General features: G+C 44.0%; 2 protein-coding genes and 1 long non-coding RNA gene across 3 annotated transcripts; all 3 read left to right on the top strand.

The window, feature by feature from the left end:
• The first annotated feature begins 29,325 nt into the window (after positions 1–29,325).
• IMPACT (impact RWD domain protein) lies at positions 29,326–71,591 on the top strand. Its single transcript, XM_006264483.4, has 11 exons — positions 29,326–29,433; positions 31,204–31,332; positions 32,136–32,188; positions 33,881–33,943; positions 38,780–38,865; positions 44,064–44,192; positions 44,497–44,591; positions 58,415–58,488; positions 60,230–60,320; positions 63,754–63,888; positions 70,452–71,591. The coding sequence occupies exons 1-11, from the start codon at positions 29,398–29,400 to the stop codon at positions 70,521–70,523; spliced, it is 963 nt and encodes a 320-aa protein (XP_006264545.1). The 5' UTR covers positions 29,326–29,397; the 3' UTR covers positions 70,524–71,591.
• Positions 71,592–74,125: 2,534 nt separating this feature from the next.
• On the top strand, positions 74,126–92,889 carry LOC102558483 (histamine H3 receptor-like). Its single transcript, XM_006264488.4, has 3 exons — positions 74,126–78,702; positions 80,292–80,458; positions 83,407–92,889. The coding sequence occupies exons 1-3, from the start codon at positions 78,483–78,485 to the stop codon at positions 84,196–84,198; spliced, it is 1,179 nt and encodes a 392-aa protein (XP_006264550.1). The 5' UTR covers positions 74,126–78,482; the 3' UTR covers positions 84,199–92,889.
• A 14,109-nt stretch (positions 92,890–106,998) lies between these two features.
• On the top strand, positions 106,999–116,751 carry LOC132249333 (uncharacterized). The gene is made up of 4 exons (XR_009460749.1): positions 106,999–107,216; positions 108,460–108,605; positions 112,120–112,183; positions 114,530–116,751. It is a non-coding gene; the product is annotated as an uncharacterized LOC132249333 (long non-coding RNA).
• The last annotated feature ends 26,520 nt before the right edge of the window (positions 116,752–143,271 follow it).

Below are 143,271 nucleotides of genomic sequence, written 5' to 3'. Positions count from 1 at the left end.
ATGGTGGAGGAGGGTGCTGGACTGGGTGTGCTGCATGCTTGTCCAAGAAGGGACCCAGAACTGCTCCTGGAGTTGCTCCTAACTCTGAGTTAGGGACCTAGCCCAGGTTAGCTCTATCTCATGGACATTGAGGAAAAAGCACCTACCCTCACCTTATATCTAACATATAATAAAATGGTTATTGATTGAGATTTAAATTTCTCTGCCAGATTTGGAACAGGGATCTGGACCCCGGTCTGGCACCACACAATTGTGAGTGCCCTAACTTCAAGGATATATATTTTCCGAGTTGTTTGCTTAATAGCTCCTGGGCCAGAGTAAGACCAATCATGACTCTAAAGAGTGTTGGTTAGGAAAGTCATCTGGGAGACCCATAGTCCAGTCCCTACTCCAATGAATATTTATTATACACAGGGTAAAAGAGTTTCTACAGGGGGTATTGGGACAGGCTCATCCCACAAGATCCCAGTTCTTAGGACACTCACTCAAAAGCAACGATCATTATCCCCACTCCAGTTTAGGCAGATAATGGATTTAAACCTTGAGCACCAGCATTCTAGAAGAGTGATCAGACAGCTAGATTATTGGTTTCTGGCTGTCTTTATGAAGATTAGGTCTGCTCTGGGAATGCCCACTGAACCTGGTCTTGCTGGAGTGATAGATGAAGCAACGTCTAATTTGCAAATCTCATTTGATGTTAGGTGCCATGCAGATCCATGCTGTCAGGACACAGGATCCTCTCCCTACTCATGTAGATGAGCAGAAAGATAGGGAGTCGAGCAGGGGTTCGAATCATCTCGCTGGCACAGGGTTATTGTGTCAGGGTGCCTAAAACAGTGCATAAGTGCTTATGTTGTTTTGTAGATCTAATTACATATCTACTAAAGTCTTTTGTGGGATCTAATAATGAAAAGGAAAATGTTTCTAACTGATCTGAATTATAAGTCTTGTGTTCTTTTGAGCAAGAAATGTGTTTTAATTCCCAAGCTTCATCACCAGAAATTCAGCGCACTATAATGTTGTCTAAGTAAGCTGTTTACTGGTATTTACTGCTCTTCCTTTCTCATATCCCATGTTCTGCATATTGAAGGACAGACAGGGCAGTAACTTAGAAAGTAACTGGTTCAGAGAGGCATAAACTTTTGCAGGCAACAGCCTGCTTTGTCAGATGAAATAGCATATAACTTCATCATCTACAAAAGCATATGCCTCTCTGAAGTGTTAGTCTGCCCTACATTCTGCCTGACTTCAAACTATTATGGCTAACTACCTCTCTATCCTGTATATTTAAGAGGACAGATAAATATACATGAATCTGTTAACCAAAGAAAATAGACTGGTTTTGGTTGAGTTCTAGTTGATCCTTATTTTTCTTATCCCTCTAAACTAGATGGAAACTCTAATGGAGAAAAGAGGAAAATACCTGTATGTTATACTGCTCTCCCTTCAGAAAGGCAAGGCTTCCACTGACCATTGCTGGAGAGACAAGAATAGACAATAGAGCAGACTTACTGGAGACCTTTAGTGCCAGTGGAGGTCAGTCTGACTACTTTCATTTTAGGAAGCAGGGGTTTATTTTGGGCAAGGAAATGTGATTTAGTTTTCAAGCATTATCATCAGTACTTCATAGAAATATGATATTCTCTAAGTAGGTTGGGGAAGTACTTATTACTCATCTTTTCTCATATCCCACCCTCTGTTTATTGTTAGGTGAGGCAGAGAGAGTAATTTTCAAGATGTTGCCCAAAGAAAACAGAGGGTTTTGGTATAGTTCTGGGTGAGTCTTAGTCTTCTTCTCCCCTAAGTAGATGGAAACGGCAATGAGAATAAAGAAAATATCTCCAACTTCTACTGCTGTTTTCACTAGCATGACTAAGGTGTGAGTGGGCCACAAGCTCCAGTTGTTGATTTAGAGCAGGGGTGGGCAAAATACGGCCCGCGGGCTGGATCAAGCCCACAAGGCCATTCTATCCGGCCCACAGGGCTGCTAAAAAATTTAGAAAATTAATATTTATCTGCTCTTGGTTCCTATAAAAAATGACAGGAAGCAAGGGCAGTAGGACACAGGAGAAGTCCAGCAGGCTCCCACAACAGCAGGGCCTGCCCAGCCTCGCCCCCTGGGACCACATGGCTGCCCTGTGCTGGAACTGCAGGTAAGGGGGAAGGAGGCATGGGGAAGTGCAGGGGAGGAGTCTGGACAGGGAAGGAGCCTGGGGAAAAGTGGCCTGGGGAAAAGCTGAGCATCGGGGGGGAAAAGTGGCCCCTCACCCACCCCGTGACCAGTGCCCCGCACTGCAGCCACTTTGCAGGGAGCGCCAGCCACGGGGCAGGGGAGGGGCCACTTTTCCCCCCACCCATGCTCAGCTTTTCCCTGGGTTCCTTCCCTGTTCCTTCCCGGTGCAGAGGAAAGCGGCCCCTCACCCATCCTGTGGTCAGTGCTCCCTGCTGCAGCTGCTCGCAGCCCATGCGAGACTGTCCAGAGCAGGCACAGGGAGCCCCACACAGGGTGTGAGCAGCTGCAGCGCAGGGCACTGGGCACGGGGCTGGCGAGGGGCTGCTTTTCCCCACCATGGTCAGCATCAGCTTCTAACCTGGCCCCATTACCAGCCTGGGCCCCACGCCGGCTCTGGGCTTACCTGTTGGGTCTGTGCATGGCAACAGCAGCTGTGGCCCCCACACTTGCCATGCTGGGCAGTGTTTGCCACTGCCGCCTGTGGGCTGTCCAGTGTGTGAGCTCCAGGTGGGCAGCAGCAGCCAACACTGCCCGGTGTGGCAAGCAGGGGGGCTGCAGCTGCTGCCACTACACGCAGCCCTGATGGGCAAGCCCGGAGCTGGTGCAGAGCCCAGGCTGGCAGCAGGGCTGTGGGTTACAAGCTGGTGCTGAGCACGGGGAAAAGCAGCCCCTCACTTGCCCCGTGGCTGGCGCCCCGTGCTGTAGCCACTTGCAGCCCATGTAGGGCTGCCTGTGCCTGCTCAGGATAGCCCTGGATGGGCTGTGAGTGCCTGCAGTAGGGAGCACCAGCCATGGGGCGGGCACGGGGCCACTTTTCCCCATGCTCAGCACTAGTTTCTTCCCTGCCAGTGAGCAGGGGGTCGGGGCTGTGTGCTGCCCCCCACCTATACCGTGGGGCTGAAGGGCACTGGGAGAGAGCAGGTGCAGGAGCCAGTAGAGCACGGGGCCCACACTGGTGTCCTAGGGCCAGTGCCAGTGGGGCCCAGAGCAGGGTGGCAGGAGTGCAGGGGTCCCAGTCGGGCTCTGTGGAGCTGGGTCAGCTCCCTCCTCTCCCTGCTCATAGATTCATAGATTCATAGATGTTAGGGTCGGAAGGGACCTCAATAGATCATCAAGTCCGACCCCCTGCATAAGCAGGAAAGAGTGCTGGGTCTAGATGACCCCAGCTAGATACTCGTCTAACCTCCTCTTGAAGACCCCCAGGGTAGGGGAGAGCACCACCTCCCTTGGGAGCCCGTTCCAGACCTTGGCCACTCGAACTGTGAAGAAGTTCTTCCTAATGTCCAGTCTAAATCTGCTCTCTGCTAGCTTGTGGCCAGCTCTCTGCTGGTGCAGCCCAGCCTGGCTCCACAGACCCCTGCCAGCCTGCGCCCTGCTTTGGGCCCCACTGGTGCTGGCCCTGGGACATTGGTCCCAAGACATTGAGACACTGGTCCCAAGATGGTGACCAGGGGGTGGGGCACCTGTCAAGGGGCAGGGCTACCCATGCAGCCCTTAACAGCCTGCCAAAACTGGGTAAGCAGCCTTCTGCCTGAAATAATTGCCCGCCCCTGATTTAGAGGGAGCCCATGCCTCTGCAGCACCAGCCAGAGTCTTTGAGTTTCCAAGTCAGGAAAGACTCTTGCCCCACTCTTTGCCCCTGCTTCAGCTCTCTGGAGCTCAGCAACCCCCTCCCCCTTATCCCTAATCAGGGTGCCCAATTTTCCTAGTTACTCCTTTCAGTACAAGTCAAGTGTAAAACTAACAAGAGAAAGTACTTTTTTAATGCAATGAGTAGTTAACTTGTGGAAATTATTACCACAGGACATCGTAGAATCATGTAGTATCACCAGGTTAAAAAAAAAAAGGAGTAGACAAGTTCATAGATAATAGACTTACTTGTTGCCCTGTGGGGTCAGACCAACTTTCAGGATCTCAATATCGTGCTGTTAGACAGGAGGGTGTGACACAATTGCACATATACAAACACACAAATACTACCAGTTCAGGCCCATACACATCCAAACCAGCCTAGGCACATGCATACCTATCACCAATTCAAGCACATACACTATACACCCGAAAAGTTAGACACAGAACATTAATTCGTATATCATGCACACAATGACATATATATATACAGACACACACCAGTTCACACACATACAACCCACTTCCTAACTTGGATGGTACAGTGTGTATTTGGGGTACCTGGGATAATTGCAGGAAGGTTCAGGTGAGCGAGAGAGAGTTAAAGTGTAGAGAGTGAAAGTTGCCAGAACCAGGATTAGAACTGGTGGACTACAGAGAAACTGGCTGAAGAACTGAGGCTTGGGTTTACTTAAGGTAAACTGGGCCTGGAAACTGAGGCAGACAACTGAGATATGGGAGGGGGGGCAGATAAGTAGTGGGAAGGAGGAGACAGCCAGGAAAGAAACTGAGGCAAAAACCTGGTTGCTCAGGGGAAAAGGTAAAGGCAGTGGGGATAAGACAGTGGCAAAGAAACAGGGGGTTTGGAGGCAGAGAGGATCTCAGGACAGTGTTGGAGATGGCAGTGAGCCGGAGAGGGAGAAATGAGACAGAAGTTAGAGGGGCCAGGAGCAGAGATTGGATCAGGGCCAAACCATAATAAAGTAAAACCCAACTTAGGGGTACGAATAACAGTTTTATTACACAGACAACACACTACACAGCCCCATGAAGTTATCGGTTCTCTCACACACACGCGCACTCATAATGGCAGCAGGAGAAAGAGACTCAGTGGAAGGGCAGGAGTCCAAATAGGAAAGAGAAGCAGAGTCCAAGTCCTTGGTTGAAGAGCAGGTGGGGGTGATAGCTGGAAAGGGATCCTTATCCAGTAGGTGTTGTCCAGAGCGGGGTTGCCGGCAGGGTCTCTGGGTGGATAGGTGGTGTGGCATGGTGCTGGTCCAGATGGAGAGGGTGTCCCACTGGGTCTGTCTTCACTGCCTGTTTTTATAGAGGCAGACCTTGTGTGACCTAGTGACAGGAGGCATGCCCAGGCAAGGGTCAGCCCCTGGCGTACTGAGCATGTGTGCTCCATGCAGGGATGTGCAGTTTTGGGTGTCTGTAATGGCGGGGTACAATGGTAGAGTTGCTGGTTCTGCAGGGTCTTTTGTCTTTCAAATGCTGGGTTCTTGTCTCTGTTCTTGGGTGAGGTCTGTGGTTCCTGGATGAACCAATACGAGGTGATGGCCTGGTCATTACAGGCCATTCAGTAGAGGCCAGCTACCATTGTATTTCAATCATTCCCAATCACTCTCATTCATCCGGGAACCAACTTACATGGGAGGGGTACATGACTCATACAGTTGCAACACAGGGGATGCCTGGGCAGAGGACACAAGATAGAGACTTGACATGCAAAATGGAAACTTGACATGACTTATACTAACTTACATATATAGGCCTAAAACAGTAATCACACAATATACAAGCACTACAAACATAATAATTATCACTTATAAAACAGTGGGTATCGATATCAAAATAGCAGGGAACTTATTTGCAAAGAAGGGAGAGAAAAATAAAACTTACTACCTAAAATAAAAAGCTAATCCTACATCTTAGCTTACTTATACTTTTCTATAGGGAATAGAGAGGGAGAGAAAAAGTCAGAAATGGTTGGGGAAAGGGTAGGTAATGCATTTTAAAATAAATTAAAAAAAAGAAAAACTGAGAGTTTTGCTATATACTAATAACCATTAAATAGAGCTATAAGGGATGTGTTCTCTGGCATCCCTAAACCAATGATGGTGGGTGCTGGGGAGGGAAAGACAGAGGCTGGATCACCGTAGATGTACCTTGATGATATGCTGTCTCTGCAAAATATTCATTCTCGCCACTGTCAGAGACAGCATACTGGGCTAAATTGACCACTGGTCTGATCTAGTATGGCACTCCTTATGTTCTTATATTCCTATGGGCCTCTCTCCAGAAAGGTAAGAGTCCCACTGGCCATCATTAAAGAGACAGGCATAGACAACTGGGATCGCTCCCTGGAGTCCTCCAAGGCCAGTGGAGGTCAGAGTCATTTAAATTCAAGTGTCTGTCAAATGCTATAGCACAAAAATTAATGGCTCCCAATTCATGGCTGTCATGCTCCACTGTGCCCTGTGGGACTGGGAGTCAAGATGTCTGCTATCTCTTCCTACTTTTCATCATGACTCAGGGTGTGACTTTTTATCAATCATTTTCTCTGTGTCTTCCTGTATCTCTCATTTACAATGGTAATGACTTCCTATCTCAGAGGCATAGTGTTTGGCTTAATGGCCCAGACTTTTGGCATGGATAAATTGTCAAGGCACCATTGACTCCAATAGAGCCATGTCAGTTTATATGAGATGAGAATCTGGCATAGTATTTGGAAAGCTTTTTGAGAGTGCTGCATGAAAAGCATTATCTACGTGCGAAGTATGGTTTATTTAATAAAAAATTGTTCCTTCTTCAAAGATAATTTAAGGCTGGCCTATGAAGCCAATAAAAGAATATATCCAGCCTGAGAAAACATCCGATTACTCACAGGGTTCCTTATTACTGTACATATGCTTTTAGTTTGAAAGCAGTGGTCTAATGGAATTGCTGGAAAAATGTGAATAAAGCATAAATAGATTTTTGTTGCAGAATTATGTGCATGAATATTGACTGAGTTTTAGATTATCTGGATTTTCAGTCTATGATGCTGGAGCATATATAGTGCTGTTTTGTTGTAATCATGGAAAAATGTGGATGGGGGGGTTAAAATCAGAAAATTTTGGATTATTTTTATCAGAGAAAACCAGGATCCCCAGTAATTACATTTATTTTTGTTTTTCTAAATATATAACATTGCACTGCACGGCTATTCATTATCTTGTGAGTAGAGAATTAAAGTCTGCTTAATTTGCTTTCCCAGGTTGATATAGGGAGAAGGCAAGGCAGCAGTGCACCTTATAGACAAAGGTTCTCAACCATTTTTGACTCAAAGCACTCCTTATTAGACTCAAGGCACCCCTTGGAAAATGCCAACTCTTAGCTTTCATTTATTTTTTGACTATGGTAAAATAATATATCAATTCTTCTGTTGCACAGAACTAAGAAAGATCGCAATGGGTCATAATGGTTTGGCACTATGGATTCCTATTTAAAATCCTTGGGTTTATCTTGTGAGTCATATGTAGGTGCTTACACACCTAATCAGGCTAATATTACACAGCACTGTGTGGAGCACTTAAAAAGATCTCCAGGCATGGCAGGATGCTGTAGCACACTGGTTGAGAATCACTGTTATAGAATCATAGAAAGTTAGGATTGGAAAGGACCTCAGGAGGTTATCTAGTTCAATGCCCTGCTCAAAGCAGGTCCATCCCCAACTACATCATCACAGCCAAAGCTTTGTCTAGCCGGGTTTTGAAAACCTCTAAGGATGGAGCTTCCACCACCTCTCTGGGTAACCTGTTCCAGTGTTTTGCTACCCTCCTAATATCTAACTTAAACTTCCCTTGCTGCAACTGAAGACCATTGCTCCTTGTTCTGTCATCTGCCACCACTGAAAACAGTCTAGCTCCATCCTCTTTTGACCCTCCCTTCAGGTAGTTGAAGGCTGCTATTAAGTCCCCTCTCAGTCTCCTCTTCTCTAGACTAAATAAGACCATTTCCCTCAGTCTTTCCTCATAAGTCATGACCTCCAGCCCCCTCACCATTTTTGTTGCCCTCTGCTGGACTCCCTCCAATTTGCCCATATCCTTTCTGTAGTGGGGTGGGGGCAAAACTGCACACACCACTCTAGATGTGGCCTCACCAATGCTGGATAGAGGGGCATAATCACTTCCCTTGACCTATTGGCAGCTTCGTACTGGAGCTCTGAGCAATCATATGACTCTTTTACATAAAGTGCAACTCCTCCTCTCCTCTCCTGCCTGTCCTTCCTAAACAGTTTGTAACCATCCATGACAATGCTCCAGTCATGCATGCTATCCCACCATGTCTCTGTTATTCCAATCATGTCATAACTCCGTGACTGTGCAAGGACTTCCAATTCTTCCTGTTTGTTTCCCAGGCTCTATGCATTTGTGCACAGGCACTTGAGGTAATTAGTTGATTGCCCTGATTTCTAAGGAAGTATGAGAACACCTCCCTTGGTGCCCCCTCCTGCTTGCTCTTCCTCCAGGTCTCCTACTTCTCCACTAATCTCAGGGCTTTGGTCTCCACCCCCTGGCAAACTTAGTTTAAAGCCCTCCTTACTAGCTTAGTGAACCTGCCTGTGAAGATGCTCTTCCCTCTCTTAGTCAGGTAGATCCCATCTCTTTCCAGCAATCCTTCTTGAAAGAACATCCCATGGTTGAAGAAGCCAAAGCCCTGTTGGTGACACCACCTATGCAGCCAGTGTTGATCTGCAGGATGCACCTGCTCCTGCCTGGGTCCTTTCCCTTGACTAGAAGTATTGACAAGAACATGACCTACGCCCCAGACCTCCTCACCCTTGCACCCAGAGCCCGGTAGTCACTTTTGACATGCTCAGGGTCTCCCCTGGCTGTATTAATGGTGCCCATATGGATAAACAGCATGGGGTAGTAGTCAGAGAGCGAGATGAGTCTTGGTAGTCCCTCTATGGCATCTCGGATCTAGGTTCCAAGCAAGCAGCAGACCTCCTGAGACAACAGGTCAGGTCAGCAGATGGCTCCCTCTGTCCCCCACGGAAGGGAATCTCCAACCACCACCACCCATTGCTTCTTCTTTGTGGCAGTTGTCTCGATTCTTCCTATCTTGGTGAGGCCTGGCCTGTCTTCTTCCACCAGTGGAATGTGCTCCTCCCTCTCTGCTGTTAGGGCTGCATATCTGTTCTCCAGACGAACTGTTGCAGGTGGAGGTGAAGATATCTACTTGCTGCCAAAAGTCACAAGCCTCCAGCTTCCACCCTCTTAGGTGTCCATGTCCTCTCTCTTCTCTAGAGCTGTGTCTGGCATTTCTTCCTCCAAGGTCCCGGAGGTCTTCTTCAGCACTGAATGAATTCCTCATGGTGGAGGATGCTTCATAGCCTTGCTGCCTCCTCCTGTAGTTCTCTTGCCTGTTCCCTGAGAGACACCACCAGGAGAAACCTCTTACCACAGGCACTCCCTGACCTGGCCATCACTGGAAAGAACCTGCAAGCTGCAGTCCCCACAGCACGAAGCCTGGACCTGGGTGAAAGCCTCAGTGGTGAGTGGTCCTGCCTGAACAGAAACCTCACAGTTGCAAGCAGAGGCAGTGGCAGTGGCAGTGGCTCTGGCATTGCAGTATTCTCTGGTTATTTCTCTGGGTCTCTCAATCTGCCTTCTCTCTCTTACTGTTCTTCTTCCAAGCACACCTTCTAGGGAACTTGTCTGCAAGCTCCTTGTTTATCACTCGGTGGCTCCAAAAGGCTCCTTTTTTTCCTGCTTCCTTACACCAAGCTGAAAGGCTTGCCCCTCAAAAAGGTGGGGTGGGTTTCACAAACTGACCTGCAAACTGATTACCCTGTTTGCAGCCCCTTATCACTGGTTTCTTGTTTGCCTGGGGAGTCTCCTTTTATACCCTCCTGGGCCTAAACTGGCTTTGCCCCCATGTTGGGGCTTCTGTCAGGCCCAGGCAGCAATCACTCAGTCACATAGGTCTTAGAGCCAAGCTCTTCAGGCAGCAAGAAATTTGTAACAATAATAGAGGTGTAAGGAATATAAAAAGAAATATTTCACTGGAACTAACTATCTGCCTGGTCAGCTTGAGGAAAGAAGAGACAAGGAAAGGAGAGAATGCCAACCACAGTGACCTGCAGGATCCTTCAGCAACTGGCTGCTGCCTTGGACTACACTGCTGTAATTGGTGACTATATATATTTGCCAGAGTTGTTCAAGTTACTGTTGGCTTATTGCTTTGGTGTGTTGTTATAAATATCTGGAATTAATTTTGTCTGTATAGAGTAGACCACTTTTGTCCTACCATGTTACTTCCCAACCAGACCTTTACTCTTGTAGCAGGCAGAAACTGTGTTATAGCACCTGAACTGAAAGGCAGTGATAAATGTTATCTGTTTCAATAAAATTCAGTCAAATCCACAGGAACATTTTATTGACCTGCTGTCTCTTCAGCTGTGGGAAAACTTAAATTTATGCTAAATATTATTCTCCTCCTACTTAGACAATATTGGGAACACTGGGTCACAAGTCTGTCCCCTTTACCTTGGACTATCATGGCCTATTTCACTTTGGACTAAAAGGGGAAGCAACAAAACTCTGTCAATATCTTTGAGACAATATTTGGGTCTCTCTGAAGTCAACAACAAAACACCATTGTTCCATTGGTTTCTAATTCCTGGGATTAATAATTTGGCTATGGATCTTGAACCACAGAAGTGAGAGGATCCTTGGCAATGACAGGATTGGGCCCTTAGATCAGGAGTCGGCAATATATGGTTCATAGGCTGGATCCACCGAATGTGGTCTACAGTGCTAGAGAGCTTCATCCTTTTTGTGGATGGGAAGCATGGTGGGGCTTTGCCATGGTCAACTGGTGCCCCCTGAGTCTGAGGAGTCACCCACAGAAGCTGCCAGCGGTGTCCGCGGTGGGGATGGGGCTCGCAAGCACCCACAGAAGCCACTGGTTGTGTTAGCAGCAGGGATGGGACTGGCAAGCACCCGCAGAAGCTGCCAGCAGCAGGGACAGCCCTGTCAGAGAGGGCATGTGCCCCCCCGTATCGCCCCCCACCAGCCACCTATGGGCTTTGCCCACAGCTTTGCCCATGCTGTGGTTAGGCAACAGGAGGTAGGAGGGTTGCCATGCTGTTGCTGGGCAGTGGGGATGAGTGGCAGTGAAGGTACTGTCTCACTTCAGACCAAAGCTGGGTTGATCCAGTCTGCCACTGCAAATCCTTGTGTTAATGGGGAAAAAAAAAATATCCTCAATTAAGCAAATGGGGTTGTTAATCCCAATTAAGGATCCTGCTGTAAAAGGGGTGAAGCCTTCACCCTCACTAGTCATAATCCTGCAGCCCGGCTGTAGTTATCAGAATATAATTAATTGGTGAATCAATGGCAACAACACAAGCTAGAAGGGTAACAACAAGAACTGTATTCAATAACAAACAATATACACAATAACAGTCAACCTCAATACCAGCAATAACAAACAACAATGCCAATGCTAGATCCAACAGAGGGTGCTGGAAAGCAAGAGCCAGCTCTCACATTCACCGCAGAGAGCATCACTCACGCAGATCCACACACTACAAAGACATTGGTCCCCTGGACCTGCACTCTGCATACACTCACCAAGCAATTTGCATAGACTCAACTGCGGGCTCCGGAGCAGACCCTGGCACACTCTTGGGTGCAGCCCCAGACACACCCTCACCCAAACAGTCATGAATGGTGTGTGCCCCTGGCGGCTGGGGGGGCACAGCTGTGCTGGCGGCGGCAGAGGCATGATGGCAGCAGCAGGAGTTGAGTGGTGGTAAGCGGGGGAGTTCCCGCAGACGCCGTCAGCACTGTTGGTGGTGGGGGGTGACGAGCACTGACCAAGCGTTTGCGACCACCCACAGGCACCACCAGTGCTGTAAGCAACAGTCAGTGGTGATCGTGGACCGCCCGCAGACACTGTCGATAGTGTTGGCAGTGGGGTGGTGAGTGGCGACCGCCCACAGGCACCGCTGGCAGTGTCAGCAGCGTTTTTTTGCAGGGGGTGCACCGCCACGCTCAGGGGGTGCATGTGCACCCGCATGCACCCCCTATGTATCGTCCCTGCAAACAGTCTCTCACCCACAGATCCTCTCCTCAGGGTCACTCTGGACCACACCGGCCTTTGGCCTCCCTGGCCCTCTAGACTTAGGTGCTCCAGACTAGATGGTGACCGACAGACAAACCACACCAGCACACACTCAGTTGCACACAGTCTCACACAGCAGCCCAGTCACACAAAGAGCCTCAGGTACAAGTCCTTTCATGGCCCTCAATCATACCACATTTCTGAACCAAACAAACTCTTAGGGCCTATGTCAATCATTTCTCCAACCTACAGATGTGCTTGTCAGTCGTAATGTCAATACATGCTTATCAGTCTCTCAAGCTGTATCCAATCACGGTACCAATCACCTGAGTGTGGTTCATGTCTTTTGCAACATTGATGCCAAATCTATTTATCACCTGTGCACCAACTGAGCATGCTCTAAGTTCAGAAAGTCAGACACAGTTTAATAGTTCAGGCTTTCTGGAGCCTTCTTGAAAAAACACTGCTGAGCATGCACAACTTTTAAGCAAGGCCGGGAACACTGAAGCTTATAGCCTAACACTTGAGCGTGAATGACCACTGCATTAGATAACTGGGTATAATTTTACTATGTATGAAGTATGAATTCTAGACACTGCATAAAAAGGAGAATGAATGTAATCTTTTATGTCACATTTCTACAAAAGGTATAATAGAAGCTAAATCCTACAGCAATAGTAATAGTTCATATTATAATAAATTATTTATTTAAAAAGGAAGAAAGCTATTGTTCAAACCAGGATTTCTGATGTCAATAAGCACAAATCAGACTGCAGGAGAGACAAAGAAGACACTCTGGGGGACTCTCTGGCTAGGGACAGATGTTACAGGTAAACTGGTTTAAGTGATCAGAAATTGGTTTAAACCTGTAACAGAACAGATGTTCAGTGTACATGAGCCAGTTTGAAAATGGCTGACACTGGTTTGAGATAAACCTGGTTGAATGTAGTATCAGACTTAACTGATTTGGCTCAAACTGGTTTATGCAATGTCTTCACAAACCCTTTGCTGGTTTAAGATAAACCAGACTCCCCCAACATCCCGACGTGGTCTCTGGGCTGGGCTCTCTGCTTCACAGCAGGGCTGACCCCTCCCCTCTGCTCCCTGAGCAAAGCTCCTCTGGCACAGACTTGCAGACACAGCAGGGTTTGCTGGCTTCCCTGTGCCCTGCTCCCCTTCCCTCTCCTCTCACCGCTTGCTGCTTAAGCAGAGCTTCCTTCATCTCCTCTCCCACAGCATGGTCCATAGCCAGCACATGGTATGCTAGCTTGAGCTGTATAAGGCTCCAGCAGAGACTGCAGACATAGGTCTTCTGGCTTCCTCCTGCCATACTCCCCTCACTGCTCAAGCAGGAAATCACCCCCTCCCTCCCATCTCCCACAGCACAGACCTCGGGCCCACAGACCCTAGACATAATGCTGAGAGGTGTGTGTGTGTGTGTGTGTGTGTGTGTGTGTGTGTGTGTGTGTGTGTGTGTGTCTTCAATTTCATTGGAACAGGCAGGCAGACAGAACAGGGCTTTTGGATCTAATCAACAGGTCACCCTGGTAAGCTGTTTAAGAAGAGTTTGAAGAAATGGGAGAGAGGCTATTGTTTTGCTAATTGGGTGATAAAGTCTCTTATCAGCACCAGGCTACCTTGCTCGCCTGTCAGTTTGCTGCAGACAGTCTGACAGGCAGAGAGGGAGACTGAAAAGCTCTATATCATCAACAGATGCATGCACTGCATATTCCCCCTTGCCTCAGAGTGCTAGCAAGGGTCTGGGGGCTGACAACTCTCCCACCCCTTGAGCAGCCAGTGGGGAAAAGCCTGGAATGGTGCAGGCAGACTTCCCTAATGAGAATGTCCTGCCAGGACCTGGCCATATCCCCCTCAACTCAACTCTGTGCAAGGGAAGGGAGAGCTGCTCTAGCACCCCCCCAGCTTCTAGCCTGAGCTGCTTCAGGCATGTGCCTGCATTTCCTCAGTCCAGAGAGAATGTCTGTCCAGTTTCCAACCAGTTCAGCCTAGCCAGGTTAGACTAACCTGCAAAGGTTGAATCAATTCAGGCTCTGGCTTTTTGAATATTTGTCCCTAGCCTCTGACATTTATTTTTGGGGCTGTCCTTGCTATATAATTCATCCTCCACGTCACTGTTGCAATAGTTGCTTGGCCCCAGGAAGGCCCCTGCATATCCCAACACCCTAATCCTCTCCTAAGGGAAGGAAGCATGGACCTCAGGTGGGGTTAGGCCTCGAGTGCGCCATCCTGCAGCACCTCCACCTCCAGAACCTCCTCCTGAGGTTCTGGTTGAATTTCACCCCCCACCTTTTTGTTTTTGGTCACCCCATCTGTGGCCCCACCAAGTCCCGGGACCTCCTGGTTAACCTCCTCCTGGCCCTGGCCAAGTGGGCCCTATACTTGACCGGGAAGGAGGTTCTGATTGGGAAGGTGCCTGGAGGCTGCAGGGCTGCTTTCCTCTCACTTGTCCATGCACGTTTCTGGGCACAGCCCAGTAGGCAGCATCCACAGGCTCCTTGGATGCCTTTGAGGACCAGTGGGTGCAACCTGGGGGACTCTCTGTGTTCCCCTCTTTTCACATTTTGAACTTTTGACCCCCACATCACTCCTACCCTTTTCTTCCTTAGTTGTCCCACAAAAAAAAAAAAAAAAATTAGTTGTATCTTTCAACCTTTGGCCCCACACAGTGGGAGCTATTAGTTAAGTAGGTGGGCCTTGAGGCCCACAATCTCTGGAAGATGCAAATAGACAGGTGGGGCTAGGTGGTATAGTGCTCAAACTGGATTGTTTCTGAGCATGTGCAAAAGCCCACATGTTGATGTCTGGGGATTGTGGCATTCTAAAATGTAGGTGCCTAAGGGAAACGGTGGCTGCTGAAGCTGGGCCCATGTGGTTTGTTCTTGGAGTTTAGATGCCCAAATTATGTATAACTCCTTCTTAGGTGCCTACAAAACCAAGCTGAACCTCTTTAGTGAGCTCTAGTAATGCACACTGTCATAGTGCTATCATAGAATGGAAATGAGAATGAATGAAGGAATTAGTCTTTATTTTTTTTATGAAAGACATGTAACGAATAGGCACAGAATAAAACATCTCTCTTTGGGATTATTTCCAGTAGGTAACCATCAATCTTCTGGATCATGGTGTATGCCTAACAGGTCTAATCAAGTACCTGATGAATCCACATGTACAGAGTCCTGCAACCATCACCGAATACCTTTGATGCATTTGCGCAGGCAAGAGTATGGAGGAGTGGAGGCTGCCCAAGACCTGCCATCCCTCTTTTAGACCATCGAGACAGAATCCAAAGGCCAGACTGAGTCCAGACATTCACTGCCTTGATGGTTGTAACTTCTGCCAGACAGCCATAGATAAGAACTGCTGGTGACTGCCTAAGGCCTCATTTGAGGGCGTGTTTCTGCCAGGGTGATGTCCCTTAGCCTTTCTCCAACTAAGGAGCTCTCACAAGGCAGTGGGGGCTAGGATTTTGAGGTGCTTATATTTGCTTTACTTCTGAGGTTGCAATACTGTGGTGTTTTATTTGAGCTACTCCGTGATGAGTAGCCCCACCACATTGCCAGCAGACCCTCCAGTCAGATACAGCTTACAGTCATACCTAGGACCACTGGATTTATTTATATTTTATATTCATCTCATATATTCTTTGTACTTCTATAGCAGGCACTATTTGGGAGGAAAGGTATGTTTAGTGCTGAGGATAAGCTGCTATGCTCCATTACTAGTTCCATAGTAGGTAGGATTGGAAGGAACCTGAGCAGATCATTAAGTCCGACCCCCTGCCATGGGCAGGAAAGAATGCTGGGGTCAAGCGACCCCGGCTAGGTGATTATCTAGCCTCCTTTTGAAGACCTGCAGGGTAGGAGCAAGCACCACCTCCCTTGGAAGTTGGTTCCAGATCCTAGCTGCCCTGATTGTGAAGTAGTGCTTCCTGATGTCTAGCCTGATCCTACTCTCAGTCAACTTGTGGCCATTATTCCTAGTTACTCCTGGTAGTGTTCAAGGGAACAGTGACTCTCCTGTTCCCCGCTGGTCCCCCCTGGTAAGTTTATAGACAGCCACCAGATCCCCTCTCAGCCTTCTCTTGTGGAGGCTGAACAGGTTCAGGTCCTGTAGTTTCTCCTCGTAGGGCCTGCCCTGCTGCCCCTGACCATGTGAGTGGCCCTTCTCTGGACCCTCTCAATGCTGTCCACATCCCTCCTGAAGTGCGGTGCCCAGAACTGGACGCAGTACTCCAACTGCAGCCTGACCAATGTCGCATAGAGGGGGAGGATCTATGTCTTTGGGCTTCTCTTTGTGGTCTTTTGATTTCTGCTGGAGAAGGATGGTGATAAGTCATGAAATGGGATTCAGGACTAATGTATAAAGGATTGACATAACAACTTGTTTGATGAATGACAAAAAGGCTTTATTTACTACAAGCATTCACTGTTAAATGAGCCTAAAGCAAAGCAAAGTCCAGTATATTTAGTAGGGCTCTGCAAAACAGCACCATTTCCTTTTGACTTCCATTTTGCTGTTTTGAAGGGACAGTGTTTCATTTTGCTGTTTTGAAGCACTGTTCTGTTTCATTTTGTTGAAACTATTTCACTGTTTTGATGTGTTTTGACCATAGGCTATAATGGGGAATCAAGAAAATGCATACACTTTGTAATTTCTTGCTTGATTCAGATGACAATTGTAGGGATGGTAGCCCCTTCTAAGGGTATGAAGCCTTTCAGGTTTCAAGGAGATAGGTACAGGGTTTTTTGTGAAACTACACCTCAAACTGTTCAAAGCAAGATTAGTATCACTTGCCAGCAGCCTGCTGTCATCCCACATGCAGATCCAGGGGCCCAAGCCCCCTGGGAGGAGTCTGGCACAGCCCTGCAGCCCTCCCAAGGGGCATGGGATCCCGGATCTGCATGCCAGATGACAGGAGGCTGCCGCTGCCGGCTGGGGCCAGCATCAGCACTGGGTTCTTCCCAGCACTTGGTGCAGGCTGCACTAGGCAGACTTGGGTGCTGCTGCTGACCCCAGCCAGCAGCAGCAGCTTGCTGTCATCCACATGCTCCACATCTGGTGAGTGTGGAGCTTTAAAAAACAAACAAAAAAAAGCCCCGCAGTCACTGGCTCTTGCAGCAGCGATTGGGGCCTCTGGGCTCTCATGGCAGAGCCCCACTGTGCAGCGTGGGGCAGTGGAGATCACCCCCCCTGCCTGGCACCTATGTGGCAGCTGCACCATCACGTGGGTGCAGCATAGCTCGGCAGGGCACCACATTGTCTGGTAGCTGGGGCAGATCCACCTGTCAGCCAGAGCTCCCGTTTTAAATCCCCAGCCCCTGGTTCAATCCCCCAGCTCTTTCTAGGGGGCATGGGCCCCTGGATCTGTGCGTCAGGTTTCAGTAGGCTGCCTCTGCAGGCTGGGGCCAGCAACAGCACCACAGTCTTCCCAGTGCTCAGCACAGGCTGTGCCAAGCAGCTGCTGCTGGCCCCAGCCTGCAGTGGCAGCCTGCTGAAGCCCTGCACGTAGAACAGGGGCCCACACCCCCCAGGAAGAGCTGGGGAAATGATCAGAGAGCTGGGGAATTAAACCGGGAGGTAGATATCAATATCAGAGCAGTCCTTCCTCCCTCTCCTTACTTTCTGTTTAGCTGTAATCAAGCCTGGCTTCGAAACTCGGAACATTTTGAATTTATCAAAATATTTCAAGTGCCCTCGTTTTGTTTTGAAGTTATATTGAAGCCATTTGTTTCATTTTGATTTTGCTGTTTTGAGCTCGAAACAGCTTCGAAATGAAACAGCCATCAAAATTTTGCACAGCCCTCATGTTTAGCTGTAAAAGTGATCATATCTCACCAAAACAGGCAAAAGAGGTGGTCTCAGTCTTGTCAGCTTCTCCAGGTGTGGATCTGTTCACTAGAACATCAGCTGGGCACAGCAGCTTGTCTTGTCAGAATAATTTCTCATTCTTGAAGTGTGCCCTGTTAGCTGTTTCATTCCTCTTTTATACCCTTAAGTCAGCATCTTCAAAGCATTTTTGTAGTTGTGTAAAACAAGAGAGAATCCCAAGCAGTAATTAATAGGAAAATCCTGTTAATCAAACTATTCATTGTTGGTTATCAGAAAGTTCCAAAGTTGATTAAATTACCTTCCTCAGTAACAAGAGGTTATCAAATTATACTAAGTTGGAACATATCGAGAAATTGATTAACAACCAGGAAAAACACAAGGTTTTTGTGGAATCATCCTTGGAAGATAAAGGGAATCACTGAGGCATAACAAGAATAAATTAGGAGGAAACACCTATTAAAGCCCATATGGAGAATATCTCTTCCTACACATAAACATGAGTTAATTGCAAAGAAACATTTACAGTAAACTCTCTGCTAACCGGCACCTTACAAGCCGCCATGCTCCACTAACCGGCATGCTGGTTTGTAAGGAAAAGTGAAACCAGAAGTGCCCACCATGGCAGCCTGCACTGATGAGCCCCCATGGCCCGGGGGCATAACAGGTTGCATGGGACTGTGTGCAGCCCACCTCCCTGTCCCGCGGGGCCTGCAGGGCCTGTGGGAGGGGTGGCAATGCCATGGGAGGGGCAGCGATGCCGCGGGAGGGGCGGAGGGACACCCCAGATGTAGCAGGAGAAGCGGCAGCTAGGGCCACTCAATTAACTGGCATATTTTGTTATCCGGCATCCCTCATTCACTTACAAGCAGCATATTCCTGTTTGAGCACTTAGCTTACACCTAAAATACTTCTCTTTGAAACCTCCCATTTTGGCCACTGGTCCCTAAAGTCCATCAACACCATTTCTTTTTCTGGTCAGCGGGTTCAAACTTGAACTCTAAGAAGCTTTTCCTTCTTCCCAGGGGACTGTACATATTTCTCAACACCATTTCCAAAGTCCTGAGCTAGACCAGGAGTTTGCCCAGGAACTGGCTGAGGCAGCTTGCTCCAGGACCATGGTTGTCATGGGTGACTTCAATTACCCAGACATCTCGTGGGAGGATCGCTCAGCAAAATCTGAGCGGTCGCAGAGCTTCCTCTCGTGCGTGGATGACCTCTACCTGACTCAAGAAGTCTATGGGCCAACGAGAGGCAAAGCGCTGCTCGACCTGGTGCTGGCTACTGGGGAGGACCTAGTCGGCGACCTAGTGATCGATGGGAAGCTGGGTGACAGCGACCACGAGCTGATCACCTTCACCATCCGCCGAAAAGCTGGCAAGTCAGTCAGCAACACGCAAGTCCTTGACTTCAGGAAAGCCGACTTTGACAAGCTCAGGAGGCTTGTCAGTGAGGCCCTAAGGGACTGTGACCACAGGGAGAGGGGAGTTCAAGAAGAGTGGTTGCTCCTCAAGGGAGCGATCCTCCATGCACAAACTAAGTCTATTCCATCTCGAAGGAAAGGCAGCAAGAGGGCACAGCAGCCCCCCTGGCTCTCCAGGGACCTAGCAGACCTCCTGAGGCTAAAAAGAAAGGCCTACAAAGGATGGAGGATGGGAGTCACCTCCAAGGAGGATTATTCTGCACTGGTCCGGTCCTGTAGGGAGCAGACCAAGAAAGCCAAGGCTGCAACTGAACTCCAGCTAGCTTTGAGCATCAAGGACAATAAAAAGTCCTTTTTCAGATATGTGGGGAGCCGGAGGAAAAGCAGGGGCAACGTTGGACCCCTGCTGAACCAGATGGGGCAACTGACAACTGACGCCCAGGAAAAAGCCAACCTATTAAATAGGTACTTTGCGTCGGTCTTTCATCAGCCCCATGGGACGCCCATGCCCGCTACAGGGCCGGGAAGTCCGGGTGAGGGTGATCCCCTGCCCTCCATTAATGCTGACTTTGTGAAGGAACATCTTGAGAAGCTGGATACCTTCCAGTCAGCCGGCCCTGACAATCTTCACCCCAGGGTACTCAAGGAGCTGGCGAGCATCATAGCCCAGCCTCTAGCGCGGATCTTTGAAAACTCTTGGCGCTCTGGTGTAGTGCCCGAAGACTGGAAGAAGGCCAACGTGGTGCCTATCTTCAAGAAAGGGAGGAAAGTGGATCCGGCTAACTATAGGCCCATCAGCCTGACTTCTATCCCGGGGAAGATCTTCGAAAAGTTTATTAAGGAGGCCATCCTTAATGGACTGGCCGACGCCAACATCTTAAGGGATAGCCAGCACGGGTTTGTTGCGGGTAGGTCTTGCTTGACCAATCTCATTTCCTTCTACGATCAGGTGACCTATCACCTGGACAAGGGAGATTAGATTGATGTCATATATCTTGACTTCAAAAAAGCCTTCGATCTGGTGTCCCATGATCGTCTCTTGGAGAAACTGGCCAATTGTCGCCTTGGGTCCCCCACGATCCACTGGCTGGAAAATTGGCTCCGGGGTCGGACCCAGAGGGTAGTAATTGGTGGAAGTCACTCATTGTGGTGTCCTGTGACCAGTGGGGTCCCCCAGGGCTCTGTCCTTGGACCCATACTGTTCAACATCTTCATTAATGATGTGGACACTGGAGTCAGAAGCGGACTGGCCAAGTTCGCCGATGACACCAAACTTTGGGGCAAAGCATCCACACCAGAAGACAGGCGGATGATCCAGGCTGACCTGGACAGGCTCAGCAAGTGGGCGGATGAGAATCTGATGGTGTTCAACGCCGATAAATGCAAGGTTCTCCACCTTGGGAAAAAAACCCGCAGCATCCTTATAGGCTCGGCAGTGCTATGTTGGTTAGCACTATGGAAGAAAGAGACTTGGGGGTCATCATTGACCACAAGATGAACATGAGCCTGCAGTGCGATGCTGTGGCTAGTAAAGCAACCAAAACGCTGGCTTGTATCCATAGATGCTTCTCAAGCAAATCCCGGGACTTCATTCTCCCCCTGTACTCGGCCTTAGTGAGGCCGCAGCTGGAGTACTGCGTCCAGTTTTGGGCTCCACATTTCAAAAAGGATGTGGAGAAGCTTGAGAGAGTCCAGAGAAGAGCCACGCGCATGATCAGAGGTCAGGGAAGCAGACCCTACGATGACAGGCTGAGAGCCCTGGGGCTCTTTAGCCTGGAAAAGCGCAGGCTCAGGGGTGATCTGATGGCCACCTACAAGTTTATCAGGGGTGACCACCAGTATCTAGGGGAACGTTTGTTCACCAGAGCGCCCCAAGGGATGACGAGGACGAATGGTCACAAACTACTACAAGATCGTTTCAGGCTGGACATAAGGAAGAATTTCTTTACTGTCCGAGCCCCCAAGGTCTGGAACAGCCTGCCACCAGAGGTCGTTCAAGCGCCTTCATTGAACACCTTCAAGATGAAACTGGATGCTTATCTTGCTGGGATCCTATGACCCCAGCTGACGTCCTGCCCTTTGGGCGGGGGGCTGGACTTGATGATCTTCCGAGGTCCCTTCCAGTCTATGAAATCTATGAAATATATTTTATTTACATTATCTGATAGGATACACTTACTGGATTTGTTTCTTCATGAAGTGAACTGAACAGGATGTACAATATGTATAACACCAGTACTGAGGATCTACCTATGCCTTCAACATGTAACAAAAGCCTAGTTCTAGTCCCCAGAAGCGGGGGACCCTGCTTCCCATTGCCTATTTTCATATTGTTGGCTGTTCTCATGGTTTTTTTAGTCTTTATTACAGTTCTTGGAAATGCCTTGGTCATCCTGTCTTTTGTTGTGGACAAAAATCTGAGACATCGGAGTAATTATTTCTTTCTAAATCTTGCTGTTTCTGACTTTGCAGTGGGTAAGTTTGTTTGTTTTTTTAAATGAAGGAATGTAATATGCCTTTTATCAGCATCTATAACTGAAAAATATTTTCACTAATACTTTTTCTAAGAGTTTCCTACACATTGGCTAAGAGTAGAGCAAGGAGTATTAAGTTCTTTAGTTTAGAAGCTTATTTGTTCTCAGAAAGGTTTATAAATAGTTATTTTTGTGAGCTATCAAAATAGGAGATATTTGTTGGAATGAAAGGGTGATTTCTGTATATGAATGGATATGCTGCTATGGTGGAGAATCCGCTATATAACTGGCTCTCATTAACCTCAACCTATCTTTAAAACTTTTCACCATAGTTTCTCAGATTAAGTACAGTGTACACAAACTAGTGGACCTTGTATACAGTAAAATCTCTATATCCGGCATTCCCCGGGAACTGGGGATGCCGGATAACAAAATATGCCGGTTAATTGAGCAGCCTTGGCTGCTGCTTCTCATGCCATGTCTGGGGCATCCCTCCGCCCCTTCCGTGGCATCACTGCCATTCCCGTGGGGCCCTGCGAGACAGGGAGCCAGGTCCCGCACAGCCCCACACAGCCTGTTATGCCCCCGGGCCGTGGGGGCTCAGCAGCACAGGCTGCTTTGCCCCGAGCAATGGGGGCTCAGAGAAACCAGAAATGCCATGGTGGGCACTTTTGGTTTCACTTTATCTTACAAGCTGGCATGCTGGTTAGTGGAGCATGCCGGCTTGTAAGATGCCAGATAACAGAACTTTTACTGTATACTGTTGATACATTTTATAGTTGGAAAATAGTTGGAAAAATTGTTCTCTGCAAGGTTTCAGGAACAGACACCATTCTTCAGGCACAGGGGGAGTCTGTTGGTGTTTGTGTGCTCTCTTTGGTAGAATAGTAGCCAAAATGCAAAATGCAGGTCTGTGAAAATGCAAATGCCTGGCAGTAAGGTTCAAATGAAATGGGAAACAATAGGTGTGAAAAGGTAGTTGGGGATAGGGAAAGGGGGAGAAGATGATAAATCTAGTAGGTAAAATGCAGACAGGTTACCTGGGGTTATCAGATGGCAGGCAGGTTATAAGACACCATAAATCTAATGTCTATATTTAGTCCATGATCTTGTGTATCCATAGATTTATGAAGTGAAGTTCGTAGGCTCATCTACGAAAGTGTTTTGTAAATTCCCTTTGAGGATTAGAACTGAGAGACTGGACAGAGAGTGGTTATCTTGTGAGAAGTGTGCATCTGCAGATAAGTGGGTATTTTTTTTTTTGATAGATTTTTGGTGTGTGTTCATTTTGGCACGCAGTTATTGTTTGATTTTTCCTACATATTTTCCATTAGGGCATTTAGTGCACTGGGTGAGATATATTACATTTCTGGAGGTGCAGGTGTAAGATCCAGAAATGATATGGTTTTGTTGTGGGGTGTTGCTATTGTGGAAGTGGTGGAGAAGTGTTGGCAGGTTTGACATTTTTTGTCCCGGCATGGTTTGGATCCATTTGGCATGCTTTGGGCCATAGGAAGCTTGCTTCTGATGATGAGGTTGGTGAGGTTTGATGCTTGTTTGAAGGCTAGGATGGGTGGTTCTGTGAAGATCTCTTTAAGAGTGGGGTTTTCTTCTAGTTTGGGTTGTAATTGTTTGAGGATTTTCTGTATAGGTTCCAGGGAAGGATGGTATGTCATAACTAATGTTGTGCAATTCGTATTGCAGTACAAAAAGAAAATCCCCATGAATCGTACACCATTAGTTCTAATCCTCAAATGGAATTTACAGAACACCTTTCATAGATGAGCTTATGAATTTCACTTCATAAATCTACTGAATACAAAAAATCAAGGACTAAATATAGACATTTGATTTACGGCACATTATACCTGCCTGCCATCTGATAACCCCAGGTAACCTGTCTGCATTTTACCAGCTACATTTTATCATCTTCTCCCCTTTTCCCCATCACCAACTACCTTTTCACACTTTACTGCCAGGCATTTGCATTTTGACAGACCTGCATTTTGGCTTCTATCCTACCCAGGAAAGCACACAAACACCAACAGACTTTCCCTATGCCTGAAGATGGGTGTTTGTGCCTGAAAGCTAGCAAAGAACAATTTTTCTAACTATTTAGTTGGTCTAATAACAGATATCACATTTACCAAAAGAACCTTGTCTGCATACTGCTATTGTAGAACTAAGGAGTGAAAGAACAAAACAGTCTTCACTTCTCTCGGCGAACACATTTGAAAAATATGCACGATATAAAACCGGTGGTTACTCTAAGATGAAAGAGATATCCTATACAAACTTAGCACTTTTAAATGGACACTGGAAAGAGGGACATTTTCAGGGGTGTGGCTGAACAGCTATAATGTTCTCTTTCTGGTCCCAGATTTCTACTGATGGAGCTTTCGGGCTGGGAATGATGTTGGGAAACATGCACTTAATCTGCTGGGAGAGGGCAAGCTTCCAAATATTAAAGAACACACCTGCAGGCCAAAATGATGTTGATGGATTTACAACAACTGAGGTCGCAGTGGGTGGGTTCAAAGGCAAGAATGGGAGTATGCTGTATGCTCCAACAGGAATACTTTTTTCTTTAATGTTACATTGAGATGTGATGAACAAATAGACTCTCTTTTTGTGCTGTGCCAGGGAAGGCTTTCACCCGGCAGAACAGTTTGCACTGTTTGTTACTTCGCACACCCCTAGTGCTCATATATATATTGCATCTTTTCTTTTCTATCACTGTGGGAAGTTCTCCTAACATAACATAGTAATGGCTTTGTGTAACTGGATCTGGCTGTGTAACAAGTGGGCCTTTTCCAGGGCCGGTCAGATGTTGGCCCGCCCATCCGTTTCTGGGCTAACTGCCCGCCTCTCATCTGTCATGCCTTGTTGATGCATAATTATGGCATTAAATAGGTGGGAGGCTGCCCGTTTTCCCACCCCGATGCCAGGGGGTGCTATCTCCAGCTCTGTTCCTCCCCTACCCCCATAGCCCAAGCCTCATAGGTATTCTCTCCAGCCAGCTAGCACTGGGACCTGAGCTCCTGAGTCTCACTGGGACTCTCACTCCTCAGCAGAGCTCCTGGTCCCAGCACCCTCACACTGGGTTTATTCGGTACACACACAAAACACACACTGGGCTCCAGCCCCTTCCACACTCTTGGGGTTCCAACTCCTGTCCCCAAGCCCTCCCTGGGCAATCCCCTTATCCCTGGCCCCGCAAGCTTCCTTAATAGCTCCCCAAGACTCAGGTCTCCACCCCCTTGGAACTTCATGCTGGCTCCTATATACAGCCTCAGACCTTCACCGCAGAGTCTGGGCACCACCACCACAGGTCCCTCCACCAACCTGGGCCTTGCCTCAGTGTTCCATGGTAAGCCTGGGACCCCCTTGCTAAATCTCGCCCACTAGGGATGTGGGAGCTGGGGTTATTAAGGTGCCCCGGCCCGCCTTTCACCAGGGTGGTAACTGGCCTCGTATTTCCTGGGGGCTCCCATGCCACTGGGAGCCCCACCAGGCCACCCACACCCAGCAGGGTGCAGTTTTAGGTCATGTCCAGGACCAAGAGCCTCCTAGCCATCCCCATAAGCTCTTGCCTTTACCTCCCGGTTGTCTCTACTGCAGCTCAGCTAGGCGATGTTTCTGCCTGGGCTGGCAGCAGCAAACTACAGCCTTTATGTAGTAGGATCTCAAAACAGCTGCTGCAACCAGGCAGCTGCCTGACTGTCCCTAAAGTGGCAGGCACCAACAGTGCCCTGCCACACCTTGTTACCAGATCAGACTAACTGAATTTGGCACTAACCAGGTGAATCAGAGGGATGAAATGATTGGATATGTTAATGTAAGGTAATAAGGGAGACTAATGGACAATACCCAAAGCAAGACACCGGAAAAAGACCAAATTAAGATGTACGCTTGTGGTGGGTCTGTTGAACAAAGGAATGTGCTGACAGAATAAAATATGGACAGCACGCTGACTGCAGAGAGACCAAAAAAGCAAAGAGTCCGAAAGCAAAGAGTCATCAGAGGAGTGAAGTTGAAAAAAAGCATAAAAAGGGGACAGCAAGAAAGGTTAAGTGTGCGTCTTCATAAATCCAACTTTCAATACCTATCTGGACCATCCCAGCCAACAACGCACACCTTGATTTCAGGAACTGATTGGCCATCTTTTCTGTTGAGCAAAGTAACATCTGGGATTGGGTGAGATCATCGTACGGTTTTTCTCTCTCTGTGTATAGAAACTGCTAAGATAACATTTGTTGTACTAATAAAGTTAGACTTTGATTTTAGGATGTTGAATTGTCTGTGTTCATATTTCACATTCCACTTAAGGGTTAATTGTGTTTTAATGATCCCTTAGCATTATCTGGTGGACAGTGGTGCTAACAGTTGGGCTGGCACATGGTGTTGGTCCAGCAAAGAGAGCCAGGTGGTCACAGTTTCACGCTCACAGACCTGTTACCAAATTTGCCCATTACTTTGGGGTGTGCTCATTTATTAGGGATAGTTTCTAGGGTCTTGGTGATTCTGTCAATGTGCTGCTTGTGTTACTATACGGAGCTGTATTTCTCCCTTCTTCCACCCCCAGTGGAGCTATCTTGCAGGACTCAATCTCAATGGGACTGGGTTCCTCCAGTCACCAAATCAGTCATACACACAAACTAATGTGACAAGCCTGACCTGGCCGGGCTGATCAGCATGGACAGGCTGACACCCTCGTATGCCAAGAATCAGTTCATAAGAGCAACAATAAAATACAGGCAGACACAAGCACACAGGTGAACAGAATCCCTCTGAATCCAGCTGGGTGTCCAGCTGACACCCTCATGGGCCAGCATTCAGTTCATAAGGGCATGTCTGAGTCAAACTGGGTCAATCAGCCTGTACAAGCTGATCCCCTTATGTGTTTCAAACTCAGCACGTCCCAATCTTTGGCCTCTTGATGAGCAGACCCCACAATATTTTTGGGCTTCACAGGGATCTTTAGCTTAGGTAAAAGAAGCGTTGCTGCAGAGCACAGAAGGAAAGAGAAGCAGAGAAGGAAAAATATACCCAATTACTACCAGTTTGACTATAAAAGTTATTTATTGCTAAGCATATGAAATATATAATAGTACTAGTAGTAATAGACATGCAAAAGAAAAACAAACACAAACAATGACAATACTACCCTGGTTTCACTAAGTATTTGGGGAAACTTAGCTCAAGCTTAACTGATACAGTTCAAGTTCAGAAGTTTATGCCCAGAGAGGAGAGAGAGAGCGAGCGAGCACTGGGATCTCACCTAGTCCAAGGTACTCAGGCTGCAAAGCTGACAGGCACAGTCCGTAGCACAATCCTTGAAGAGAGAGACGATCTGTTCTTCCAGTGTCCCAAGAATGACAGGGGATGGTGTCAGCACAGGAGTTTTCTTCTTCTTTCCTTTTCCTTCTTTCCTCCTGCTTCTTCTTCTTCTTGCAGCACACACACTTACAGATTTTTATACCCTCAGTTCAGCTGCTTCGAAGCACCCTCAGTAGCGTAAATCATTGTTTTTTCTATTGACAAGGGGTTATCTGGTTTGGACCCTCTCAGGAAACTGATTGATAATCAGGAAACACTTAAGATTAGGGAGTAACCCAAATACTTGGGAGCCAGCTTGAAATTCCTATGGATGGCAGATATACTGATGGGATATCTCATGGTTTCTTCAGGAACAATAGATAGCTTGCAGCATCAGGATTTTGGATTTTTACTTGTTGTGCACAAGCCTCAGCTTAGCATGACTTTTCCAGATTTTACTATAGTCTTTTAACAGACTTAAGACAATTATTGGGGTGCTCATAACCTTTTGTGGAGAGGACTCCCACCAGTCGTCTCGGAAAATGTATGACAACACCTGGGATTAGGGCTCCAGCAGGCTGGATGCTGTGATGAACCCTTAACCATTGTTCAAATGTTGCCCATACCCCCTCTGACTCGGTCTCTTGCCTCAGCATTCCCTAACCCGGCAACCGAGTTTTAGTCAATCAAGTTTAAATAGGCCTCCCATACTGGGACCGGGGAATGTACGGCCTGAGATGCCTATTAAGCTTAGAGCTGTGTGTGGGTGTCTGGGGGGGGAAAAGTCCTTAGCAAATCCAGATTAGAACTGGTCTGATAAATGCTGAGCTGGGCGTGTGTGAACACGGGTTGATTAACATTTGAAGCACAGATTCCCCATCATGCAGTGCTCCCCTGCTTCTCTGGTCCCAGAATTCACTGCAGTCTCTGCTTCAGGCTTTCTGCTCTCCATCTCTCATGTAAATGAATGGTCATCTGGTTCCATCTCGGATGTAAATGAGACCTAGGGCAGTTGGTTCACTCTTGTCACCCTTATCTGGAGGGTCTTAGGTGCACCTCTCACTGCATCTGAATCAGTTTCGTTTAGGTAGAGGAGGGGAGGGAGGGGGGTTGAGTCCTTTGTGAGTCAGACAGACTGCATCCTGTGCCAGGGTTGGCTAAGAATACAGAGCTGAGGCGTAACAGACCGACCCCACACCACTCAAGCTGTGGGGCCACAACTTTGGGTACCACTGCTCTAGGCCAGTGGCTCTCAACCTTTCTGGACTTAAGGCCCCCCTTACTCCTGACCTGTAGTCCCCTGGCTTTGCTAGTGCTCCTCACTCCCAATCCACAGCCTCCCCTTCTCCCCACCCCCGCCCTGCTGATGCCACTCACTCCCAACCCGATGCCCCCTAACACAGTGTGTGGCACAGGGTGTGGGTATGTGGGGGAAGCATGTGGGTACATGGCGGGTGCGGGTCACAGGGCGATCTGTGCGCCCACAGCATGCGCAGGGCTGCAGCCTGACTGGATTGGCATGGGCAGGACCCATTGTGGGAGAGGGGAGCAGGGCAGTGAGACTTGTTGCTGCTGCTGCCAGAACCCCTGCACCAGCTGTGCTGCCAGCAGTGAGGAGTAACGGACCAGGTGGGGCATGCTGCCCTCACCTCCTCCCACTGCCAGCTGCTCATGCACTGGGCCATGGCTTTACCTTGCTGCTGAATCAAGATCCAATTGCTGAATGGCCTGGCATCTACTTCCCTAGTGGGCAGCAGCTATTCCTCACAGCAGCTCAGACTGATAAAAACCATCAGCTTGCACAGGGTTGAATCCAACGCGCAGCACATTGCCGCCCTGCCCTCTTGGGGAAATCTGTGCCAAGTATTTTTTCCCCTTCCCTTCAGACAGTATGCGGTCAGGTCGAGTCACAGATTGGTCCCCTTCCGCTTGCCCCGTCTTGGCTCACTTCATGTGGGACACCAGGGCGGGAAGGGCTCTGACCTGAAACCTTGGCGCCTCTGAAGCCCATAGCAAAGCTGTTCCTCCATTGGCTTTCCCCAATGCTGGGCGACAGCAAGCTGGATGCTGGTCCTGGACCAGGGCAACCAGAGGGCGCTTTGCAGAGACAGGATGCGGCCCTCGGGGGCTGCTCCCCGGTAACCGGAGGCAGGCGGGGCTGAGCTGGGTGCAAGGCGCGAGTCCTTGACCTTGCGCGGACCCTCGTATCGTCCCGCCCCACGTTCTCCCCAAGTTCTGGCAAAAGCGTCACAGCCGCTAATACGCATGCTCCGTTTCATGCGCATGCGCACAAAGCGCCAAGCCTTTAGGCGGCGGCTGGAGCCTTAAGTCTAGCGCGCTCTTGGTTCCAAATGGCGGCGCGTGACACGGAAACGGCCCAGAAACAAGTGAGGGGTGGCGGGCTTCGTTGCTGGCTTCCAGCCGCGTCGGGGAGGTTGGGGCGTCTTCCTGCCTCCCCAGTGTGCGGGGCTGGTTCTCCCCTCAGCTGCTAGGGGCAGTGTGCGTGGCCTGGAGGCTGGGGGGCTCCTCTGCGTCTGCGCAGCCCTAGTGGAGACGTCGCTCCGCAGTGATGGAGGCTCCTGGCCGGGGGCAGGGTGCTGTCTGCTCCCTGTGAGTTGCACCCTGTGTCCTTGCACTGCTTTCTCCCCCGTTATTTCCTTGTTTGCTTCTTAACTGGGGGTGGAGCATTGATCCTTGTAAGGGTGATGTCCATTAGTAGTACCCTTAATAGGAAAGCCCCAAAGGTATGCTGATGCTTGTGCCTGATGCATGGAGTAAATGCAGATACTTCATGTGGAAGCCGGCGGGGTCAACCTGTTGTGGACTTTCAGGGCTGTTTACAGCAGAAGGAACTGCTGTATTTTTCTGCAGTCAAAATGAGTAGAAGCTAAGCAATAAGGGGCTCCTGGAGTCTGCAGGGTGGGGAGAGTAGTTTTGTGCCTTGGGTCTAGGGAAGAGCCCTGAAGCTATACTGATGTGAGATGGTTGTTAGAAGGCTAAAGCCATGAAAGAACCGTGTCTCAAACGCCTGCGGCTGGTCTGTCCCAGAGCCGCTGCTCTTTAGACAGGTTGTTTGCAGCCCATCTGTCATGAGATCCTTTAAAGAGAGCTGCACAGCTTTAGCACAGTTAGCTGTGCAAACACCCACACATGGCTCACATGATAAACCCAGAGATTTCAAATAAGATAAACCCAGAGATTTCAAATAGGAATCCACAGTATCAGAACCATTCTCACCTATTGCGGTCTTTCTGAGGTCTTTGCAACAGAAAGATTTTGCTATTATTTTTCCATAGTCAAAAAGAGCGTGAGAGAGCTAAGAGCGGCATTTTCTGAGGGGTAGCTCGAGTCTAAAAAGGTTGAGATCCACAGGTCTAAATGCTTCATTCACTGTCTCAATTTTTCAGAAAACTTTTCTCTCTGGAATCAAGACATTTAGAGTAGTGGATTATACAGGCAAAGTCTCATGAGGTTCAGTCTTTCAAAGAGTGGCTGGTAACTTGATTTAGGTTTCATGTAGGTTGGTATGACCTGTAATATGAAGGAGGCAAGGACTTCTTGGGGCATGGGTTTTCAACCTTTTTTGGTTGGGGTATGCCTGGCAGCTGGTCAAGAGGCAGGGAGTCCCCTGGTGGCTGGTTGACGAGTGGGGGGGAAGGGGACCCCTGCATGGCATGTAGCAACGGAACCTGGAAGTGCCGCCAGCTTTTCCATGCTGCTGCCGCATACCTACTGGGGCCTTCAAAAGTACCCCTGGTTGAAAACCTCTGTCTTAGGGTGGAACCAACTATGTAGTTGAGATAATCTTTCAAATGTAAGGCATTCTTCAAGTCTCTGATCACAGGGAATCAGGCATAGCATAGTGAAAAATCCTTGCCTTGCATAATTTTGGACTATTGTAGCTACAATAGTACTCTTGCACACCCATGGTATGACATTTCCAGACAAGTGTGGAAGGTTTTGTTGGTGGTGTGTTTTTATAAAGTATAATGCATGAAACTGAAGAGAGGTCTGAAGTAAACAAGTCCATTGTTTTTGTGTGTGTAATGACTTAAACTTTATTTCTAGATAGGATCACAGTTCTGGCGAGTGTGATGGGAGGCTGCTCAACTTCTAAGAGAAGTGCCTTTTTAAGTTTTAATGCATTTTTCTTGTAGATTGATGAAATAGAAGCGCTCTCCTCCATATATGGTGATGATTGGTGTGTTGTTGATGAAGATGAAAGGATATTTTGCATTAAGATCAGCGATTGCTTGGAGCAACCAAAATGGACTCTTTGTTTGCAGGTGCATAGTTTTAATGGATTGTATAATTAATCACACGGCTATCTCTTCCTCCTTGGAGTCCCATTTAGTGGGACTCCATCAGGATTCCAGCATTTGTTTGGTTGTTCAGTGTTGCTGTTGTTTAAATGGGACCTTTAATTTTGTTTTTGGTAATCACTTCCTTAAAAGTTACATGCTAACTATTTAGGAATGACTTTTGCACTATTAAAAATTTGGCTTCAAAAAAATCTTTCCCAAACCGTCCTTTTTCTTTTTAGCTGTTTTTATATTGATTTTGCTGAAGTGGCACAGCCCCATAACATTTTATTAGCTTAGTTTGACCTACCTGAAAGGATTAATATACTTGTTTTAATTGAAATGTCTAAAATATTTGGGACAGCAGTTATGTATGTCACTATGCACTGCTGCAAACTAAAAACACTTAGAATTAAAACATGTTTTCCTGTAGCATGGACAGGACTGAAATTTCTACGTATAGGCGAGTACAAGCTTCTCATTAAGTTGAATAGCTGTGTGTTGGCTCACATGAAATTTCTTCTCTCCTTTATTTTTCATAACACTTATTTCACATAGACCAGACCATAGGACATGTTACTTATGTGCATTACAGATATCAATATCTTAAAATAATACCAAGGTTATACCTTTAGTATAGAAAGATGCATCTTTCTGTCAGCACATAACAGTACTGGAGCAAATTGTTTTTTTCATTGTGGAAGACTGCTTAACCTGAACTCGCCATACCAAAATCTATAGTTAACTTTTGGAGGACCAGCCTAATGATTATGTTAAAATTTTTTCAGGTGATTCTGCCTCCTGAATACCCAACCTCAGCCCCACCAATTTATCAACTGAAGTAAGTGATATCACTTAGTCAACCTCTTTAAATAATTATTGCATTTTTGTTAAATGATCAGTATTGGAGTGGTGTGGGTGAAGTTGGGAGGAAAGAGCCCAGGCCTGCCAGACACTGGTGGGGGACAGGGAGATGGTGGGCAGACTTGCCATGAAGCTTTCTTCTGTGCTGCCACTCATGTTTAGGAAGAATTGCCCATAAAAATTTGTAAAGTTGCCTTATCCTCCTCCTCCAGATTCTTTCTTAACGCTTACCTTTGCAGTGAAACCTACAAAATTCTGAACTACAATTATGCTGGTAATGTGCCTTGGCTTCTGCCTATCACATCTTCTCCAAGATGAACATGAGTCAGCAGTGTGACGAAGTCATCAGAAAAGCTAATGGCACTTCATCGTGCATCTGCTGATGCACGATAAACAGAACCAAGGAGGTGATAATTCCCCTCTATCGGGCGCTGGTCAGACCACAGTTGGAATACTGAGTTCAACTTTGGGCACCGCACTTCAAGAGGGATGTGGATAACCTGGAGAGGGTCCAGAGAAGGGCCACTCGTATGGTTAAGGGCTTGTAGGCCAAGCCCTATGAGGAGAGACTAGAGCACCTGGACCTCTTCAGCCTCCGCAAGAGAAGGTTGAGAGGCGACCTTGTGGCTGCCTATAAGTTCATCATGGGGGCACAGAAGGGAATTGGTGAGGCTCTACTCACCAAGGCGCCCTTGGGGGTTAGAAGAAATAATGGCCATAAGCTAGCAGAGAGCAGAGTTAGACTGGACATTAGGAAGAACTTCTTCACAGTTGGAGAGGCCAAAGTCTGGAATGGGCTCCCAAGGGAGGTGGTGCTCTCCCCTACCCTGGGGGTCTTCAAGAGGAGGTTAGATAAGCATCTAGCTGGGGTCATCTAGACCCAGCACTCTTTCCTGCCTATACAGGGGGTCGGACTTGATAATCTATTGAGGTCTCTTCTGACCCTAAACTCTATGAATCTATGATTCTATAGTGCCTCTGTTTTCTTGCGGTCTGTCTGAATCCACCCGTTACCTGTTGTTTTATGCTTGGATTGTAAATTTGGGTTGGGATCGTTCCTAGTTAGTACAACCCTTAATACAGTAAGGTGTCGTTCCCCACCCCCCTAGCCCACCCGATAAGCAGTGCTTAGGTATTGGTGTAGAACAAAGTTGTAACAATAAGAAGAAAAAAAACTTTTGTAAAGATTGTGGTTAATTTGGGACGTAAAAGCTAGCACTGTAAACCCGAAGAATCATTGTCAAGGATCACTGGAAGACAGGCTGGAGGGAAGCTCTTGAGCTTTTGCACCAGTGCAAAGACAGATACAAATAAAAATTTTGCGATATGCATAGGTTTGAAGGACTTTCCATAGAAAACTTGGGTTAGGGTGCAATGGTAGTTACGTGAATGAACTAGTATGGAAAAAGTGATCAGTTCTTTTCACAGGGAGTGTCAGAGTAAACCCCAAGGTAGGATAACCTTTAAATCCCCATTACATTTAAAAATTCCAAATCTTTATCAGAAGGAAGAGTTGACAGTCTTTTGTTTAAAAATTCTTATTCTTCAGGAGTTTATTGTATTTTGTTTTAAAGAAAAACATTTGTTGAGGAAAATACAGTCACTGAAGCATACAATACCTTAATCAGTTTATCGACGCCACCCTTCATTGTGTCTACTTTCATTCCAGCGCTCCTTGGCTTCGAAGACAAGATTATATGGAGCTGGGAAACAGCCTGGAAGAAATATATGTGTAAGTGGCAGAATCTGGAAAATTTTACAAATTGAACAGGGTAATTTCAGTTCATGGCTCCTTAAATGTAAGAAGCTAGGTAATGTATAAATTGTTTTATTTTGTCTTGGCTATTGCTGCAATAATTTCATAATCAATCTAATATAGTTCATGCTCACTGTTCACTTTGGGCCAGATCCTATGCTACTCTTAAGCACATTTATACTTATGTGCCTAAATGTGATCATATTTCACACTGTGGCCCTGAAAAAAAAATGTTCCCACACAAGCTAAGTGGGTCCTTCTCTTTGCTATTTCTTTGACTGTCTTAGGGCAAAGATTATGACATGTTACAAGAGTAGACAAGATAGCAGTTCTTCAGGGATTCAAGGAAGGTGGAACAAGATAGCCACTTATATTGAGAATTATATGGTGCAATGTAGGATCTAACAGGGCAACTATCTGTTCTTTACTGGTTGTCTAAATGACCATTCTGTTGGATTTTCACAGGGCATTTTTTGGTGCTTACACTTCCAGGGATATCTTCTTCCATGTATAGCCTTGTGTAGAGGTGCACTGATACAGTGGTCCCATATCAAATCAGCACCAATATAAGGAAAATTGACTGCAGCAGCAATGGGCTTTTTTTGCCGGATGTGGCTAATGATGTGGCCGATAAATGCCGTGTGCATGTGCAGCCGCAGCACAGCATGTAGGTAGTCAGGAGCAGAGCCCAGCAGTGTGGAGCGCAGCTGGATCTGGCTGGTAAATCTGTTATGAGGGAAGGGTATGGGGGTGGGGGGGGCAGGTGCTGCCCAGCTGGGGTGGGGTGTGGGACTGAGCTGCGTGTGGTGGTGGTGGGGTTCCTACTGCTATATGCACCTCCAGGGGAGGCATGTGCCCCTGGATCTGTGTGGGGCAAGTGTGGGCTGCCTCTGCGGGCTGGGGTGGGGTGGTACCAGGATGCACTCAGGGCAGGCAGTGGTGGCACTGGGGGGGGGGGAGGGAAATATGTTACTGTGATTTTTGGAGTGCCTGCAGCCTCTTCCGTAGCACCCCTCCCAGTGCTGTCCCTGCCTGTCACGAGCCTGGCCACCTGCCGGGAAGAGACCAGTGCAGCCAAGACTTCACCCTGTGTGCAGATCCAAGGGCAAGTGCACCTTGGAGGCGCACGCAGTGGCAAGAGTCATTTCCCCCCCCCCCCCCATACCCCCTGGACAAGCTGCTCACAGCTCCATCCCATGCCCCACCCCAGCTGGGCAGTGCCTGCCCTTGCTCTGAGCCCACTGCCACCCTCACCACAGGGGCCTCGATCTGTGCCCCCCCCACACCCTTCCCCCCCCCCCCGCCCCCAACAGACTTACCAGTCGGATGCTGCTCTAAGCTGCCCAGCTGCATATTGGGAATCAGATTGGTATTGGCCAATATGGCTTGTTAAAAATCAGCCGTCAGTATTGGCCCAAAAAAATCTTTATCGGTGCACCTCTAATCTTGTGCCTTATGTACACAGTCTGGCTGCAACAAAATACGAGTCTACTTAACTATTTTGGGGGAAGGATGGGTGGCTAGGACACTCACCTGTGAAGCCAGGTGTCCTGGGTTCTGCCCTCCCTCCCCCCACAGTTAGAGGGGATTGAGCCTGAGCCTCTAACTTGCAGCCTGCACATTAACTTCTCTACCACTACTAGATAAACCACAGTAATTTTATACCACTTACACAGCCTCTTCAAGGCCCCTGAGTTCTGATCATTCTGAATTCTGAGTAATTATTGGTTACACATTGTGAACTTGAATTTTGATCTCTATCATCCACATTCACAATCAGAGAAGTAGAGGCGAATAGATTTTCCACTTGTTGCAGCTCTTCTATCCAAAAACCTTGCAATGTATATGCTTTTTCCCCTAGATCATTAAAGCAGCTTTATTTATTTGATTGAAATGCTGCCCTCTTCAAAAGAGACTCAGGGTGGCTTACAGTAAAAAAAAAAAAAAAAGTTGTAAAATAAAAGTAATATATAGAGCAAATAATGCCCAGAGAATGTCCTCAAACTTAACCTTCCCTGCTAAGGGTCTGCCCAAATAAAGTCATAAAATGCTTCTGAAAAAATGACAAAAATAAGTATTCTTGAATAGTCATTGGTCTAGTTTTTAAAGATCACAAACAGACCTACCTCAAAGTATTAAACACTAAATATCTAACAAATGGATGGATGCTGGTTCCTTTTCCAGAGATTCTCAGTATTAAAAAGTTCTCTTAAAGGAAACATAGCTTTTGTACCAATGTTGCTAAATTTAAGAAACATCATGGAGCCTAGGGAAATGACCACCAGAATGGGTGTGTGTCATGCAGATAATATTCATAGTTTATGACTAAGATTCCAGAAATCATCAGTTGTCTGCACCCAGCAATAGAACTGCTGGAATTATATCTTAGGACTTCCATTCGCATACTTTTCTTTCTGAGGATTTCAACAGTATAAAATATCCTATGGAATAGCAACTGTTAAATATAGGTCATGGAAGTACTACCCAGTTTAATAATTAAGGACTTGCTTTTTATTATAAAGAATGTAATATGTTTTTCTGTATTACAAATAAGATGTAGTTATATATTTGTTAAACACCAGTATGAAATGAGATATTCAGCTTTATTTGCCACATCTGTAAAATTTGAGGTCATAGCTACAAGTCGGTATTTTCCAAACTCTTACTTTAATACTTTCCTTAAAAGTTGAGTGTTTAGTAAAGCCATTTATATCTAGTATGTATATACACAAGAAGGAATTTTTTTTTTTTTTTTGGTTGGGGGTGATATCTTTTATTGGACCAACTGTATAGTTGGGATAGTTAGACAAGTTTGACTGTAAGATCAGACCTGCAGGTTAGACAAGCTTAACTTTAAAACATTCTTTTTCATGTCAGTTTCAGCCTAAAAGATTTCCAATTACATGCAAAGCATAAAAGTGTCCTTGGGTATTATTTTCTGTTTCTTCATAAAGGATGAAGAAACAGCACAAGTTTGCTAAGATTTTAAACATTTGTCCTATTTTGGCATAGTGACGCTGACATGTAAATAAGTTGCAAAAATAAGTTTCTAGTGTAAAATTATGATTCATAACAAAACTGCGAGAAACTGAAATACACATTTCCTGTTTTGAGTTATATGCATTGTTTGAGGAAACAACTCAGAGAAAATAATTACAATCAAATGATTGATTTAATGTTTATTGTATTTTAACATTGTACTGCCTCACTGCGATTTGGTTTATTTTGCACATCCATTATGCTCTCTTATTTCTTATACAACACAAATTAATGGTATTGTCAGCAATTCTGTTTATCTGTAACTAGAACAAAGTTTAGTAACAGGTGGTTAATAGCCAGTAAATTTAGTGCTCTGAATTTATTGTTCCTGCACATCCACATATTGAAGTCTTATGACATGTTTAGAAAGTCATACAGCCATTTATATTCATATGATTTTTAGATGCCATCTGGACCTGTTTAAGATCTATGCAAGGACTAGAAATAAGCGCAGTCCTCATAGCAGTTCTCAGTTCCTCTCTCTCTCCTTATGTATTAAAAAGGAAAAAAAAAAAAACAAACAAAAAAAAACCAATCAAAAGTAGAGGGGAAGGGAAGTAGTGTGGCTCTGCAAAAGGAATTCAGGCACAAATCCTTTTAATTTGTATGTAACCTTTCTTTTTTCACCATAAAATTATCTCTGCAGATCCACACTGTAAAAAAATTTCGGGAAGTGGGTTGAGGGAATGCTTAATTAAAACAGATACTGTGAAGGACTGTCTTCTGAAACCAAGAGTCTGGTCTAGTTGCAGAATCAAGAGTAAGGTTCCGTTAAGGTATGAACTGAGCTTTAAATCAGAAATGCAGGGCAGTTTGATTTCAAACGTAGTGATTTCAAGTGTAAGTAGCAGCTGATTAAAGCAATGCATTTATTAGAATGTGGTTTCAATCTGTCTGCTACACATATATCCTCTATAATTTATTTAGTAAAAGTCTATTTTGGAAAGGCTTTTACCTTATGTTTCTCACCTTAATCTATACATTTGGAGAATTTGTAAAAAGGTGGGGTTTTTTGTTGCTATTTAAAAAACAAACAAACAAACAAACAAACAACAACAACTTTTAAAACCCTAGTCTTGCAGTCACATATTCATAAGCTCAACTTTATGTACTAGAAATTTAATTGAAGCCAGTTGGAATGTTCACTCATTTAAAGTTAGCTGTGCAGAGGTCAGGGTCTATGGAGAGGGGTGCCCCGAGTCTGTGGACTCGGACTCGGAAACTATGTTCTGTGCAACCCTACTTTACCTGGAAGGTCACAATGTCCAATTAAAAAAAAACAAAAAAACCAAACAACCCCCCCCCCCCCCCCCCCAAAAAAAAACACCACAGATTTTCAAAATCAGGAGCCTAAAGCTACATGTATACCCCCTTCTAAGGCGAGAACAATGTTTTACTAAAATTTTGCCTTTTGTACTGTGCACAGTATGTTGAGAAGTTTTGGAAAAGCTTCACATACAGCCTAGCGGCGAGGGGGGGGGGGGGGGGAAAAAAAAAAAAAAAAAAAAAAAAAAAAATCAGGAATACATACAGAGCCCTTGTACTCAAGAGAAATATGAATGGTATACCTTGTGCAGAAGATAGCATGAAAAGCATCATCTTACAGAAATGATCACACAAAAAAGGTTCTTTGCACCCACAAGTTTGTCTGAGCACTTTCGTATTTTAAAAAGCTTCTAAAATGTGTATATTTATTAACTGAATGTGAATAATTTCCAAGCAAACCCTACGAGACGGATCACTTACTTTTTGTGATTTTTAAATAACTTTCAGACAGAACCTTGGTGAAAGTATCCTTTACTTATGGGTGGAGAAGATAAGAGAAGTTCTGGTAGAAAAGTCTCAATCCTCTGATCCAGGTAATATAGAAAATGTGTGCTGGTCTCTCTTTACTCCTGGTTAAATTCTACTATAATATAATTTTGAATTCTCTGAGCAGTTTTATTAGGTGTAGATAAAAAAAAACAAAAACAAAAAAAAAACAAAAACAAATGACAGTCTGTAAAATGCTGAGCTAACTTCAGAATAAATTATGTTCTTGAACATTTATGCCTTTCCAAAAAGGGTTCCAACACAAATTTCAAACTTTTTAAATACCAAGAGAAAAATAGGAGTCTAATAGTAGACAGGAATAATGATTGTAATTCAATGAGTGTTGAAAACTCATATGGTGGTAAAATTCAAATTAGAAATGCACAGATATAGAATGCTTGGGCTTCTTGTTGTGTTGAACATGTTTTTAGGATAAGGACATTCTGAACAAGAGAGAAAAACAGTTTGTTTAGAATATGCAGACACATGATCTGCCCATTCAGGTATTCCATTGCAGAATAGGGTGCTTCAAGGTGCTGCTCCTGGGCATGATAAATTTAAGGTCTCAGCATAGGCAGGCAAGGTTCTTTGGGTAGATGTGATATCTTTTATTAAACCAACTGAGTGGTTGGAAAAAAAATTCTTTGCAAGCTTTTGGGCACAATCACCCTTCTTCAGGCATATGGAGTCTGCTGTTCTGAAACACCAAAGAGTTAAAGAAACTTAAAGTGTGACAGGATTTCAGTGAGAATGTATGCCTGAAGAAGGGTGATTGTGCCCAAAAGCTTGCAAAGAAATTTTTTCCAACTACTCAGTTGGTTTAATAAAAGATATCACATCTAACCTAAGAGCCTTGCCTGCCTATATCCTTAGACCAACAAGGCTACAGCCAAAAACCCAGGTCTCAGCATGGACTTAGAAAACCTCTTAAGACTAGCCGTCTCCCACAGAGACTGAGGTTTATGTAAATTCATGTTTATGATCTTAAAAATGAGTTTGTGTGTTAACAAGGTAGAGTGCTGATAGGGCGTGAGCAGTGCATGTGAATTTGTGACAGCAAGGAACTTGAAAGGACTTCTACGTCAAGGATTTTGAAAAAACAGATTTGTCTCTTAAGAAATAAAAATGCAAAGGAAAAACACTATTCATTCCTCTGTTCCCTAATGGTAAGACCTGGTTTTAGTTCTCAGTAACAGAGTAACCTAAAAAGTCAAATGTTTTAGTGTTTAAACTTAAACACTAAATGAGTGGCTGGTTGCCTAGAAGAAGGGATATGAGAGATTAAAGATTTAATGTATAGGCCATTAGTTTGACAGCAGGGATGTTGGTAACAACTTTTAATTACTGCCTACTGTGACAGATCAGGACCCAGGGTTGGCTGTGAGGCCCCTGGTGGCCACCTACCCCCACCACTGTGGCTCCTTGGGATACCCTCACTTTTTACCTTGTCTGCCATACCTTGATGTAGGGCACCCCTTGGAGTTATTAGAAATAATGGTCACAAACTGACAGAGCAGATTTAGATAGGACATCAGGAAGAACTTCTTTATGGTAAGGGCTACCAGAATCTGGAATGGGTTTCCAAGGGAAGTGGTGTTCTCCCCTACCTTGGGGGTCTTCAAGAGGAGACTGGACAAGCACCTGGCTGGGGTTGTCTGACCCCAGTTCTCTTTCCTGCCCAGGGCTGGGGGTCAGACTTGATGATCTACTAAGGTCCCTTCTGACCCTAAATATCTATGAAATCTTTGTTATTTATGTCGTGACCCAGGGCAGCTGGCCAGCAGCTCTCCCTGACTCCCACCCGGGCAGATAAGGGTCCGGGGCCTTAGAAGGCCATCAGGCAGGTACTTGTGATGCTTGGAGTAGAATTAATTAGGCGGACGCTTATCGGTTGCAAAGCAAGATTATTTACTCATGCCGTCAAGGTGGTGAATAGCGGAGGTCAGAGATACTTGGTTAGTTACAGCTTAAGGTTCATAGGTCGGTCTGCATAAGAGTTCGTTGGTCGGGCAGATAAACGGAGGAAAAAAAAAAATAAAAATAAATCAACGACCTGCCGGCCCAATTTTTGTCCGATTAGGTCGAGATGGGGGAGACTGACAAGCGATCAATTTGTCAGTTATTCTCACGCATACGTTCAGAGGTTTTTTCAGGTGTGTGCGCGGAGGTTTCCCGTTCTTCACGGAAGTGAAGACGGGTTTTATTTGTGTAATAGCCAATTGCTTTTCGCCACGTCATAAATTTAATTAGAATAGCCAATTATCTAGCTGTCTTTGCTAGGGTGTTATCATAGGGTTACTCACTGTTTTTTCTGACCAGTTATAATGATTTATGTACAGCACAGAAGGCTAAGTTTTATCTCTGTTAATGGCGCAGCAATAAGTCTCTTTTTGACATGCGCAGCAAAAAAAACAAAACAAAAAACGGTTACTATCATTATTGTTAACCCTTAGTTAACCTAGTGCAGAAAAAAAAACTGTTTTGAATGGTTTTACTTGTTTGTGACATGGGCACTACTTAATTTGGTTGTGACAATTTATAACACTTTGGGAAGTTGCCACTAGGGCCCCACAGTGAGCCCAGTCTAGTTTCATCTTCCCCTTGGACTCTATGCTGTGGCCCCCTTTTCCTTACAGGCTATTTGTGGCCTCCTTCCCCTCCCCCGCCATAGCTAAGCCCAGGCCTTGCAGATGTTACTTTAAGTTCTGCACAGGGCCCTCTGGCCTGTCCATCAAATACTCTAGTCAGCCGGGCAGGCCCCTGGTCCTTGGTAAGGTTCTCTTTTCCCTGGGCCTCTGGTTTCTCATCCTTCCCTAGGCTTTGGTCCTCTCAGCTTAAGCTGGCTCTGGCCTTAGCCTTCAGCCCTCTTGGCTCCTGGCCCCGCCACGGCTGCTGTAACTCTGTCTCAGCCCTCAGCCTTCTGGGTCTCTGACCAGCTTTCTGAGTCAGCCTGCACCAGCCCACCGCTCTGCGGGTCCCTGACCCCAAGCTAGACTGCCTGACCCTGGCCTGAGCTCTCCCAGCCATGGCTTAACACATTGCATCAGCCTTAGCCCTCTGGGTCCCTGAACCCCAAGTAGGTTGCCTGCTATTGAGTGCCTGATCAGGTACCCCCCATAGCTCCCACACCTCCCCTGTAGGTACAACCCAGTCCTCCAGTTAGCTTAATCAGAACATAAATGCAAGCAAAATGGCTATACAACAAAAATCTTCCCCACACTGGGTCATCATTTCCCTGCAAACTGGAAGTCCCCTCTTAGCTTTTTCCTCCTAGCTCTCATGGATGGTTTGGGTGCCAGTCAGTCCGCTTTTTGCAGTCCTCTTGCTCAGGAGCTCCTATCACTGCAGCTTGCAGGCCCAGACTGACCACCTAGTCTCAAACACTGGCCTTACATGCCTCCAGAGCTCCAACCCTACCTGTCAGGTGGCTCTTCAGCCACCTCCAGGGTTTTTTGCTTGATGGCCAGCCTGCACTCCTTTGAAGCTTAGCCCAGCTGCTCGCAGTTCTTTGCTTCTGGGCTGCCTAGGTGTCTGCCCCCCTTAGCTGCTTACTACACCGCCTCTAGCTCTCAAAATAGTCATTCCCCCAGTGATTGCTCTTGTCCTTATCCCTTCTCAGAAGCTTGTTTTTGCTCAGCTGTTGGTCCCACCCAGAAAGCTTGGTCTGCTGCTTTCTCCTTAAAGTAACAGGAGCCTTGGGCTTCCTGTTACACTGCGCATCTGAGAAATTTGTCAAAGCCTTTTAAAAAAAAAAAAAAAAAAAAAAAGTTATTTGGCTGATTCTTTTTTATGACATTAAAAAAAAAACCCCTGTCATTTGCAGCTGGCATTCTCTGCCTTTTTACCAGGAATAGGCATGGCGACTGGACTAAATCATGCTAGGATGACTTAATTTTTTTTTAAAATTTCACTCACTCTCTCTCGGGAATAAAATTCTGTAGCAGTAGAGTCTATTAGAAGAGAACCAGTTTGCATTGTACTTCTACTATTATAGTGTAATAACCTTTTAAATGTTTAACTATTGGACATCATCATCATCCTCCCCCCCCCTTAAACTAGAATAAGAATTAAAATACCACTAGTTTTGGAGTAACACTAACAAGATTGCAATCATGTTACGCCCCTGGGGGTTACAAGAAATAATGGCCACAAGCTAGCAGAGAGCAGATTTAGATTGGACATTAGGAAGAACTTCTTCACAGTTCGAGTGGCCAAGGTCTGGAACGGGCTCCCAAGGGAGGTGGTGCTCTCCCCTACCCTGGGGGTCTTCAAGAGGAGGTTAGACGAGCATCTAGCTGGGGTCATCTAAACCCAGCACTCTTTCCTGCTTATGCAGGGGGTCGGACTTGATGATCTATTGAGGTCCCTTCCGACCCTAACATCTATGAATCTATGGGTATTGGGATGGAAATCTAAGTTGTAATCAGTGTTATTTTCCAATATGTTTTAGAGCAGGGGTTGGCAACCCCTGGCATGTGTACCAGAGCATGGCAAGCGAGGCCATTTTGCTTAGCGTGCCACTGCTGGGCCAGGCTCTGGGCAGCTGCTGCCTGCCAGAGCCTGGGCTGGCTGGACCTGGGAGGCTACAAACATCAGTACCAGGCTTTAGAGCCCTGGCTGGGCTCTGTGGTGGTGGTGGCTGAATGGGTGGATGGCAGGGGAGTGGCCGGGGGCAGCACAACCTTGGCCTCTCCCCTGCTGTCTTTTTAGAGGCGTGCGTGAAGTTGCTGCCAGCACAGAGCCAATGCTGGGGCTCCAGAGCCTAGTGAAACTGTTTGCAGTCTGCAGGATGTCTGCCACAGCCAGCATGGGCCCTGGGCAGCTACAGCAGGCGGCAGGCAGGCTGCAAACAGCTGCACTAGGCTCTGGAACCCTGGCACTAGTTCCATGCTGGCAGCAACTGCACGAGCGCCTCAGTGCGTAGGGCAGGGAGGGGCCAGAGCAACACAGCCCTGGCCCCTCCCTTGCAGTCTGCCCGGAAATGTGCATGCAGCCGCCACCAGCAATGAGGATTGGCCCCAATGGTCTGCCCCTGGCACACCAAGTTGAGGCATGGGTCAAGGTTGGGTTGTTTTTGGCACTGGGCCAAAAAGGTTGCCAACCCCTGTTTTAGAGTTTACTTGTTGTTATAAAACTGATTTATAGTGACAATTGAAAATTGAGCAAAATGATGGGGGTTTTTTTACTTAGTACTGCTCAGTTCTCATAAAAATATCTGATACATTCTATTGCTTTATGTCAACAGGACCAGTTATTAAGAAAATTACTGAAGAGATTGAAGAGGATTACGATGATGATTTTTCTGTGGACTATCAACTGATCCAAGATGATACAGTTAAAACTTTAAATTTTATTATACCTGAAGGCCAAGAAGGTAAGAGTAACTAATACTAATTTTGATGTAGTTGTTTAGGAGAGGGAGCCATTTTATATTTCAGCCTTTTGTATTTTACCAAAAGGTAATAGTATGGTAAATTAAACCATTCTATCCAGTAACTGTAAAATGTTCTTTCTTGTGGTTTGTCAAATCTTGCCATCCAGCTTTTGTTGATCTTTGACTTTTAAAGACATGTCGTACTTCCTGACTAGCCAAATATATTTTTAGGAACTTGAAACCACATTGCGCCTCCTACCCCCACAATATTTATATTAAAGAGTCTTAATATTAAAATCTGTAGGTGAAGAACTACCACAAATTCATCATGGAAACCCTATCACAGATAGAAGGAGTACTTTCCAGGCACACTTGGCTCCAGTAGTGAGCCCCAAGCAGGTTAGTAAATTTTGAAGGATTAATTTTTGCTTGCCATCTTGAGTTTGCTTAAACCCCAAAAGAGAACTTGGAGTTAGCTATATCCATGGGAATGGGTGTGAGGGGAAATTTGGTTTCTAGACCCGAGTGTGACATTTTTATTTATTTAGATGATCTATATGCTGCCCTCCCCAAAAGGTTCAGGGTGGCTTATATAATAACAACAAAATAAAATAGTGGTAGTTTGACACCCTATAACAAGTGGGCATCCCTGGGCCAGTCAAATCATTGGCCTGCCCACTTGCCTCTGGGCAAACTGCCCTCCTACTTCACCCACCATGTCTTAGTTGGCATCAGAAAAATGTCAGTAGGGTGGGAAGCTACCCAATCAGGTACATTTCTGAAAGTGTATTAAGTGATATATAGTCCTCTTCCAGTATTTTTAAAGAAAAATATAATAATGTTTAGTGAAAAAATGTTATTAAAGCAACAGTCCCTTTGTAATTTTTGTTGCAATATGTTGTTTTTTTTTTGCACATGCACACACACAGTAGACTGCTTGAGTTTATGCTGGGAAAAAATGGGAAATGCATAATATTAGAGACATACTTTTTTTTTTGTGTTCATATTAGTATTAATTATGCATAGTTTTTTTTTTTTTTAAATAGCATGGTCTTCAATGTTTCTTCTTTTCTAGACCGAGTTGATCACGGCAGAACAGTTGATAGTCTCCTTAATTAGATGTAGAAAAGGAACTAGTATTGATTTACCAACTATTGAAAGCAGGGATAGCAGAAATTTGTTAATAGACAGAGCTACTTAAAAATCAAAAGAAATTTCTGTTTCACAGGAAATTGTAAAATTAAATTAGTTTATATTTCTAATCAAAATGCAGATGCATATTTGTATATTTCCCAGGGAATAGAAATTCTAAAAAAAGAAGTTTGGAAAAAAAAAGTAGTTTGAAAATAGGTTTTTAAGCTTTTATATTTTATCTTTTACTGTTATTGCCCAATATCAGTAATAGGGCATTATGTGACATCATACCATAATATATTATATTCTGACATATGTATAATAGCCAAAATAAAATGTATTTTATTTCATTTTTTTAAATCATTAAGGACACTGGTTGAAATGTATTATTTTGTGTAATCCATCTGCTGGGCACTGGTTAGCAGCAACAAGGCCGGGTTAAAATTTTGGACTACCCAATAAATTTTTACTGTGACTTGAGCCCCCACAGAGAAATCTGGGATCCCCAAATTTGGCTGGGGTGTCCCCCATAAACAAAACCCCCTTCTTGCAAGCAGTATAAACATAAAGGACAGATTTATTACAGAAAACAAAGGCAAAGAAATCAAATGAAGGCACCAAATGCAACTTAAGACACTACCAGCTATGTCTTGGGGAGGCTTCACCCATGCTCAAACAGTCTGGGACTTGGGGGAGTCCACAAAAGGTAGTTCTGGGGCTTGTACTCCTATATCTGCCCTTCAGCAATAGGCTGGAGAGGGGGACCCACACCAGAGAGTCCCATGAGCTGCTCCTTGGGTTTGCTGCGCTGCAGGGAGCTACTACAGGGCATAGGTCCTTCTCTGTTGCAAGGCACTCCTCGTTGCTTCCTGGAAAGCTGTAGGGCACCAATCTCCACTTCCACATGCACCCGAAAATTTGTGGTTCCAATCCCCCAGCTCTGCCATGGCAGAAAACTGCAAACAAACTCAAAGGCGTAGGCCTTTTTTCACTGGGCGTAGACTAGGCAATAAAAGACAGCCAGGCCATTATGTGCTGGGCCTGGACATCTAGGTGGCTTACAGACTGTTTTACTTTAAACTTGGCATGCCTGTGCTGAGTCCAGTACATACCCAGAAGAGACATTGTGTTAGTTGGACCTGACTTGCCCAACATCTGTATAGATTGGGTGCTTTTATCTAATAGCTATTAGAATAATTGAATCAGCTATTAGATAATAGCATCAAAAAGCCCTGCTGAAGTGCCTGATCTATACAGATGTTGCGGAGCCAGGTCAAACCAATGCGTTGCTTCTTCCAGTAAAGCAGTTGTTTTGGGTTTGTTTTTTTTTTTTTTAAACATTTGTCAACACCCCTGGTCTCAGCTACACAATTATGCTGAGAAAACACTTATAAAAACAAAAGGGGAAGGCCAGGCCTATCCTGGCCAATAGCTGCCAGGACTCCATTTCTAGTCAGTTTGCTCAAAGGGTTATTACCCCCACTGTATTATCCCACTCAGGGCCTTAGATCTGTCCCAAAAACTGCCAGGCTCCAATCCTAGTTAGTTGTTTCAGGGATTAATACCCCCCATAGTATTTTACTCAAAACTCAAAGGAAAACAGGGGAAAGAAAGAAAGAGAAAAGCTTAGTCTTAAACTCTGAGACACATTTTCTATTCCTTTACCTTGTATTCCCCCTTCACATAGCTCCAACTCCCTTCTCCAGTGAAGGAGGGTGGGCAGGCACTCCACCTCCCCGCAAGGGAATCAGTTTTTCTGGCTCCCAATTCAGCAGCCTCTGTAGCAGCTCTCGCTCAAGTCCCCAAAAAGAGAGTGCCTTACCTGAGTGTTTCCTATATAGCCTGGACATCACCCAAGCTCTTCCAATCAGGCCTTGCCCTGCTTACAGATTTTCTTCTTAACCAGTTAGTTAAAAAGAAATTTTACTGCCCAGTTAACCAGTTATGCTAGGGGTCTGATCCCCTTGTGTAGAACCATAGATAACTTGAGTTGGAAGGAACCTCAGGAGGTAATCAAGTCCAACCCCCTGCTCAAGGCAGAACCATCCCTAACTAGATCATCCCAGCCAAAGCTTTGTCTAGCCAGGTCTTAAAAAGCCTCCAAGGATGGAGATTCCACCACCTCGCTGGGCAACAAGCTCCAGTGCTTTACTACCCTCCTGGTAAGAAAATTCTTCCTAATATCCAACCTAAACTGCCCTTGTTGCAATTTGAGACCATTGCTCCTGGTTCTGTCATCCGACACAACTGAGAACAGTCTAGCTTCATCCTCTTTTGAACCCTGCTTCAGGTAGTTGAAGGCTACTATTAAATCCCCTCTGTCTTCTCTAGGCTAAATATATCCCAGTTCCCTCAGTCTTTCCTCATACATCCTGTTCCCCAGCCCCCTCACCACTTTTGTTTGGACCCTCTCTAATTTGTCCACATCTTTTCTGTAGTGGGGGGTGGGGTGGGGGAAAAAAAAAAAAAAAAAAAAGAAGGGGCAAAACTCAACATGGTACTCCAGATGTGGCCTCACCAGTGCTGAATAGAGGGGAATAATCACTTCCCTTGACCTACTGGCAACACTCCTACTGATGCAGCCCAGTGTGCTGTTAGCCTTCTTTGGCCCAATTCTGCAATTTGTCTAGGTCATTCTGAATCCTAGCCCTACCCTCGAGCATATCTACTACTCCCCCCAGCTTGGCACCATCTGCAAGCTGAGGGTGCACTCTATGCCATCTTCCAGGTCATTGATGAAGACATTGAGCGAGACTGACCCCTGCTTTTCTGAAGTCCTGGGTCCATATTCTACTGTTCTCTGTCCTTCCTTTCCTCAGGATCCTGAACTAAATCATCTTGTGGTCATTGCTGGCTAAGTTGCCACAGGACAGGGGTCTTTAAGGAGGGCTGTGATCTCTCAAGGCCCCATACTGTGCATGTTGGTCCAATGGGCACCCTCAATTCTCTCCCTTTGATGGTATGAATGATAGGGAGGCTGCCTTTCAGTCCTCTTGGACACTGTCTTGAGGACTCTCTGGATCCCGTGGGTTTCCAGATCCCTGGTGGATCCTGCTCCAAGACAGACATCACAATAGGTGTTTTGGGGCACCCTAGCCTTACAGGCAATGCGTGGCTCCAGCCACCCCTTTACCATGCCCCAAGCCTGGCAGATGGTACCGATGTTGTTTGGTCTGGGCCTTGTAATTTGGCCCCCCTTGTCCTCCCTGGGCCCTCTGCAGCCCAGTCTGGCTCTGTGCCACACTGGCGCTCGGGCTCTCTGTAGCCTAGTCTGGCTCTGCTCCTCGCAGCCCTGTAAAGTGCTGCGCCCTCTCTGGCGCCTGGGGTCAGTGCACCGTAAGTGCTGTCGTGGGTCCCCTGTGAGGCCTCCTCCATCCCCTAATAGCCTCAGTCAAACTGCCAGTGTTATACAATGATAAACAAAACACAAGCCCCTGGGCTGTAACATAAATTCAAGCCACCCAGCTATAACGTCATTTATACCTTACCAGGGAGTACTTCATCCCACAACAGTATCAGGAACCACTCGTTCAGTCAGTCCTCTCCTGCTTGCTCTGGGAGAGTTTCTTCCCCCTTGGCTGCTGGCAGGGAACTGCCTTTCTGGCCTCAGCCCTGGGGTTTATATATGAGCCAGGCCCTGCCCCTTCTGGTCAGCTGACCGCTGACAGGTGTGGGCCACTAACTTGTTCTGGCTGCCCTGGTAACCGGCAGCTGGGGCTTCCACCTCACTGCTAGGGCTCTTCCCCTAGCAGTTTCAGCCCTTTAAAGGAGCAGGGCACCCTAGTATGCTGTGACACCCTCCATTATACTACATTCTCCACCAATTCTTCCCTGTTTGTGAGCAGCAGGTGAAGAAGAACATGGCCTCTAGTTGGCAACTCCAGCACTTGCACCAGGAAATTATTCCCAATACTTTCCAAAAATTTCTTGGATTGCCTGCATACAGCTGTATTGCCCTCCCAGCAGATGTCAGGGTGATTGAAGTCCTCCATGAGAACCAGGGCTTGTCACTGGGAAACTTCCGTTAGTTGCTTTACAAAAGCCTCATTCACCACTTCCTCTTGGTCTGTAGATGATTAGAGGCCAGGTTTCTTGGTTCTAGTAAACATAGTAGTTTCCCTTAAAAAAAAAAAGAACAAAAGTGCCTTTTCTGCCTCAGGTATCTGCCTAGTGCAGTTTCTTCTTGAAATTACCAAACTAGAGGAGAGGAGACCAGATCTCAACTATAGAAAGCAAGATTATAATACATGATGTACAAATTGGACACACAAGCCAACACTCCACCCCCCCAATCATATTTGCACTAAAACAAACGATTTAGCAACATGAAAACTGGAACACACTTTGCAGGAAAAAGTGGCTGGTACATTTTTGTGGGTTACATATGTAGATCCAGGGTATCTCTTGTTTTTGTTGTAATGAAACAGTGTGACATTTTCAGCCAAAAAGTGCTTAATGTATTAGTTAGAGGAATAGCTATTTTTAGCAAGCAAGAAAAATGATTCCAAGTTATGCAAATGTGATGAAAAATACTGCTCTTCAGATTAGAACATTGCCTGCTTAATATATTTTTCTTGTTGAAAACAAGCATCCATCTGTTTTATTACAAAGTAACAAAGAGAAAGTTCCTGCCACTTTGTTCTAGAAAATTAAGCACTCATTGCCAAATCCTTTAAGGGATCTCTGCTTCACTCTTTTAACCAGTGAAGCGGCTGTTTTCGATATCCTTGTACTGGCCTGGAATCAATTTTCCAGGTTATTGAGAGCAGCTGTTCCTCTAGGAACACACTGATTCAGAAAATAAGGGTGTTTATAGATGTGCTTTGTGTGTGTGTGTGTGTGTGTGTGTGTGTGTGTGTGTGTGTGTGTGGAGGGGGGGTGCTTTAATTAGCACAGGCCCGAGAGCTGCACTAATTAAAAGCTCCCAGAGTGTCATGTGCATCAGCGTCCCTGCGCTGAAAAATGTTGATGGGGCACTTTGAACTAAAGCTCATTGAATGTTGGTATACATGATGCTGGGAGTGTGCTGGAACGCGGTAATTGCCATGCTCTAGGAGACTTGATTAATCGAGTCTGTTCCAACGTGCTATAATAACAGCATGTCAGAGCAGTCTTCCTGCATGTGTATAGGAGCCCTAAGATACTATAATCAGTATTGTTTCATTTCCTTTAATAGTGTTAAAAATTATAAAAATAGGATATCCTGCCTATTATATTATGGCATGGCATATTATGACATCACAGTGGTATGTAATATGTCATGACCTATCACATCAGTTTATACTAATACTGGCATCATGAAATAATGTAAGTAATAAAAGCTTATAAATATACATTTCAAAATGAAAGTTTCATTTTAAACCAACATTTTAAGATTTTCTTTACTGAAATGTTTCCAAGTCAGAAATTTCCCACTTCAGAGCTAGTCTTTTCAGGACATGTCATCAGTTGGTGTGATTTCACAAAATGATGACTTAATTGAAACATCCATGTTCAATGGAAAACTGATCAAATGAAAATATTTTGAATAGTTCTATTAATGTATTATTTCTGTGCATACAAAAACAAAGTCACAGAGGCATCAATAATATATATGTTTTAAAGTTCTATTTTTCTGGTTGTTGATTTCTTTTAAGTTGTACCATATACAAAATTATCAGAGGAAAAACTAGTAAGATGTTGTAAGCACTTGGAGGAGAAAAAAGTGATTAGAAACAGTCAGCATGGATTCACCAGGGGCAAGTCGTGCCTGACCACTCTGATTGCTTTCTATGATGAAATGACTGGCTCTGTGGATGCAGGGAGACTGGTGGATGTGGTGTACCTTGATTTTCATTTCCTTTAATAGCAAGGCTTTTGATACAGTCTCCCACAACTTTCTCCCAGGCAAGCTAAGGAAATATGGGCTGGATGAATGGACTGCAAGGTGGGTAGAAAACTGGCTGGAGCACCGGGCTCAGAGGGTAGTAATCAATGGCTTGATGTCTAGCTGGCAGCTGGAAGTAGTAAAACACTGGAACAGGTTACCCAGACAGGTGGTGGAAGCTCCATCCATGAAGGCTTTCAAAACCTGGTTAGACAGACATATGAATGTTCAGGGCAGAATGCTGTAAATCCTTTAATCTTTAAGGAATGTCAAATTCACTCTGTGGCCCAAGCCAGAATTCTGCATCCACAGGGCAAGTGGTGGCTGTGGCAGGACTAGGTACATTGGTAGAGGCAATGGGCTAAGTGGCTACAAGCCAAGCAGCTATGAATCCAGGCCCAGCAGGGTATAAAAGGAGACTCCTCAAGTGACCAGGGAGTGAGCAAACAGGGGCAGCAAGCAGTTTGCAGGTCAGTTTGCTGCCCCCTGCTTTGAAGGGGAACCATTAAACTTGGTGAGAGGAAGCAGGGAAAAAGGAACTTTTTGGGACCAAGGAGCAATAAACAGGTCAGCTTATAGGTGAATTTGCTAGGGAACGTCAGCTTGGGAGAAGAGCAGCAAGAGAGGGGTGACAGATTGAGACCCAGAGAAATGGCTGGAGGACATTGCAGTGCCAGAGCCACTGCCACTGCTTCTGCTTGCACCTGTGAGGTGTTTGTCTAGGCAGGACTGCTCACTGTCAAGGCTTCCACCCAGGTCCTGGTTTGGTGCTGTGAAAACTGCAGCTTACAGGTTCATTCCAGTGCCATCCAGGTTGGGGAGTGCCTGCGATGAGAGCAGTGCCTCCTTGTAGTGTTTCTCAAGGAGCAAGCAAAAGAGCTATAGGAGGAGGTGGCAAGGCTCCGAAGCATCCTTTACCATGAGGACTTCATTGATTAAATGCTGAAGAAGACCTCTAGGACTGTGGAGGAAGGACTGCTAAAGGCAGTGACAAGGGAGGGGACAAGGACTCCCAGAAAGATGGAAGCTAGAAGCTTGTGACTTCTGGCAGCAAGCAAAAGTCTTTTATCTCCACTTGCAGCAGTTTGCCTGGAGAACAGATATGGAGCCCTAGCAACAGAGGAGAAGGAGCATGTTCCATTGGTGGCAGAGGACAGGCCAGGCCTCCCTGAGGTTGGAAAGAGACCACTGCTACTAAGAAGAAGCGTTGGTGGTTGGAGACTCGCCTTTGGTGGGGATAGAAGCATCCATCTGCTGGCCTGACCTGTTGTCTTGGGAGGTCTGCTGCTTGCCCAGATCCAAGATGTCATGGAAGGATTATTGGGACTCATCTGGCCCTCTGACTGCTATCCCATGTTCTTCATCCATGTGGGTACCAATGATACTGCCTGTGGAGACCCTGAGCAGATAAAAAGTGACTCCAGGGCTTGGTGCAAGGGTGAAAGGGACAGGGGTTCATGTTCTGTTCTCCTTGGCAAATTTACAGGGGTGCCAGCACCGGGCAATGACTGCAGGCACTGGGGAAGGGATGGGCGCAGTGGGCCCTGGCTCCGGCCCCAGTCCTGGGCCTGACTCTGCTCTGATCCCTGCCCAGTCCCAGACCCATTCCCCACCACGGTCCTTCTCCCTCCCCCGCAGACTTTCCTGGGGGCGGAGGGGTGCGCACACGTTTTCAGCCCTCCCACCCCATTTTTTTCTCCCTCTGCCTACACCGCCTGCCCCACCTATCTCTGAGTTCACCAGCCGCCCCTGGCATTTATACATGAATGCACAGAGCCTGGAAAACAAGTAGTCAGAATTAGAAGTCCTCACACAGTCATGGAGCTATGCATTTGGAATAACAGAGACTTCGTGGGATAGCTTGCATGACTGGAGCACTGTCATGGATGGGTGTAAAATGTTCAGAAATGACAGACGGTGGAGAAGAGGAGGAGGAGTTGCTGTTTATGTAAAAGAGCTATCAGCTCAGAGGTCCAGTGTGAAACTGGACGTAGGCCTGCTGAAAATCTCTGGTTTAGGGTCAGAGGGGAGAGCAACAAGGGTGATGTTGTGGGTATAAGCCATAGACTGCCAGACCAGGAGGATGTGGTAGATGTGGTCTTCTGCAGATAGCTAGCTAAGTTTCCTGATCACAGGCCCTGGTTCTCATGGGGGACTTCAATCACCCTGACATCTGCTGAGAAGACAATACAGCAGTGCACAGGCAATCCAGGAAGGTTTTGGAGAGTGCTGGGGACAACTTCCTGGTGCAAGTGCTAGAGAGGACAGCTAGGGGCTGTGTTCTTCCTCACACATTGCTCACAAACAGGGAATAGTAGTGGAGGGCGACTTGGGCAGCAGTGACCATCAGATGATTGAGTTCATGATCCTGAGGAAAAGAAGGAAGGAGAGCAGCAGAGTATGGACCCTGGACTTCAGAAAACCAGACTTTGACTCACTCAGGGAGCTCATAGGTAGTATCCTGTGGGAGGCCAGTCTGAGGGGGAGGAGTCCAGGAGAATTGACAGTACTTTAAGGAAACAAACCATCCCGATGTGCAGGAAGATCAGAAAGTATGGCAGAGGACCAGCTTGGCTTAGCAGGCTAAAACACAAAAAGAAAGCTTATAAGAAGTGGAACTTTGGACAGACAACTAAGGAGGAGTATTTCTCAGGCATGCAGGGATGAAATCAGGAAGGCCAAAGCACAGTTGCAGTTGCAGCTGGTAAGAGATGTGAAGGGTAACAAGAAGGATTTCTACAAGTATGTCAGCAACAAGAGGAGGATCAGGGAAAGTGTGGGACCTTTACTAAATGGGGGAGGCAACCTAGTGACAGAAGATGCAGTGAAGGCTGAAGTACTCAATGCCTTTTTAACCTTAGTCTTCAGAGGCAAGGTCAGCTCTCAGACTACTGCACCTAGCAGCACACTTTGTGGAGGAGGTGAGCAGCCAACAGTGGCAAAAGAACAGGTGAGGGATTATTTAAAAGATCTGGATGTGTACAAGGCTGTGGGGCTGGATATCTGCAAAGGGCACTGTGGGAGTTGGCCGATGTGATTGCAGAGCCTCTGGCCATTATCTGTAAAAACTCACAGTGATCAGTGTGCGGGCCGGGAGCGGTCTGAGGCCCTTTTTTCGCACGGCGGGCTGTGGCCAGCAGCCCGGACACGCCGGGTCGGGGAAGACAGGCGGCATGCTAGAATTAGGCACGGACGCTTTATGGTTGATTTAAGATTATTTTACTTACACCGAAGATGGTTGCGGTGCAGGCAGGAAAACTTGCTTGAGTTGCGGTTACAAAACAAAACAAAAAACTCGAACCTGCAGAACGTAAGGGTACGTCGCAATGGGGTTTCGGTGACGGGAGATGAACTAAAACCTCAGGAGTACGTCGCAATGGGGTTTTGGCGACGGGAAGAAAAAAAACTGCAGGACTCGAACCCCAGGTAGAGCTCTGGATTCACTCACATGAAGTTTGCTAGGCTCCGTGGAACTTTGCGCGCAGGGAAGGGTACGTCGAGGGATCAGGCGGCGACGGGGAGAGGTGAGAGGCTGATCAGACCCCTATAGCCTTCTTGAGATACACGCTGGGTCCGATAGGCTCCGCAGCACTTAGAGATCTTCACAAGATGTGAAGTTCTCTTCCTCCTGATAGTTGTGGAGTCCTCCAACTTGGGCGGAAACCACTCAAGCCTCTTATACGGCTAGCAAGCCAATCGCTAGCCGCCACGTAGGAATAATTTAGAACTGACCAATAGTGGGGCACGAATCTGAATACAAATGGCGGGAACTCCTTGCAACGTGCATTTCTCTGTTGCAACGAAGAAATGCACCCTGCAAAGAAAGCTACGAGTGGCGGGAAATAATTCAGCTGTGCTGAAGCACACACAAACAAAAATCACACCCTTGGGTTGTGACTATCAGGAGAGGTCCCAGATGATTGGAATAAGGTAAATATAGTGCCCTCTCTTTCAAAAAGGGAAGAAGGAGGATCCGGGGAACTACAGACTGATCAGCTCACCTCAGTTCCTGGAAAAATTATGGAGCAGGTCCTCAAGGAATCCATTTCTAAGCCCTTGGAGGAGAAGAAGGTGATTAGGAACAGTCAGTGTGGATTCACCAAAAGCAGGTCATACCTGACCAGCCTGATTGCCTTCTATGATGAGCTGACTGGCTCTGTGGATATGGTGAGACTAGTGGATGTGATATACCTTGAATTCAGCCAGGCTTTTGATACAGTTTCCTACAACATTCTCTCAGGGAAACTAAAGAAGTACAGATTGGATGAATAGACTGTAAAGCAGATTGATGATCCAGCCAGTTTTCTGACTCATGGGGTAGTAGTCAATGGCTCAATGTCTAGTGCCCCAGGGGTTGGTCCCGGAGCTGTTTTTGTTCAATATTTTGATCAGTGACCTGGAAGATATGACACCAAGTTGCGGGGAGTAGTACATATGCTGGAGGGTAGGGCTAGGATTCAGAGAGACCTTGACAAATTGAAGTATTGGACCAAAAGAAATCTCATGAGGTTCAATAAGAACAAGGACAAAGTCCTGCACATAGGACAGAACAATGCCATGACTCAGCCAGTTGGTTCCCAGCCTGTACTAAGCAGCAGCTCTGCAGAAAACGACCTGGGGGACAGTAAGCTGAATGAATCAACAGTGTGTCCTTGTTGTGAAGAAGGCTAATGGCATACTGGGCTGCATTACTAGGAGTGTTGCCAGCAGATCGAGGGAAGTGATTATTCCCTTGTATTTGGCACTGGTGAGGCCACATCTGGAGTCCTTTGTCCAGTTTTGGGCCCCTCCAATACAGTATGGATGTGGACAAATTGGAGAGAGTCCATCAGAGCGCAGTGAAAATGGTTAGGGAGCTGGGGCATGTGACTTCTGAGGAGAGGCTGAGGAAACTGGGGTTATTTCATCTGGAGAAAAGAAGATTGAGGAGGGATTTAATAGCAGCCTTCAGCTACCTGAAGGGTGGTTCCAAAGAGGATGGAGCTAGACTGTTCTCAGTGGTGGCAGATGACAGAACAAGGAGCAATGGTCTCAAGTTGCAGCAAGAGAAATTTAGGTTAGATATTAGGAAAACGTTTCTCACTAAGAGGGTAGTAAAACACTGGAACAGGTTAGCCAGAGGGGTTGTGGACTTTCCATCCTTGGAGGTTTTTAAAACCCAGGTAGACAAAGGCTTGGCTGGGATGGTCTTGCTTGGAGCAGGGGGTTGGAGTAGATGACCTCCTGAGGTTCTTTCCAACCCTAATTTTTCTGTGACTCTATGAAATGGTCATAGGGTGAGCTGTGCTCTGTCAGCACAACCCATGCTTGCCCATCTGCTTCCAATGGCCATGTCCAGTGGGGCCCCAAATTCTGTAGTTGGCCATGCCCACCAGCAGCAAAGCCCCCAAAGTCTCTGGCCCACCAGTAGAATTGGAACGGCTCTGTGGACTATATATTTGACCACCCTGATCTATCTAGATCAGTGTTTCTCAACCCATAGGTCATGACCCAAAAGTGGGTCACAAGAATATATGAAAGGGCTCTGAACAAACTTTAAAAAGGATTCTCCTTTAAAGGAGAAAAATTTGGGAAACGGTGGCTTTTCACTTGCAGGCTGACAGCGTTCCAGCCTGTGAGGGGCTGCTTCCACACCTCCCTGGTGACCGTACCCCACACACTGTGGGGCTGGGGCAAGGGGGCAGCAGGTCAGGAGAGAGGGGTGTGCTGGGTCAGGACTAGCCATTGATGTTTACAAATGGGTCTTGGTACAAAAAAGGTTGAGAACCACTGATCTAGATGATGGGTGCTCTAAATTTAGTTGCATATGCCTTGACTCAGTAATAGGGTTGGAGTGGTTGCATGGCAGTGATGCTCCAGGAAACATGCAGAATGCAAGGGGGTTTTGTGGTATTTTTTATTGGACCAGCTGTACAATTGGGAGATATTAGTCAAGACTTGAGGAAGGGCACTTTGTGTGCAAAAACTTGTTTAACATTTTTCCCAACTATACTGTTGGGCCCAGTAGAAGAGGATCCAGCAGTTCAGAGGTGTGCAGTGAAGAGGATAAAGGGTTTGGAAAGCAAGTCAAGGAGAGGCTGAAGGAGCTAGGCATGTTCAGCTTGTGGAAAAGACACTTAAGAGGGGACATGATAGCAGCCTTCAGATACTTGAAGGACTGCCATAAAGAAGAGAAAAAGGACTTTTTTTCTCTTGCTGCAGATCGGAGGATGTGGACCAGTGGCTTGAAGTTGCAGGAAAGTAAGTTTTGACTGGATATCCAGAAATAACTTCTTCACTGCTAGAATATTGAGGCAATAGAGTAGACTGCCTTGGGAAGTTCTGGACTCTCCATTGCTGGAGGTGTTCAAGAAGAGGTTGGACAGCTACTGGTTGGAGTGATTTAGGTGTATGTTCTGCTATGGGTATTTCCCAAGCTTCTGGGCTTTGATGATTGTCCTCCTCCCACCCCCTTTCTACTACGTGTCAGGATGTTTTTAAGGCTTCCTCAAAGGCATTGGGTATCAGCTACAGTCAGGGTTGGGTGTCAGTGTTCCACCTGAGACCAAAGCCAGACGTTCCTAGCTAGAGGATCTTACCCCTCCACTCAGGGTTAAATCAATTGCCATGTTTAGGGTCAGGAATGAATGTTATCCCATGATCATATTGGGGTGGGCTGGTGTGGTTTGCTTTCCTCTGTAGCGGAGGGGTGTGACCTGCCTGTGATTGCTTGAGCATATATTGGCAGAATTTCATAGAAGCAGGACATCGGCTGCCGTGGTTCCCATACTTTAGCTCTGGCATGTTAGGTCTGTGTTGTGTCAGGTTTGATAATAATCTTATATAGAGTTGAGATTATCATTTGTATGGGATGGTTTGGATAGGGATGATCTTTCTTTAGGCAGGGGATTGGACGAGATGACCTCTGGAAGTCCCTTCCATCTGTGCTTCTGTATAATTCTGTGATTTCACCAAAAAAAACCTTGCTTTTCATATTGTTTCAATAAAGTGCTGAATGCAGTGGGACTATTTATATGGGTAAAGATTTGCTAAAGTACTTTCCTGAATCAGAGCCACAGAGAGAAGTGGGTAGAAGTAACTTGTATAATTTGTATGAAAGACCAGCCAAACATTTTTTATTAGAGTAAAATTACTGATTGATAATTGGTTCATTTAATATTAGTTAACTAATCCTACATAACAAAATATCCTCTTAAAAGATGAAAATTTGTTGTTTTTTCAGGTGAAAACAGTTCTGGACAAATTGTATGAGAATAAGAAAATAGAGAATGCTACACACAACATATATGCCTATCGGTAAGTTGTGATTAAAGAACTTTCAATGCACTTTTGCAAGCTTTTGAGAGGTGTCGAAGAAGTAAAACACTGTTCAGAGGGGATCTCTCAAATAAATTATTCTCTTGGCCAATTACATCAATTTTTGGCATATTTCTCAGTCAGCCATAACTGTACATGAAATGTGTTAATATTCATTATTGGTGTATGAACATATAGAAATCATGAGATCAGAGATGTAAAATAAAGGGAAAGCTAGAAACTTTAAATATAGGTTCATGACTCTTAAAATGCATCTGGATTTAACAGCATGTGCTCTGAGAGCACCCTACATCATCAGTTTTTCTATATCTACTCATGCATCTTTGGAATATTGAGATAAAAACAACCCTGCTCGTACAGAGTTTATTAGATCCTAGTGAAATTGGGAGGGGAAGTTGGGGGGCGGGGAATCCAAACCCCCAGAGCTCAATTAGCAAAGAAGCCTGTAATCTGTAGCACCAGGGGTGGATACTGACAAGTCCTCTCACATGTGGCAGCGGTATGGCTGTAGGAAATGGAGAATACTGTAGTTTAAGAATATTTAGGACTTAAATGTTCATCTCTGCTGCATCTGTCTGTGATGAGAGAGTTTCATTTCTTATTGCTGCCTACCTGGCACTTGTCACTTTGTGTCACCAAATTTTCTTAAAAGCAACATAAAAACCCTATTTTGCTAACATGACTTCTTAAGTACAAAGTTACAATGTTACAAAGTTATGAAATCATTTAGGAAGCAAGCAGTCGGACACCAGTTGTGCGGAGGATTTTATTTTTGAAACTGGATTGAAACCATTCTGCTTTCATATAAATTAACTGCTCTGGGGTGTATAGTTCTTGTAATGTCCATGTACAAAGCTGGTCCCGGCAGAAAGTAGAATGGGGAGTTTGGAGGTAAATCTCAGGAGTAATTTCAGACTGGTGATGAAAATCTCGACTTCATTGAAATCAATGGTTGTTTTACCAGAAGTCCTAGAGTTTCCTGGAATCTCTTCCTGATATAGAACTTCTTTTTGTCTCTGATGTAATTTTGGAGGTAATATCTGATAAGGTATCCATAAAACCCATCTGGTAAGGGTAATATCTGATATCAGTTTGGGGATCACTTCTAACAGGATCATAACAGGATCATAAGAGATTAAGGTGGTTTTGATGTGAAAGTATTTAATTTGAAATTTGGTCACCTGGTTTCTAGTCTTGCCTCTTCCATAGACTCCCTTTTCATGCTGGGTAAGTCTTAAATTTTATGGATTTTTTTGGTTCTGTATCTTTGAAATATAGGATAATAATACTTTCTTACAGTGCAAGCAATAATACTTGATTACTTAATGCACTGTGTAAGCAGTAATATTTGCTCATGCAATGCTGTATTAAGGATGACTTGATATTTGTAAAACATTTTCATTTGAAGTTACTTGCCAAAATTCTTCAGGTCTAGTTAAGCTGAGACTGCCTAGACTAGGTGATTTTACTTTATGATAGTCAATTGCCAATTTACGTGACGGAGTCAATGCATTTGTAAAAGCCTGTAAAGACAGCCACCAGACATTTGTTCCTTGATGTAAACCACAAATATATTTATTTGCCTCAAGGCTCATCCTGTTTTCGTGCATATATCTATTATGAAAAAGCAACATTGATACAGTGTTTATGAAACTGTTCTAAGGTATCCTAGAAATCTTTAATAATATTTTGTATTGCATCTAATGGTGTTTATTTTTAGAATATACTGTGAAGATAAGCAGACATACTTACAGGATTGTGAGGATGACGGGGAGACTGCTGCAGGCGGACGCCTCCTCCATCTTATGCAGGTTAAAAGGCAACAAACTTTGTCTTATCGGCTCCTGTACGTGTGTGAGGAGACTTTTCTGACACACTGGAAATCCAGTGCATCAGAGCAAACTTGATTAATCAAGTCTTCTGGAACATGAAAATTGCACTCTGGCATCCTTCTGAGTCATGTATTAGTGTCACCACACTGAAAAATGGCAGTGGGGCACCTTTAAATAAAACACATTCGATAAGCTTTATTTCAAAGTGTCCCACTGCCATTTTTTCAGCATGGGGATGCTGATGCATGTGATGTGAAGGTGCTTTTAATTAGTGAGGCTTGCTAATTAAAATGCCTGGTGCCGCATCCCACTGCATGTGTAAAAATGCCCTAGATAGTTTTACATTTCTCTTTAAAATCAGAAAAGTTTAACAAAATCTTGCTGCTTTAAGTCCTATGCTGGTCTTAATTCTTACTGTGTACATAGCCTATCGTATGAGGGTATTCTGTATATTACTTGGCTTTTCAAAGAAGTGAAACAGAAGAAAGTATAGCTTGTCAAACTTGGCCTTTCAGCTCTTGGGGATATAGACTTTACTTGTGTAGTGCCACAGATAAAGTAGGTTGTATTTCATATACAGTTTTGACAGCCTGTCCATTTTAAGAGAAGAATTGAACTGACTCCCTATTAAACTGACTCCCTATACCTTTTGTAGCACAAAAGAATCAAGGTGAAAGGCAAAGCAAGTATATAGGAAAGATGTTGGGCACTAGAGGGCATCCTTATTTACAGGAGAAGTCAGTTGACTTAATTTCTCATTATTATTTTCTTGATAAAATACGGGCTTGTATCTAAAGCATGTGAGTAGCACTTTTAAATAAAGGAGATGGGGCTCCACCCTGGATTCTTAGCCTCATGTTCACATAAATTAATTTTAGAAGTTCCCTCACAATAGGAACTGTTAATTTTTTTCCGTGTATTATTTCAGCATTTTAAAATGAAAACCAGTAATGATGGTATATTACAGGCTTAAGCAACATTTACACCCATTTGCCCCTTTAACACACAGCCACACAGAATACTTACAATTTTCTTGAAATGTTCACTTCTAGTTCATCAGTTCTACCATTTACGTATAATCCCTAGTAATTCCCTCGCTTACACAGGATTATTTCATAAAATGCTTATTTTGTTGATCAGCAGTTAAGTGACATTCCAGTACTTGTTTTAATGTTTGCCATTTTTTAATTTGGAAGTTTTTGAAACCTTCCTTGTTAGCTCATGGCCAATCTATTTTATGCAAAATATACAAGAAAGTACACTGGATATCAGTGTTTGTGTAATTAAAGTATAGTCATGAAAAATTAGTTTTTGTAGACGTTGTAGTTAGTGATAGCTTGCTTACTCCGAGAGTTGTTTTGAACGTGTGCACATTCTTTGTCTGTAAACAGTGTGAATTTAGTAGCTCTTAAAAGTGCACCAGGGCTTTCAACATTCCACAAATATCACACGATCAAGTGACATTAAGTGTGATTTCTCAAGATTCAGTGCCTATCACCCATATGGACAGTAATGTTTAATCCTAGTTACTGGAGAGTGTGTTTTGAAAGAATAATTCTGTATAGATCATAAAAGCACAGTTCCCAAAGGTAAGGTAATATAGGAGTAGTAAACAGTCAAAGTTAGCTGGTAACTGAGTTCTCTTGATTTCCTTCTTAAAAACACTTATGATTGATGATACTCACTGAAATATTATGCGAGTTAAACCACTTCTTCTGTTGCTATAGTTATTGCTTTTATTTGAGATTTTATGGCATTTATAAGTTAGTATATCATTTTCAACATGTCCAATATCTGGTTTTTTTTTTAAACGATGTGTCAAGAATTTAAACCATAAATTCTCTCTTAATTCTCTGATTTTCTTATCTCTGGCCTAAGGATACTCCACCCAACATTACAAAGTAGATTAAATTAGCCTCTGCCGTTGAAGGAACTGAGGGAGAAGTATTACTTGACAAATAGCTGTCCATGGAAAAGAGGATTAACTGTATGAGGTTAAATATGCTCTAGTTCTTCCTTTCCACATCCTTTTGAATAAAGACAGTTTGCAGTAAAGTGCCAACTAGACATTGCATCGTAAAAGCTACGCAACAAAAAATGGGCATATTTTTTAATCACGGAAGATCCATGTAGCCTTTTTTGAAATGGCATTCTTATCTTGTGTAAGATAAGCTAAAAACATTTCAATCAAGATAGCCCTTTTCGGTTAAAGTTAAAACTGAGAATTCAAAAGTTATCTTGGTATCTGCTTGCTATGACAATTTGCTGTGAATGTGAATTTTGCATAAACAGCCCAAAACAATCTTTTAAAGATAATTTCCTTAACTTTTCCTATATTGGAATATTTAAGTATTCAATCTGATATGTTTTTACAGTTACATAAACGAGGACAAGTTTTCAGGTTGTACATGCTTATCTGGGCTAAGGGTGCTTGAGCCACTGAACATGTAATTATACTGGCTTACTTATGGGTCCATTTGTTATACAGCTTCAAATTTTATGCCTAAAGTTACAGTACTGTTACTCCATTGAAGTTCATGAATACGTCAGAAAATAATTGAGTCCAATATATTAATCATTACTTATGGTTTGTGCTTTGAATCTTCAAAGAAGTTCAGGGAAAGATTTTCAAAGGGACCTAAGGGAGTTAGGCACCAAATCTTATCAACATTCGATGGAAGTTAGGCACATGACTTTCTTAGGAAAGAGTATTTTGTATTTCACCCAGACTTCTTATGTATGTTTACTCCTGGTTTTTAAGTGTATTTTTATTTCAAAATCTAAACATTTTAGGAAATTGTAGCTGGAAATAGCAAACATGATTGTCTTGTACAAGTAAATTTGCATAAGAGTTAACCATAGTGAAAATTAGCCTCCTGCAAAAAAATTGTGTTTATAAAGAATTAAAAAGAATCCCAATGAGCTAATTGGGCCCAATGAGCTGTTCCAAGTGCAGCACCACCTATTGAACCCAAATTGAAAATTAATCAATTCTTGTAGAAGCGATTTAACATTTCCAGGAGTTATTTAAATCAAGTATATACTTGAAACCTTTCCTTTGCCATGTTCCTGATATTTATCCTTAAGCATGTCTAACTGAGGAATAAATGAAGTTGTATACAAGCAAATGGAAATGTGTAAAATATGTACAAACTGGTAATACAAACTAGTGGAGTTAGTTTTTTTTTCTGAGAATACATTCATTTGTACCTGTCAGCATTTGAAAGTAATAAAAAGAGATTGTGGAGAAATAATGGGGATTCAGACTGCGATACAAAGAACGTGTATTTAAAAATAATAAATGTGACTTGATAAAAATCCCTTTAAATATCTGAGTTCCTTTGGGGAAAGAAATCCTTCAATGTACAATATACTATTTTACTGTTGATACATAAACTTTTATTTTATACAGATTTTGCATGTCCGTAATGTTTTGGTTGTGGTATCCCGGTGGTATGGAGGAATCCTGTTAGGACCAGATCGTTTTAAACACATCAACAGTTGTGCCAGAAATATACTAGTGGAATACAACTATACAAATTCAGCTGTAAGTTGTGACTGGTAGACCAATGGTGTTGGTTTTTCGATATGTGTAAATTGTCATATGTAGTTGCAATCCCTGGAGCTATGAAAATATACATTACTTGAGGATATTTCCTGGGGTTGGAGTGTTGTTGTGGCTGTTATATTGAGGAAATGTATGCAAAGGTATGTGTGTGGTGGTTTTTTTGTTTTGTTTTTTAAATGTTACTCTTTATTGAACCAACTACAGTTGGGGCAGATATTTGACAAACTTTGGGATCCAAAGCACCATTCTTAAGGTCATATTGTATATTTTCAATATCCTTCATGCTACAGTAGGATTGGAGGGTTGTTGTAGCTGTGATGGTCCAGAAAAAATATTTTGGGAAAGGGTTTTTTTGTGATATCTTTTATTTTAGTTGGGAGAAGCTGGGTCCTGAGACCTCAAAAATTATGCTTTGTATCTGAAAGCTTGACAAGTACCTCTCCCAGCTGCACAGTCGATTCAGTAAAGGGTATCACAAAAGAAGTCCCATGATGATCTGTCTTATGGTTATCCTGAGGCATGGTTGCTAAAAATAGTGGAATGGCAATAAAGGTTTCTTTAGAAATTTCTGTATTATCATTCTGTGGGTTTCCACTGGTTTCTAACTTTTTTGGTATTTTCTCTTGGATTTGTAAAGATCACTTTTGACCACAGCAATAATAATAATTTGAAGTAAACAATATTAACTGTAAAATTTAAATAAACACTAATACTTGAATTACTTATCTGCAAAATGTGTAGTTTTGCCATCCTCACATTACAGTCCATTCCTTGATAACCCGATTTGTGATGGATAGTGTTATGAGATGCACCATCAAGTGGCATGTAGATTAAATGAGGGAAAAAGTCTCTTTCTTATATTCACTGCTAGTAAGGACTAGGCAAGTGTTCTTATTACATTTAAGTCAACAGAAATGTTGACATTAACTTCAAAGAGATTGGAGTTTGGTCTGATAGCAGCAATTGTTTCAACATCTTACTTGTTTTAATAAGCTTGTATCTAAGGTATTTTTCAATTTGATGTTTTTCAGAAATGATAGAATGTATTTTGTGCTGCTTGTGCAATTCAAATGTTTATGTGATTTGTTAAACAGCAAGTAGCTCTCAGAATTACTGTGGACTATAGTTTATTATTTTAGCTACAGGAAGACATTACAATATATAAATAATAACACCAAACATTTTCCTTGTTCAAATAGACTAGAAGAGTTAATACCAATAACCTTACACTCTTAAGATAAGTTTTTAAATGGGATCCAACTGGCTTAAGGGTATAAATCTTAAATTGATTTTTTCATGGGGATTTAAAATCCCCCTAAATCACTTAAACAGTTTATGAAATTTTCAAAATTTTGCTATAATTTTAAGGGATTGTATAATATAGACATCAATACTTCTACAAATTAGTACCAAGTCACTTGACAGTGTTGTCTACAAGTCTAGTGCAGAACTATATTCCCTTTCCAGTGAGTTTCAGGAACTGCTTGCTAGGGCTGCGCAAAATGGGCCCTGTTTTATTTGGATTTGGATATGGCCTGAATCAGGGACAGTGATTCAATCTGTTGATTTGGACCACTGGCCCTGATTTGATTCAGTGAATCCGAATCTGAAGATTTGGTGCTGATTCAGCGATTTGGACGCAGACACAGCCTTAAAAGTTATTTTCTACATACCTTGAGGTAGCAGGCGTAGCTGTGATCGCTGCAGTGCTGGGGTGCATGGAGCATCCCACGGGAGCACGGGGGGGTGGGAGAGGCGGGGGCTCTCCAGCATGGTTGGCAGCAAACCCGGAAATGGACCGGAAGTATTTCTGGTTCACCTCTGGGTCTGCCGGGGAGTGCACTGCCCCCCCCCCGGCTTGGGAGTTGGTCACAGGAGGACCCTGGGTGCCACCCCAGACCCAGGAGGCACCAGTTGCCAAGCTGGGGCGGGGTGCAGGGGCCCCCCTTGCACGCTCCCTGGTGGATCAGGAAGTGGACTGGAAGTGCTTCTGGTCCACTTCTGGGTCTGCTGCCAAGCACCCTGTGCTCCTGTGGGACACTGCATCTGCCCTAGCTCCGCAGCGTTCGGAGCCCCTGCTACCTAGAGGTATGTAGAAAAAATAATAATACTTTCTTACAATGCAAGGATAATAATACTTGCTTACTTAATGCACTGTGTAAACAGTAATATTTGCTCATGCTATGCTGTATCAAGGATGACTAGATATTTGTAAAACATTTTTATTAGAAGTTACTCGTCAGTATAGATTATCTAGAGAGGTTGTGGCATCTCTGTCACTAGAAGTTTTAAAATGTCGATTAGACAAATATTTGGGATGATTTGGATGCTGATGGGCCTGCTTCAAGTAGGGATAGTACTAGATGGCCTTTGGAGATTCCTTCAGCCATATTTTTCTATGATTTTTAGGATTATATTCTCTTCTGTTTTGCTCCAGGTAACTCACATATATGCAGACTTCAGGTTTCAGACCTGCAACACTTCACCATTCATGCTAATTTTACTGTCCTTTGCACACAATTATCATTTGTAAAAAGTTAGAGAAATGTAAAGCTAATTATGTGAAGAAATACTTCAAAAATACACTTCTGTCTGAAAATATTTTTGATTTTAATGCAAAAATATCTAAGATTGGAAAAGGATGAATCCCCCTTTTCTTCATTTGTTTACTTTGTGCATTTGACAGCATTTTGTACCTATTCACTTTCTTTTTCTTGTCAGTTGATTAGCTTCCTCTTTTGTTTGAGGGGAGGGTTCTTGTTTTTCAAATAAGCACTAAAACTATTAATAGGCTATTTTATAATTCTCTCTGACTCTTGGAAAAGTTTTCCCTTTTTGCTAACTTTCTTAATTGTAGTAAGAATGCAACCATACGTTTCAGTGTGGTCCAAGAGTTGATCTTTCTGATTTTTCAAGCTTGTTTCCAGTCAGAAGTCAGATATTTGTAAATCATTCATAAAACATCAGAATTTCATGACAGTAAGAAGACAACAGGTTATTGTACCATATGTCAATGTATTTAGTATTTATTGCATACCTAAAAATGGATGGCCCTGCATTGTGGCTGGCACCTGAACACTATGTTGATTTGAATAGAGAGCCATAAGAAGCATACATATGAATACTGTATTTACCTGACTTTAAGGTAAAATTTATGAAAATGTTATAATTTTTCAGGTATAGAATTTTATTATAGGAGGGTCATCTTAAATGTATCTGCCGCAGCTGCTACCATGAAAAAGCAGTGGCAGGGGGCAGGCAGCTGGGAGGGTCTGGTGGCTGACCAGGTGGTCTCCTTGCCCTCTGACCTAACCCACCTCCCAACTCTTCTTCTTCCGCATGCAGGCTGCACCCAGCACCTGTGGTAACTGGACTCCCTGCTGCCTGTCTACCTTGTGCCTGCCCCTGCAGCCTCTGCCCTGGCTCCTGTCTCCTGTGGTCTTTGTCCCCCACCCTCCCACAGCTTTTGTTTCCCTGCTTTGTGGAGCCTCTGCCCACTTCTCCCCTCTCTTACTGACAGACACAGCTCCATTCCTTCCCAGGGCACAGAGGACATGGGAGTGCGGCCCCTGCCCAGCCATACAGCTGTGTTCTGGTGCTGGAGCTGTGCTGGTGGTGATTGGCTGGGCAGGGTTTTCCATGTGCTCCATGCCCTGGGAATGAATGGAGCTGGAGCCATGCCTGACAGTAAGTGGGGGAAGGGCGCAGAGGCTGCAGGGGCAGATGATGCAGGGGGCAGGGCAGAGGGGTCAGGGGCAGGCAGAGCTGGGAGAAGATGGCTGCTGTGGCTCTGGCTATCTATGAGTCAGGTTTGGAGTTGAAGTCAGAGCTGCAGCAGCTGCCTTCCCCTCCCACCTCTGCCCTGTACTCAAATTCAAGAGAAGGGGCATTTTCCCCCATGCTAAATGGACCAGGGGGGGGAGGGGGGGAGGGAAATCTTATTTTGGTTTTTAGAAAATACAGTAATTGATGGAGGAGGTGGCATCTTTTTAATGACTAATGTTAAACTGGGATGGGCCACTGCAAACTACTCATCAGTATCTCCAATGAAATATAAATCTGTGGCTGAGCGTATGAGATATGGCCCCTTGCAAACTTTATATGTGCTAAGAGGCCTGCTGGAAGCCAGAGCTCTAACCCCCTCCCCTCATCCACACTAGTTGTGAGAGATGAGATAAGGCAAGACTCGAGTTATATGAGACATAGGTCCCCAGGAGATGTTATTTTAAATTTGTTGGGATTTTATTCTGGATCTCCAAAATTGTACGTCTTGTCATGCCAGGTGTTCGGGATGTGGGATAAATCCCACTTCATGTCTGCTGGTACTTTGGAAACCCAGTACCAGGCAGCAGCTCCCAGCTGCACATGCACCTTTTAAAAGTCTGTGGGTGGGGAGCTTAAGATTAGGCAGCCATCCCCCACATGTTGGCACATTCAGAAAGAACTTAAAGGGGGTGCCTAGTCAGGGGTGCTACTTTCCAAAGTGGCAGGTTTAAAGGGTAGGTGGGCAGCCCAGGAATGGGGAGCGGCTCTCTAGTTTAGACTCCTTGTATGCCCTTTAAATTAATAACATCCATGCCATACATTCAAATTAAAGCTCAATACAAACCAGCCACAACGATGTTCCACATTAAATGTTCCACATCCACATTTAATGTGGAACATGTTTGTGGCTCGTTTTTCATTTTATTGCATGATTGAATTGTTTGCATATGTGGCACAAATTGTGTGATGCATGTAAAGTCTGTTGGGGCTATAGAGGCATATCCCTTCATTGCATCTGTATTATTGCTTGCAGTATAAGACGATCCCTTCATGGGAGTGCCTGGGACCACTGCTTAGGCAGCCAGCTAAATTTATAGCCCTCAGCTGGACCTTTTGTAACATATTAACACACTAGAACCCACAAAAGTTGGAGCAGTTGTAAATGAAATCCCCCAAACACCAGTCTCAGTGTTGTCAGGTGGAAGGTGAAGAAATCCTCACATCAGCTTGCTATTTTCTCCTTGTGAGGAAAACTATTGCTTTCAGACTCAACAATCCGCATTAGCTACATTCACCCTTCCGACTTCTGCCAACACTGCGTTGGTCATGGGTGTGATCAGATGTGATCCTTGCCAACACAGATGTGCAGGCAAAATCCTTTGGCATGTTAAAATTGTGCTTTTACTACTCTAGCCTTGTTTTCAGAGGGAAAGGGTTTTACTCTGCTAGTTTAATATGTCTTATTGTCAATGTAGCTGCAGTCCCACTAGGAACAGTTTGCCAGTGTAATATACCAGTATTACTCTCCTGGTAATGGACTCCTGTTGTAGAAAAGGCTTACCTATATCTATACTGAAGACTTCTGACATAGCCATGCCCATTTAGGATTTGAAGAGGTGAGGTCCCTAACTAATGTACTTGTGCCATCACAAAGCCATGGTGTGGACATAGTTACACTGTAAAACTGCTTTTACTGTATAGTTTTTTGGCTTGAGGTGGGTAAAGTTGTAGTCCTGGGACAAAGCAGAGCTTTGCTGGTATTGCTATGACCAGTCTTGGAACACTTTACTGGTGTACTTCTCGGCCTCTTGAAGGCTCAGATCAAGTGTAGTATCAGTAACAAATTTATAATGTAAACATGGCATTAGCCCTCTGCATCATAGGAAATCCAGCATTGTAACCCCAGGGTAGGACAGGAACAACAAGCCTGAAATAGCTTCCTCATCTGAAAGGAACCTTTTTCATTCCTTTCTCCCCCAGTGCCAGATAGGAGTCAGATACTTAGCCATGCACCACCTCATGGTAGCCAGAGTAAGTGGGGCAAATCCTAGAGCTTGGTGCAGATGAAACATGTCACTGCCCTTCCTCTAGAGCCCATCCACGCAGCAGGAGGAAGGGGGAGAAGGAAGAGGAAGGTGAGACGCGTGAGTCCCAGCTTCCACCCACTAGAGGTGAAGTAGGGGAAATGAAGGGTCATATGGAAAACTGATTTACCTACTTTCTGTCAAGATGTCCTTCCCTCCATACACTGAAGGGATTTCCACTGCTCCCCACCAAAGTCCCATGCAAACTCTCAAAATGAATATTTTGCTTCGCTAACAAATATTTTTGGTGTTCACTCTGATATAAGGCACACGTGTTAGTGCTGTAACTGTTTTGTTAGAGTTAAATCAGTAGATGCTTCAGTGAGATCACAGTAGTAAGAAGTAGCTATTTAGAGTATCCCTTGTCCACTCATATTGCCTGGTAGGGCAGTGGTAAGATGTCCTGAGCAGGATCCAAATGCAAGATGCTAGTTTTTATACAATCAGGAGAAGGACAAAGCTATGAAGAACTTAACTCCTATGAGATCAGAATATTTCTAAATGAACCTCTACTGTATCTAAGACTTAGGTCAGAGTCAGAAGTCAGAATTGTCACAAATCTCAATGAACAGTATTCAAAATTCATTACAACATAACTGGTGCCTAGTGTATGACTGAAAGATCTTAGCAGTGTAGAAAAGAGAACAGCTGTCTTTATAGACTATAGTCATATTTCTTTTGATTTTCTTTCAGGAAGAATCATCTAAACAATTGGGTAAGAACAGAAGAATAAGGAAGGACAACAAGAAGAAATCTGAACATTAATAAATTTTAAAAGAACCTGTTGACAGCATTCAGTTTGCACATATTATATAAAGTCCTACATTAAAAACACTATTGCAGAAAAATATCTTCAGACACAAATATATGCCTTATCTAAGAAAAACAGACATTTCAGATTCCGCCGAAAATTTAGAATGGCCTTAGCAGCATTTTTACTTTCTTCTGTGGTTACCTCAGTTGTTTTGGAGTGGGGAATGTGAACAAATGATTTTGCCATACATTCATACACTACAATGAATTCCAGAGCTTAACAAAACCACTATTTTAGCTTTCACCTTTTAAATGACTCAGAATATGGATTAACTGTCCTCTGTACCATCACTAATCAAATACCTCTTTTGTACTGGAATCTTAGGGCACTTTTACACGTGTTCCGACATGTTTCAATTAGAATGCGTCAGAGCACAGTTGATTAATTGAGTATGCTGGAGCGCTCTGATCAAAATACTCCAGCGTGCTGTAGCATCTCTTGTATTCAGCACCCCTGGGTTTCAGAATGGCAGTGGGGGCACTTTAACTAAAGCTTGTTGAATGATGTAATTAGAACAGCTGTAATTAGAACAGCTCCCAAGAGCCACTCTGCTCTAATTAAAACACCACCCGCACCTTGTGCATGTGTATAGGTGCCCTTAATTGCCCTAATTTTCCTCAGTTGAGTTCTTCATTGGAATGATGGTACTGTAACTTTTGTAAAGGATATTATGTTTTAGGATATTGTCTATTAAAACTTTCTATGTTTGAGAAGAAAGCAAGTAGCATACTGCTACATGGACTTTCTTGCATCTACTTTGTCCTTGAGCATAGCATTGGAGTTTGCTTGATGACACAAAAGAACCATTGGAAGAAGTGTCAACTTACATGAATGTAAAGGAATCGCTTTATTAATTTATTGAGGATTTGCTGAAAGTGTCAGATTGTGGAAACTGGCTGAATTTATCAGTGGTGAACTCTGAAACTGAAAGAGCCAATGATTTTAAGTCAGGAAACAAATTTTGAAACATATTTTAAATTTAATTATGAACATATTAAATATATGAAATATCACTCTTAGTGATTGCCTTTCATAGATTTTTTCAGTTATCTTTTTTTTCTTCTGCTGGATTTTTCTGTAATGCACTAACAATTTAAGCCTTGGTACTGTAAAAGGGAGTCAGTCATTTGGTATTAAGGACCTGCTGTGTGGAGACTTTGGTAGAAGCAGAAACTAGTTTTTTTATATTTACACTAGTGGCTCACAACCTCAGGGCATGACCCAAATCAGGGTTGTGGGAGGTCTGCTCCTTGCTCAGCCCCTCCCGCCTGCAGGGTTCTCCCGGCGCATGGTCTGCGCAGCTCTTGGCGCCGCTGCTCCCCACAATCCTGGTGCAGCCTAGGCTCTGCTGGCACTGCCAGGCATGAGTGAGGAGGGGGCTGGGATTGCAACTTGGATTTAGGGTTGCAGCAAAAAAGGTTGGGAGCCACTGATTTACACTTTATCCCTTACTTGCAGAGGATGTAGTGAATAATCTGATGGATATCTTTCTTTTCTACTGTTTTTTATCTTTTAATTGCTATAATTCTGTTAAGTTTTAACAGTAAAGCTACTTTCGTAGCCTGGTCTGTAGTTGAAACTTTTGCTGGATAATGATATCAGTTAATGGCATGATTTTAGTACTGACATTTGTATACCAGCAAAAATCATAGTGCAGATAAAATGGTAGTGGCATAAAATATTTTTGTGATATTGTTGGCTTCTAAAAGTGATATAAACTATGCAGCAAATCCATGTTTTGCCAGCCTGAGTTCTATCTATGCCTAGAGTTCACCAGTGTAGCTTATGCCACCAACCTGTCCTAGTGTAAAGTTGGCCTAATTAAACTAGTTACTCCAAAATGTCTTGCAGAAATAGAGAATGTTTTAGCATTTAGTCAGGATGAAGTTGTAGCAAAGGAGCCTAATGAACTGACTGTTTTCAAAAGTACAGAAAAACCACAGATTCTACTACAAAAAAGGGAGTTGCGGGTTATCAGCACCTTTGGAAGTCAATTTTTTGCATTGATTTCTTGACTTTTAACTTTATTCAGCTACAGCACCTAATTTTGTAATATCACTTATATTTGTGTTTTATCTGACACCTGCTTTTGTAATTAGTAAAGGGAAATCTGTAGGGGAACTAATTTAAAGCAGTTGTGAGCCTTCTCTGACTGCACTGTCCCTTCTTCTGTTTAATTATTTTACCGATGGAGTCTTTTGAAGCTGAAATGCTGCTGTCTGTTTTCGGCATGCTACTGGTAAATACTCCCACTAGTCATTTGTCACGGCGGAGTCCTACAGGAGGGCCGTGATCTCCTTACGGCCCCCTCATTGTGCCAAGTTGGCCCAAGGGCACCCGCAAATTCTCGCCCGCCACGTCTTTGATGGTTAGATAAAGTTGGGAGGCTGCCTTACGACTCCCTGGGCACGGTTAGCTGGGACCTCTGTCCCCGTGTGTTCCCGGACCCCCTGGGGGTCTCCCGGTATGATGGGTGCTCCCCAGGTACCCTAGCCTTATGGGCTACGCATGGCTCCTACCAACCCCTAATACCACGCCCCAAGCCTCGCAGATGGTCTGGACGTTGTCCTGTCACAAATTAACTTGCCCGTTCTCCTGGGCCTCCTCTGTAATCTAGCCCACTCTGGGCTCTCTCTAATACACAGCCCCTCACTGGGACTCTTGTCGAGCCCACTCTGGGCCTTCTCTAAAACTGTTGTCCCACTCAGGGACCCTCTAGTGGGTCTCCAGTCCTTTAGGCCAACTGCACGGCTACCCTCTCTGATCCCGGCTCACCGCACTGCTATCCCCTTTTGCCGGGGACCACCGCAGCACCTTGCCTTTCTGAGGGCTGTTGCCGCACTAGCCTACAGCTGGGCTCGCTACGCCCGTCTCGGGCTTCTCAATAGTCCCCCTTCTCTGGGACCTTACATGCCCGCGCCAGACTTCTCAATAATATCACCCCCTTTCTGGGGCTTGCTGTGCCCACACTGGGCTCCTTAATACTGGTGCCCCCTCTCTGGGACTTGCTGTGCCCGCGCTGGGGCTTCTCAAAACGCCCCTCTCCAGGGCTGGGGTCTACACACCCCACAAGTTGCGCCCTCACTGGTGCTAGGGTCCCACTCCCTGTGGGTCCCTATGAGGTTCAGCCGCTCCTCTCTGAGCTTAACTGACCCCACGACTCTGCCCTGTAACTCTCAGGGCCTAGTGCACCCTCACTGGTGTCGGGGGCCCCACTTTACCATGAACCCCCCTATGAGGCCTCCTCCAACCCCTACAGCCTCACCCAAACCACCAGTATAATAGCATAGCAAAAGCATACTGCAAGCCTCCTGGCCACAACTAAAACATATGGCACCTAGCCACTACAAAGTAAGCCGCCTGGCTATAACTTAGCACCGTTGCTCCAACCTTCGGAGCTCTCATGAGCTGTACGGCTTTCCCACCCATCCTAACTGCAGGAGCCCGAGCCCGAGCCCGAGCCCGAGCCCCTGCCCCTGCCCCTGCCCCTGCCCCTGCCCCTGCCCCTGCCCCTGCCCCTGCCCCTGCCCCTGCCCCTGCCCCTGCCCCTGCCCCTGCCCCTGCCCCTGCCCCTGCCCCTCTGGCTGCTGGTAGGGAACTGCCAGCCTGGCCTCTGCCCTGGGCTTTATAAGGGCCAGGCCCTGCCTCCTACAGGCAGCTGGCTCTCCTTAGTTGCCCTGGCAACCCGCAGCTGTGCTCGTTACCCTGGCAACCCTCAGCTGGGCTCGTTATGTCATGCCAGGGCTCTTTCTCTCTCCCTGGCAGTTTCTCCTCTCTAGGAGCAGGAGCACCAAGGTGCCCCGCGACATCATTTTTTAAACCTATATATTTTTCCAAAAATACAGTAGACCAAATTTTCATTCCGGGGACTAGTAACTGATTTGCAAAGCTAAATGAAGTGAGAATTTAATGCACATGGAACACTCTAGTTGGAGCTGATTGAATAATACTAAAAAATGTTAATATATTTTAGTATGTAAATGATTAACATTGCTGAGCAGCTATTCACAGTGTCATGAAATTGCTTGAATACATTAAAAGTACTGTTTTTTATAAGAATGTTGGAGCTCCAAGAGTTTAAACAGATGCTCAGTAGAAAATCTAAAGAAATTAGTGCAGGCTATTTATTTCTTGCCTAAAACATTTGTTATCCAAGTGATGATAGCTGGTTGGACGGAATGCCAATAATACACTCCTAATAGCAAGCTGTCAAAGTGAACAAAATGTGTATGCATTTGTTTTTTGCACAAAGATGTGGGGTGTTTGCTAAGCAGTCTTTGTCTGGAGAGGGCCAGTGAAGATATTTGCATCTTCTTCTGCTTTTCTGTTCATAAGAAGTTGTCTAAGTTAAAACTTCCTGTATTCTGTGGAAGCTCTCAAAAAATGTTCTTGGAAATTAGCTTTTTGAGAGAGTGTTTTTCTCTTCAGCATTATGAGTTGTGCAACGCTGTCTTTCATTCGCTCCCTGTTCCCTGCTGTACTTAGGACTACTGTCTGAGTTCAAGGGGGCTGCGCTCTTAAAATTTGGTTGCAAACAACTGTTTCTGAATTATAATTTAGAGCAGTAGTGCTCAACCTTTTTTGCCTTGTGAGCCAGATGAGTGCTGCCCAGTCCATCCCCGGGCCAGATCCACCTGGTGGTCCCTATCCGGTGCCCAGAGCAGGTGTAATGAGTCCCCATCTGACCTTGTGCGGGGGGAGGGGAAGCCTTGATCCAACTGTGTGGGGTAGGGGCATGGCCCAGATCTGATCCAGCCATGTAGGAAGGAGCTGTGTGTGGCCTGTGGACCAGAGGTTGAGCTCCCCTGATTTTGAGTATTGGTGTATGGGCCAGCATAGGTCACCAGATGTGAGACATCAAGTTTTTAGTATTGGTTTGTAAGTGTGAAGACCTCTAAGATGCATCAGAAATGTTGTGTGACAAGTGGAAGATATATACCAGGGAAGTTTTTTTTCACTGTTATGCTAGATGCCAAGGGAAGTGCAGTTTCTATTAGAACCTAACACCAGATTGATAGTTCCTTGATGGCTTCCCTTAGCTTTTCATCAAACCAAAGAATCATCAAGAAGCTTTGGAACTGTCTTCCTCATAAACTGGACTACAAAAATGGTTTTATGCTCTAACTGCTCTAGAGCACAGAGATGTCTCAGTAGCTGATGAGAATCACTGTTAAAAGATGGTTACCTTCAGGAAGCCAACCTATTTCAAATCAATACTGATCAGAAAAACCTCCAGGCTCAGAGGCTGCATGTGGTCACAGGATCTGCTCAGAGACCAGTTTTCAGCAGTAGCTAGGGTTTCAGCTTTTTGGTTAAGCAGGAAAGGGCAGGTGCATGAGCTGAAGACTAGGCTCTAGCCTTATTCTTATTCCAGCCATAAATGGGAAAAGTCTCTTTTGCTTCACTCTGCCTTCCCAAAAACAAGGTGCATGCCTTATTTGGGAGCTTATATGGTATGCAAGAAAACAGGGTACTGTTGTTGTAACCTGAAGTGCTTTATGGGCTTTCCTGAAAAATGTTGGAGTATGCTGGACTTTACTTGTATGTGCATAGGATAAGTGCATAATTAACTTAATTATACAATATGATACCAATTCTGACTTTTTGCCTATTGCTTCCACTGTAACAAACATTGCTTAAATGCATGAACTGCTTAAGTACATAGGAACTCTTCAGCCTTTCTGTTTACTTTGCAATGTAATTGTATGTAATTGGTTATGCCTACTTGTACATAATTGGTGACACTGAGTAGGAGCTATCAATTTCAAGGCTTTAGAAAACAGCTTTGTACTGTCAATTTCAAGTCAACTATTAGAGGTGTATCTGTTCTGAGAAGCAGATTAAGGAGCTCTACTGAGATGCAAAAAAGCTTTGTGCAGAGTCCTCTTGTACTCAGTAAGCATTATTAGTGAGAAATTGGTAAGAACCCATTTAAAATATTGTGTGTAGTTCTGGTCACTAAGCTTAAAAAATAAATTGGAATAGTTTCAAAGAAGGACCTTTAGGATTTTTAAAGGAATGGAAACTTAAGTAGGAAAGGAAGGTGTAGGCCTATATAGCTTAACAAAAAAGTTTGGTAAGGGATATGATTATCCTTTACACGCATTTGTCGGATGTATATTGGGGAAGGAGAAAAGCTTTTTAGATTGATAATGGGTTTGAATCACATCTCTGATAGTTATGCCCAGCCCCAGTTTCTTCTCTAGCAATACTGGAGTTACTCAAATTCCATATTCCCCTCTGGTGAAACTGAATAACATGGAATTCCATTGATGATCCCATTGCAAGACTTGAACCTCTGACAAAAAACTTAGCCTAAATAATTCCCTTTCAGCTTCTTACAGGCTGTTGTGTGTGTGTTTTGGTGATAAAGCAGTTAGCTCTCAAGTTGTTTTTGAGTTTTACCAACTGGAAAAATCATTGGGTAGTCCAAAGATAGTTTTTAAAAAGAAGGGAAAGAAACCACTCTGTGACTTCTCATTTCTCTTACTGCAGGTGGAAAAGTATGCCTTGAGTGGAAAATCCTTCATTAAAGTAGGTGCTAATTTTGTTTAGATTAGTTTCAGTATTGATGGCAGAAGGGAGAAAGCAGTTTGCAGAATTGCTTGGTAGTTGTTGCCTACAACTGTGGTTACTACGAGACTTGTAAATATCTGTAAGTAGATAACAAAATTTAAGGCAGAAGTGAATTTTTAAAAATATATTTTAAAATTTGATGTAGCTTATAGTATTAAGATATTTGGAAAAATTGTGCTGTTGCATTTTTACAGTGCCCTAAATCAAAGGACTCTCAAACTATTTTGCAAACATTAAGGAATTATTCCTCACAACAGAGTACAGAAATTGAGGCCAACAGTTTACAAACATGCTTAAAATTGGACACCCAAATCCATTTAGGTCCTGGGATAAAGGTGACTGGATTGTCAGAGGTGTTAATGTCTTCTGTCTCTAATAAATGGATAAATTACAAGTATAAATCTAACATATCCATACAAATGTCGTTCTCTTTCTGTCACCAATGCTGAGAGGAGATCCTAATCCCACAGAAGTCAATAGTCAACATCCACTTATTTTAATGGGGCAAGATAGGGCCCCTTTCTAGGAAATTATCTTCTCATTTATTGAATGATTGAGGTCAGTGAGAGGTTTGCAACTATTTAATTGGATTTTATTGATTAATATCAGTCTTGGTATCATTGTAGCCTACGAGCTTTGAATTCCAGATACTGTGTAAACAGGAGCATCTAAAAATATTGATCTTGGAGTTATGGATTATGTTGTATTGTATGATTTTACAGAACCAAGCACAGTGGACTTCAACCCAACTGTAATAGAAAAAAACATTATTAACTGCAGTCAGATGGATATTGAGAATATTAGAATAAAACCTATTCTTCAGCAGAATTATCTGTACAAAACATGAAAGTAAGAAACAAATTCTAAAGAAAATATGACACACACCTAACGTGAACATAACGTGAGTGGTTTGAAAGAGAAAGCAGGACATTTTTTTAACTTGACTTCCTGATCTCAATTGATAAGGAGTAGCTTGTAGGAGAAACACAGTACTTGCATTTAAAATTTTGCACTTGAAACCTGCTTGTACTGTAAAGACTGGCTTTCCTTTAGTTTCAGTTTTTGGAACATTTCAGCTACATAACTCTTGGTTTTTATAACCAGGAAGTCCTACAAAATTCAGGTTTAGTAAGAAACAGAATCTCACAGCTGATTTTTTTTTTTTTTTTTTAATGTTGTAAAATTATTTTTGTATATTTCAATATCTTCTTGCCAACCTATTTTACTAACTTTATTTATTTACATCAGTTTAACTGAATACATTCACTGGATTTGATTTCCTAATGAAGTGAACTGAACAGGATCCAGAATATAACAGTGCTAAAGCTGTAGATATGTCTGCAATATGTAACAAAAGCCTGTCTTCAGCCACAGTTTCAGAACCAACTTTTTCAGTGGGGACTTCGGCATTTCTAGGTATTCTTATGGCAATAGTAATCCTTATTACAGTCCTTGGAAATGCCTTGGTCATCCTGGCTTTTGTTGTGGACAAAAATCTGAGACATCGGAGTAATTATTTCTTTCTTAATCTTGCGATTTCTGATTTTATAGTAGGTAAGTTGTTATCATGAAGGAATGTAATCTTTCTTTTACGAGTATTTTTAAGACAAGGTAAGATTTATATTGCTGACTTTTTTTCTTTTTACATGAATATTGAAGATCTGGCTTGTTACATGTTGTGATTGAGTTTTATTTACCTTTAAAATTCTTCCCCTTATATTGTCAGACTGAACAGAGTATGCATTTGCTAATAGATCATGTATATGTTGCAAATGTCTTTTATCTATTTATTGAACTACAGGCTGACAGTTAAACTAGTAAGCCAACTAACTGTATCCACTCAGTGTTTTTAAGCATTCTGTGTGCCAATGTGTCTTCCCATATGGGCTTCTGTGAAGAATAAACAATTAATTACTTGTGTGGTTTGATCATTTGGGGTGTGTGTGTAATGCTTTTAAATAAGCATTAACATAAGATCAGCAGTGAATTTCTGAATGATTAAAGCATAACCTCAGCTACTATTCTGAGGCATTTATGGTTGATGATCTTGAGTCTAAGTATAACAACCCTTAATACTGCATGGTACGATGTGGTTATCATAGAATGGGACTGATACAAGGGCAGTAATGAGCTAGTAGTAGTAATCAAGTGAACTAGTCTTTCCTTCTCTAAGCAAAGGATTTTTTTTAAGGACTCACAATGGTCATGGGCAACCTTCTGGCCACAGATGCTTTATTCCCGATGGAGTCCAGGGAATGATAGCAAATGTAAGGGATTTCAAAGATAAGGAAAAGAGCATACTAAGCATTTCAACAGCAGTATGTTGCTCCTAAATATTTCACAGTGGGTATATCTACATAGACGTTTACTGCACAGTTGGCTAATTAACTGCGCAGTAAACATCTTGGCATCTATATGTGCGTCCCTGTTAGGGCACACAAAGCTAATAAACTCCATAGTAGGGAAGTATTTGTAAATACAAATGCTACCCTGTTTGGAGTTTTTTTCATGTGAAGCAGCACATGTTTAGACGCTGCCATAGCTGGCTGGGGCACGAGGGTGCTTCGGTGCATTTAACCGATGTATTCTATCTTTTTACCAAGTTAAAGAGGATTAAGATCAGTGGGAAAAATGACCTGAATATGCTTAATACACTATATGATCTCTTAATCTTTTACTAGTATGGTTAAGAAAATTGTTGGAAATGTTTACATGGATATTGAAGTTGCAGTATGCTTCTACAAGTAGTACTTCTGGAGTTGTAGTAAATGCTGTTATCACACGCATTTAAAGGGTGATGACTCTAGTCATTTAGCACAGATTGAGGATTTTAAAAATGTGGCTAAAGGCATCTCAGCTACTTCTCCTTTAAATTGTGATAGAAGTCTGGACTATCATACTAAAAGTCAGCACTATAATGTGTTGGCAAGAGAATGAACTGTGCATAAAAACCCATGCTAAAACCTAGTGCACAGGAATCCCTTTGGATTTCATGAGAATACAAGAACTTCAGCCTCTACAATTCTATTGGTTTCTATTAACATTGTTTTCATTTCTTACCTTGTTATCTTGTGCTCACATTTGCAGCAGCTGCAATCCTGATGATAATCTCTGGATTATGTTCTTGTTATTTCCTCCCACAGGTGCATTCTGCATCCCTCTATATATCCCGTACATCCTGACAGGCAAGTGGCCATTTGGAAGAGGCCTCTGCAAACTCTGGCTTGTTGTTGATTATCTAATGTGCACAGCTTCGGTATTTAACATTGTCCTGATCAGCTATGATCGGTTTCTGTCAGTTACTAAAGCTGTAAGTATAAGATTCCTAGTTAGCCTTGCATGCCTACTGAAGTTTATATATAGCTTTGTGTAACAATAATGGTCAACAGTTAAGTATTAACCATTTCATCCATAGATTTGAAAGCACTCTACTAAGAAGGATAAGAAAATATAAAAGATTTGCTTTAGGTTGGTGAAACTTAACCTTCCAGTCCTGCAGGCTGGGTAAATAGTGCAGGGCCAATTGGGCTGTGCTTGGAACAGGGCTTTTTTGGCAGTTTCCTGGCTGCTGTGGCACAAGACTGAGGAGTAGGGAGAATATTTTTCCAAAGTTCCCAAGTAGTGAAAAGGAGTGCAGAGTGGTATTGGGATGAAGGGCTGAGGAAGCACAGGGATAATGTGGTAGAGTTGAATAGGAGGAATTGGAAGTGGGATGTGATGCTAAAAGGAGGCTGTGGGGTGGATACTGGGCCTGTGAAGAGTTGCTGAGGTGTGGTAGAGGAGACCAAGACAAGGAGCTGAATGGAGAGAGGGGAGGAAATTGGGACTCAGAGATGAATACAAGGTGGGGTTGCAAGGGGCAACTGAGTCTGGGACAGGGAACTGAAGGAGAGCAGGTAGCATGCTGGGATGATCCTACTTTGAGCAGGAGGTTGGACTAGATGACCTCCTGAGGTCTCTTCCAACCCTCATTTTCTATGATTCTATGATCCACTCTATAAAAAACAGACTGGTGGACAATGGATATGAGAGTCTATAACCAGCAGCGTTTACTTTTCTCTGAACCTGGAAGAGAATCTAAGATCCCAGAATCTCACTGTTCCTTTGTTGTTAGTATATATCTAGGGATCTACCTAAATCGTTTTGAGGTGAAAGCAAAATCATGGGCCACAAACAGCCCATGGCACCATTTTTCATGGGTTTTTCATGGTGGCCTCCCTTGCCACTCATTAGCTAGCAGGGCCTGGTGGCCCTGCCCCTCACCACTGATTGGCCAAGAGGTGGTCCATCATGTGCCCCTAACCTTTGCTGCTGATTGGTGGGGGGGGCAGGGCCATATGATGGGCAGCCTTCTTGGCCAATCAGTAGTGGGGGGTAGCCTGCATCTTTGTTGCTTGCTTTCATGCTGGCAGTTCCTCCCCCCACTTCCTCTCTCCCCCAGGCTGACTTTGGGGCTGGGCCGCAGCAGCCCTGAGGACCACTGGAAAGCCAGCATTTTACTTTTAATAAGTTTTTTTTCCCCCCGGAGATTCCTTTCCAAAATTGTAGGGATTGCCATTTTTGCAGGGTTCACAGAAACTCTTTTCATGGTTTTTGTGAAAAGCACAAAATCACAAATAGGGTAGATCCCTATTTATATTTGTGAAGACTAGCGGCAAAATATGTTCATATTCTGTTAGTGGTTGGCCTACTGGATTAGAGGCAACCCACTAAAATGCCCAGTTTATCTCTTTTAGCTCCTACCCCATATGTCTGTGTGGTAGACTTTAGTAGGGCTGACCCTGTTGAAGATCCATATAGCTGTCAATATGATATTGTGATGAGTTTCTGGGGTTTTATAAGCTTGCTTTTTCAAAAGACCTAGGGAATTGAATACAAAATTGCTAGATATAAGAAACAAGATTGCAAACTCTCCAAATTTAGGAAAAGCCAAATTAAAGACTGCCTATGTAACTTCACTTAAGCACCTTGGAAATAAGCATAATGATAGAGTCTGTAATTACATAATCACATGCTATTTTTCCACAGGGCCTCTGCCTTGGATGGTATTTAGGGTATTACAGCAAAGGAGATTTGTTATCTTTAGAATGCCTGCCTTTAAGTCAGAAGTTGGAAAGAACATAGGTGGTGAGGTGGGAGCTGTAGGAAGAGGAGGTCTGATCTCATGATTAAGTCAGTTGAAGTGCCCTGTACAATTGGGTTGTACACCTACATCTGCTAGATAACTCTTATGTGTTTCTGGGCAAGTCACTTTGTATGAAACTTTTCACAGGTGACCCTAACTGTTTTTCTCATTGTATGTGTCCAGACTGTGACAGCTAAGGTTTCAAATAATGTGCTGAATGATCCTAATTGCAGCTAAGGCCACGAGTTCTGTTCCGAACACATGCAGTTTTATAACATGCTAAATACATGGAAAAATCAGGACATATATCACAAATTGGGGACCCAAAATTCTTGTACACCTCTGACATTGCTTCTGTGTCTCAGTTCTCCATCTGTAAAATGGGAATGATAAAACTTCTTCACTTTATCGGGTGCTGTGGAGATGAATTTATTACTGCTTGTGAAGTACTTGCATGTCACAGTGCTGAATGCTATAGAAAAGGCAAACAAGATTCTTTGAGTAAATCTGATATCTTTTATTAGGCCGACTAAATAGTTGGAAACATTTTTCTTAGTAAGCTTTCGGGTTTAAAAACCCTATGTCAGGCTGAGGAATCATCTGCAATTGTGTGCTCTTCCTGGATGCTTCTTCAGCCTGACATAGGTCTTTTAAACCCGAAAGCTTGCTAAGAAAAAAATTTCCAACTATTTAGTTGGTCTAATAAAATGTATCAGATTTACCCAAAGAACCTTGTCTGCCTATGTCCTTAGACCAACATGGCTACAACCCATACCTCTGTAGAAAAGGCAAGGAGGTTTGAAGAGTATATACTAAGGCAGGGGAATTCTTGAAATTTTAATAGAAAGCCGCAGCTCAGCTATGGGAGTGAAGATGAAGTAAAAATGTGAGGTTTCCTTGCATATGAATGTAAAATGAAAGGCTTTTTCCTCCAGGCTGACTGGGGGGAAAACCCTCATCTCATATTTGAGTAAATACATTAATAAAAATTTCTCTGGCTTTATAGAAGCATGAGTGTTCTGGACATCTAGAGACTTAAAGTACACATTTTTTCTTAGGATTTCAGAAGTTGCTTTACAAAAACACTGGTTTCTAAAAGATCTCTCAAAGTGGACTTTTCATTCTGCTTTTAGGTGTCTTACAGAATTAACCCAGGAATTACATCAAAGGCTATTGCAATGATGGTGGCAATATGGGTGTTTGCATTCTTACTCTATGGCCCAGCAATTATCATTTGGGAATATGTGGTTGGCTGCAGCATTGTACCTGATAAGAAATGTTATGCTGAATTCATCTACAACTGGCATCTTCTTTTGGGCGCTTCAATCTTTGAGTTCTTCACACCTTTAATCTTAGTGGCCTATTTCAATATACAAATCTTCCGCAGCATCCAAAATCGCCTGACAACAATTCCTCAAGAGCTTTCTGAGTCTCCAAAGAGCAAGAGCCAAGTACGGAGGCTTTGGTGCTTGTTGAAGGAAGACGCATCTTTTTCTGATTCTGAAACAGAGAAGAGTTGTTCTACTTCAGGGTCACAGAGGCACTTGTCAACATCTGACAGACCAAGACCATCACACTTACATTCCCATACTTGTGAAACGGATCCTATAGGATCTTTCAAAGTAAAGACTAGCCACAAACTGCAAAGAGACAAAAAAATTGCAAAGTCACTTGCCATAATTGTTTGCATCTTTGTCATTTGCTGGGCACCATATTCATTGCTCATTATTATTTTTGCAGCCTGCGATGGAAATTGCATCAAACCATACTTGTATGAAATTTCATTTTGGCTTTTGTGGCTCAATTCTTCTGTGAATCCTTTTCTCTATCCTCTCTGTCATGTTAAGTTTCGGAACGCTTTCAGAAAAATATTGTGCCCCTACAAGCGTGCAGAATCGTCGCCACGGCCATCAGTTTCTTTTTAAGAAGCAATACTAAGAGATTCGTAGAAGGTCCCCTTATTGATTTTAGTTAAACTTGTACTATCTCCGGTAATACTGTAGATACATATTTTTATTGAGGGCATTAGTTAATACAATAAATGTGTGAATTTGCCATGAGTTCAGTAATTTTCAGGACACCAATTACAATGTACTTCCTACACAATGAAAATTATTTGTATTTGTAGTAGGTCAGAATGATCATAAATTCCTCAGACTAATCGAATTTCCAAAATGTTTGTGGTTTCAGTGATGAATTTCAAAAATCTGGTAATAAATTTATCAGTGATCAGACATAACTCCTTTGAATTCAATGTAGGTTCTTCGTTTTATACTGGCAATCAAATAGAGGTTGGTAAATCAGTATGAAAGCAAGAAGCAAACATCAGACAGATGTGGAATACAGTGTATTTCCATGTTATTTTGTCCATTTTTATTTGGTTTTTAATGTTATGCCATTACTTGTATTATTATAACATTATTTACATAATATTTTTAAAAGGCTCTTCGAGCTTCTAGGCATCTCCACAAAGAAACCTCAGGACTGGTTTGTTGAGAGTAATAAGGACATTTAAGCTCTCATTAACAGAAAAATCTCCTTTTTCTGCTTTCCATTTTCAAAGTTTGGCAGAATGACATCAACTCCAAACAGAAGCAAGACACTTACTGCCACATTAAAGCTGATACCCAGAGTAAAATCTGAGAGCAAAACAAGTGGTGGGAGGACAAAGCAAAAGAGATATAAAAGTTTGCTGACAGCCACAACATGTGTAGTTTCTTCAGTGCAACCAAAGCTACCTATGGGCCAGGCACACAAAGGGACTTACATGTGAGTTCTGAGGATGGAACAACACTGTGCATGGATGGTGGAGCTCTCTTTACATAGTGGAAAGAACATGTTCAAGAGGTTCTGAACTGATCTTCTAATGTCAAAGATAAGACCACCAAAGCCATTCCACTGCACCCAATTAAGGACAACCTTACAGATTCACCAGGCTATCAAGAGGCCTTGAAAGCCATTGAGCAGGCTGTCATTCTTGAATCAAAGGATTGCTGCTGCCGCTGCTGCTGCTGCTGCTGCTGTCAATTTAGAGTTTCCATTTAGTAATGGATGTTGATTGTCCATTGGGATATCCCCATTAAGAGCATTATGATATGAAGCCTTGTACCTATCCAATATTATATAGATATTTACTAAGAGTTGCTGGAAATATTTAAAGTGGACCACCAGACTGGTGGACCAGAAGGTCCTGCTAAGTGGTGTGCAGATTACTCCAGACTTTCCCTTTTCAATTAAAATTTGAAGATGAGAATGCAAAGTGAACTATACCTAATTTTAAGAGTTGACAGTAGTCTTCTGGTCCAAAATGGTTGGAAACCACTGATCTAAAGCATGGCAGAGAATAAAACATAAGCGTGTACTATAACCAGCTGTCTTCTTTAATTGACACATTTATCGTTTTTTCACAAAGATTAGCTCTGATTCATTTCAAGATGTTTTTTTAAATTGAAAAAAGATACTTCCCTGAACAAAGAAATGCTTTTGCTTTGGCATTGGGGCAAACAAATGTTGGTAAGCAATGCTTTTGAAAATGTGAAGAGCTCAACATGTTTAGTTTATCAAAAAGATGAATGAGTGACTTGATTGGGGTGTAAAATGACTTTTCTGTGGTGCAGGTACAGGGCAGTAAAGGGTTAATCTCCCTCTGAGGCCTTCACATTGAGAGTGGAAGGCATGTTTTAGTCCGTAGCTAGTGGAATCCACAATCCCCAGTCAAGCACTTGGTCTCCATGGACAGTGTCTAAGGGTAGAATTCACTGAGGTCAGCAAAGTGTGGAGCTGTCTAAATTAGCCAAAAGAAAATGGCTAGAAGGCTAGTGTTCAAGCTCCTTCCTCTCAGGGAGTTAGGCATCTAAGTTTGAGGTGAAGAAAGAAGCTTCCTTCCTTCTGAGATAAGAGCTGTGCTTTCTCTTTTAGTCAGTTCAAAACTTAAAAAAAAACCAAACGGAGGTAGAGAAGGTATCTCTCTCTCTCATATCCAGTATCCTACTGGTTAGAGTGCAGGCTTAGGATGTGGAATTCCCAGATCCAAATCACTCTTCTGTCTGATTTGGAAAAGGAATCTGAATCCAGGTTTGCCTCCCAAATGGTCACTTCACCCACAAGGTTCTAAACTACTTTGGCGTGAGTCTTTCTTAATCTCTCCTGGGACAGACAAGGACTCTATACACGATCTGGGAGACCTTGCCCTCACGAATACTTAAGCATTGTGTACCAAGAACAAATTCAAAGGAGAGACTTAGAGAAACTGACCCCAGACTGTCAGATTTCTGGTACTGGAGTTCTATTGAGAGAATGCATATTTTGTGAATCCTATCACAGTTAGGTGCTGTAAGGAGTGGGGCAACTGCATATACGCAACAGCCAAAATATAGGGTACAAGCACATTATCATAAGCTAAAGGTAGGCAGAGCTTTACCAACATGTCACCTGCTCTGTGTTAGTGGCTTGTGTGCATGCTTTCACCCTGCAGTAAATGAAAGCCAAACTCACAGCAGTTTATCACATTTCCTCTGAGGACAAGTTGTAGCAGGTTTAACTTTCACTTACCTGGGGGTAAAAGCAAGTACACAGGCAACTATTGCAGACCAGTTGATGCATTGTAAAGCCATCCCTATTTTAATTCATAGCTTGTGCACGCATGTCCCTAGGAACACTTTGGGTTAGTGGCTGTATGGTACTCATCAGAATTGTAGAGTAGCAGTTAGGTACCGCAGTCTCTCTGTGGACCCCATGTCTTTTTGTTTGTGCTGCTAAGTGTTTAGCATGTTGGGTGCTATGAAAATAATAACTATAATGCGGTTCAGTTCCCAGGTTTTACCACCAGCAGATAGTCACAGACCAATATTGCTGGTTCAGTAGGTTGGGATGGTACTTACTGCCACCTTCTTCTATCACTTCCCACTGTTTGTTTGTTTTATTGTCAGTTGAGAGAAATAAGCAGGAGACTTTTAGCCAAGAAGTAGGGCAGTTGAGGGAATTCCCAAGAGAGAAAAAGATAGTTGCTTTTTGAGTTTTATTGCTCACTCTTCAGGAAGGCAAAAGACTTACTGGCTGCAGGAGCAATGGAGCAAACTCACTGGAGTCCTCCAGTGCTACTAGAGATCAAGGTCTGGTCAAAATAATCAGGGTCCCTTGCAAGGTCAGTTGAGCAGGCCCCATTAGGGCCTAATAGTCAAGCTGTGATACTCTCCCTCTGACTGGCCAGTATGTTTAACAGGGTGAGTAGTAAGAGGGACAGCAGAATAGTGGTGTGGTTAGAATAGGTGGGTTTGTTTGTAGAGAGAGTTAGCAAAAGGGGAATAATGGCTGGAAGTTTCTTGTTAAACAAGAAAAGAGAAATAGGCTGTAGGCTTCAGCTAGGGCTAGAATAAAGCAGAAGGTCTTTTGGATAGGGAACTGTGCTGGGGAGGCCTACTTTCTGTCTGCAGTGGCTCTGTGGAGGAAATTTTTGCGTAGATATGATGGAGAGAAAACAGGGTGATACCATGCTTATGGCAAATTTCAAGCAACATTTCTTATGTGATCTTGGGCATTATAAGTTGTCTGTGAACCATCAAATCCAGGAGTCTTTTACATAAGAGTCTTGTACATTTGGTAGGTAAGAATGAGCATGGAACTTGTTTTACCTCCTTATTAAAAAATACCCTGTCCCAAACTCAAAATAACAAAGAGTAAAAAGAATGTGGGAGGCATGATGGTCTAGGAAATGTGTGAGAAACAAGGATTTTTATGCGTAATATCTTACTCAACCAACTGCAAGTCAAAAGCATTGCATTCAATAGCTTAAGTTTATCTCAACCATGCAGTTGGTCCAACAAAAGATATCACTCACAGAAATCCTTTCTTCTCAAAGGAGTAAAATAATTTTTAATAGTTCAAAGTAGGATTAGCAAGCTGGTCAGTTGACTACATGTTTTTTGAATGGTCAAAGATTATAGCAATTTTACAAAAAAAATTCTTTTGTAGTTTTCTTGACAGAAATATGACTTTTTTTTATTGTTTCTTGACACATTTCTTAATGGAAAATTTGTAGCATAACTAGGGTGGGGTGACTGGTGCAGCTGCCCCAGGTGCCAATTAGGTGTGTGGGGAGGGTAGAAAAAAATGCTGCTGCTGCACATTTGAAGTTGAAAAATAATTTCAGAGAAAAATGATGGGCACAATCCTAAAAACAAAGACATTCTTCTGTATAGAATGAAAGCCAGAACTGTTTTTCAAGCTAGCTTTTCTGATCTCAGTAAAAAAGGATCAGCCAGAAGAAGAGTCATGGACAGCCTCTTAAAATATGGACTTGAAAACCCTGCATGCAGTTCTTGGTGACTCTTTTACAGTTTGAATTTTTTTAGGGCATGCCTTTCACTTTTGGAATCAGGAAATCTTACAAAACAGAGCTGCATTCTCAAAGTAGTGCTGAAACTCCCTAAAAGTATGTGGAAAAATAAAATAATGTGGTGGAAACTGTTAAGCACTTTAGCAACCTGTTAGATCTTAGAAATGTATCAGAAAGAGAATACATTCTGTATATGTTGCAGGTGTCCTTATCTATTGTATTAGATTACCTGCTGACTTAGTCGAGCCAGTCAGTATTCTACATTACAGTCCTGTGTGTCTTTGCTTATTTAAGAGCATAAAAAATCTTGTCTGCCTATGCGAAGAACAGGCACTTACAGTTACTTCAGTGATTTGATGATTATATGGGCGTGTAATTTTTTAGATAAGCATTAAGATTAAATGATAAGATCAGAAGTTAATTTCTGGATGATTATGGTGTAACCTTATCCGCTATTCAGAGGCCTGAGGCTGATGATCCTGAGCCTTGGGGACTCTTTACACCTTACCTTGTAAGCCACACAAATCTTAATTGGCTTAGTGGAGCAGTCACACGGCATGAAAAACTACATCTGACTGTCCTTCACCTGCACAGCTGTGCCTTGCCACTAGAGGCTTGGTGAGCAGGGACAAGAGCCTATGTTAAATGTTTCTTAGTGCACATCAAGTCATTGCTGTCAGCTACTGTGTCTTCACCTTTTGTGGGTTTTTTTGGTCTGTTGTGGAAGAGGAGGAAACAGAATTGAGGTAGTCAGAGAATGAAAAAGTTTGCTCTGGGTGATAAAGGTTTGGCCCTTTGATTGTATTGGCATGTCCAAATTCTTACTTTGATTGTAATGAACAGCCAATGTCAATAAATATGCTAGGGGCAGGACCAGCTCATTACTCCAGCTGGACAAAGCAAGTACCACAGCCCTGGAGCACCCAGCAACTATTGTGCCTCACGTAGCCAATCAGACTGGCTTGCTGCTTGAAATCTTTTGTTATTCTGAAGCATACCCCGCCCCCCCCGTGCCACCCCTGCCCAGGATGCTGGCTGCCATCCAGGGGCGATGCGTGGGTGGGCACACAGGTGCATGTGCACCCCCTGAGCGTGGCAGTGCACCCCTACAACAGTGTCGGCGCCTGTGGGTGGACGCCACTTGCCACCCCGTTGTTGACACTAGTAGCAGCATCTGCAGGCGGTCAGTGATCGCAGCTGGCAACCACTGATTCTGCCAGCAGCGCCTGCGGGTGGTCACTGACCCCTGGTCGGCACTGACCCCTGCCTCCATTTCCCACTGACAGCGCTGGTGGTGTCTGTGGGAGCTCTGTGCTTACTGCCACCATGCTCCTGCTGCCCAGCCACCGGAGGCACATGTTCATGCCACCACCTGAGCTCCAAGGGACCTGATCCTTTTTTTTCTCTGGAACTTTTTTTCCCCCCCTCCTTCATCCCTCTTCCACCATTGGTAGGAGCAGTGAGCTGATTCAGGTGGTGGCAGGAGGTGCCATGGCTGCTTGCTACTGTGGGCTGTGTCGCTTGCTCTGCCCACTGTCTCTAGGGGTTGAAGCACTGTGCCCAGCTCTGCTGAACCCCAGCATCCCCACTCACCCTAGGGTGCTGGAGCACTTCAACTTCAGTGGAATAGCTAAATTGAAGGGAGTGGCTACACCTTAATGGAACAGGAGCAAAATTAGATGGATTAGAGAAAATCCTGCCCTGGAGTGGTGTAACTTTAGGCTGAATAACAAGTGCTTTAAATCACTTAAAGGTGTTAACATGCAGCTAATCCAGGGGCTAAGAAATCCAGAAGCCACCTAAACTTACCATGTAACAAGGCACTTTTTTCTTTTGGGCCTGATGAGTATAGTGACCCTGAGACATGCACCATATAACTTCTATTATAGAATGGAATTGGTACATATACCTATTCATTTTAAACAACAGTATTGTACTGCTATGTTTGAATGTACTGAATACACCTAAAAGAAACAAGTCTTCGTGGAGCACAGGATTTTGTTTTAAATATGCACAAAATAAAGCAGCATTTTAAGGATTACTTAAATTTTCCTCAAAGTTATGTTCTTAGCACATGTGCTGTTTGGGAGAGGTTTTCAGCTCCTGGGATCAGCTGCAGACCTCTCTTTAATGTCTTAGATTACCTTTGTGGTCTCAGATTTCTGCTCATGTCGCTATTGGGCTAGGAATACTGTTAAGAAATATGTATTCCATCCACTGGGGAGAAGGGAAAGCTTTTCAGTGTTCAGGAACAAAGTTGCTGGCCAAAGAAGGTGCAATCCTAGTGTTCTTCCAGGAGGGGTGACTAACAGGAAAGTTCAGAGAGCAGTATGGGAATATGTGAAATTTTCCAACTGGTATATGTGGCTCCTAAGTGTTTAATTTGTGCTTAACTTTATACTTTATACCAAATTTATAACATGAACAGAGAAATGTCACCTCCAGCAGTCACATTAACATCAATTAAATAATTATTTATTACAAATTGGACACAAATTCCATACTCTGTAGATAATGTTGAAATGTGTTGTCAATATACCAAAGAGTATGGATTTTAAAGAAACCGCCATACTGGGTGAAACACTTGGCGAGCTCTGCACAACCATTGAAGCACTGTTGCTGGGCAGGAAGCAGGATGAAAATCTTTCTTATTAAAATAAATTAAAAGTTTTGAGGGTTTCTAAAAAAATATATATAACCCTTAAATGTGTTTCCTAAGCAAATGGTTTGATTTTTTTCAAAAGATACTGATGGAGCAGCATGAAGCTTCTGCTCCTGAGTTCAGTGCATTTATACATGACTCTTGTATGTTCCAGTGGATCTCAACGGTATATGCAGTAGCATAACTTGGGAAGGGGGTGATGGAGGAAGCAGCCCTGGGTACCAACTTTGTGTGTGTGGGGGGAGTGGAGGTGTTGGGACAGGATGGGACACAAAAGCAGCCAATGCTGCTGTAGCAGTGATTGACTTCACCACCACAATAGGCATGGCAGGAGTCAGTGCTGCCCTGGGTACCAGGCAGCTGCACCAGGCTTGGAGTTGTGCTGCTGTGCCTCTGGGTATATGCTCAACTGCTTTGAGAAAGAGACCCCAATTTAGGAGGCAAAATCTGGATTTAAAGCAGGGAAATTGCTATTTTATTGCTGATGCTGTTGAAATTTGGAAGGAACTGAGTGAGACCTTGAAAAGAGAAATATGTAATGTGTAGCAAACCCCCCAGTTTTTCTTTTTTTTAATTTTAAAATGCATTCCCTCCCCTTTCCCCAACCATTTCTGACTTTTTCTCTCCCTCTCTATTCCCTATAGATAAGTATAAGTGAGCTCAGACTTAGGATAAGCTTTAAACATTTTTATTTTGGTAGCAAGTTTTGGGTTTTGGATATCCACCAGTTTATATTGTATAATTATTAGGTTTGTATTGATTCTTACTGTTGTATTATTATCATTTTCATATTGATTTTTATTGTTTCATATGGATATTGTATAGTTTAGGCCTGTGTTTGTAAGTGAACCAAAGTCATGTCAAGTTTCCATTTTATATGTCAAGCCTCCATCTTGTGTCCTCTGTCTGGGCATCCCCTGTGTCGCAACTGTATGAGTCATGTATCCCTCCCATGTAAATTGGTTCCTGGATGAATCAGAATGATTGGGAATGATTGAAATACAATGGTAGCAGGCCTCTACTGAATGGCCTGTAATGACTGGGCCATCACCTTGCATTGATTCACCCAGGAACCACAGACCTCATCCAGGAACAGAAACAAGACCAGCATATGAAAGACAAAAGACCCTGCAAAACCAGCAACTCTCACCATTACAGACACCAGAAACTGCACATCCCTGCATGGAGCACACATGCTCAGTACACCAGGGGCTGACCCTTGCCTGAACATGCCTCCTGTCACTAGGGTCACAAAAGGTCTGCCCCTATAAAAAGAGGCAGTGAAGACAGACCCAGTGGGATGCCCTCTCCATCTGGACCAGCACCATGCCACACCACCTATCCACCCAGAAGCCCTGCTGGCGACCCCCCTCTGGACAACATCTACTGGACAAGGACCCCTTTCCAGCCTGGATAGGTAGATATTACCTGCACACCTCCTCCTACAATTTGGACTCTCTCTCATTTGTCTCTCCTCCTGGACTTCAGTGGACTTCAGCCCCTGCACCAAGCCTCTCTAACCCCTGCTGCCATTGTGGGTGTGTGTGTATGGGTGCAAGGGAACCAATTTAACATTGTGTCACCATCTCCCCTGTTCAATAAAACCACTGTCATTTGCAACCCTGAGTTGGGTCATGTTTTACTGAATCCCAGTCCCTTCGCTATCTTAAATTCCAGCCTCATTCTCTCTCTCTCTCTCTCAGCTCCAGTCCCCACCCTCTCTGCTAGTTTCCCGATCTCCTCCCAATTCCATCCTCCCTTTTCTGCCACCTCTCAGCCTCCCCTGCTCTTACTGCCTTTTTCCTGTGACTGTCTGCTGCCTTTCTCTGCTTTCCTGCTGCCCTGCCACCTGCTGCTTTTCCTGTGATTTCCTGTCCGTCTCTCTGTTTTCAGGCTTCCCCCGCACCTTCTGTAATCCTTTCCACCCCCCCCCCACCCCCCACAGCTTCCCAGCTCCTCTTAGCTGTCCTGTAGTTTCCTCCAGCAGCTGGAGCCTTTCTCTGGCTTCCAGCACCTACTGCCACTCCCTGCAACTCCTCTAGCTGCCCCGGAACCATCCTTTGGCTCCCCACACCCAGAGCTCCTCTTTAACAACCACACTTTCCCTTAGTCTCATTTTCCCCTCTCCCTACCTACCTTTTCAGCTCCCCCATAGCTCTGGCTCAGTGTTCACAATACTCTGTAGCAGGGTCAATCCTTAACTGCTGAAGAAAAGTTGGCTATGACATGGGCATCCAGCAACCATCCCTCCATAATACCAACTATAATAAATTTCAGGGCTAAGGGTGAACCATTCAAGAAATATATTTTTCCTGATGAGGTTTTAAAGGAAGTCACACCAGTGTACTGGTTGAAATCACTTAAGCACGTGGATCCATCAGAGATTATTGAAGTGATAATCCATCTTTTAACAGCAGTAGCTTCTTCTACAGGTGTAGAAAGAATATTTTCTTCCTTTGGACTAATTCATTCTAAATAGAGAAATCACTTGGGAACTGAAAAAGCAGGGAAGTTTACAGGAAGAGGAAAGTGAAAACTGAGTTTGCTGCATAATCCAGTATTTTAAATTTCTCATGTTGACCTGGCTGAAATAATCTATATAATTTTTGGTAAAAATACATTTTACATTTATAACTAAAACAGTTCAAAATTCAAAAATACATAGACTTGTTTTGTTAAAATAATTATATGGTTGTTGAAGAAAAATATCCCAAATACATAAGCTTGTTGTTTTACTTAAATAAAACCATTTAAATGTCTATTGTTTTTGGTGGTAGTTGTTCTAATACAGCATGGCAAAAATATCCCCCAAATATCCATGACTAATCTAGTGAATTGGAGATAGTTCACCTCCTAGTGACTTCACAAGTATCTGCTTCAATTAGATATGGTAAATAAAATACCCAAATCATAATTAAGTTTTTTGATGTAGTTGCAAAATTAATCTGAAAAAATATCAAAATAACTGATTTATAATGTACAGTGTGTACTGTCTAAAAATGAAACCTACATCTGATTTGTGAAATATGTATTAAGGTTATATCAAACAACAATAACGCACTTTTTGTAGAAAACAATGATTTATATTGAAGCTTCGTGACCAATGATTTAAATGGTGATTTAAATCATGAATTAAATCTATTTGATTGAAATCAAATCCACCCTGTTTCTGTCAGTTACTAAAGCTGTAAGTATAAAGTTCCTGGTTAGCCTTTCATATCTACTGAAGTTTATACTTAGCTGTCTGTACCAGGATAAAGATAAACACTTCTGCAACATCTCTTAACTGAAAGCACTTAGTTTTGATAATGATACCTTTAATAATAACTTTTCCATAAGAAGCACTAGTAGCTCCTTTTTAAGTACCTAGGACTTGTAATTTGGTAGGGTAATACTTCTTTCAGGGCTTTAAAGAAGCACAGATGTTCTGGACATCTGGAGACTTACAATATAAATATTGTTCTTAGGTTCCCAGAAGTTGCTTTATGAAGTACTTACACTGGTTCCAAAAAGATCTCTCAATGTGGACTTCTCATTCTGCTTTTAGGTGTTTGTCGCAGGGCACCTCGGTGCCCCTGCTCCTAGAGTGGAGAAACTGCCAGGGAGCGAGTGAGCGCACCCTGGCCTGACATAACGAGCCCAGCTGAGGCTTGCTCAGGTAATGAGCGCAGCTGCGGGTTGCCGGAGCAACCAAGCGGAGCCAGCTGCCTGTAGGGGGCAGGGCCTGGCCCTTATAAAGCTCAGGGCTGAGGCCAGGCTGGCAGTTCTCTGCCAGCAGCCGGAGAGGCAGGAGCTCCCTCAGCCGAGATATGGGGAGAAGCCCGGCTTGCAAGTACAGCTCATGATAGCCCTGAGAGGATTGGGCACTAAAGGTTTAGCCAGAGGGCTTTGTTTGTGTTACAGCCAGGAGGCTTGTGTTTGTTTGGCTCTGTTATTACACCTGGAGGTTTGGGTGAGGCTGTAGGGGTTGGAGGAGGCCTCATACAGGGGCCCCATGGGAGTGTGGGGGGCCCCAGCGCCCGAGGAGGGCGCAGTATCCTCAATCACAGGGACCCCAGAGAGTGTGGGGTGCCAAGAGGGCGCATTATTTTCATAGCGCTAGGGAAGGCGCAGCTTGCACGCCAGTGCGTGAGCAACTGGCGGCGAGGAGCGTGGCCAGTGGGTCGCAGGCGCAACCCGTAGGTTGCGGACGGGGACCTAGACCCCAGATTGTGTGTGGGGGAACATAGACCCCGGCCCCAGGAAAGGGGCGGTATTATTGAGTAGCCCAGTGTGGGCACGGCGAACCCCAAAGAGGGGGGAGCGCCATTACTGAGGAGCCCTAGAGGGGCCATATCGAGGAGCCCGAGACGGGCATAGCAAGCCTGGCCGTAGGCTAGTGCGGCAACACCCCTCAGACTGAGGCAGGGCGCTGTGGTTGCCCCGAGAAGACAGGGAGTAGCAGCGCGGTGAGCCAGGGTCAGAGAGGGTGCCCGTGCAGTTGGCCCATAGGACCGGAGGCCCGCTAGAGAGTCCCTGAGCAGAACCACACCGGCAGGGGAGGCCCAGAGTCAGCTAGACGAGAGTTCCAGCAAGAGGCTGGGCATGAGAGAGGGAACCCAGAGTGGGCCACATTAGAAAGGAGGCCCGGGAAGCGGGCTTACAGACCAGACAACATCTACTACATCTGCGAGGCTTGGGGCGTGGTATTAGGGGTTGGTAGGAGCCACACATAGCCCACAAGGCTAGGGTGTCTGGGGCATACCCACCATATCGGGAGACCCCCAGGGGGTCCGGAAGAACCGCGGGGACAGAGGTCCCGAGTAGCCGTGCCCAGGGAAAACACAAGGCAGCCTCCCATCATTATATTTACCATCAAAGACGTGGCGGGCGAGAATTAGAGGGTGCCTTGGGCCGGCCTGTACACGGAGCGAGGGACCTCAAGGAGATCACGGCCCTCCGCGAGGACCCCGCCGTGACAGTGTTTTATAGAATTCACCTGGGAATGATCTCAAAGGTTATTGTACTGATGGTTGCAGTCTGGGTGTTTGCATTCTTCCTCCATGGTCCAACAGTTCCATTTGGGTGTTATCAGCTGCAGCACTGTACTGATGGCAAGTGCTATGTTGAATTAGTCTACAAATGGCACTTCCTCTTTGGGCACTTCAACCTTTGAGTTCTTTATACGTTTGATCTTGGTGGCCTATTTCAACATGTGACTCTTTCAGAGTACCTAAAATAAACTGAGAAATGTCCTTCAAGAGCTGTCTGAACCTCAAAGAGCAGAGTCCAAGTATGGAGACTTTGTTATTTTTTGAGGAAGACACACTTTCTGATTTTGAAACAGAGGACAATCTACTTCAAGGAGACGGATGCAGTCAGTGCCACCTGATAGTTCAGATCCATCTTGTGTCCTTCCCATAATCTCTGAAAATGATCCATCAGGATCTTCTAAAGTTAAGACTAGCTCCAAGCTGCAAAGGGACAGAAAAGTTGCCAAGTCACTTGCCATAACTGTCTGGCAGCATATTCATTGCTCATGATTATTCATGCAGTCTGTGGTGGAAATTGCATCCGCAAATCTTGTATGAAATTACATTTTGGGTTTTGTGGCTTTATTCTTCTGTGAATCCTTTTGTCTATCCTCTCTGTCATGCTAAGTTTCAGAAGGATTTCAGGAAAATATGCAAAAAAATGCATGGAGTATTGCCCTCTGGCCACCAGGTTCTCCTTAGAGAGCAAAACTAAAGGACATGCAGGAGAAGATCCCTCATCATATTTTAAAGATGTTCATACATCATCTCCAATAATAATACAGTAGATATCTTTGTTTATACATGACATTAAGTATGTACTCAATATGTAAGCTGCCATGACTGGTAATTTTCAGGATCTTTTTGTTTCTCAGTATCTTTTGGCTTGTTCTGTTAATTCATCTTTTTTGCCCTTAGATACAAAAACCATGGATATTATAATATAAAACTTGGAGAACACAGTAATTTTTAAAAGACTTATAAGGTTTCACAGGAGAAAAAATAAGCCTGCATTTCTTATTCATGGGGAATGAGAAGTTTTTAAAGAGCAGAGCATGTTCATGCATTGTGTAATTGTCATCTAAAAAAAAGATGCACTATTAAAAGGTCAATGAGTGTCCTCCATGGAGGATTAGCAGTTTCTTTTTAAAAATATGCAGCACAGGTTAAAGACTTTGGAGGGTATTTATGGTGGAAAGTGTATTTGAATATACTGTACTTTCTAACAAACCTTCAATTTCTTTGCTTCACTAGAGTTATAGTTTCATAGTTGGTAGGGTCAGAAGGGACCTGAGGAGATCATCTAGTCCAACCCCTGCCATGGCAGGAAAGAGTGCTGGGGTCAAATGACCCCAGCCAGATGTTTGTCCAGGGTTTTTTTAAAGACCCCCACAGTAGGAGCCAGCACCACTGCTTTTGGAAGTTGGTTCCAGATCGTAGTCGCGCTGACAATGAAACAGTGCCTCCTAATGTCTAGCCTGAAACTACCCTCTGCTAGCTTGTGTCCGTTGTTTCTTGTAACTCCTGGGAGTGCTCGGGGGAACAGGGACTCTCCCAATGCCTGCTGGTCCCCCTTGACTAGTTTGTAGACTGCCACTAGATCCCCTCTCAGCCTTCTCTTTTGGAGGCTGAAGAGATTCAGGTCCCTCAGCCTCTCTTTGTAGGGCCTGCCCTGCTGATCCCTGATCATGCTGGTGGCCCTCCTTTGAACCCTCTCCATATTGGCCACATCCCTCCTGAAGTGTGGTGCCCAGAACTGGATGCAGTACTCCAGCTTCAGCCTGACAAGTGTCGCATAGAGGGGGAGGATCACCTCCTTGGACCTGCTTGAGATACATCTGTGGATGCACGACAAGGTGTGGTTGGCCTACATGACCATGTCCCCACTTTGTCAGCCCATGTTCATTGTGGCATCAGTGATGACTCCAAGATCCTTTTCTGTCTTGACACTGGCAAGAAGGGAGTTCCCCAGCCTGTAGGTATGCTGCTGGTTCTTCCTCCCCAGGTGCATTATCCTGCACTTGTCAGTGTTGAACCCCATCCTGTTCTCATCGGCCCACCCCTGTAACCTGTCTAGATTCGCTTGCAGCCTGTTCCTTCCTACTAGCGTACCCACTTCACCCCACATCTTAGTATCATCTGCGAATTTCTACCCCCTTGCCCAAATCACTGATGAAGATGTTGAATAGTGCGGGCCCGAGGACCAAGCCCTGGGGAACCCCGCTGCCCACATCCCTCCAGGTCGAATAAGACCCATTCACCACCATCCTCTGGGTGCGGCCCTCCAGCCAGTTAGTGACCCATCTGACTGTGTAGGCATCAACACCACTGTCTCCTAGTTTCTTACTGAGAATGGGGTGAAAGACCGTGTCGAAGGCCTTCCTGAAGTCCAGAAAGATTATATCCACTGCAACACCTGCATCCAAGGACTTGGTGACTTGGTCATAGAAGGCCACCAGGTTGGTTTGACAAGACCTGCACCTAATGAACCCATGCTGGTTGCCCCTGAGCATAACCTCCTCTGCTGGCCCTTCCTGGACATGTGCCAGAATAATTCTTTCGAAAAGCTTCCCCAGGACCAAGGTAAGACTCACGGGCCTATAGTTTCCTAGTCAAGCGCTTGCCTATCTAATTTCTAATTCAATCAAATGTATCATAGACAGCACACAAAATATTTAAAGAAAAAACCCAAAATGTCTTGTACCCCTCTACTAACCATTTTTTCAAACATTATGTATAACGATTTAGATTTATGGAAAAACAAGGCTAGAAGGGACATTGGAAAGTCACCCGTTGCTCAGGGATGCTCCTGCCTTGTCTAAACCATTCCAGACAAGCGTTTGACTAAACTGTTCTTAAAAACTTCCGAAGATGGAGATTCCACAACCTCTCTAGGTAGTCTGTACCAAAGCGTAGTCACCCAGATTTTTCCCTGTATCTTTTCATTTCCAGTGAAATACACCATTTAAATTCTTAATGCAGTGATCACCAGTAGGTTTAGTAAATACAAGGAATGAGAAGAACAACAGGATTAGTACATATCCGCAGACCCTTTAAACCACTCACTAAGGTGGGTGGTTTAAAGGTACCCTGTAAGGTCATAAAGGCACTTAAAATGGGAGCATTCACTCATTAAAAGGTGGTAACCCATGCTACATTCCCTCTAAATGTTTTAAAGTTATGCCAGTCATGTTGGCTTAAAAATGACATTTAAGGGTCTGTTTTTGGGGAGTTGGCTTATAGGTATTAGATATATGCTTTATAGGGGGTCTAGTTGGGCAGTAGGGATTAATTGATTTGTAAGAGCCTGGGTTTCACACATGGAGTGCCATATAGGCCCTGGAAGCAGATGGGGTGTCTAGCAGAAGGCCAATGGATGGACACAGCCTGAGAATTGAGGGGTGCATGCCATAACACAAGATCACAGCCTTCAAGGCATACAGGTTGTCTAATACAACAAGGATACAAAACCTGGGAACTGAGGAAGGATACACCATATTGTCCCATAACATGAGATAAGTGACACCAGCTACAAGGCCCCAGAGCAGAGTAGGGGCTGAGTTCTAGTTTGGGGGGGAACAGACCAAATTAGGAGAAGGCCCGGAAGGCTACGTGGATGTGTGACCACAAAGAGGCAACCAACCAGAGATAGCCACAGATGAAGTGGCATCAGGAGTCATCACGGGGGAAAGGAGAATACAAAAGCAGAGACTTGAGATTAACAAGGGGTCCCTCCCTGTTCCTTTCCATCCCTCCCTGTTCCTTCTTGCCCCTCCTTATCTTCCTCCCTGTCCCTCCCGTCTTGCTCCCAGAGAGGGGTCCCCGTTCCCGTTCCCCCAGAAGGGTCCCCAAGGTCATTTTGGACCGAGGGCATACCAGTAGCCTGTCTCATGCACCCCACTGGAGGGGATCTGTGGGCCTCGGCATCCCATTTCCAGACTGTTGACACCTAAGAGAAAGAGCCTCAGAATAGACTCTGCATGCTGACCAGATGTACTTTGACTCTGATGACAGCCCTAGGATTGGTAGAGAGAGAATTGTTTGATTGTTTGTATTTTTATTTTTCTGTTATCACTCTGTATCAATAAACTCACCTATTATCAACAGGCAGGTGTTGTGGTTGGTCTGAGGGTTGTGCTTGCCTGGAACAAAGGTATAGGGGCTGGGTCCAAATCCAGTGCCAACAACTCAGGGTGAGGTTTCATCTCTGAACCATTTTACCCAGTCATTCCAGGCTAGTGTTGGAATGCTCTGGGGAGATAAAATGCTCTGCTTTCATTCCTCCAGCATCCCAGGATACAGCATTCAGCCCTTCTCATTCCTCTGCTCTGTGGACAAACTTTCAACCCTGCTGAACTCTACTTCCCAGGGTTTGTGCCAGCCACAAGTCAACACCTCTTCCCATCCCCAGGGCTGCAACACTGACCACACTGAGTACCCAGGTTCAGCCCATCTGTTTGCTGTTTGCTCAGAGCACCCAGAAGCATCACCTGTGCAGATGGCAGCAGCAATTAATCCTATTACTTCTGTAGTACTGGGTCTCAACTCTGCCCTCATGCAGTATGCAGAGAGACTACTGAGTGTCATCTCTGCCCTGGTGTGAGTACTAATCCAACTCCCCTCAGCCCCAATCCCAATTCAATGAAATGTGCAAGATTTTGGTCCTTTATTTTTTCAATTCTTTTTTTTTTTTCACTCCTTTCTCTTTATTTCTCTTCACTTCTCATGTGGTTCACTTCAAACAATCTTTTTTTCAAGACTTTTCTCCTCCCAAGCCACAGACCCCATGCTGGTTTCTCTGCCTCCGAGCTATGTGCCACCACCCCATAGTTCTGGCTCCTGTCCATGTCCCTGCTCGCCAGGCCCGCTAGTGGCAAGTCACTCTTGTGCACCTTCAAAATGTTTTGAAAGTGCTGTAACAGCACCCTGGTAGACAAGGTTCCTTGGGTGAATTTGATATCTTTTATTAGACCAACCCAAATAGTTGGAGAATAGTTATTAAGCAAGCTTTCGGGTTCAAAAACCCTTCATCAGGCTAAGGAAGTTTCAGCAGTTGGTGTGTGCTCTTCCTGGATGGAATGAAAAGTGAAGAAGACAGGGGCTGGGCTGGGGAGTCAGTTGCCAGGCAGATTGTAATGTATCAAAAATCCAATGTCTATGTTTAGTCCCTGATCTCTAGTATCCAGGAGGTTGATAAAATGGAGTTCATAGGCTTGTTTCTGGAAAGTGTTGTGTAAGTTTCCCTTGAGGATCAGGACTGAGAGATTGGAGAGAGAGTGGCCCTCCTGTGAGAAATGTGCCCCCACTGGTAATTGGGTATTTCTGTCTTTGATAGATTTCCGGTGTGCGTTCATTCTGGTGCGCAGTTGTTGTTTGGTCTCTCCTACGTATTTTCCATCAGGGCATTTGGTGCATTGGATGAGGTATATTACATTTCTGGAGGTGCAGCTGTAAGATCCTGGGATGCTGATGGCTCTGTTGTGGGGTGTAGTAATAGTGGGGGTGGTGGAGATGTGGGGGCAGGTTTTGCATTTCTTGTCCTGGCACGGTCTGGATCCTTTTGGTGTGTTCTGGGGCTGAGGAAGTTTGCTTCTGGTGATGAGGTTGGCGAGGTTCGGTGCTTGTTTGAAGGCTAGGATGGGTGGCTTTGGGAAGATCTTTTTAAGAATAGGGTTTCTTTCTAGTATGGGTTGCACTTGTTTGAGGATTTTCCATACAGGTTCAAGGGAGGGGTGATATGTCATAACCAGTGGTGTGCAATTTGTTGGGGGTTTTCTTCTGTACTGCAGCAGTTCTTCACGTGGTATCCAGGTGGCTCTTTCAAACGTGCAATCTACCTCTCTGGAGGAGTGTCCTTGCTGGGTGAAAGCCTTTTTAAGATTGGTGAGGTGGCGATCCCGGGTGTTCTCTTCAGTACAAATGCTGTGGTATCTGAGGGCTTGGCTGTATATCACAGCTTTTTTGGTGTGTTTAGGGTGATTTCTGGTTCTGTGCAGATATGTATGTTGGTCTGTGGGTTTCTTGTATACTGTAGTCTGTATTTTACCCTTCTGGATACTGATCATCGTGTCTAAAAAGGAGATGTTGGTGCTGGAGTATTCTAAAGAAAGTCGGATGGAGGGATGGTGATTGTTGAATTTCTGATGAAACTCAATCAGAGATTGCAGCTTTTCAGTCCAAATGATGAAGATGTCATCGATGTATCTCAAGTATAGCAAGGGTTTGATGGTGCAGTTCTTGAGGAAGTCTTCTTCCAGGTGGCTCATAAAAAGGTTGGCATACTGTGGGGCCATTTTAGTGCCCATAGCTGTTCCCATCATCTGGAGGAAGTGTTGATTATTAAAAGTGAAATTGTTGTGTGTGAGGATGAAGTATATAAGGTCAGTAATATCTTTGGGTCTGTATTCTGAGTTATAATCTTGTTCCTATAGATATGTAAGGCAGGCTTGGATGCCATCCTGGTGTGGGATGTTGGTATATAGGCTGGTAACGTCCATGGTGGCTAGGAGTGTGTTGCTGGGAAGGTGATCTATGTTTTTAAGTTTCTGTAGAAAGTCTCTAGTGTCTTGTACAAAACTTGCTCTGTGGGTGACAAGCGGTTTTAGGATTGATCAACGAAACCTTATATTTCCTCAGTTAGGGTCCCATGGTTGGATATGATAGGTCTGCCAGGGTTCCCTTGCTTGTGGATTTTAGGGAGCATGTAAAAAGTCCCTGGGTTAGGTAGCGGGGGGGATCAAGGTCTGTAGTTTTTTTTGTAGTCTTGATGGAAATGACTTGATGGTATTGTTGAGTTTTTTGGTGAAAAGGGGAGTAGGATCTTCTTGTAACTCTTTGTGTGCACCAGAATGAACGCACACCAGAAATCTATCAGAGACAAAAATACCCAATTACCGGTGAGGGCACATTTCTCACAGGAGGGCCACTCTCTCTCCAATCTCTCAGTCCTGATCCTCAAGGGAAACTTATACAACGCTTCCCAGAGACGAGCCTATGAGCTCCATTTCATCAACCTCCTGGATACTAGAGATCAGGGACTAAACATAGACATTGGATTTTTGACACATTATAATCCGCCTGGCAACTGACTCCCCAGCCCAGCCCCTGGCTTCTTCACTTTTCATTCCATCCAAGAAGAGCACACACCAACTGCTGAAACTTCCTTAGCCTGATGAAGGGTTTTTGAACCTGAAAACTTGCTTAGTAACTATTCTCCAACTATTTGGGTTGGTCTAATAAAAGATATCAAATTCACCCAAGGAACCTTGTCTGCCTATGTCCTTAGACCAACACGGCTAAAACCTACACCCCTGTAACAGCACCCTGACTCCTAACTAGCTGCTCCCTAAGGGACTATCTCCCAGTTCCCAACTCCCTCAGCATCCTGTTAGGGAACACCTATAAATTATAATTCATATCACTTTTTTTTTTAACTGTGGTACCCCAGCTTGAATACAGTCTTCCAGGTGAGGCTTAATCACTCGTGAATGGAACAGAAGATTCACTTCTCTTCACTTGCAAGCAACACTTGTATTAATACATCCATTATGCTATTGTTTTTTTTGCAACAAGAGTGTAGCAGAAAGCCCCCTTTTCCTCTAATGTAGCAGAAAGCCCCCTTTTCCTCTTGCCTGCATTTGCTCTCCCCTCTTTGGATATGTTTCCCTTTTTCTACCTTTTCTTCCTTCCTCTCTCTTTCACTTTAAGATAAGGAATTGTATTTTAAAATTTGTATGTGTGCATTTCGTATCTCCCCTTGTAGTTTGGTATTTTTATCTATTTGTGTGCCACGGCGTTTGTAGCTTATATTTTATACTCCTCACCTTTCAACTTTCAACTAAATGTGTTTTAGTAAGTTATACATTGTAACATTGTTAACAAGGGCAGGAATCAAACTGCCCTTCCCTGTATCAGGCTGGCCTCTGAAAGAGTGAGTGAATCAGTGATTGAATGTGTAACATGGAAGCAGGCAGCAATTATCACCTGGAAGCTGAACTCAATAGAAGACAATGTAACAACCGGGAAATCTCTAAACCTCACTGATCAAGGGCTAGAAGCCCTGGCCTGACTTAATCAACACCAGAGACCAACTTTTGGGCTGAATATCTCCAGATCGACCACTCCCAGAGCCCTATTCTAAATTCATCAACGGACTCCCAAACCTGCACGTACATGCGGACGACCCCTGGGGCTGACAGATGCTGTCCAGTAGCCACCGAGGGGGGGGAAGTCCCACGAGGGTCAATGACCCCTGGATTGGGCAAACCAGAAAACTGGGGAGTCACCAAAGTCTGCCAGGGACAGATAAAAGGCAGTGAAAAGTGACCCTCAGTGGCGCCCTCTTGATCTCCAACTCAACCAGACCTGTCTAGCCAGAAGGACCAGCCGGAACCCCCTTCTGGAAGATAACACCACACTGAAAGAAGCCTCAACAACAGATTCCATCGCTTGTAGGATAGGTATACCTGACTCTGTAGCCTGCTATTGTGTGTGTGTGTGCATGTGTGTGTGTGGACCAGCCCCAAGGTTTATGATTACAGTGTTTCAGTCTGCCTAATAAACTAGAATTTTAAGGATCCCGAGTTGGACATTTGTAGCCAACAAGAGTACACTGTTGACTCATGTTTAACTTGCAGTACACTATGACTCCCTCCCCCCCCCTTCCCCCCAGTGCTTTTCTGCAGCCAAGTCAGTCAATCTCTAGTTTGTATTTGTGCATTTGATCATTCCATTTTTAAGCACAGGGCTTTGTACTTGCTCTTACTGATTTTAGTTTAATCAATTTGGGGCATTTTCCAAGTTTAAGGTAATTCTGAATCCTAACTGTAGCCTCCAGCTACTACCTGAGAGCTCTCTGTCAGTGCAAAGCACAAGACACTAGGGGTCTGAGTAGTAAGCACCACACTCCTATTTCAGATTCACTGCTCTGGGGGTGACCACTTGGCTGGGAATTTCCTGTGGTAGTGGATCTGGCACCACTGTCCCAACCAGCTGTGTTGTGGACAGCCTACTTTTTGCAGTCCACAGAGGCTGTGCAGAGGAAATTTGTGGGTAGATATGATACTGAGAGAAGGCAGTTAGGATGAGACCATGCTAATGCAAATTGCAGTTCCTATCAAGCCAGGCAATGCTTTTTATGTGATCTCAGGCAGTGAGAGTGGTCCCTGAGAATCCAGGAGGCTCATTGAGCCAACCATAGGCTGGCAGGCAAGAGTGAAGACATAACTCTCTTTCTATTTCCTTAGTTAAATAGATGTCCTGTCTCATACAAAATAACTGAGTGAGAGTGACTTAAACAGCATACATCAAAATAAATATTCTGTTTGAAAACTGATATGTGATTGTTTCCTAACAAGAACTTTCTTACCTAAACAGAGTTCAAATGTATGCTAAAAGCTTAAGTCATTATGCAATAGGTCAGGGACCTTCTACCCCTAAATATGATGTTTTTCTATCTTTTTAATTGACTCGAGTTGAACTGGGAGTCAGGATTTCTGGTTTCTACTCCTAGTTTTCATGCTGATTTGTGGAATGATTTTTTTTCCATGAGTCCAAGGTACTTCATGGATCATCAACTCATAGCAATTTCATAGGAAACTGAATCCCATCATTCCTCATTCCTTTCCTAAAGTGATCAAACTCCAGCTGAAAAAGATGCAGCTTTCTTTTCTGTGTTTTTACTACTGTGATTGGAAGACCTTTAGAGTATCCTACTGCTCTGAGGATTAGAAAAACTCTTCTTATTCCCCATCTAAATTTAATCATGGTTAATTTTTTCCTTGTTCTTTGGACAGTATTATAGTTTAACTTAGTTATTTTGTTGCTCTGGTATTTATCATGAGTTATGTGTTGAGACCAAGCATATTCCCCTTCTCTGCCTTCATTTTGCTAGCCTGAACAAGCCAATTTATTCGAGTCTCTTCACCTACGGTGGGCTTTCCATTTCCCTGATAATTCTGCTGGCCTTTCTCTGCACTTATTCCAGTTTGAATTCCTCTTTATTGAATGTAGGTGACCAGAATTTACGCAGCTTTCCAGATAAGGTCCTACCAGTGCCTTATAAAATTATACTGGATTCTCTACTGGAAATACCTTTCCTGATACATGGTAGAATAACATTTGACTTTTTCATATATAGCAATAAATTAGGACTGTTTCCAATTGATGAGTTCTCAGATTAAAGACAATATTTTTGTTAATCCCTAAACACATGTCCTCCCTTTTATACTATTGAGTGTCATTTTATTTTTACTACTACAGTTCTCAAGTCCATTACATTCCTTCCTTTGTATCAACACTATCTCCAAACTTTGTCATTAGGATGGATCATTAGCACACTTCTACTTCATACCAAAATCATTAATTAAAATATTAAATTTATCCTTGAGTGGTAATTTCTATCCAGCCTGACTGCTCCCTTTATATCAGTACTTTTTGTTGTTTCCCCTGTAGCTAGTTCCTTACTCAGTTTATTTTCTGCTAATCTCTAGCTTCTCTAGTTTAGCTAATAAATTTCCATGTGGCACTGAATCAAATGCTTTACTGAAGTCCAGATGATGAGATCAACTGCATTTCTTACATTGAGAAAAATCAGTTATCTTTTTACAAGACAACCTAGACTCTTTGAAGGGTTAGGTTCCTACCCCCTGCAAAGATAAGGGTTTGCTAAGTATCTGGGGACGTACAGAGCTACAGCAAACATCTGTACAGGACCACTGAGGCATTTCAACTCAACTCTCTGTTGCAGTTTTTATTTCAAAGAGCACAACTTCTCTGATTGTAAGACCATTGATGAGCTCCAACTGAGTGGAGAAGCAGCACACTTTGAAGTAAACTACTGCAAACAGCTGAGTAGATGGTTCTTTGGCAGCCTGCTGTGAGTGAAATAGATTGTGAACTACCTGGCGATGAATGATTTGGGTCCTACTGTATCAGGTTAGTCTGTCACAACCTACTTTTCGTAAATCCATGTTGCTTTTGATCTTCTTTGCCATTCACCTCCATACATTTAATTATTGTTTCCTTTTACTTCTCTCATTAAGCCTTCCCTAATACTAAGGTTGTACTTAATGAACTATAGTTGCCCAGTTTCCTTCCCCTCCTCAAATATAAGACCTTTGTTTTTATTCAATTTATATTACAAACTCCAACCCTAATACACATGCTATGTTTACTTTGCTATGAGGCCTGTGATTTCATAAACCATATTTTCCTAATTCTAGGTTTGAGATTATCTGACTGTTCTCATTTAAATACAATGAACAATTTGAATTTGCTCCCATCTCTGCTGCAGTAACATTCATTTCTGTCCTATCACTCCCATTAGTTACATTGTCTTTGTTCTCCCTTCATTATTATTGCCATTACTGAAACCTGAGGGAAAGTAATAATTTCATTTTGGGGCCATATCAGATTATCCTTACCCTTTTTGCACAGTGGTTCCACTTATTCTTTCCTTAGTTTCTTCATTTTGTATTTCTAGTATCTGTAGATCCTATTTATTTTAATATCCTTTGTAAAGTCTAACACAACTTGATTTTGGAAGTTCATGCTTTCTCAATTTTCACCCTTCCTGACCTCTAAGAAGAATGTTTCGTGCTGATCAGTACTTTTTCACATTCTTTTTAGCTTCCTGCTTGCTTTTAATCTTCTTTTTATGGTCCTTCCAGTTTGGTTTGCAGACCTTCCCTACAAGTTTTTTTTTCCCCTTGCTGGGGAAACATATTTCAGATAGGTTTTGCATTTTGATTTATACAAATTTGAAACCTGCTCTATATGCAAACCCTGGAAGTAGCCCAGTTGATTTAACAAACTAGTTGTCTTAGTTTATCAAATTTTTCATTTTTAAGACAAGAAATCTTAGTTACAAACCTACTTTTGTTTTTCTTTCCTTTTAATTTAAACTGAAAACTGTTGATTGCTTTATCCATGTGTGTTTTCTGTGGGCACCTTTTCTAGAATGCAGTTACTATTTGCCAAAATCAAATGTAAAATTGCAAAAACTCCTGTGGGTTCAGTGGCTATTTGCTGAAAAATGTGCCAGTTGCAAATGATAAAATAGTTATGAATTTGAACAATAGAGAAAAGATTACAATACCTGAAACAGAAAGAAAGTGATCTTTATTTATCTAACTTATGTTCTAAAATCTTAAAGTATCTAACTCATTATGTTCTTAAGTCTTTCTAACAGGTAGCCAATCTGAAAGGGACAACCTTTCCCAAGTTTTCAGTGACCAAGTCCTGAAGGAGCAAGGGTTTCATAATACCTGCATGTAGGATCCTCTGCTCAAACCAGAGTTCAAGCAAGAGGAACCCAATCCAAGGGTAAAGTTAATCCTTTTATTAGCTAGTTGGTAATATGAAGCTCTTTTAAAACTAACACAGTAAGTAGATCTCCTAATTTTATCATTTTGCATTTAAACTACTTGTAACCAGCTCAGACAGTTGCCTAAGACTATCATTTATCTAGTCCCATCAATATGAGGATTTTCATTTTCCATGATGCTCATCCATTTCCCTGCTGATATTCTTTTATCTACTGCCGTCCAAACAGCTCTCAATAAAATTATAATGGATCTGGTATAATATCTGTAAAGTTCTTTGAAAGCTGTGGATGAAAAGTGCTACAAATATGTGAAATCTGGTCCTTTCTTCCAAAACAACAGACGGCTAGCTAGCATTTTAAGTAAAGGAGCTCAGTAAATGTGTGGAAATTGAGAAGGTATAGTTACTGCAAGTTCTTTCTGATTTTCTGTACATATGCTCTTTGTTTCAAGATATTTGCCTAACAGGTTTGTTAGTAATCTGTGCCTAAAGTATGAATAGTGGGTTTTATCATAAACTTATATTTATGATTGTGGTTTGAGTAGAGACAAAGAGGATATTAATGTCCTATAAATGTGAAGATATGAATGTCCTGTTTGGTACAGTATTGCACTGGTATAACTAGGGTGGGGTGCCTAGGGCAACTGCTCCAGGTGCCAGCTGGGGGAATGGAGGGGCTTCAACAATCAAGGACAATAAAAAGTCCTTCTTCAGGTATATGGTGGGCAAAAAGGAAAGCTCAGAGCAACATAGGGCCTCTGCAGGACAAATCAGGACAGTTGGTGGTTGACACGGGGAAAAAAGCAGAGCTCTTCAATGAGTTCTTTGCTTCAGTATTTCTAAGTACCCACCAAGCCAATTCCCCCACCTCGATCATTGATGGATGTCCACATGGCACCAGTCTGCCTACGGTTAGTTCTGAAACAGTTAAGGAGCTCCTGGAGGAGCTGGATGGATACAATACAAGCCAGCAGGCCTGGATGACGTCCATCTACGGCTGCTGAAAGAATTGGCCAGCGTCATAGCTGAGCCACTGGCACAGCTGTTCAAGCACTCGTGGTGCTCTGGCCAGGTCCCTGAGGACTGGAGAAGGGTCAATGTGGTGCCCATTTTCAAGAAAGGGAGAAGGGATGAGCCAGGTAACTTTAGACCAGTCAGTCTTACCTCTATTCCTGGGAAAATGCTAGAGAAAATAATCAAAGAACTCATTTGTGCAGGCCCAGCAGGGCAAATGATGCTGAGGGGAAACCAGCACGGGTTTGTCACAGGTAGATCCCGCCTGACAAACCTTGTAGCCTTCTATGACCAGGTTACGCACTGCCTGGATGCAGGAGCCGAGGCTGATGTCATCTTCCTGGACTTTAGGAAGGCCTTAGACACAGTTTTGCACCCTATCCTCATTGGGAAGCTAGCAGACTGTGGAATGGACGCCTGCACGGTCAGGTGGGTGGCCAACTGGCTCAGGGACCTTGCCCAGAGCGTGGTGGTGGATGGTTCCTTCTCGGCCTGGAGGGAGGTGGGCAGTGGGGTTCCACAGGGTTCGGTCCTCGGACCGATATTATTTAATATCTTCATCAGCGATTTGGATGAGGGTGTGGAGAGCACCCTCTCCAAGTTCGCTGATGATACCAAGTTATGGGGCAAAGTTAGTACACTGGAGGGCAGGGAGTAGATTCAGGCCAACCTGGACAGGTTGGATCAATGGGCAGAGAGAAATAGGATGCAATTTAATAAAGATAAATGTAAGGTACTCCACCTGGGAAGGAGGAATCTCCAGCACACGTATAGGTTGGGGAGTGTCCTTCTCAGCAGCTCGGAGGCAGAGAGGGATCTTGGAGTCATAATTGACTCCAAGATGAACATGAGCCGGCAGTGTAACGAGGCCATCAACAAGGCCAATCGCACCTTGTCGTGCATTAGCAGGTGCATGACTAATAGATCAAAGGAGGTGATGCTCCCCCTCTATGCGGCACTGGTCAGGCCGCAGTTGGAGTACTGTGTCCAGTTTTGGTGCCGCACTTCAAGAGGGACACGGAGAATCTGGAGAGGGTCCAGAGGAGGGCCACTCACATGATTAGCAGCCTTCATGATAGATCCTACGGGGGGAGGTTGAGAGAGCTGAATCTCTTCAGCCTTCACAAGAGATGGCCAAGGGGAGATCTTGTGGCTGCCTATAAATGTATTAGGGGAGGTCAACGGGGAATAGGTGACGCACTGTTTACTAGGGCGTCCCAAGAGAGTGACTAGGAATAACGAGTGTAAACTAGTTGAGAGTGGATTTAGGTTAGATATTAGGAAGAAATTTTTCACACTAAGGGTGGCCAGGATCTGGAATGGGCTTCCAAGAGAGGTGGTGCTATCACCTAGCTTGGAGGTCTTCAAGAAGAGGCTGGATAGTCACCTGGCTGGGGTCATCTGACCTCGGCCCTCTTTCCTGCCAGGGGCAGGGCATCGGACACAATGATCCATTGTGGTCCCTTCCGACTCTACAATCTATGAATCTATAAAATAAATGGCTACTGGTGGCATAGTGGCAACCAGAAGTCAGTGTTGTGTCCTGGGTGCCTGGCTACATTGCTGCCTACCAGTCCCAGGTAGTATAATTATATAGGGAATTGTTGTTTTTCCAACCATGCAATACTGCAGTGCAACATGCCACCCTCCCTACCATGGAATTTACAGTCCAAATTTAATACCCATTAGCTGGTTGATATTGCTATCTATTTTTGACCCAAGCTGCTAGATAAAATATAAGGTCTCCTAAGTAATTCCTGATTAAGCTCAGGAGGAATAAAATAATTAGACAGTTGCCATACTGACAGTACCAAACAACTTCCAGTCAGTATTTCTTGCTTCTGAGTTTCTGTGGGGCTCTCTCTCATTAATACTTTCATAAGCCTTTCAACCCAGAGAATTCACATTCATTTGCCTTTTTTGGGGATGCAAAGCAGCTATCTTGAACGAAGGGCAGTAGTTAGTCATATCAGCCTTAATGAGGTTTAATTTACTCCACAATGTTATTTTACTGGTCTGCTCTCATGGCTGCACAGGCTTGTTGGTTCCAAATGTCTGGAAACACTGTGCTAATATTCAGTCTCTCCAAAAACCAACTCTAAGTTCTCTGGTGACATGCTCGCAAGAGGCTGAATGTAGTTCATATTTTCGTGTCATTGTTTCAACAGGTTCTCTCCAGTAGATGTCACTAGTGCTACATGGTAGTTGCATACCTTTCAAATGACTAATCTTTTAAAAAACATTTGTATAATATCATCTGATAGGATATTAGTAGAAAATTTCTGCCAAAAGGCTACTAAATCTTTTGAGTTATGTTTTACTTTCACTCCAGCTTCCAGCATAGAAGCCACCCTGTATTCTGCATTTAAAACAAAGAAATCCATCAACTTTTAAATCAGGGTTTGAGCTATATATAGCTAAGTACAGAATTTGAGTATGGGCTTGGAAAATAAAAAGTAAAATGAAAAAAATAAAAAGTATTGCTGACTTTTTTTTACAGGGCAGTAATACAGCTGCGGGATATTGGTAGATGTGATTGGCCACCATTGGAAGGATATGCATAGGTAAGTGTAATATAATAATCTCTGCGATAATGAGAGGGAAGTCAAGAAGGCCAGCATTTTAGGCAAAGCAACTAAATACATAGATAACTTAGGGGAAAAGCCTGTGTATTTTTAGTAGCTGTCCAATAGTGATGGACCCCAAGACAAGTTCAGTTGGGACTCAACAGGTGAGGAATCAGTTGTTCAGAGACCCTGAGCCACACACAATTATTTCTTTTCCCTTTGTAGCTTCCTGGAGACAGGATTGAAGTTTCTGAAGATTGGCTGTATCAGACTGTACCGAGAAGACTGTTAGGTTGTATAGGCATAGGTTTCCCTTATTTATAGATGTGATAGGGCAGACGACTGGAGCAACTAGCAGTGCCACTCTCTGGCCTCACACCTGCCTGAGACTGATTGAAGATACTGGGAGCTAAATGTTTTCACTGGAAACTTTTTTTGTTGTTATATTCTTACATTGTGTATAAGAGGGACATTAAAAACCAGACTATTCTTTGCAAGATTAAGATTAAACTGATTAAAAAGATAGCTTTTGCTTTTAATAGGTTGGTTATATAAACACAGAACTGAATATTATTTCTGTTTCTTTACATGCCCAGGTATAGCTGCAAAAGTGGACTTGTGGAACTTATGCAGATTTTAGATCCTGTTTTCATCTGTGCAGTCATACTTCCCCACCTGAGCATGCTCAGAATGCCCCACTAAGTCCACATATGTTCTGTGGTGGAATAGGATTTCCTGGGCTGGTGTGTAAATTCATGTAAATCCCAGAAAGAAATTGAAGTAGTAAATGTAAGGAGATTCTTTCATCTTAATAGTTTGCTGGTTAAGGCACCTGGGGGGTGGGAGACCCATTTTGTTGGCTCTCTTCAGCCACAGCAGGGCTTGAATTGGCACCTCACTCTTTCTAGCATTGTGCCCAAACCATTAGGCCATGCTCTAGACGTGCACTTCCTTACTGAAAGTAGAATAGCTTAAAGGCTATAGGTTTTTTTCCTTCTCAGGCTGAATCTGTTTATATCATATGGTTGAAGGCAGGAATTCTCCATGTAGGTCATTACCTCTCCTTACTTGCCCCCAAAGGTCACCAGTGCAAGAGTTGCTCTGCCCTATGGAAAGTATCAAATCCAATCTTGCCTTTACTATAGCCAGGGATGGTGTCTTGATGACTTCCCTTGGGTGATTCTTGCTTGGCTGATCCTGCTGTTAGGATTCTTTTTATCTTGGATTGTCTTTATTTCTAGCTTCAGGCCATTAGATTTTGCTGTGTCCTGTTTGACTATGCTGAATAATTCTTACCTCTGTCTGACTGCTCCTGGTTTAGATTTATTAATTGAAAGGAAACCTTCCAAGACGGGCCAGCTACCTGAGGAGCTGTGCTGAACCTTGTGGCCAAGCAAGCAAATTGCAAAGGGCTGTATTTCAAACGTCCCCCTTGGCCATTGTCATTATTGGTGCTTTGCAGGCAGTTGAGACACCTAGCATCCAATTTAGCTTTCTTAAATAGGTGAAAGCTGCTGAGTGGCCACAAAATGGTACTGAAAACCATAGCTAAGCCCAAGAGAGGAGAGGGGAAAGATTTAGAGTGGGCTACATAAAATTAAGCCCAAGATGCCTCTCTCAAGTTTTGAGTCTCCTGTGCATTAAGGAATCCTGCATCTAAGGCCTTTAAGTATCTGAGTGATGGATTATTATATTATGAGAAACTACAGATCAACACCAGGTTTTGCCTAATTTACAACTCTCTCAAGACTTCTGAGTTCAAAATTGGGCAGCAGACTCATTGATTTTTTTCAGTTTTGTATTTATTCTAGGTTTATCATGATATGAATTTACTTCCTAGCCGAGTACTCACTTTTTTTCTTGGTCCAAAATGTGAGCAAAGGTCCAAAGGCATTGCCTGCTCTTCAATGCTTTGGAAATAATGCAAAAACTGGTTGCTTATGAGGTTTTCAGCCTATAAGCTGCCCATCGGCTAACTGGGAGCCACATCATTGGACATACCTGATGGAAGAGTATTCTTGCCCTTTCTACCACCTTTACTTCTGGTGCAAAACTGCCAAATCTTATAGATTTAATCATTGGCAGATTCATTTCCATGATAGCGGGGAATACCCATGTAGTTCGGAGCGGGAGCAGCTAGCTCTGTGTATAATGGATTTCCCTCCATGAAAGTCTGTGTGGGTAGAACATTTCTGAGTTGAGCCCTTATTGCTGTGGACATCTATACATATCTTTAATGAATCTTAACAATACTCCAAGTCTCTCCAGTATTGGTAGTGGATCAGGAAATTGCAAATGTCATTTGAAAACCACCTTTGTTTTCTTCCACCCACTCCTTTGCAGAGTAACCATCACAGAAGTGAGAGACGAGTCCTTTCAAACATGGAAGATGTATGAAGAGCAGAAAGGGGAAAAAAAAGTTTGTTCAGCAGAAGTTTTGTAATGGTGAAGAGAGAAGAATCCAAATTGTCTTTTATTCAGAGCATCACACAAAGTAAAAAGAAATATTGCGGGAACTGGAAGAAAAGGTTACAAAGACTCAAAGCAGGGGGTGGAAGAAAGGTTTTCTTGGCCCTCAGAAGAAAGATGGATGGAAGAAACTGTTACTGAGACTAATAAAAGGCGTATTCTGTTGTAGGGTATTGAAAAGTAATAAGATGAATGCAGAATGGGATTGTTTTCTTTAGCATTAGCTTGCTTCAACTGCATTCCTTCTACTAGATAAAAGTGAAACGAATCTACGTAAAAATAAACTACAAGTATTATTTCAAATTTTTTAAAAGCGTGTTGCAACTTACATTAAAATAGAGTTCAAAGACTGTTTTTTCTCCCACTTAAATCAATGAGACGATATTCCTTTCTCAACTGGCCAAGACCTCTCAAGGTGACAAAGTCTGTCTATGGGATGTCATATGTAGCAAAGACCCAATATGAGAGGGAAAAAGTTATTCATTAGAGACGTATTTCTTTAGTATAAAGAACTTGGTCATTTCAGTTTTATTATTTTATACCAACGTAAATAAATATTAGCAACAGAACTGAGGGGATCCTGCATTTCTATGTAATGCACATGTTTTTGAGATTAAGGAATTTGTTACGTGTTACTCCTGTGAGCTGTTTTGTGTTAGTGGTTCCTTGAGTTTGCAGCAGTCACGCATTCAGGCCAACAGGGGCCTGGAAGACTGGAAAATAAGAATCCCTCCCCTTCTCTCTCATTCTGGGCTCCACCACTGCTCTCGGGGATCCCTCTGTACCCCCTGCTCCCAGCACCCCTCCCCCCCCAATCCACTCCCCAGGGCTCCCTGCCCCCTTCTCCCCCCTTGCTTGTGGTTGCCTGTGCTCTCTGTCCCAGGGAAGCAGCCAGGGGAGGATTAACTTGCCAGCCCCACCCCCACAGCTGCTGGGCTGATGCTGTCTTCTGGGCTGAGTTCCCAAGACAGCAGCAGTGTCAGTGACATCCAGGCAGGCAGATTAACCCTTATGTGCCTGCTCCCCTGGGACAGACAGCATAGGCAGCCACAAGTAAGCAGGGGGGATGGGGTGGCACTGAGAAAGGCTCTGGAGGCCTCAGAGAGATTGGGGCTCAGGAACTGAAGTGGGCCCAATCTGGGTCATCAAGGAAGGGGCACAGGGGTGTTTACGCTAAAGTGTAACCTAGAGTGGCTACACTTTAGTGTAACATAAGCTGGGTAACACAGATCAGAGATAATCCTGCCCAAAGTGGTGCAATTTTGACCTACCTAATGAGTGTTTAAAACTAGTTTTAAGTGTTACTGTGCAGACAGTCCAGGTGTTAAGAGCTCCAGGAACTACCCAAAATTACCGTGTAACTAGCACCTAAAATGACAGACATGTTTTGGGTTTGCTCATTCACACTGATGTTGGCTGCTTCCATGAAGCCAGCTCGGAGCTGCTTTGGAGCAGATGAAATGGAGGCATGGAACAACAGCTAGACTCCAGTGTAGTGCACTACTGGGATCGCAATAAGAAAACCATGTAAAAGGGCAAAAACCTTCTCCAATAAATATCAGAGACTCTGTGTTGTAAAGTACGACACACAGGCCTGAATTCTGCAAACACTTAAACATGTGCTTATCTTCATGCATATGAGCAAGCTTATTTCAATCAATGGATCTATTCTCATGGATAGCCTTAAGCATAAGTGTTTGAAGGAACTGGGTTTAACTTGAATGCAAAAATGTGCACATTGCAGAAACTCAAAATAGCATTCAGAAGATAATTTTAAGTTTTCAAATTTGATGTTTTATGCATATAAATCCCCAATTGACACACAACCTGGAATAAATCTGTAATTTCCAGGCAGGTCTTTCAGCTACTTCTAAGGCTAATTTGGATGTGAATGAAACAGAGCTTCTAATTTTTACCTCATCTTGCAAAGTTGAAAACCTGTAAAGTATATTTATCTAATCTGTTTAATCCTCTCTCCCATTCCTCCTCTTTCAGTGCAACTGATTGTACCAGAGCTGAGAAATAATATAATTTAAAGGTAGAAAGTGTATTGCTATGTTCTATTGCTACTGTCCTATATAAAAAGTTTTATTCATTTTCTTTGGCCTTTTTTTTACCATGACAACAAGATGTTTTAGGCAGTAAAATAGTATCCCTAAGGGAAGGGTGAGAACCCTATCACCTGTTACTTCAAAAAAAATTAGCAGGAAAGAACACTAGAAAAACACACTGGAAAGAACAAACTTGAATTATATTGAATTATATTTGATTGAATCTACATCATTTAATTGAAATTAATATAAGACCTCTGATGCTACAAAGTAAAAGCAAATGTCAATTGAAGAAGAAATTCTTCTAAGGCCACTTTTTATTTAAATTCATTAAACCAACCTCCTATTTTTCTTGCTGCTTGGTTGTCAGTTCTGACATGATGGTGAAGTTACCTGTCAAATAGATATTTAAACAGGAATTTACTTGCATAAAACAAAACCAAACAAAGTAAAAAGAAAAAAAAGAAAAGAAAACCCAGTACACCTGGGCAAGGGGCAGAAGTTACACACAAACTGGTTCAAGTGATCAAAAAATTGGTTTAAACCTGTAACAGAACATAACTTCAGTGCACATAAACCAGTTTCAAAATGCCTGAAACTGGTTTAAGATACATCTGGTTGAATGTAGTATCAGACTTAACTGATTTGGGTCAAACTGGTTTATAGAACTTCTGTCTTAGACCCCTTCCTGGTTTAAGTTAAATCAGAGTCCCCCAGCATCCCAGCATGCTTTTCAGCATTGAGCTAGGCTGTGTAGGGGTGGGGGCATAGCCAGACACTGGCTGGCACGGCTCCCTAAGGTGAAGGGGCTGGGAGGGGGCTTATTCCCTCTCCCTCTTCTCTCACTCTGGGGGACCGCAGCCAGGGTCTGCGTGGCCGGCCGGAGCAGCTCCTGTGAGGATCCCCACCTCCTGGCCTCTGTAGTAGCAGGGGCAGGGGTGTGACCAGAGCAAACCAGGTGGCCCTGCTATCCACCGACCTCACCTGGGGCTGGGGCTGAGGCTGGGGCAGTGGGCTGAGTTGAGTCGGCCTGTGGGCACTGCTGAGGGCAGGTGCAGAGGGGCTGGCTTGGGCTGGACTGCAGGGGGTGGGCCCTTCCCAGCTGGCTGCAGCTTGGGCTGGGGCTATGGGAGCGGTGCACCAGGACTGCTCCCAGCTCCCTACACCCAGGCCGGGCTGGGCTGTCATGGGGCTGCAGCTGGCTGGGAAGGGCCCTGCCCCTGCAGCCCAGCCCAAGCTGACCCCTCCACACTTGTAAGAACAAGTGCCCACAGCTGGCCCCACTTAGCCTCAGGTGAGGTGGGTAGATAGTAGGGCTGGCCTGGGTTGGGCTGCAGGGGCAGAGGTAGGGCCCTTCCCAGCTGACTGTGGATCCATGACAGCATGGCCCAGTGTGCACAGGTGGCAGCTGGCTGGGCAGCTGTGTGGAAGCAATGCTGCTGCAGCTGTGGGTGGATGCCTTGGCAGCCAGACTGGCTTCACAGGACATGTTCATATTGTGTCTGCGGTTGCCTGGGCTGGCTCAGAGGTGCCGGTGGGCCGAGAGCCTGGCAACTGCCCACTGTGGAGACTCATGTCCTTGTAGCTGCTGCCAAGCCCTGGTGATGAACAGAGGGTGTGGTGGCAGCAGCAGTGGCTGCGGGCATGTGAGACCCCACAGCAGGCAGCTGCCGGGCTCCAGGGTGGCCAGTGCCTACGAGCCAGCCCGGGCAACCGTGGGCATGATGAACATGTCCCATACACCTAGTCTGGCTGCCAAGGTGCCTGTCCGCAGCTGTAGTGGTGTCCATTCCATGCTGCTGCCCGGCCAACTGCTGCCTGTGTGCACTGGGCCAGCCTGTTACACAGCTGCAGCTGGCTGGGAAGAGCCCTGCCTTCACAGCCCAACCCAGGCTGGCCCCTCCCCACCCACCCTCAGCAGCACCCATGGGCCTGCCTGGCTCAGCCCCGTAGCTGCAGCCCCAGCATCAGCCGTGGGTGAGGACATGAATGATGCATATGCCTGGAGGCTGGGGGGGCACAGTGACTGCCCAGAGGTGGCGGTGGTGGCAGCAGTGGGGGCATGGTGGCAGCGAGTGGGGAGCTTCCATAAGTGGCTGCAGTGGTGTTGGTGGCAGGGGATGGGGGTGTGGCAAGCACCTACTGGTGGTCTGTGACCACCCACAGATGCCACTGGCAGCGTTGGTGGTGGTCAGGGGCAATCAGCAACCACCCGCAGATGCCTCCACCAGTGTCAGCGGTGGGGGGCTGTGGCGAGCAGCAACTGCCCACAGCAACCAATGCTGCTGGCGGTGCTTCTTCCAGGGTGTGCACAGCCAATCTCTGGGGGTGCACATGCACCCCCTATGCATCACCAATGGGTGAGGTGGGTGGATGGTGGGTCCATACTGGCCGGCTCTGGCCACATCCCCTGCTGCTGGGCTGTTATGGGGCTGCAGCTGGCTGGGAAGGGCCCTGCCCCCACAGCCCAGCCAGAGTCAACTCCTTCACACTTGTTCATAACATTGCCCACAGCTGGTCCCGCTTAGTCTCGGGTGAGGAGAGTAGATAGTAGGGCGGGGATGTGGCCAGAGCCAGCCAGTATGGACCCACCATCCACCCACCTCACCCATTGGTAATGCGTAGGGGATGCACACAGGTGCACATGCACCCCCTGAGATTGGCAGTGTATGCCCTGGAAGAAGCCCCAGTAGGGCAGAAAGCTGGGCGGACCCCGGATGGAGTCCCTGTGCCTCAGAGGGGAGACAGGGCAGTTTAATCCCCTTCCCTGTCCCCCACTTTGCCTGAGGCTGCTGCCTGACAACCCCTGTTGCATGAATGGCCAGCAGGGTAGAAAGCCGGTCAGACTCCAGCTGCGGTCCCCATGCTGGTGGGACAGAGGGGAGACAAGGAATTTAATTCCCCTCTCTACCCCTCTTTATCTGAGGTGCTGCCCAGGCTGGTGTCTGACCAGTCCCTCCCCACACCCGGCAAAGGACAACCCTGGCAGGGGCTGCTTCCTCCCTCATCCTCCAGGCACACCCTGGCTGGGGTTCCTGCAGACTGTGGGGAGTTTAAACCCTTCCCCAATCATACTTAGCAGCCTGCCAGGGCCTGACCATGCCTCCAGGTCTGCTTCCTTCCAGCCTTGCTGCTACTCCCAAAGAGAAGGGAGGGCTCGCTCTCGTGCCCCACAGCTTCTAGCCTGAGCCACTGCATACATGTGTCTGCATTTCCTGAATCAAAAGTGAATGTCTATTTACTTGCAAAACAGTTCAATCTATGCAGGTTAGACTAACCTGCAAAGATTGAATCAATTCAGGCTCAGGCTTTTTGAATGTCTGTACTTAGCCCTAAACATACATACAGGTTTAATTTGGAGCTTCCCAGTGTGTCCTGTCCTCTTCATTTCCATTCATTACATTTTAAGCACTTCCAGGGGCAGATTTCCTTTATTTGGAGTCCAACATTGCCAGGAACATCTATGCAATCTTAGCAGTTTTCAGTAACATACATCATGGTAGGATCTAGGTGTTAAGTATATCCATTTTTAATAAACAATAATAGCAATTGCCCTAATGATTCATTTTTACAAGGACAGAGAGCATGCATATTCAATCAGAGGAACCAACACACGTATATAATTATCTCTTTCCTCAGAGTCCCTGTTCCATAGATATTTTTTCCTTCCAAGCAAAAATATAATCCCAATATTTTGCATTATTCTTCACAATGCTCAGTTTTATTATTGAGCCAATTTTTGCCCATTATTTAAGAATCACTCTTTGCATTTTTCTATCCAAGGTAGCCAGATAACTTCCCAGATCAGGATTCATATATTCAAACACTCCCTCCCTCCCTCCCCAGTTTGTAGTATTGTTATTTTAGGAATAGGGAAACTGAAGTAAAACAAGAAAGTATTTAAGCCTATTTCCGTTGATTTAAATGAGAACAGACTCTTCTGTAAATTTTCCATCACACAAGAAGTCTGTGGTAAAGCCAGGAACATCATCTGAATCTCTTGTTATTCGCACCTGTGTCTTTTGACAATGAATTATATTTCCTTTCCTAATATTGTTTATTTATTCACATCAAAATCCTGTTCATGATGCTATTCAGTGATAGAAAAATCTATCTTTGAATATGAATGATGTGAATTATGGTAGACAAGGTTCTTTGGGTAAATCTGATCTCTGTTATTAGACCAACACAAATAGTTGGAAGAAATACTTCTTTGCAAGCTTTCAGGCATAAACACCCTTCATCAGGCTGAGGAAGCATCTGCAGTTGGTCTGTGCTCTTCCTGGATGGAATTGATAGTAAAAAAGTCTGAGGCTTGTATGCATGCAAGAAAAGCAGTCAGTAACAATGTAAATGAAGGAGTCAATGGGTGAGAGGCCGGTTGTGGGGGAAGTTGGGGGGAACGAATGTAGCTGGTAAATAGTGGAGAGGTACCAGGGGAGTCAGCTGTTAGGCAGGTTATAATACGTTATGAATCCAATGTCTATATTTAGTCCATTACTATTTATACATTTAAACCAGGGGTTTTCAACCCTTTTTAATACGTGTACCCCCTTGTGATTCAAAGTTTCAACTCCTGCTCCCAGTGGGAAAGCAGCACAGGGATGATGGTGGTGTGGGGCGATGGGTGATGATGGCAGCAGTGGCCACCATGTCTGGCCAGCTGGGCAGCGCCTGTGCGGCCTGCAGAGGAACACCACTGCCCTTGCTCCCTCTGGCTCTGCTTTTGGGAGCAGGCACAGAAGTACAATCCCCTCCCCCTTGCTGCTCTCCAGGAAGGGGGTGGAGAAGAGTGAGCTGAGGTGGTGGGTGGGGAGGTACTGCGGTATGCTGTGGTGCCTGGCACCCTCCTCTTCCTCCCGCTCCCCCTCCCCCCGTCCTGGGTACGAGGCGAACTGCGAGAATGTGCCAGGGAGACGCCGCTGCTGGGCTCCAGGGCATGCTCTGTTCTCACCTGCCTGCCCACCCACGCGTACCCACTATGGCCTTTCTAAGCACCCCTGGGGGTATGCATACCCCTGGTTGACAACCCCTGATTTAGAAAATTACTACACCCCACAACAGAACCATCAACATTCCAGGATCTGACAGCTGCACCTCCAGAAATGTTACATATCTCATCCAATGCACCAAATGCACTGATGGAAAATATGTAGGAGAGACCAAACAACAAGTGCATACCAGAATGAACACAGACCAGAAATCTATCAAAGACAAGAATACCCAAATACTGTAAGGGCACATTTCTCACAAGAAAACTACTCTCTTTCCAATCCCTCAGTTCTAATTGTCAAAGGGAATTTACAAAACACTGTTCACAGACAAGCCTATGCACTTCACTTCATCAACCTCCCAGATATGAACAATCATGGACTAAGTATTGACACTGGATTTATGACACATTATAACCTGCCTCACATCTGACTCCCCAGGTACCTCTCCACTATTTAATTGACACTTTCATTCCCCTCCCCATTGACTCCTTAATTTACATTGTCACTGACTGCTTTTCTTGCATGCATACAAGACTCTGGCTTCTTTACTATTGATTCCATCCAGCAAGAGCACAGATCAAATGTAGATGCTTCCTCAGCCTGAGAAAGGGTATTTATACCCAAAAGCTAGTAAAGAAGAATATCTTCCACCTATTTGTGTTGGTCTAATAAAAGATATCAGATTTACTCAAAGAACCTTGTCTGCCATAATTCACATCATTCATATTCAAAGATAGATTTTACTATCACTGAATAGCACCATGAACAGGATTTTAATGTGAATAAATAAATAATAGTAGGAAAGGAAATATAGTTCAGTGTCAAAAGACACAGGTGCGAATAACAGTTGTGAAAACAACTATCTTCTGAGAAAAGTGTCAGTGAGGAACATGAACAAAGGACTTAGAAGAGACCTCCTAGGTCATCAAGTTCAGTAACCTGCTACTGCAGGCACTACATCAGATAATCTTTTTCATAAGATGTTCAAGTTCCATTTGAAAAGTACTTAGATTTTTTTGCCCCCACTTCTCTCATTGGAAAGTTGTTCTAAAACTTCACTTCTCTAATGATCAACTTAAGTTTGTTTCTAGCTTAATTTTATGTATGGTGAGTTTATATGTGTTTGCTCTTGTTCCATTATTGTCCTTTCAGCTTAAACAGCTCTTCTCCCTCTCTGTGATGTACCCTTCTCCTCATTCATATTCCTTTATTCACTGCCATATCCTTATTCCCCCAGTTTTCCTCCTTCTGTATACTAAAACCTGGCAAGAAGATTGTGCAAGATTTTTTCCCTGTCTTTTCTTAATTTAAAGCAGTGGTTCTCAGTTGTGAACTGTATGCGGCCCAATCAACAGACTGTTGAGGCCTATATGACATCCTGTTAAAGCATTTTTAAATGGATACACAGAATGTAAGTTATGTGGGTGTGGCCCACATAACATATTGAGAGCTGCAAGTGTGGCCTACTATGGCAAATAGGTTGAGAACCACTGGTTTAAAGTATATCTTGTGTGAGCCTTCATGCCAGAATGCCAGGCCCAAGGAACTAAGTCCATTCTGTGTAGAGCCCTCTTACAGTGAATGTCTCCCAATGGTTGAATATCCCAGAACTTGCCTTATAGCATCAGTACTTGATCTATCAATATTTTTTATTATCTTGTCCTGTGGAACACCACAGGAATTCCACTAAAGAATACTAGAACCTCCATTTCTTTCAGAACTTTGGTCAGTCTGGAACAGTCACCCACTTGATCTGTAGTGGGATTTGTTCTAAGGTGAAAGACAGTCAGTGGAATTTTTCCTGCTTCTATTAAAACACTTCAGGTTTTAGGTCCTTGTGAAGAAGGGTCCTTGCAGTGATGGCTTACATGTTGGGCATACCACATGGCACCCGAGGGCAGGCAGGCTCCCTCAATATTCTGCCACGCCTTGATGTCAAAATGTAATGAGGAGTGGTTCAGTGGTGTTATCTCACGCCCATTGCTAGTAGTGCTCACATCGCCAGTGCTGATGGTCCTGGGGCTCCACCTCCCCTACACCCCACTCCACATGCCCACTGTGCAAATCTGGACCCTGTGGTCTTCAGCCACTGGTTCATGCCTCTGGAGATTCCTCATTGAGGCTCCCTGCCAACTCCCATCTGAGGAGGTTTGGGCTAGGGACTCTCCCGCACCCACCTCTATGGTGGTTGCCTCTGCCCTGGTCCTCTGAGTAGCAACCGCATTAAACAATAAAATTAAAAAAAAGGCAGATAAGGGGAAGGCAAACTGCCTCCCTCTGGCTTTCTCTCTGGGCTACTCCCAGTTAGGGAAGTTTTCACAGCCTTGCTGTCCCTGCCCCCATGTCCGGTCCCAAGGGGACAGAGTGCTGGGGAAGTGACCCACAGCTTGGATGCCTCTGGGCTGCCCTGGCTAGGTCTCCACCTGCTTCCCCCCTGGCTGACATCTGCTGGGGTTTTTAAACTTCCCGTGGCGGTGCCTCAGGCTGATGTCATCAGCCAGGAGTAGTGGCTGGGGTGCCTGCCTCCAGGTACACAGTACAGAGAGGTGAAAGAGCTCCTGTCTTCCCAGACACAGTGCAGAAGGGAGCTGGGAGTGCCCACCAATCCGCACACAGGCATAGTGCACTACTGGGGGCCTGTGGCCTCTGCTAGTGAAGCCTCTGAAGTGTGCAGCCTTTGCTGGTGCAATCCATGGGGCAGGTGCCCCCCAAATAACTTAGAAGTTGGACAGCCCCATCTTAGACTGACACCTCCTTTAAGCTGGGACTGAGTCTTCCTACACGTTCATGTATTGATCTTGCACAACAGGCTGAGATCCTGAATGGGATGTCTAAGTATTATTTCAGTGGTTTCTGCCGATCCTAATTGACAGGCAATTCAAAAGCCTGGGCAGCGGCATCACGCATCATTCTTGCTCCAGCTCCTGCCTCCCTTCAGATGAGTTCCCTACCTGCCCCAGGGTCCTCTGTCTGAGGCCAGGGTCCCCGGGGCAGGCTCTTGGAGTCCCTGGCTCCCGTGAATGGCTCCAGCTGCCACAGTCCTGATCTTACATCCCTGCTCTTGGCTGAGAGCTCACCCTCCTATTTTCTGGATCTGCTTTAGTGACAGACTTGTCAGCTTTCATAGCAGCAGGTGTTGACAGTGTTGCCAGATTATGTCACTATCAACACCTTAGATTCCCTTATTTAACTGTGGAAAAAACCCAGATTCATTACATTTAGCACAAGAAAAGCATTTATGTTAAAAATGGACTTGCATAATTTAGAAAGAATGGTAAATCTAAACATATTGTAGGGTAACTTATTAAATGATTTAACTTTCAGAGCTGGCCATGGGCGACTGGTGCCACCTGAGTCGGGGGTGCACGTGCCCCCTCAGCATCCAGTCAGAGACCGTGACCGATTGTGTCGACTGGGGAGGGGCACCCCCGTGTACCCCCTACGTGTCACCACTGGAACTGGCTTCTTATTTTATGATGTTGATCAGCTGCTATTTTGTATGGAGGTATGAGGAAAAAATTGGGAAAAAAAAGAAAGACAAACCTATAATGAATGGCGAGCAGAGCACATTTTTCTAAAGAGGAAGAAAGCACCAGCTAGACCATTTTATAAGCAAATGTGTCCAATGGACATAGTCCAGACAACTGCACCTGGACACCACCTGGACATAATTAAATTCCCAGAATGGAGAAGCTGTTGAAATAGATGCTAGAAAAATTTAACACTGTGTCTCTTTAATTCATCTGTTTTTAAGAAAGGACAAACACACTGGGCAAGATCATACCTATAAGGGGTAGTGTGGCCAAGCAGCCCCCATAGGAAAACACGTAGAGACACAGTGCCTTTCTGAATTTGCTGGCATTCATGGAAGGGCACATCAGACCTTTTCTGCTCCTCCACTCCATAAGGGTATGTGGAAAAAGCAGCTTCTGTGTTCCCCTGAGTGCAAAGCATGAAATTGTAGGTGACCATTTATGTCACCTGTGTAAAAAAGAAAAATCTCCTTGAGTTCTGCTTGCACCCATGTATGTCATACATGGTTAGCCTGCCTTGTAGATGGTCTTCAGCCTTTTTTTTGATAGCCTGTAAATACTTAAAAACAGAGAATCTTATGAGACTTCATTCTCTGGCTAGTATCCAACCTTCCATTTGGCTCGTAATTTGTCATTTGGAATTACACTGCAAAACATATATAGTGTAGATGCTGTTTTATGCACTAGTAGTGAAGTCATTGGAATGTTCCATCAGACTTAAATTCAGCCTATTAAGGGAGTGATTTGGTTGAAGTGAAATGTAATGCTTAGCTTGAAGAAACTGGGGAAAAATTAGATTTAGCAATATGGCATTTAACAATCACTTGGTTAAGTGCTAACATGGCTCCTCTATCAAATGTTGAAACTCTGTTGAAACAGTATTAGCACAGCAGGGTTAGGAAGAGCCAGGGGTAAATAATAACATGGAGCAAATATACCACAGCAGAAACAAGGTCTGTTTCACCTTATCATGATCAGACGCTTTCCTCATATATGTACAGAATTAAGCCTAACCTCATTATCATTTAGCTGGGATCTCTCTAACATTTCCTGTGACAAGAGTAAATGGAAAAAAAGTGTTATGAGTCATGCCCTGCAATATTTTGTTATGTTTTATTAGTGCTGCAATAGTGCTCAGACATCCCAATCAGGGTCTCAGCTTGTTGTGCAAGATACATACATGAATGTGTAGGAAAACTCAGCCCCAGCTTAAAGGAGGTGACAGTCTAAGACAAGTCTGTCCAACTTCTAAGTTACTGGGGGACCACCTGGTCCCTGGATTGCACCAGCAGGGGCTGCACACTGCAGAGGCTGCATTAGCAGAGGCCACAGGCCCCCAGCAGTGCACCATGCCTGTGTACAGGTTGGTGGGCACTCCCAACTCCCCTCTGCACTGTGTATGGGAGGGCAAGAGCTCTTTCACCCCTCTGTACTGTGCACCCAGAGGCAGGCAGCCCCAGCCACCACTCCTGCACAGCACAGTGCCCTGCCTCTGCTGCAGCTTCCTGAGGGCTCTGCCATAGCACCATGCCACACAGGCACTCTGGGCTGTACTGGGCTGCCCTCTGGAGTTGGGTCATGTAGCAGAAGCCGGGAGAGGAAGTGAGAGCCTCATGACCTTGGTTGCTGCTGCAGACCAAGCAAGGGACAGTAGCAAAGTCATGGGTCACTAGTTGGACCTCCCTGACTTAGGAGATTAAGAACAAATGGAAGATAAGGGGAGCAGACTGGAATAAAATCAAATATTATTATTTATATTGCCCATAACCTAGAAGACCTAGTGATGTACTTTGTCCCCACTGTGTTTGTTGCTGTACAGATGCAGAATAAAATGATGGTCCCTGACCCCTAAAGCAGAAAGTATTGACAGCTTAAATACACAAACTACATCTTTTAAAAAATAAATTAATAAAATAAACACCTCATTTCTTCCTAATTTTTCGCCAAATGATCCTGTCTCAGGAATCCTGGAAACACTGAAACTTCCAGGAGAGATTTAAAAGAGGAGAATGCAGTTTCTCTGAAATATTTTATCCACCTTATGGTTTTCTACTGTCATTTACCACCGTACTTTCTGAACCTCTTACACACAAACTAGATAGCAGTAGTGAAATCCCTTTGGAATTCCCTTCTATCTAAGTTGTTTAGGTCCTTGAGGTACAGTTTGTTTCTAATTTTTACTGGGGAGTTGGGGGGGGGAGAAGGAAGTTGGTAGAGGATTGTGTCAAAGGAGGTATTAGTACTGTGTGCGCCATTCTTGATATGATGGAAAGTGTGCCCCATGTGGAGAGTTTAGCTTGGAAAAAGGTATGAACATAGATGAAGAAGTGGACAGGGGTGGTCATGGCTAGAATCATGGGCAAAACAGAGGGTGCAGTGATATACCTAGAAACAGTGGATAAGTTTGGAGAGGTGGAGAAGTGAAAGGCATGGACATGAGGACAAGAAGCTAGAACTTGATGCAGTGGAAAAGTAGAAATTGGTAGATGAACTCAAAATGGAGATAACTTGAGCAAAGGGTATGGATACACTGAATACTGTGGTGCAGGAGGGAGATACTTGAGGTAGCTCAGCTGGTGGAAGCAGTGAAGTAATAGTGTATGGAGCGTCTCAGCTGGGTAGATGGAGGTCTGTGCTATTGTGGCTAGATTGCTCCCTTGGCTGGCTTGTGTTTTTGTATCTGGCACTCCAATGTACACCATAGACTTACCTAAAATGCTAGACAAAAACAATGATTCTAGCCTTCTTTTGAACTACTGAAAAAGGACCAGGTAAAAATAAGTCTTGAAAGATATATATTTGGGTAGAATATTAATGTTTAAAATATATTAATATGCCCCATGAGAGACAAGAGAAGGTTCTGCCATCTCTTATTAACTGGCTTAGTAGGCAGAGTAAGTGAATAATTCAGTGAGAAAAGTTTCTCCGATGAATGTGTCACCTAGACTCCAAACTATTAGTATGCCGCCAAGACCCACTGAGAAAGGAAATTCATCTACACACACTCTAGTAACTACTCCACTCAGGGGGGAATAAATCAGATCTTTTCCCAGTTAACACAAAATCTGAATAACTGTCAAATCCCTGCACACTATCTACAGCACAAATGGCAGCACAGATGCTTGATTTTGGGCATAAATTAGCATATCATCTCCATAGAGGAAATCTAGATGATGATGGTTTACTAGCTGAAGCCTGTTGGCCTCTGGGAAAGTACAAATTCAGTGTCAGATGGCTCAATTTTCCAGGTGAACAAGAGTGACTATGCCTCTATAAAACAAAACTCAGATATAACACCTGGGATTGCAGAATAAAAGCAGAAAGTAAGGCACAATAGGTGGAAGTCTGGTAAGGAAAACAAAAGTAGCATGTATAGAAGAAACTGCTGAGAGAAAAGGGTAGGATATAGGAAAATAGGAATGAGCAATGCTTAGTGGCCTAATTGGTACAGTTAGAGAGGTTTAACAGGCTGTGAAAGAAAGGGTTATGGGAAAATACATGGGAATTTAGGACTTCATATAAAAGAAAGTTGCCATGGCAAAATATCCTCAGGTGGTTGAAAAAAGAAATGAAAGAGGATGAAAAATTCTTTCTGGGTGCCAAAAGGCAGAACCTGTGTATTTGTTGTTAGTCCATATTAAGTTGTGGTCAGACAAGTTGGCTCTGGATAGCTCGTGGTTCCATGTTTCTCATTTTAACATCAAACTGCAAAAATGAGGGGAGTATCATAGGGGTATGAGGAATTTCGGAACTGTGAGAGTGAGGAATTATGGGATCTTGGGCCTGATTAGTGCCAAAGGATAGGTTTGGATGGAAATAAAGTAGACTTCTATCGCAATATCCTGCATTTGACTCTTTGAGATAATCAGCAGCATCAGTGTGAGGCTAAATCCAAGGAAGAGGGCAGGAAACAGTAAAGGCACTACAATTTATCATACCAAAATTAACACTAACCCCCTCCCCCACTCCATTGTAATATGTCCCTTATTTCCTCACATCAGATTTTTCCTGCCCTTTCATTTGTTGTGCCATTTTTGGTCTTACCATCCACCTTTTCCTTTACAAGATGAGCATGTTTCCTTTAAATCCTCTGACACTCAACACTGCTCTACTGCTGGCAAATTGTTCTCTTCCACCATGACGCAGCATCTGTGCTGTTTTAGGTAGGAACCCTTGTCAGCAATTGATAGGAGATGTCGCTTCTGACGGTTTCTTCTTTCATATGACAAAAACGGTGTTTGTATCTTTATCTCTGTGTGCTTTGGCATTTTTGTCGATTCAGGAGCTCTTGGCCATTGGAGACATTACCAGGGATCACTACGTGGAAGTGGCTCTCGTCAATCCCCGCCTCTGATGGTGACTATTCTGCACGTGAAAAGGCAGGCAAAACCAGAGTGAGGTTATTAGAAACCTACACAGTTCCTTTTTCCTGTTAGGAGGGCAAGCCAGAAGATTGCTCCTTACTACCTATATAACAGCATGGACCTGTCGATTGTAGCACGGATGTCAACATTAATACTATTGTGGTTTCCCCCTGCTCTGTAGTCTATGGCTCTTTCTGTCCAGAGCTGTCCTTCTGGGCCAGTGATACATCGGCATAACTTTGGTGCACATCTTATAGTGCTGACAGTTGTACTGCTGATGCAGGAACATTGCTAGATAACAATCACACAGTTGTTGACACTGACCTGGGGACCTAACTGCAGCTCTTGTGTACTTATCAATAGCTGCTTCTTCACAGGTTTTGTTCTGTCAAACTTGAGAAGGGAAGAAATCAGTAATAGCCAACACAGTCAAGCCTATTACTCAGGAGAGAAGCCCACTGCTGTATAGGCCTAATTGGTACAGTTGTGAGGTATGCTCTACCCTGCTTCTGAATGCCTCGTGGAATAGCCAACATCCTGCTTTCCCTCTCCTTCCATGCACAGACCACTCTCAGACACTGCAGCAGCAGGAACTTGCTGATTAAGAAACAGAGTGTATATTTCTTCATATATGAGCCTGGGGAGACAGCAACAGTAAGTACAAAAGCAGCAGCAGTAAAAAAGCAATTTTATCCCTCCCTTCATGAGATCAATGGAATGTACTGCAGCAAATATTTTTTAGGCATGCTTCTTTTAAAAGTTTTCACAGAAACATTTTAAAAATAGACGTGTGTAGGATCACCTGAGTTACCAGGATCCTATTAGAGCTTTTCATATATACAAAGCAGTTGTGGTTGCTTATACTTTGACAGGGTTTCTGGTATGTCCAATATCCTATCCAAATGCAGGAGAATGTCTTGGAGGAATCTGCCTCCAGGACTTCCAGAAGGGGTCTAGAAAGCAATGGGGTTCTAATAGTAATAGGTAGGTCTCCAATTCCATTGCAAGAGAGTTGTGACAAAGGAATGCTTTCTTCTCAATTAGTTATTGATTTTTTCCCCACCCAGTAGGTACCTCTGAATGTCCCTCTGGCCATTTGAGACAGCAGGGAGTAGAGCAAATACTGACCCGGATAAAACTTGCTAATTTTCTTTCTTTCATAAAGAAAGACATCACCTATTGACTCATGTATGTTCTGGATTCCCCCTTGTGCCCAGGTTAATTTCTTTTTAATGTTAGAACTATGACATCCAGAGCAACGCCCAGCTGTTTTAAACTGGGAAAATGATTTATCATTGCTATCATGTGGGGCTTTTTGGCCTTTCGGCTAAAATCAAGACGTTCAGTAGTCCTTTCTTTGATTGTAGGCATTTTCTGTTGCAGAGGAACTTCATGGGAAGTTGTAAGTGGGCCAGTCCACACCAGTAAAACAGTCTTTAAACAAACTAAATAACAAACAAAACCTTGCTGTCCTGTCCTGGGCACTGGGAAGGGTCCTTGTGGCTCTGGCCTTCACCCAGTGAGCCACTCCCTTATCAGCAGCTTTCCCACAGGGGCAGCTACTCAGCTGGACGGGCTGCCCCCTCTTAAGGGGAGAGGCCACCCTGTTACAGAAGGCTACTTTAAGACCGCTCTGTACTAATAAAGCTAAGCTGGTAAACTCTCCTAGGAGTGCTTTTATTGGTACAGCTGTTTCTGAACTCAGGGCTCGATCTGTTAATGGACCATGGTGCCTGCGTATTAGGTGATAAAATACCTAGCCTGGAGGTCTCTGGTTGCCAGAGTGAGGCTCTTAGGCTCTCCCTATGCAGTTCATGAGGAGAATGAGGTGCCCCAGCATGGCAGCTCAGCAATCCCACACACTATGTAGGGAGCCACCAAGAGGCGACCACCTGGAAATGGATGGCACTAACCTTTGCAGCATGTTACCTCGCAGGGGAAATACCATGACCACAAAGGTGGTTTTCCTACTGGCAGGGGAAAACCACTTTTGGCAGGGGATAGTACCCTGACCAAGGTAATGCATAGTTAGTCTTCCACTTTCACTTCCAGTGGGAAGATCCTGGCTCTATGCCAACTTTATGGAAATGGGAGACTCCTCCCTAGCTTGCTTTTGCGGCCACACAGCCGAGCGCAAGTGAAACTCGGGGGCATCCAAACCCCAAGTCTCTGGGCTTGGGCCTGCACACAGGATGCCTGCCAAAGGATTTGGAAGCATCTGAAGCCCCAGCTGAGGGTGCAAGGTGTTTGCCGGTAGTTTGGCCACATTTAGTTCCTGACTGACTCACAGATTTGGTATTGATTTGGCTGATTTGACTTGAAACACACAATATTTTCCTTAACTCCCCCCTCCCCCAAACCAAAACCAAAACCAAACAAACAAAAAACCCCCAACAAACTAACCTGGAAATGCTAAACATGTGGGTGTTATGGCGACCCCTCCCTTCTCCAGAGCTGACCTGGCCTGCACTTAGACACCTTGGGGAGGGGAAACTTGGTTTTTCTTCCCTGCTTCCTTGGCTATTTCTGTTAATGTAAAATGGATTTAAGAAGCTGGGTCTAAAACCCAGGTCTCCCTCTTCCAAGCTAAGTGTCCTAAGCAGAATCAGTCTCCCACTTTTTTGCTCTGTCTGGGTGGCCCCATTGAAATTTCCATTCCTCTGTTGTGAATCCCTTTACACTAAGGAGGGCACTGAAGTTAGGTCTTCCACTTCCTGGGAAGTGCTCTAACATCTAAGCTTTTATATAGAAGATGGGCAGTCTATACCAATACCACTGCCATTTTAAAAACAGAGCTACTGATTTTGGGAAGGGACTTTGGGCAACTTCAGGGTTACACAGTTATTGAATGGGGTTTTTTAGGCTGAAGTTTTGGATTTAGTTACTTAAAGCTAAGGATTCTTCTGGCACAAAAATATCTTCCTTAACCACTACTGCTATCCTGACCAAAGTTTCTTGTTCAGACCTGGCCTGGGGTAAGGTTTTGTAGGATAAATCTTTACTCTCCTCCTTTGGACCAATTCTGATTTTAAGCCTACTGGATTGCCTTACTGAATGCAGTAGGGTTGGCATGTTGGTGTAGCCATGATGGTCCAGGAAATTCCATGAGACCAAATGTTTTCATGCATAGATTTACTTCATCATAATAGTACAACATTTTCCAATTAAATGAAAGAGACCTGGATTCTCAGAAATGACTAGCAGTTTTTATATCTCATGATTGTTAGTAATTTGAACTATCACTTCTTTGTGAGAAAAGTAAAGTAGATGTACTTTCCCGTGAGAAATTCCTGTTTTATGGAGGACACCTTTTAACTTCAACTAACTGGCCACTGGATGTCACTATTGATCCACAGAAATACAGGGTTCTATTATGGCAGCTCCTGGCCAAGGTACAGTGTAGTATGCTTTTCACATCCTCTAGTCTATAGGATGCCTCTTTGTTAAGTAGGTTTGGAAGGTGATTTACAGGAAAAGGACCCAGATGGGTGTTGTCAGGGTTGCATTTTGTAAGGGAAAGACTTCTTTTGATGATGTGCATCCTAATTCTGCAAAATGGAAGTTCTTTTCCGAGAACCTCTATCAAGAATTTTAGGAGTTTTTTTCTAAAACTTCATTAACATAAGATGATAGCAAAAATCAGGTGAGGTCTGGTAGGGAAAGGAAGGCAAAATTCTGTCATGTATGGAAACATACTCGTGAGATGAAAATTGGTTCAGTTGATCCATAAGGCTACTTTGGCTATACAACCTGCACAAAGTATGTAGACAAAAACATTTCAGAAACTGGGGACCAGGATGAGCCAGAGATTGAAGTCCCATCTGTGGCATTCTAGCAGCACAAAGGAAATGTGAAGCTTCCTAAAAGGGGCAGCTTGGGATTCTTTTGATATAGTCAACTTCAGATCATCCCATCTCTCCCTGAGGTGAGCAAGGCCACCAAAGTGTGTCTGGCTAGAGCACAATGAGCTTCCATAATTCTAGATCTGTGGAACTGTCCTGAAAGGATCACTGCAATTGGTGCAAGTTGGAGCAGGTTTAAACTACCCTGGGACCAATTTGGGCCCTGCTTAGTCTCAGAGTAGGAGAAGCAGAAAAACTGCTTAGACCTCTGTTTGCCTCTTTGTGCTGAACATAAGCTGTGATCAAATGAGGATCAGTTTCTAGATCTGAAAATCTCTTAGTGTTGCCAGGCTTTAGCATTGTGCACCTTTAGCAAACTCTTTCATTCATAATTACCAATATGGCTTTATGCAAACTCTGTTGGGATTTCAGGATTTGGCCTAGCATGTGGATTTTCATGCCCATCACAATGCATGAAGTAGGCATCTGCTGTATTCCTACTAAAATCTAATTGTGTGGTTGATGCAGAAGCTTTCAAAAGGGATATTAGCAAAAGGAGGTTGTTAACTGATGATAACATACCCAGAAACCTCCCTATGAATGTAGAGCTGTTTGTACCTGAAAGCTTACAAAGAACAATTTTTCCAACTATTTAGTTGATCTAATAAAAGATATCACAGCTACCCAAAAGTGTTGAAAATTGATCTAAGATGTTAAGTCCTTTAGGAAACTGGCTATAAGTAACCCCATTTCTTAGGAGATATTTATTCTGCCTTTTAAATACAGTTCCAGCACAGTGGGATTGTCTACATGTGCTTTTATGTAGTAGATGAATGTGCATTAATTTTAGGTGCATGTCTACACATGAATTAGTCCCAAGTCAATGGACACACACTGTATTAATGCGCCTTAGTGCGTGCACACGTAGACGCGTGCTGAAACTTAATGCACAAATTCAATTCCTTTGATTTCCTGCCATAAGAGACACTTTCCTTGAATGGCAGTAACATTTTGAAGTGAGTTTGATTGTACTCAGATGTAGCAATATTGAAGAGAGAGAGGAACATACCATGGTAGTGTGTAGCCAAAGGATAAAAGGATGAAGCCAGTTAAAAAGAAATTTATAATTGACCTCAGGAAATAATTCTTATTGTATTGGTGCTTGGAATGTTGGATGTTTTGCTACAGTCTCTTATGGGTGCTCCATTTCTGGAAGTAGATATTATCTGAAAAGATACTTGAAAATATCCAGGGTAGTATGGGAAGGAGGTAGGTAGGTGGCCTATAGGCCTTTTCTATCTGTCTCTCAAGCAACAGTCTACCTAACTTTTATCTCACGGAGGTACAAGGTCTTGCAGCAGACTTAGATGCAAACTGTGCCCCCTCATCAATACAGACTTCATCATCACTGGACCAAATAACAGCTGAGGTTCATTCACCTGCACCTCTGTCAATGTCATATACGCTATCACCTCTTTACAGTACCCTTCTGCTGTCTGTATTGGACATATGGGACAAACCCTACATGAAAGCATAAAGGGACACCAACCTGACATAAAGTCCAAAAACACATAAAACCCAGTGGCAGAACACTTACAGTTCCTGGACATTCCACTGCTGACCTCAGAGTAGCTCTTAAACAATGACAATTTAAAAGGTGACTTGAATGCAAAATTGCAGAACAAGAAATCACCCACAGACTGGATTGTAGGATTTGTATCCCATTACCTGGATTATCTTCTGTGACCTTTGTCCCTACGGGTTTATTATTTTGCCTCTCCCAACATGCTCCCTTCCCTCTCTCATCTCCCTTCCCTGTATTCAACTCACTCTATATTTAATACCCTGCTGTGTGCATGTCCTTTCACAGCATCTGTTGAAGTGAGCTGAGTCTCATGGAAGTGTACGCATCTCTGATTTAGTTTGTCCATAAGGTGCATCTCTACCCTGGCTTCTGGGTTATTTCAGACTAACATGGCTACCTACCTACCTCTCTCTGCAGTTAGTATTCTATGATGAATGAGACAGGAGGAGTGATAAGAGTATATGCTGCCTTCAGACTGGGAATGTGCATTTTAGGAAGTGCACAAATGTAGAGGAAAATAACATGGATTTTTTCTCATAGAGAGTTCAAGATTCTTAATATTCTCTCAATGCATGTAATGACCCTTCACTAGTTGGGCTATGCATTTTGGACTAAATGATGAATGCTTTCTCTTCCTTTACACAGTATTTCAAGAAGCAGGCACAGTTTGGCTGCTGTTACTGAGAAGCAACAGTGGTGATGGTTGGTGGTCCATAGTTCCACCTGCAGAAGAGGAAGATTTGGCCTCTTCCTGCACAACAGAAAGGTTGCACAGGCAACTCCTTTCAAAGCACAAGGCAAAGGCTATTCCTCAGCGCTTCCCCACTGCCTCTGACAATGCTATGAATTCACAAGCAGATACTGAAGCCATAATGGCACCAGCTCCTTCTTGTGATATTCAGGAAACCAGATTAGATAGCCAAATGGTCCCTTCTGACCCTCCAATCTATGGTTCTATGAATCCTCTTCCTCCCTAGCATGCCACTGCCTCTGAAGAACCATGCTTTGGCTCATCCTCACTTCATGACATGTCACCTTGCTAAGACAAAATATCTAGACCAGTGACCCCCAAATTTATTTTCCTTTGATCTCTGCCTGCCTGGAAACATTTCTTTTCATTTTAGAAGAAATAACTTGAGAGAGGATTATGGCTGTCTTTACACAGGTCTACACAAGGGATGGAGAAGGTATTTTGAGCATTTTCATATAACCTGTTCTGTCCAACACAGTACAGAACATATTGGACTTCCTGGAGTGCAGGAAATGGAACCTAGCAAAACAGTTGTGATTTGAAGTTTCCAAGGCAAGGTATTAGGAACAACAGAAAACTTAAAACAAGAAGGTGGCAGATGGTTTTGTGATTAGGCAATTGATGAGGACAGGGGTCCAATTCTAGACTCTGTCACAGAAACTGGGTGCCAATTACTTAATTATTTTGAATCTTAGTTCCCCATCACTAAAGTTTTCCTAACCGGTTGTCTTTTTAAAACTCTCTAGGAGTGTGTTTTACTGTGTGTTTGTTTAGAGGATTGCATTGTAGGCTCCAGTTCTTGACTGGGTCCTTTAGGCAAGACCATAATAAAAATGATCGATCTAATCAATAGAAAGACATAAAATGATGTTACCTTTTCCTTTTAAATCCAAGTCTAAAGGCAATAGCTACAATAGAGTATCAATCCAGCTCTACATGCTCAAAATCATGCATCCTCTTTACCCCTAAAGCTCAGATATATGCACATGTGCAACATGGATCCTATGCAACTGGACCATGCAAATATATTATAATATATTTTTTTACAGAATAACGTTTTGACCAGACAAACTATGTTCCAACCAAATATGTCTGAACAAAATCCAGGGACTCACCCAGACATAAGCTAAAATTCACTGCTTGATCACTTTGCATGTTCTTGCATTCCATTTCTTTGCCCCTTCCCCCCTATTTATTCAGGGTGTATTTTGATTGCAAGTTCTCCAGGCACCTCTGCTCCCTGTAGAGACGTCTATAGTAGCATGGTGTTAGTGCTGCTGTATGCCTGATATGCGTTTTCATGACACTGGCAATCAAAAACTGAAAGTAAGCAACTTATTTACTGATTTTTTAAAAATGCATCTTTGTGATAGAGCAATTATTTGAAAATTTGGGTTAAAAAGTCACTGTTAGGCAAGCACCTTACATGCCAACTCTCAGTCCTGAGTGCATTAAAATGGCTGAGTGGAGATGCTAACATAACCTTAACTGTAATGGCATGAACACACCACTGTAATAATTCATTTAGAATGATGACACCTGAGACCTAATTTAAAACTCCTAGATGAATACTGTTCTCACATTCAAACCCCAAGGCTGCTGCAAACATACCTAAGAAATCCTAAGAACTATAGTGAGCCTAATTGAATTGGACTTAAATGGACCATTGAGGTGGCCTCACATTGCTCCAGGGAATTTATATTGTCTATACTGTATCAGAATCACAGCTTGAACTGAATAACTGGTTACATTCAATCATGTTACTGTAACTCATGCTTGAGGTAAAGGGGAAACCTTTTGCTATCAGCAAGGCTGTATGGAAAACAATTTCAAATCACTTTAAACCCAGTTGGCAACTACTTTGCCAATTATGGAGTCCATTGGGAAAGGTGTGTGCTAGGGCTCAGGACTAAATGATTTATGTCAAGCGTCCTGGTCCCCTGAGGCATATGCAGGAGCCTGCAGGGGAGGTGCTTGTGGCTAATTATTTCTCCTAAGAATACTTTAGCAAGGTAATTTGTGCTTGCAGATGAGTCACTCTGCACTGAATATAAGACAAGAAAGTGGAGACTTTAGTTATACAGCTCACAGACAGATGAAAGGGAAATGAATGGGATCATCAATCCTCAATCTCGTATGCAAAACTAAAGAGCAAACCTAGCATTGTGCTGAAAGGAGAACTCCAGAGGAATGTAAAACAGATTCTAATCACAACACCTAATTACAAAGAGGAGCATAGCATTTAAAAGGGTGATCAAAGGCCTCAGTGATATAGGTATAAATCCATTCACTTCAATGGAAGAGTTACACTGATATAAATCCAGTGACAGAAGCAGCTATCAGCCAACTACATCTCTGGATTCCACATAGATGTTTCTGCTTGTGTGTCCACTTGGCACACTTGTGCTCTATTTAACTCTTATTTTCTGGAATCTCTTTGCAGGTTTGCTGGTGACACCATCTTATAGTTGATGAAACCATGGGCTGCCTGAAATACATCGATTTTAGGAATGGAAAGCTTCAGACAAAGGTAATTTCCATCGGTTCTAGTATGGCACAACCTCTCCCCCTTGTTTGCGTACTGGGAAAGCCTGTTCCCTCCACTTTGAACAACCTGAAAAGGGCAGAACTCCCTTCTGGTTAGATGTTTTCTGTGTAGGGTAAATATCATTACCTTTATGAGTGACAGGGTTTTTTCATGGTATCTTTTATCTGACCAGCTCTATAGTTCAGGGGGGTTCAGCTCCTGGCCCTGTGCCATCCAGCCTACAGTGGGCACCCAATCGCAGCATGCAGGGCCAGGTGAGGGTGGTACCAGGCCCCAGGGCCCCATCCCAGTGGAGGGAGGCTGGGAAGGTGCAGTACAGGGCCCTCAGAACCCAATCCCAGCACATGGGGGGGGAGCAAAAAGGGGTGGTGCTGGGCCTACCTGGTATATGGGGAGTGAGAGGGGGTGATGCTGGTCCCTGGGACAGAATCCCAGTGCATGGGGTGGTGTCAAGTTTCAAGGACCAATCCAGCCTGTGGACTGGCCCCGTGCAATTCATTTGGCCCATGCAGGCCAAAAAGGTGAGCATCACTGGTATGGAAGAGAAGTTCTATCCATTACCCTCACGTTTCAGACTCAAACTTCCATAAAGTTCAAGGGTATTCAGAAATGAGCTTTTGGTTCATCCCACTGGAAAGATGAGGCAGTTCTGAAGAGTAGCACTGGACCTAAGCTCTGCATGATTTAGGATTGGGGATGATTTAGCTGGACCCAGCTGTGCATGAAATACTTCTTAGAAGTCTGTCTTGGCAGATTTCTGGGGGGAGACCCTCAGCTGATGTAAATCCACATAATACCATTGAAGTCCGTATTGCAGTGCACATGCACATTTATACCAGCTAAGGGGCTGACTCCAGGAATAGTGGGATTGAACATTTGTAACAAATTTATAATTGCTTTTTTTCTGGTAGGGGTTTAGCACAGGCATTGCCACCAAGATTTGCTTTGACCCTGAAGAATTTAGTCATAATTGTTAACCACTAAAAGATTCCTTAATGTCAGATAAGCAGTGGAGCTGCAAAGAACTCAGGGAACTTCCGCTTAAAAACCTGCAGCCCATAAAACAGGATAGGAAAATACAGTGTTCACAGCCAAACTCAGAGATAGCTGCAACAAGCAGACACTATGCAATCCACAGTAGTAGCTACACATGGATGCAAGCATGCAGCCAGGAACTGCAAAGGCAGAAAAAGTCAGAAGTGGATCATTCTGCAATATGATGGGGCAAAAAAAGATCAAATCAGCATTCATTCAGTGGGTTCAGGCTTTGTGACAACAGTATAGAGAAGTGTGGGAGATAGGGGGATGACTTTATCTTATCCCATGGTAAAATTGAACAGCTTTAAAAGAGCCAGAAGTGGCTCCTACATCTGAGTCTACATAACTAGTTTGCCTACTATACATAGGTATTTATACCACACTCATGCAACAGCCTATTACTAACTTCCATTAATGTTACCCTGATTAGCCCAGAAGGGACTGCTAAGGGCAGTTTATGGCTGAGAAAACACACTGTGAAGGGCTAGCGGGGGAAGGAATGACTCTCCTGGGCAAATCTGACCTAGACTTCCCTGGCAACAAAACAGGGAAGGTTAGCAGGAATTACAAAATTGAGTTTTGCAACAGAAGGACCTATAGTTCTGTAAAGGCTTGCTTTGGACAGAGGGAGTCCATCTTTTGGGATATCATGGCATTCTTTTTTTGTTAACTTCCTCCCCAGCTTCCCCTAGGGGATGACATGCCCAAAACACCAGGTTGTGAAAGCAACCAGCTGGAAGATGTTCACAGAAGTAAGCAGTACAAGGGGAGTGCTGACTCAGCTCCCTCTTTATTTTTCATTTGCTGATCCCTTTGCTCTTGCTTCTTTTCAAATTTGTTCATTATCAGCCACTATATCATAAACAAATCTCCCTAAAAACAGCTCTCAGTTAATTCTTTCTCTCCTTACTATTAAGAAAACAGCTATTTCTTGTCACAGTTCACCTTCTCCTTCTCGTTCGTCTAACAAAGAAAATGGGAAAATCCACGTCAATACTACTTTTCCTTCAAACAAAAGGGAATATATACCTATATTTTGCAGCTAGCTTTAAGTATTTCTCTTGATTTTTTTTTTTTTAATTCTCCCCAGTCCCATTCAAACCTCTTCCCTTTGGCATGTCTGAGCCTCACTGATCACAGGGGTCAAACAGATTGAAAACACATGTGCCAGCAAAGTGAGCTCACCTTTGACCTCTAGCTATTCCTCCATGGGAACATTTAATTTTCTCTAACCAAAAGCATTTTAATGGAATGCTCTTTGCCTGGGGCAAACTGCATGGAAGTATATCAGATGTTTTCATTTTACCAGTTTGTAGAAAAGTATATTCATCCATTTAGCTTTGCATCTGGCAATTTTAAGCACAACACAAATTTTCCCTCTATCTGTATCACTAATCATGACTCCTGTACAAAAGCAAAAACAGAGGTAAGTATTATTAGTCTGAACTAATATTAAACACAAGACTTGATGATTGTGAGGGGAAGAGTTTTCAGCCATTCCTCCTGTTGGGAAATGATATGGGTCACACAATTTCCAAGAAAAATATTATATACCGTGTCATAGTATGAGTGATGTGGCTCTTGCCCAAAATATTGTTTGCACCTGGGTATCCTTTTGTTCAGGTGCTGTGAGCTTTTCTATTTTGTTTTTTTTTTACTTTTAGTAAAGATGTGACTCTAGCTCTTTCATTTAATACAAAGCTTGCATGAATTAAGTAAGGTTCACATTACCTTATGATGCACTATACAGTTTTAGATGCTGTGGGGTTCTAGTATATTCAAAGTCTTGCATGTTTTTTTTCTTAGTGATTTCACAGGCCTCTTCAGAAGTTTTCTGAACTTCTGTCTTGTTCACTCATTCACAATTCCCAAGCATGCATCTAGTTCTTATTGTAATGCCCAAAGTGCCGATAATATACATAATTTCTTTTTCAAATGGTCAGTTTTGGTTTATGCAGTCTTCACTGTGAGAGACATCACAGTTCTCATTATCTTATTTCAAGACAGAAGCTTGATTTCAGCAGAATATGAGCACCTAACATGAAAGAGCCAGAATAAATATCAAAATGTGACAAGCCAGAGTGACAAAGGGGGCATCTTCATTCATTTGACAAGATTTGCCCATGTTTTCTTAGGGAACATACTGCTGGAATGATTTATTTCCCTCTGAAGTCTGATATTATGACTTCTTTTATATCTAGGACTTTGGCCTACTTTTTCCCTTTGCTCCCTTTACATACATGCTGTCAAAGTGTATTATTTCAGTACTACCACCTTCTGGAAAATTAGAAAAAGCAGCAAAGAAAAAAAGGAAAAAAAAAGGTCAAGTAATTTGTTTCATGGAACCAACTGGGGTTTCCTGTGGTTACTGGGAAATGGAGCTGGTTGAATTGCCTACTGTCCAAATTTAGTCTTTAGTTTCATTTCTTTTTTTTGTGAATTACTCCAAAATCTAACCTAATTTCTGTGAATGTAAATGTTATTTGTAAGTATTCATTCAACAGCTTGGGTAAATTGTTTTCCATCTATAGGCTTTGAGCAGTTCACTTTGCCTATTCATTATTCATGGTGTGTAAGTGTTCGCATAAGTCACATGGTATTGTCTTTGCTCCTTACTTGAATGACTCTAGTTAAACAGGAGACTAATGAATGTTAGAAAACACAAAGTGAATAGCTAATGACATAGAAGACATTTTCTTGCTTTTATTTTTGTTCACAAGCAACTTTTGGCATTCATATAATACATATAAGCATTCATGGAGATAAGAACTGGTTTGTTTGAATATTAGCACATAAGAACCAAAAAAAGGGCACAAATATAGTTGTCTTGAACACTAATTTTGAATTGAAACCAAAGACTATAACCTCTGTTTCTGCAGTATTTGAGAAGCCACGTGGTAATTAGGTTTGTTTACACAGCAAAATGAAAGTCTGGCTATAACATAGACAGGCAAATCAAGGGGGACAGCATCCACTGTAGTAGTGATGCAGTATCACCAACGGTATCCTGACAGTGTGCACAGACCATCCAAAACCAAGGGAGCCTGATGTGACCAGTACTACTCCATCCTTGACCACAGAGTCTGACACTGGTGACCCCAGCTGCTGATTTCAGTACATTAATAAGCCCTTTTCTCTTAGAAATTGTAAAAGCTTCAGTGGTTATCTTGTACTGAAGCCCATGACACACTGTCTTCAGTGCTATTCTTACCTGTGCTAACTAGATTAAAGCTGTCTTGCGTATATCATCAACACAGTCTGTGTTTTCTTCCTTGCATACTGTTAAAATTGTTCATAAATGCTTCGAGTCTGACTTGTTCAGTATGGGCAGGTGCAAAAAGCTGTGTTCCCTATGCATGTATGCAAAACACTTTCTACAAAGGGATCACATGCATGGAGCTTATGGTAATGTTGCAAAGAGCTTAAGTAGGCTAGAGCATACCTTACAAAGCTTTCTCCAATTTCTGTTAGGGGTGTGCGAAGTGGGCCCTATTCAATTCGGATTTGGCCCTAATTGGGGACAGTAATTCGATTTGTTGATTTGGATCACTGTCCCTGATTCGATTCGGCTGAATCCGAATCTGAAGATTTGATACTGATTGGGAAAATCAGCGATTTGGACATAGACACAGCTTTAAAAGTTTTTTCTACATACCTTGAGGTAGCAGGCATGGCTCATGATCCCTGCTATGGTGGGGCAGATGGAGCATCCCACAGGAGTGCAAGCCCCCCCCCCATGTGCTCAGCGGCGAACCTGGAATTATATTGGAAGTACTTCCAGTCTACTTCTGGGTCTGCTGGGGAGCGTGCTGGGGGACCTTCCGGCTCAGTGATCAGCTGTGGGGGGGACCTCAGGTACCCCCCCCAACCCAGGAGGCACCAGCCACTGAGCTGCGGGAGTGTGGGGGGC

Source organism: Alligator mississippiensis, chromosome 3 (assembly GCF_030867095.1).
Source record: "Alligator mississippiensis isolate rAllMis1 chromosome 3, rAllMis1, whole genome shotgun sequence".
Classification (NCBI taxonomy): domain Eukaryota; kingdom Metazoa; phylum Chordata; order Crocodylia; family Alligatoridae; genus Alligator; species Alligator mississippiensis.
This window is presented reverse-complemented; position numbering and strand designations above follow the sequence as displayed.

Bases quoted from the DNA above. Each gene is read 5' to 3' on its own strand.
- IMPACT (XM_006264483.4), top strand. From the start codon at position 29,398: ATGGCGGCGCGTGACACGGAAACGGCCCAGAAACAA. The intron at 33,944-38,779 runs GTAAGTGGCAGA...AATAACTTTCAG, and splicing joins AGCCTGGAAGAAATATATGT to ACAGAACCTTGGTGAAAGTA. The intron at 60,321-63,753 runs GTTAAAAGGCAA...TATTTTATACAG, and splicing joins GCCTCCTCCATCTTATGCAG to ATTTTGCATGTCCGTAATGT.
- LOC102558483 (XM_006264488.4), top strand. From the start codon at position 78,483: ATGTCTGCAATATGTAACAAAAGCCTGTCTTCAGCCACAGTTTCAGAA. The intron at 78,703-80,291 runs GTAAGTTGTTAT...TTCCTCCCACAG, and splicing joins GATTTCTGATTTTATAGTAG to GTGCATTCTGCATCCCTCTA. The intron at 80,459-83,406 runs GTAAGTATAAGA...TTCTGCTTTTAG, and splicing joins TTCTGTCAGTTACTAAAGCT to GTGTCTTACAGAATTAACCC.